Raw genomic sequence first — 121,896 nt, 5'->3', positions numbered from 1 at the left:
AGGGTTCGACTTCTGGTTAGGACACATGCCTGAGTTTCAGGCCCTCAGTAGGGGGTGTGTAGGAGGCAGTGGATCAGTGATTCTCTCTCATCATTGATGTTTCTGTCTCTCCCTCTCCCTTCCTCTCTGAAATCAATGAAAATATATTTAAAAATAAAATATACCCGATCTCTAACTTTTTTCACTATAAAAATATTGCAATGCCTTCTTTAATTTTACTTTTGAAATGTGGCCTAACAATGATCCCTTGGCTATCATTTCACATAATCAGGAACTCTGCCAATGATGAAAAGTTAGTCTGTGAGTTGTTTTCGAGTAGGTTAAAAATCTTATGATAATAAATGTAACAATTCAAAAAATGACATTTTTGAAGATTTAGTGAGGTGCATACTAATTTTATTTTCCTGTTGTTTTATATTGTAAAGCAGATTACCTTTTTTTTTAATTGATTTTTTTTACAGAGAGGAAGAGAGAGGGATAGAGAGTTAGAAGCATCGATGAGGGAGAATCATCGATCAGCTGCCTTTTGCACACCCCCTATTGGGGATGTGCCTGCAACCAAGGTACATGCCCTTGATTGGAATCAAACCATGGACCTTTCAGTACACAGGCTGACTCTTTATCCACTGAGCCAAAGCGGTTTCGGCCAGCTAACCTTTTTTAGATCTCCATCGTTAGATCTTCAACACCAGCCCTACAGATTAGCTGTCCTGGTTGCAAATGGTTGCATCGGTCGGCAGAGATGAGCTGCAGACTTGGCCGGGGTGTGTGTGTGTGTGTGTGTGTGTGTGTGTGTGTGTGTGTATTGGAAGTATCCTGGAAGTGGCATCAGCCCCCCTCCCAAGCCAGCTGCCCACATCTCCTCTCCACACGGCTGCAGAAGTTTGCTTCCACCGCAGTTAACCCCAGAAACGCCCTCCCACTTTGGGTCTGGTGGAGCCACAGGGTGAGGAGCAGCATATGGGAGCTGAGTGACACGGGGCAGACAATTCCGGCCCGAAGGGAGGGGCATGGAGTGGTCACCCTCGAACACTGTTTATTTAGGCCAACCTGAGCGCATTCCCAGCCCAGGCTGCAGTCAAGAGGACACTAAACAGTCCTCCTTTGCTTGTGGGGTTGCCATGACAGCCCGGAATTCGCAAACCAAACCAGACCTGGAGATAAATTCTGTCCTTGGCCCCAAAAGTTAGTAGTTCCAGCTGATGGCTCTTGCTGTCCCCTTTGACACTTGCCAGACAGAAACATGTCTAAACCAGGGACATGGGAATGTCCCAGAGGAAAGGTGTTCAGAGCTGGCTGCGGCTGCGTTCGAAGGAATTTAGGTGTGATGGAAGGAACTTCTTGGCAAGGAAAGTTGGAAAATATTACAATAGATCCCAGAGAGAACTTCATCATTGTCTCAAAATTCTTCTGTTTGTTTAGTGTTCTGTGGTTTGCTGAGCCTCGGCACATTACTTATCTCATTGGATTTTCACATATACCCAGGGAAGAAGTCAAAGTCAATATTATTACATCCAAACAAAGACAAGGGAAGTAAAACTCAATAAGAACAAGACCAAATCTCTAACAAGCAGCAGAGCTGAAATTTGAAGCTGAGCTGTCCCATTCAAAGTTTGGCTTTTTTAATTCTACTATGATGTTCTCCAAAAAATAAACAAAGTCAGATCACCTGGACAGCTTAGGAGCAAATTTTTCAAAGAGAGTGATGTTGCACGTGAATGGTTTTTCTTGTGGTAAAATGCACAAAAATAACATGAAATTGATCATCGTGGCCATTTTAAGCGTCCAGCTCAGTGGCAGTAAGTACATTGATTTTGTTATGCAGCCATGGCCACCATCATCTTTAGACCCTTCATCTTGCAAAACGGAAATTCTGTCTCCATGAAACACCACCTCTCATTGCCTCCTGCCCGCAGGCCCCTGGGAATCACCTTGGTATGAATTCGGCCACTCTCCACACTTCCTATCAGCGTAATCACTCAGACCATGTTTGTCCCGCTGTGACTGACATGTCAGTAGCATAATGGCCTCAGGATCATCCACATTCTCTCATGTGTCAGAATTTCTTTCATTTTCAAGGTCCGAATAGCCCATATTTTGTTTAGATCTTCATGTGTTGGTGGACATGTGGGTTGTTTTCATCTGTAAGCGATGCTGTTATGAACATGGGCGTACAAATATTTCCGTGAGTACTTTCCTTCAATAAGCGCAACCGGTGGGTCCCACAGTAATTGTTTCCTGGTTTGAGGGCTTATTACACTGATTTCCACAGCAGCTCTTACAGCCCACCCACAGAGCAGAAAGGCCTCCAGCTGCACACATGCTCACTGACGCTTACTTTCTGTGTGAGTTTGATGCTACCATCCCAGGAAGTGTGGGAACGGGTAATGTTCACACTCACGGGTGCCCATGCCATCTTTTCAGGAGGGTTGAAGATTGGTCCTAGTGAAACAGGTTGGCTTCCACGTGACATGCCAGCCCTGAGCCCAGCCGTGAATCTCAGAAAGCATTGCCCGGTCCCCGGGGAACAGGTGGGTGACATGAGCAAACCCACAATTTGCTCTTCGAGATAATGACCCAGAGTCCAGGTCCCCCTCGTGGCAATGCCATGCGCCTTTCCTATGAGCGAGCATGTGTTACCGGATGCTTATTAGACTGAGGCACCGCCCCCACAGCTGGAGGGGTGGCGTCTACACAGGTGAGGATGAAAGTGGAGAGTTCAGCAAGAGTGACATGGCTGAGGGGACCAGCAGACCCTCCTCCCAAACAGCTCTGGAATCTTGGGGTGCCACTGCCTCTCTGTGAGCTTCTCCTTTCTCTGCCTTCAGAGAGATGAGTTAGACTGTGTCTTTAAAGGATTTTTAAGAACGTGCTGTGTACACCATATGCAGTTATACCTGATTGTGGCCAGCCTTCCGATGGCATCACCTGGCAAGAACTGTTGGCGTCCCTGGGGAAGCTCAGAGCCAGTGAGAGGGACTGGGGACCATCCTGAATCTTCCAACCTTGGGGTTTCAGCTCCCTCCACCTCGTATGCCACCTCCTACGTGGCCACCACCCGGGAAGAAACAGCTCCCTCCTCAGTGCACAGCACTCCCTCTGTAGCGCCTTCCCCTGGGACCCTCCTTTAAGCCGGATGTTCAGGAAAACCGGATCTGGTTTGCACCGAGTGTGAAGGCAAGGCTGACCCCAAGCTCCCCAGCAACTCCGCTTGCTCTTATTCATTGGCTCGAGCTGTCACACGCCCTCCCTGTGGCGGGAGACGGGAGGTGTGCCATGTTTTCGTCTCTGAGGTGCAGGTGTGCTGGGAATACTCCTGGAGCTGTGAGCAGGTCCCCCCACCGTCTCTGCTCAGCACCGCGGGCGGCGGAGGAGAGAGACCACCTGCGGCCGTGTCTGCTCCACATGCACCTTCGGGCTGGAGGCCTCTCCTCCCCTCAGAGCGGGCGGCAGGCGAGTGATCCTTTCAGTGAGCTCATGCCAGTCCCACCTCCTCCTTCCTCCCTTCTCACCTCACATCGGAGGCCAGCTTGCAGAGCAGTTCCTTCAGACAAGAGGCTGAGAGAGGCTAGAGGCTTTGCTCCGGGTAAGGCAGTAAGTGACAGTACCCCTGGGGTTCCATCGGCGCCTGAGGCACAGCCCGGCTCTGTCCACCCTGCTCTGTCCACCCCAGCCGTGTCCACTCCGGCCCTATCCACCCCGGCTGTGTCCTCCCCGGCTGTGTCCGCCCCGGCTGTGTCCACCCCGGCTGTGTCCACCCGGCTCTGTCCACTCCAGCTGTGTCCACCCCAGCTGTGTCCACCCCAGCTGTGTCCACCCCGTAGACACAGTGCCAGGCCCCACGCACCACCTTCCGGGAGCAGCGCAGCCAGGAGAGCTTCCGACAGGAGAGTGCGGGGCCGCAGCTCAGAGTGCCCTGTGCCGTGAGCGGGGCGTGGCAGCCGCGCCTGTGCCGTGAGGCAGCCGCGCCTGTGCCGTGAGCGTGGGGGGGTGACGGGCGTCAGTCTGCGCACCGGCAGCTGCGGGCAGGGCAGTCCACAGGAGTGAGTCCCCCCGGAGCCGCGGTCCATCCGGGCCTTGCACGCCGCACCTGATTCTGCTCCCTGGCTGACAGCCTCGTCCCCTCCTGGCACAAAGCCCGCTCCCCTCACTGCCGCCCCTGGCTTGCCAGCAGACACCAGGGCCTTTCCGTCCTCACCCCGGGCTCTGAGGAAGAGGCCGGCCGCCCTGCGTGGTGACTGCCCACACTGATGCCAGGCCATTGGCCTCACGCTGGACCTGTCTGACCCGGTGTGGCCCTGACACAGCACAGCCCCGCCGGGGTCTCTGTCCACACTGAGGACGCAGCCCCAGAGGACTAAGGAGCCTCCAGCTGGGCGGGGAGACGGCGGGCAGAGGCCGGACAGGCAGGTGCGGGGCCTGGTCTTTAGGGCAGAAGCGGGAACAGCGCAGGCGCACAGCTGGCTGGGCACAGGAGTCAGCCCCCGCTGGGAAGAGGGGAACTCCCAGTCTGCTGGTTTGGGGGTTCGTGTCACAGAGGGAACGGGTGCCTGGATTCTCAGAAAAGCGCGTCTCTGTGTGGCCGTCTGTGGAGTCAAGGAGGCGGGGTTGGTCAGGGGGGACCCAAGGGAACAGGGCGGACACAGGGGATCAGGGCGGACACAGGGGGTCAGGGCGGACACAGGGGGTCAGGGCGGACCCAGGGGGTCAGGGCGGACACAGGGGGTCAGGGCGGACACAGGGGGTCAGGGCGGACACAGTGGGTCAGGGCGGACCTAGGGGATCAGGGCGGACACAGGGGATCAGGGCGGACACAGGGGGTCAGGGCGGACACAGGGGGTCAGGGCAGACACAGGGGGTCAGGGCGGACACAGGGGGTCAGGGCAGACACAGGGGGTCAGGGCGGACACAGGGGGTCAGGGCGGACACAGGGAGTCAGGGCAGACCCAGGGGATCAGGGCGGACCTAGGGGATCAGGGCAGACACAGGGGGTCAGGGTGGACCCAGGGGGTCAGGGCGGACCTAGGGGATCAGGGCGGACACAGGGGGTCAGGGCGGACACGGGGTCAGTGTGGACACAGGGGATCAGGGCAGACACAGGGGATCAGGGCGGACACAGGGGATCAGGGTGGACACAGGGGGTCAGGGTGGACCCAGGGGGTCAGGGCGGACCTAGGGGATCAGGGCGGACACAGGGGGTCAGGGCGGACACAGGGGGTCAGGGCAGACACAGGGGGTCAGGGCGGACACAGGGGGTCAGGGCGGACATGGGGTCAGTGTGGACACAGGGGGTCAGGGCGGACATGGGGTCAGTGTGGACACAGGGGGTCAGGGCGGACACAGGGGATCAGGGCGGACACAGGGGGTCAGGGCGGACACAGGGGGTCAGGGCGGACACAGGGGGTCAGGGCGGACACAGGGGATCAGGGCGGACACGGGGTCAGTGTGGACACAGGGGGTCAGGGCGGACACAGGGGGTCAGGGAGGACACAGGGGTTCAGGGCAGACACAGGGGATCAGGGCGGACACAGGGGGTCAGGGCGGACACTGGAGGCCACAAGCCCTGGTCCAGGGACAGAATGGTTTGTGTGGCCTTCCTGCCACCCCAGCCGGGCGGCCTGGACATGCTGCTGTTCCTCTCGGAGCTGAGTCCTTCCGGTAAAACACGAACACTGGATCGGCCGCCTCGCTCCGCTCTCAGCCTGATGACTGGAAATGAGTGCCTCACCTTCTCCTGCCTGTGTGGGGCAGGTCTGAGGTTTTAACCAGAGAAACACCTTCTTCCGGTCTGATCTCACAGCAGAGACAGGGGGTGACGTGAGGAAGGGAGAAAAGCAGCGATACTTGCTATTGCCCCTTCTGCTGAGCGCTTCGAAGGCAGGGACTGCCTTCCCTGGAGGAAGGGGGTGCTGTCTGCCCCCCCAGGGTCAGCGAAGCTTCCACAGAGACCCCGGGCCCGGCACTAACTGGGAGGCCTCTGTTTGCACCGTTCCACCTGACGCAGCCCCATGACATCGCCCTAACAACCTAAGAGAAATCTTTCACTTAAAATGTATTTCTATTGGATTCAGAGAGGGAGGGAGAAGGAAAGAGAGAGGAAGGGAGAGATAGGAACATCAGTGATGAGAGAGAATCATTGATCAGCTGCCTCCTGCACCCTCCCATCCCCCCATCCCCAGCCCCGCCCCCGCTGGGGGTGGAGCCCGCAACCCAGGCATGTGCCCTGCCCAGGAATAGAACCGTCACCCCTGGTTCAAAGTTTGATTATTTATTAAACCACCTGGGGCTCCTGACCACCTGGGGCTGGGCAGCATGGGAACCTTCTGCTTTTCCTCTCGGCCCTGGGCTCTCCCACTCTCCCTCCCCCGCCCCCTCCCAGCCCCGTGGGGAGAAGGGCAGGCCTGTGCTTCAGGGTCCTGGCAGGTGCGTGGAGCTGGAGACCTCTCCTCTCTGACAAACGTCCCACATGAAGCAGGAGCCCCATGCAGCCCCTGCTCCTCGGCTGGCCACGCACATTCCAGCCGGACTGTCCTCCATGGAGAGGGACAGAGCAGGGCCGGCCGCTCTCTCTCTCTCACACACACACACACACACACACACACACCCGGGCTCTGAGGAGAGAGCAGCTGCTCCCCCTGCCTGGCGGGAGCTGCCTGCCCCCCGGCCTCCGGCCTCCGCCAGCAAGCAGCCTCCGCAGGCCCAGCCTCAAGCAAAGCGTCCTGTCAAGACCCCGCAGGCCAGGGCCTCCTGCTGTCCAGCTGTGAGGAGAGCCGCACCCCCACAGCCAGGTTGGGGAGGCCCGTGGACAGGAAGGAGAACATGAAGACGGTCTTGTGTTATTAGGAAAAGGAAATGAGACAGAAGTTGGCTCCTTTGACTGCAGGGAATGGAATCCTACGAACTCAAGGATTTCAGTTGGAACAAATATTTATGGAGTCTCCGATGTGTTAAACACTGTGGGAGGCACGCTCATTACCGTCTCACTTCTTCTCCAGAAAAGTTAGGGAAGAGGAAGGCAGGCTCGCCGAAGGGACCTTTTCGAAGCCACCGAGAGCCCAGACGCCTGCCTCGGAGCCAGGGCTCAACTCCTCAGGGCCCTCGTGTCTCCGTCCGAGACGCCGGGCAGGGCTGGCGCCTGGAGCTCAGAGGGCTCGGAAGCACAGCCACGGCTGTCCGGAGCCCTCTGAGATGAGGCAAAGCACCGCTCTCCCTCCTCCCTCTGCCTCGCCCCGCTCCCGCCCACCTGTTCACAGCCCCCCACCCCACCAGGCCATGCTTCCCCCCCACCCTGGGTGCAGGGCCTGTTCCACGGCGTCTGCATTTCCCTTCCAGGGCATTTCTTTCTCACTCCACGTTGTGACTGTTTGCTGTCTGCCTTCCTCACCTCACCTGAAGCTCCTGGAGGGAAGGTCCACTCCGTATGCTCACCACTGAGTCCCCAGGGCTTGGCGCCTACTGGGTGCTTCTCAAAGACTCACCGTAGATTGAAAAGAAAGTCAAAGGTGGGTGGGCGGATGGGTAGATGGATGGATGGATGGACTGACAGATGAACAATGACATCCTCCCCTCAAAGTCACCACGTCTCAAATTACATTTATCTTTCCCTTCTTGACAAGTTAACTTACTTGACTCACCAGTTTGTTAGTACTAGTACCATTAAAAGGGAGTGAGGCTCTAGCCGGTTTGGCTCACTGGATAGGGCATCGGCCTGCAGACTGAAGGGCTGTGGGTTTGACTTCGTTCAGGGGCACGTACCTCGGTTGCCGGCTTGATCCCTGGCTCCAATCAGGGCACATTAGGGAGAAAACCGATCGATGTGTCTCTCTCATATCAATGTTTCTGTGTGTGTGTGTGTGTGTGTCTCCCCCTCCCTGCCACTCTCTCTAAAAATCAATGGGAAAATGTCGTGAGGTGAGAATTAACAACAATAAAGGAGAGCGAGGTATAAGGGCTTTCCGTCTTCTGACTTAAATCATTTACTACCCCTGGGATGACAAGCATTGCTTAACCTCTCCGCACCTCAGTCTCCTGGCTGCGATGTGTGAGTAGCAGGCTCTCGGACAGTGCTGGTAACCCCAGGACTAGCTGGGAGGCCGGTACACAGCTGCTAATCTCTGCTTCTACGACAACATGGCAGACGGCTTATAGCTGTCTTTGGTGCCTCTTTGTCGTCTACTTCCTGTCCCACAACAACCATCTATGTTTAACCTGTCCCATCTTTCTCCCACCTGCCTCATCTCACCTCCTCACTTAACAAGACGGATTCTAACCCGTCTCTCTGCTTCAGATTTCTCCTCCAATCTTGTATGCACAGAACGCCCCGGGAAGCTCTAGAATTCCTCCAGCGAAGAGGTGCACGGTGGCGTCTTTGGCTCCCCATGGCGGGGGGAGGACAGGGACCAGTCTTGAGGCTACATATGCAAGTCACTGACTGTCCGCCGTCTGTGTGAGAGTCACTGACTGTCCGCCGTCCGTGTGAGAGTCACTGACTGTCCGCCGTCCATGTGAGAGTCACTGACTGTCCGCCGTCCCTGTGAACGTCACTGACTGTCCGCCGTCCGTGTGAGAGTCACTGACTGTCCGCCGTCCCTGTGAACGTCACTGACTGTCCGCCGTCCGTGTGAGAGTCACTGAGAGTCCGCCGTCCCTGTGAACGTCACTGACTGTCCGCCATCCGTGTGAGAGCCACTGACCACCGTCCGTGTGACAGTCACTGACTGTCCGCCGTCCCTGTGAACGTCACTGACCGTCCGCCATCCGTGTGAGAGTCAATGAGAGTCCACCGTCCGTGTGACAGTCACTGACTGTCCGCCGTCCGTGTGAGAGTCACTGACCGTCCGCCGTCCATGTGAAAGTCAATGAGAGTCCACCGTCCGTGTGCAAGTCACTGACCGTCCGCCGTCCATGTGAGAGTCACTGAGTGTCCGCCGTCCGTGTGAGAGCCACTGACTGTCCACCGTCCGTGTGAGAGTCACTGTCCGTCCGCCATCCGTGTGAGAGTCACTGAGTGTCCGCCGTCCGTGTGCAAGTCACTGAGAGTCCGTCGTCCATGTGAGAGTCAATGAGAGTCCACCGTCTGTGTGAAAGTCACTAATGTCCACTGTTCGTGTGAAAGTCACCGACTGTCCATCGTCCGTGTGAAAGCCACCGAGTGTCCGCCGTCCGTGTGAAAGTCACTAATGTCCACTGTCCGTGTGAAAGTCACGGACTGTCCACTGTCCTTGTGAAGCCGGGGGAAGGGAGCTTGGTGGATATTAAGGTATAAAGTTCTCCATCCTTGGCTAACCCCTGAGGTTCCTGCTGGGCAAAAGCTGACGATTTCTTCAAGTATGGTTCTCATCAAGGTCCGTTTTGCTGATTTGTTTTCAGTGAGTTTGCCTGGCATTCAGGGCTCCTCACAGTTTTGCTTCAGGCTACCTGTTCCAGGCCATTCTGCTCCCGTTTTTCGTTTTCTGTATTTCACGCCCTCTGGACACACCACCTCCGCGTCTTGGTCCAGGATGGCTCCTCGGGCTCTTTATCTGATGAATGTCCCTCCCGAAGGCCCGGCGCTCGGAAGCTGTTCTCCCCGGCGGTCCTCGCCCACCCAGCCTGCCTGGAAGGCCCGGTGCTTCTGCTCGCAGGGACCGTTTATCCTGCCCGCGGTTACATAACTTTCGAGCATTGTTGTTGAAAGTTTCCATGTGTCCATGTTGTCTCTCCCGCTGGCTGGGATGTCCATTTACGGTCAGGACAGCCACTTACCCTCTGCGTCCCCCTGGCGCGCAGCCTGAGCCTGTGGGACAGGGAGGTAGGCGCTGGGCGGCTGGGTTCAGAGCACCCGGAGGCACTCGCTCTTCTGACCCACAGGGGCAGGACAGTGACCTCAGGCTTCGGGAGCAGGGGGTTATCTAGCTGCAGGGGCCACGGATTCTCTCCAGGGGTAGGTGTCGTTTACCTACTGGCTGTAGGGCTTTGGACCTGGGAAACCAAGGCCTGTGACCCAGTCTCAGCCTGCTCACACATGCCCTGTGCCGGTGACTAACAGCGTGGAGCTGACCACATGGCGATACCCTGTCTCCCTGTGCACACGCCCCGGGCGGGCATCAGTGGTGTTACCAGGTTCATGGGGAGGCCACAGCAGAGGTGTGGTTTAAAAACTGTTGCAAAAATATGTCTTTTAGAGAGAAAGAAAATTAGGAATCTGGTAAAAAAAAAAAAAAAATCTAATAATTACATTTTTAAAGAAATACTTTTTAAAATTGATTTTTAGAGAGAGAGAAAGGGAGAGGGAGAGGGAGAGAGAAACACTGATGTGAGATAGTAACATCCATCAGCTGCCTCCTGCACAACCGCACAACTGGGCATGTGCCGTGACCAGGAATCACTCCGGCCACCCCCAGGCCCATGGATGACACCCAACCAACGAGCCACATGGGCCAGGACACCAATAATTCTTTGTACTATTTTTATAACTTTTCTGTAAATCTAAAAGCATATCAGAATTCTATATAATGAAAAGGTAATATGCAAATTGACCCTCACACAAGATGGCTTTCCCATGTGGTCAAAGATGGCTGCTACAAGATGTCTGGCAGGGAGAGTAGTTGTGGGCTATCAGGACAGCAGAAGAGGGCAGTTGGGGCGTGTGGAGGAACCAGGCCTGCAGGGGAGGGCAGTTGGGGTGACCAGGCCAGCAGGTGAGGGCTGTTAGGGGTGACCATGCCTGCAGGGGAGGGCAGGTAGGGAGACCAGACCTGTAGGGGAGGGCAATTAGAGGTGACTGGGTGGGCAGGGGAGGGCATTTGGGGAGGACCAGGACTGCAGGGGAGGGCATTTTGGGGTGATCAGATTGGAAGTGGAGGGCAGTTGTGGGTGACTGGGCCTGAGGACAGTTAAGGGCAACTAGGCTGGCAGGGGAGGGAAGTTAGGCATTGATCAGGCTGGCAGGGGAGTGGTTAGGGGGTGATCAGGCTGGCAACAGGCAGGCGAGTGGCTGAAAGCCAGCAATCCCAGATTGTGAGAGGGATGTCCGATTGCCGGTTTTGGCCTGATCCCACAGTTGGACATCCCCCAAAGAGTCCCAGATCGGAGAGGGTGCAGGCTGGGCTGAGGGTCACCCCCCACCCCTGTGCACTGGGCCTCTAGTATTAAATAATATTTTAAAGCAGAAACAACAAAAGCCACCTTCCTCAGCCTTTAAGAAGAATTAACATTTTAACACATTCATATACAAATTATATCTGTGAATATTTCTCCTATTAAACAGGAAGTGTAACTTGGAAAATGGAAGTACTCAAAGAGCACTTTTAAATGTTTTATAACATAAAAGGGTATTTTAGGATGTTAATATTGTAATGGGGTTTTAATTCTGTATGATCCGGAGCCAGACATTTAACCTCTCTAGGTTTCAGTTTCCTCTTCTTTAACAAGTGAATTAAAATGCCCATCCCTGAGCATTGTCATAGGTATTAAACAGAAAGTTAAATGTGAAACAATTAGTATAATTCCTGCTTCATAGCTAGTGCCATGACACACTAGTCCAATGGTTAGGAAATGTTGAAAACTGAGTGCTCTCCTCTGGCCTGGCCACAGGGAAACCATCTGGAGCCCAGTGGCTGCCTAAGGAATCATTAGCCGGAGGCCAGAGACGGTGTTGCAAACAGCCTTCTGTGACTTCCTGTCTCCAGGCCTCTGCCTTCCTCGCCTGTGAAATGGGCTGGTTTTCATCACAATCAGAGGACTAGTTAGAGAGGACGATGGAGGCAAGACGCTGGGGTCTAAGACCCTTGGCGAAAGGCCTGGAACACTGGGCAGATCTGAGAGCAGCAGCCTGCTGGCGGGGAGTTCATCTCACAGCAGCAGCTTCTGAGCGCGGGGCTGGTGCGGGGCTGGTGCGGGGCTGGTGCGGGGCTGGTGCGGGGGCTGGTGCGGGGGGGAGCACCCTCTCAGGCCTCAGTGTGGCCCGGGAGGAGCCTCTGCGTGGGGACATCCAGGGGCTGAGGTCTGAGAGCCCGGACAGTGTGCACACACCAGCTGGAGCTGGAGCTGGGGCGGCTGAGACCCGAGCACCGGTCACTGCCCCACTGCCCGTCCATCCCCTCCCGCTGGTCCTCAAGGATGGACTCAGGACCTCCCACCCAGACCCCTACTGGGCGACCCTGGAGACTGGGGCACAAGCTGGCCTGGGGGGCAGGCGAGCCCTCTGCCTCCTGCTCCCTCTGCCTCCTGCTCCCCCTGCCTCCTGCTCCCCCTGCTTCCTGCTCCCCCTGCCTCCTGCTCCCTCTGCCTCCTGCTCCCCCTGCCTCCTGCTCCCCCTGCCTCCTGCTCCCCCTGCCTCCTGCTCCCCCTGCCTCCTGCTCCCCCTGCCTCATCCTCTCCCTGCCTCCAGCTCCCCCTGCCTCCCGCTCCCCCTGACTCCCTCTCCCCCTGCCTCCTGCTCCCTCTGCCTCATCCTCTCCCTGCCTCCTGCTCCCCCTGCCTCCTGCTCCCCCTGCCTCCTGCTCCCCCTGCCTCATCCTCTCCCTGCCTCCTGCTCCCTCTGCCTCCTGCTTCCCCTGCCTCCTGCTCCCCCTGCCTCAACCTCTCCCTGCCTCCTGCTCCCCCTGCCTCAACCTCTCCCTGCCTCCTGCTCCCCCTGCCTCCTGCTCCCCCAGCCTCCTGCTCCCCCTGCCTCCTGCTCCCCCTGCCTCAACCTCTCCCTGCCTCCTGCTCCCCCTGCCTCCTGCTCCCCCTGCCTCCTGCTCCCCCTGCCTCCTGCTCCCCCTGCCTCATCCTCTCCCTGCCTCCAGCTCCCCCTGCCTCCCGCTCCCCCTGACTCCCTCTCCCCCTGCCTCCTGCTCCCTCTGCCTCATCCTCTCCCTGCCTCCTGCTCCCCCTGCCTCCTGCTCCCCCTGCCTCCTGCTCCCCCTGCCTCCTGCTCCCCCTGCTCATCCTCTCCCTGCCTCCAGCTCCCCTGCCTCCCGCTCCCCCTGCCTCCCTCTCCCCCTGCCTCCTGCTCCCTCTGCCTCATCCTCTCCCTGCCTCCTGCTCCCTCTGCCTCCCGCTCGCTCCCCTTGCCTCCCGCTCGCTCCCCTTGCCTCCCGCTCCCCCTGCCTCCCGCCCCCTCTGCCTCCTGCTCCCGTGCCTCTTGCTCTCTCTGGAGACTGCAGTGCGTACTGGCCGGGCCCAGGCATGCAGTTTGCTCCAGGGTTTCCAAGAACAGAGTCCGACCCAGCAGGGCCAGCTCAGCACTAGGGATCTGAGTGGGTCCTGGCGGAGACCCCAGGAGCCCACACGAAAGGCGAGGCCTCGGGGAAGGTGGCTGCAGGGACAGAGCGAGGGGACAGCCGCCCGCTGCCCGGGCTCAGTCTGCGTGGTCGGTTGGTCGGTTGTTCTGCACTTTGCTGCCGCCCAAACCAGATGGGGCCGGGAGAGGGGAGCCGCAGGAGAATTTTAATGAGAGAGAGAGAGAGAGAGAGAGAGAGAGAGAGAGAGAGAGAGAGAGAGAGAGAGAGAGAGAGAGAGAGAGAGAGAGAGAGAGAGAGAGAGAGAGAGAGAAGAGAGAAGAGCGGAAAAGAGGTTGTAAGAGGAGTGGAAGCAGAGAGTCTGAGCGAGAAAAAGATGCTAGACAGACAGGGAGGTCCCAGGCGAAAAGAGCAGCCTGCAGGGCCTCGGCCCGGCCTTAGCCGAGGGTCCCCGCTTTCCTCGCGCCCCGCTTCCCGCGCCCCGCGCCCCGGTGGGCCTGGGCCCGCTCCCCCCGTGCACCCCGAGGCGGGAGGCGGGGCGGGAGGGAGGGGCTGCGGGAGGAGGCGGCCATGTGGTTGCACTCGCTCTATTTTTTCTCCTTTCTTCGCTCCTTCTTTCCAAACAGGGAGACGTGTTCCCGGAGGTAGCGCCTTCCGCCGCTCCCCGCCCGGGCTCCGCTCCCATCTGGGCGCGGGCCGGGGCGCCGAAGCCCCCGCGGCGGCACAGGCCGCCCGCCCCCCGCCGCCCCGCAGCCTCGCCGCGCTCCGCCGGGATGGCCCCGCTCCTGCTCTGGCTGGGTGAGTGCCGGGGGCCGGGGGCCGGGGGCCGGGGGGCGCGGGGCGCGGGGCGCGGGGCAGGGACCGGAGTCGCCGCGCCGGAGGGACGCGGCGCCGGACGGCCGTCCAGGAGGCAGCCGCCTCCCCCCGCGCCGCTGGGGCACATCTGGCGGGGCGGGCTCCGGCTGCGGTCCCCGTCCAGCGCGGCCGCACCGTGGGCGGCGGAGGGTCTGCGCTCCTGAGGGCGTCGTCCCGGAGCGGCTGGGTGCTGGGTGGGTGGGGTGGGGGTGGAGGTGGGGTGCGGTGGGGGGAGAGAGGTATGGGGAGTTGGTGCCAGGTTCCTGAGGCTGGGGGAGGGTTAGTTTCAAACAGGCGCCTCCAGGGCCCAGATTGGAAACAGATGTGTTGCAGGGTCAGAGGGAGGGAAGGGGAGCGGCGGGAGGGGAAGGAGGGAGGGAGGCCGGGCACCAGGAGAGCCAGGAGGCCGGGACGGGGAAGGACGGGGCGGAGGGACCGAAAAGCGGAGGAAGGGACAGGACTGAGGGGAGTGAGCCGGACAGTGGGGAGAGACAGGCCGCAGGGAGCAGAGAGGAGAATGGGGAGCGGTTCTGGGGCAACGGAAGCGCCGCCAGCGCCCCTGTCACCAGCAGGATTCCTGAGGCGAGGCCAGAGGCATCGGGGGTTGCAGGGCGGAGGGGGCTGCAGGGCGGAGGGGGCTGCAGGGCGGGGGGCACTGCAGGGTGGAGGGGACTGCAGGGCGGGGGGGGGGCGCTGTTTGCAAGGCGGAGGGGGCTGCAGGGCGGAGGTACAGCACACATCCAGAGGCAGGAGCTGAGGGGTTGGGGGGTTGGGAGGGTGGGGGCTGTGAATGTCTGAGATGCCAGGGCCCAGTGGCAGGAAAAACAGGAGAAACTCGCTTATGCAGGAGCCAAGTGGGTCTCACCCAGAGACAGGACCAAAGTCAGCCAGGACTCAGAAAGGCGGAGCCAGCCACTGTGGTCCAGTGAGCTAAGCCCTGCCCCCAGACCCCCAGAGACCTGGTCTTGACCTGACCATCGGGGTGACCTCAGACAGGCTATTCACTACCTGGGCCTTCGGTTTCCTTGGCTCCAAACAGGACCCAGAAGGGTCCCTAGTCCCTCCGGGGCCCCACGGCCTCACAGCCTGCGTCACCGGGGCTGACAGGCCTGATGTCCGGAACCCCTCCTTTGACTGCCACCCCAGCCTCCCCTGGAGCTCAGGGCCTCACTCTCCACCTGAGCTTTCCTCCTGGACTTCCGTGAGAGCTGCCGCGTCGATCTGGACCCTCTCTCCTCTTCCCTGCACGCTGCGACCGGCAACCGTGCAGAACAGCTGGTATAAAGCAAGGAATTTGGATTAGGAATCTGGCAAGCTTTCTTGGTTCTTGTTCTGGCTCCTTTGTCTATCAAATGGGGGTGGAGAGAACTTGCGTTCAAAATTTCTATAATTCTGTGATTTCACTCCACTCATCTTAAACCTGTATTAGTCTCCATTGCTCCTAATGCTGAGTACAAACGCTGCATTCTCACACTGAAGTTTCACAGGATAACAGGGCCCAGTGCACATGTTTGTGCACCTTGAAAGGAAAGGTGGTCAGGAGGCTGTGGTGGGCACAGGGCGGGTTTGCCCATCCTCCACGCCGCCGCCTGGCCCCTCCCACCGCTGCCCCTGGTCCCCTGTTTGCCCGCAGCCCCGTTCCTGCCATCGCTACTCCCACGTGCTGCCAGCACCAGGCCCTGCTAGCACCCGCTGACCACGTGGAGTGATCTGGAGTGATCGGGGCAGGCGCCAGCAGCATCAGTGAGTGCAAGCACCCGCTGCTGCCCCCATCGCCCCTCAGGAACAGGGGGAGGTGGAGAAGCCCTCAGGGGTGATCAGGGCCAGCAGCTGCCGCTCACACCCACTGATGGAGTCAAGCAATCGGGACCGGTGCTGGACACAGGAAGAGGGTGCAAGCGGCGGCTTAGGCACTGGCTGGGGGTGTGAGTGCCAGGCAGGACCGTGGCACACAGGAGCAAAGAATTTTCAGGAATCACCGGAAGCTCACTCTGATGACAATGACTGGTGTCCTACCTTGGTCTGGCACCCCTGCTCACCTGCTCCACCATCCCGCTGCGGCTGACGCCCGCCATGTTCCTCGCTCTGCTGCCTGCTGCCAATGCCTACCATGTTCCATTTGCATGCCCTGGTGGTCAGTGCACATCATAGCGACTGGTTGTTCAGTCTATTTGCATATTAGGGTTTTATATGCACCCAGAGGCCTGGAGCAGGGGGAGGGCCTCAACTGGCCTGTGCCCTCTCTCAGACTGGGACCCTTTGGGGGATGTCTGCCTGCCGGCTTGGGCCCAATACCCCTAGAGACCAGGCCTACGCTGGCAGGCAGATATCCCTCTCGCAGTCCAGGGCTCTCGTAGTCTGGGACCCCTCGCTCCATGCTGCCTCCCTGCACGGAGGCTCCCGCCACCGCCACGGTGCTTGCCAGCTGTGAGCTCAGCTCGGGGCTTCTGGCTGAGTGGCGTCTCCCTGTGGGAATGCATCTGCCCCCGGTGGTCAGTGCACGTCCTAGGGACTGGTCATTTTGCCATTCGGCCGATTTGCATATTAGGGTGTTATTCTATAGGATCATTCCTCTCCTCTCCTCCCTGCCTCCAGACAATTCTCCAGAGAACCTCGATTTCTTCTTGTGCCCTAACCATGTCGTGTGCTGTGTTTATAGTCATTCCTCCGCCAAAAGGGCCCTGTGACTCTCTACCCTACAGATCAAAATGTTGTTTACCCTCCAGGTCTCACCTCACACGCCACCCCCTCCAAATGCCCGTCCATGGTTTCACCAGCAGAATCTATTCCTTCCTCTCTTGGGATCCAGTAGCCTTCTAGTCTGCTACCTCTGCAGCATTCTGGCCTGAATGCATATCTCACACCCCCCCGGTAGACTGTCTGCTCCGGGTCTCACTCGCCTGTGCGCCACTTTTCCCATTTACATAGACAAAATGCCTGTGAACTATTTGTTGAGATAATTGGATTTTTGGAACGTTTTAAAGGTGAAAGAGTTGAAGAATTATTCATCTGTGGGATGATACACTTGTGAGGAGCCCAGTTTTAATTCAGCTTGTTTTGCGTTTTCTTGTCCATTAATGCAAAAATAGGATCAGGACTATTTTCTTTTTTAATTATACATAGAACAGCCCTAGCTGATTTGGCTCAGTGGATAGAGTGTCAGCCTGTGGACTGAGTGGTCCTGGGTTTGATTCTGGGTAAGGGCACATGTCTGCATTGTGGCTCAATCCCTAGTGAGGGGGCTTGCAGGAGGCAGCTGATCAATGATTCTTTCTCATCATTGATGTTTCTGTCTCTCCTTCTCTGAAATCAATAAAAATATATGTTTTAAAAAGGTTCTTCTGTGCCCTAGGTCACAAAGATTAAATTGTGTGTGTGTGTGTGTGTGTGTGTGTGTGTGTGTGTAAACATTACATGGACAGGGACCAGCTATCATATTTGTTATACAAACTTTGTTATATTGGGTATGTTACTACCGGATTAACAATAGACATTTTCGTTGAAACTTCTGCCAGGCTGGGAAGGAGCTTTCTCCCTAACAACGAGTTAAGGAAAGCTTGGATGTGTAGTCCATTGGTCTGCAGTTTAATGGCAGGTCTCAGTAGGATTCTATGTCTTGCCTCATCTTCCCACATTAATGAGGATGGCCATAATAATGATAGGTTCCCAGTAGGCACATACCTCGTCTCATCCTATTTTTGTCTTGTGCTCAGCTGAGCAGTGCGCATAAATGAGTCTAGTTCCTGAGTGCGCCTAGTGCTGATGGCCTGGACAGACAGTTTAAAAGGTGGCGTCAGGGACTGTCAGAAGAGGGAAAAGGAAGGGACTGTGTGCCTCGGTGGCTCAGAGCGATTCGGCCGAAGTTAAACAGCGCGCTCAGTAGGGGGGCCAGACGATGTGCCCAGTCACACATTCTTGAAATAGAAGATCTCTCCCTCCTCTTCAGCTCACAGAGTTCACAGTTGCTCTTCAGAAGCTGCAGTAAATGAGCCAAACGCTGAATAATTGGCACCGGCTTTTATGTTGAGAAATTGCCTGAAAAATAGGGCAGATGTTGTAACATCTCCGTTTGGCCATCGCGGCTGGAAATCCTGGAAACTCCGCAGTGCCCTGGTGTCTGCCGCTCTCCGGGGGGAAAGAGAGGACCCCGAGGATGTGGGGGTGGGGGTGCCCTTACAAGGAGCAGAGTGGAAACCCCGTGGCGCTGGCTCCTTCCTAATGGCGCGGGGTTATTCTGGGGAAGCCATGCCACTCGGATCCCCAGGTGCTGTCCTCTTCCTTGTGGAACGAGGTCATCAGACGCAGGTTATCTTGGGTTTCCTGGGCCACGAGCATCCTCTGAGGGTGTTTTAAACTCTGAGACTGTGCGGCTGGTCCGGATGTGGTTGTGACGGGAGGCACGTACGTGTCACCTTATCTAAATAGTCTCGGGCGCTTGTCCACTCGTGGCAATTAGTAACCTGTGACTAACAGGCCGGCAGGACCGATGCCTAATGTGAAGAGGGCAGCAGCGACTCCATCCGGCACTGCACTGGCAGCCAGGGAGCCTCGCTCAGGATCAGAGGGGGTGGCCAGAGACCTGCCAGGAAGGTTAGTAGCTGAAACACGAGCCTCATCTGCGGGACAGCCACAGGGCACCTACAGACATCCGGGCATGGACACCCAGGACAGACAGACTTCTGCAGAGAGAGTCCAGTGGTGAAGCTACAGGCATTAAGCACGTTTCTCAATTTTAAAATGAGGGCATAGTTTATGTATCACGGTGTGTATCCATGAAGGACACAGCGTGATGGGTTCCTCTTGTAGACGTGCACTGGGGCTGGGATTTGAAATGTGAACTGCAGGCTGTTAGTTCACTGGTAGCGCCGGAGAGGGGACTGCGTGGACCGTGACATCTGCACAAGGTTTAGCGTTGGCATGTCTATCTCACCCTGAAACCACCAGTGAGAGCAAATGTCGTTCTCATCCCATTTTACAGACAAATGAGCTGAGGCTCAGAGTCTCCGATCACCCTGTTCACAAACAGCGGGGCCAGGGCACAGCCAGCACTCGGATCCAAGGCCATTTGCTTTCCGTTTGCCGGGAGGCACATCATCATTCTCAGCCCGAGGCTTCTGTGCCACCCAGGGGGGGGCCGTGGAGGCCGAGGCCTGGTGCAGGGTGTCACCCCATAAATCTCACAGCGGAAGCAGAGCATTACCCGCACTCCTCGGAGGCCCGATGGTTCGTTTGGGTGGGTGGCTGTTGTGACTCCGCACATCCCCCAGGGAGGACTAGCCCCGCCTGGCAGTCAGGAGCCTCCTGTGGCTCTTGGGCACGTCCGGTGGGTGGCAGGCGGGTCTGATTCGGCGTGACCGATCTATCTGTCGCTGCTTCTAGTTAAGTCCTCAGCAGTTTGACTTCTCCCCCCATCCCTGCCCCCACCTCCACCACCAAATGCCGACTCCAGCAAAAAATACAAAAACGCTGGTTATCTGAGCTCCCTGGCTGTCCGCATTCAGAAAGGGAATGTGTTTCCTTTGGCACCAGATAGACCAGAATGAGGAGAACGCTGAAGCCAGCACTTCATGTGTCAGTGAGCGCTGTGTGCAGCCCGGGCCGCAGTCCGGTGGTGAGACTGGTGTCGTTTCCGTGGAAATGGGGAGAGCGCGGGGCTGGTGCACGAGGAGGGAGGGGGGCACCCTCAGGCTCCTCGTCAGCGCGGGACAGGCGGTTCCTCGAAGCCAGGCAGCAAGGGCCTGGGCATTCGGTCTGTGAAGGCGGCGGAGGGGAGAGCAGGGCGAGGAGGAGGAGGAGGATGGTGCAGAAGCAGCAGCAGCAGAGCAGGACCAGGCTGAGCTGAGCCCCTGACGGCCGGAGGGGACGGAGCGCTGCTCTGAGCTCATTCTGCTCCAGGCGGCGGCGGCGGCAGCTCTTTCTGTCCCCTTCCGCTCTCACACGTGCACCGGGACCTTTTCCGCTCACAAACCGGTCACCTGTTTGTGAGCGGGAGGCCGTGAGTGGACCTGCCGCCTGTAGTCCAGGCCTGTGCGGGCTCTGAGACTCCGGCTCTACAGAAGGCAGGGTTTCCACCACCTCAGAGCACCCAGGGGCGGACACATCCACAGAGGAGGCGTCACCGGCTGTGAAAGTGCCGCCGGAGGCTCCAGGCTCCGTCCGCGCCGCCTGTGGAGGGGCCTCTGCGGCGGGTCCTCAGGGCCTGTCCCTGCGCCCGCGTGGCCTGAGCCTGGTGACGCGGCGGTGCCCGCCGGCATCGGGGCGGACAGTGAGCGCGCGGCCTTGGCCTCCGCCAGGGCCAGGGCCTCCCGCGGGGCTGAGCCTCCTGCCGGCCTCGCCCGGGGCAGTTATGGTCTGATCCTTCACCACAGCCGCCCGCCAGAGCCGCTTCAGCTTCCACCCCTCCCCCGACGGTGAACCGAGGGAGACGTGCCCCCGGGTTTGAGGCTTTGTTGTTAGGAGTGGGGTCTGTTCCCGCAGGGCGTCATGGTATTTGTCCACTCCGAAGGCAAACAGGATCCATCCGAGAAGGGACCTTCTGTTCTAGAAGAAACCATCGTATTGACTGGGACTCGGCCCGCACCGTCTTCCTTTTTCTTGCTGGGAGGGCGGGGGTGGGGGAGGATCGAACCCCAGAGGGAAGTGCTTTGTTATGTCCTTTGGAAAGAGAGGCCTCCGTTTGTGGGGTTCGCTCAGGCTGGGAGCAGTAAGTCCTCCAGCCGGCCTGTCACTTCTCGTTAGTTACTCCCCTTGACGGCTCCCATCACTGCAGTCACTCTTCCAGGGAAGAGACGAAGAGCCGAAGGCGCAAAGGCCTCCGTGCGGACCCCCAGCAGCAGCTTCCGGAGGGCCCGGCCCGGGGCCCTCAGACCTGGCTGGGGAGCGGGGCTCGGCCCTCCCTAATCGTGTGGCCTGGGCAGTCAGCAGCCCCCTGGGGTTTGCAGAGCACAGCTGTCTCTCCACCTCCCCACCCCTCGTCCACACAGCCCAGCTGAGCCCCCATGCCCGCACCTGCTGGTGAGAGCTTAGCTGGTGTTCAGTCCGAGGCACAGGCACCGTCGGCTCCGCTCAGCATGCTGGCTACAGGTGGCCAAGGCAGCGTCCCATGTGGAGCTCCTTTCCTCAGGCTGCACCCTCTGCCACCTGCTCCCCGACCCTGGGCACCCTGCTGCCGGGCCTGGGAGACCCCAGGCGGCTCGTTCCCACTCCTTAGCCAGCACCGCTCTGTGCTGGGCACTGGGCGAAGGCCTCCGTGCCCTCAGGCAGCCCTGGAGCAGGTGTAGCGTCCGTATCTTGCAAGTGAGCAAAGTGAGACTCCAGAGTAAGCTGTTCCGTCCTGCACTGCACAGCCTGGCTATTCCAAGTGGAAGGTGGAGCCGAGTTTGCCTTGGCTTCCCCTCTGCTCTGGGGAGGCGAGAACAGAGACGATGGCTGACAGGCAGACAGTGACAGGCGGACAGTGACAGGCAGACAGTGACAGGCGGACAGTGACAGGCGGACAGTGACAGGCAGACAGTGACAGGCGGGCAGTGACAGGCGGGCAGTGACAGGCAGGCAGTGATGGGCAGACAGTAATGGACAGTGACAGGTGGACAGTGACAGGCAGGTTGTGACAGGCGGGCAATGACAGGCAGAAGGTGACAGGCAGACAGTGACAGGCGGGCAGTGACAGGCGGACAGTGACAGGCAGACAGTGACAGGCGGACAGTGACAGGCAGGCAGTGATGGGCAGACAGTAACGGACAGTGACAGGTGGACAGTGACAGGCAGGTAGTGACAGGCAGACAGTGACAGGCGGGCAGTGACAGGCGGGCAGTGACAGGCAGGCAGTGATGGGCAGACAGTAACGGACAGTGACAGGCGGGCAGTGACAGGCGGACAGTGACAGGCAGACAGTGACAGGCGGGCAGTGACAAGCGGACAGTGACAGGCGGACAGTAACAGGCAGGAAGTGACAGGCGGGCAGTGACAGGCGGACAGTGATGGGCAGACAGTGACGGACAGTGACAGGCAGGCAGTGATGGGCAGACAGTGACGGACAGTGACAGGTGGACAGTGACAGGCAGACAGTGACAGGCGGGCAATGACAGGCAGAAGGTGACAGGCAGACAGTGACAGGCGGGCAGTGACAGGCAGACAGTGACAGGCAGACAGTGACAGGCAGAAGGTGACAGGCAGATAGTGACACGCAGTGACACGCAGATAGTGACAGGCAGGCAGTGACGGGCGGACAGTGACAGGTGGACAGTATCAGGCAGACAGTGACACACTGACAGTGACAGGCAGGCAGTGACAGGTGGACAGTGACAGGCAGACAGAGGCGCTCGGGGACCAGCTCCACCTGGTGCGGGGTTCGGCCTCAGAGCGGGTGCGGTTCCCATAGGCACCATGTTCCTGCCCAACCCTAGACCCCAGGGAGCGGCACCCACACTCCAAGTGTGCTGGGTTTTACTTCCTTTTAACCTTGGAAGGAAAGGAAGACCTCAAGGTGAGAAGAAAACTATTTGCTTTTTTCTACTGACCCAAACAGCAAAGAGTATGATTTCCCTCTCTGCTAGAAGGCTTGTCCAGCCTCCCCCAGCCCAGCCTTCCCCTGCCTTCCCCAACTTCCCCCAGCCTCCCCAGCCCAGCCTCCCCTAGCCTTCCCCAGCCTCCCCCAGCCCGGCCTCACCCAGCCCAGCCTCCCCCAGCCCAGCCTCCCTCAGCCCAGCCTCCCCCAGCCTCCCTCAGCCCAGCCTCCCCTAGCCTAGCCTCCCCCAGCCTCCCCCAGCCCAGCCTCCCCCAGCCTCCCTCAGCCCAGCCTCCCCTAGCCTAGCCTCCCCCAGCCCGGCGTCCCCCAGCCTGGCCTCCCCCAGCCTCCCTCAGCCCAGCCTCCCCCAGCCCAGCCTCCCCCAGCCTCCCCTAGCCTAGCCTCCCCCAGCCCGGCCTCCCCCAGCCTGGCCTCCCCCAGCCTAGACTTCCCCTCTAAATGGATTCTCCGGGCGCAGAGCCTGGGCTGCCAATGGCCTGCTCTCCACCTGCTGTCCTGGGGGGCCCGCCCGCCCCCTGCACCAGCCAATAGGAAGGCGAGGCTGGAAATGGGGCCATGTCTCTGCAGCCACCTTCCTGCTCCACTGCCTCTCATGCTGTGACCGCAGTCCCTACCCCCCCCCTCCACCCTTCCACCTTCCCCCACCCGCACCCCCACCCCCCCGCTTCCCAACCACTGAGGGATCAAGACAGTCCCTCCAGGCTGCACCTTAGCTACACCTTCCCACTGCTCATTCCCTCTCCGGGTGGCCTCCTCTCAAATCTGGCGCACGTGTACACACACACACACACACACACACACACACAGAGAGAGAGAGAGAGAGAGAGAGAGAGAGAGAGAGAGAGAGAGAGAGAGAGAGAGAGAGAAATGGAGACGCATACACAGAGACAGAGAAGGACAGACAGACAGGGAGCAGTGCGAACCCTGAAGCTCGTTTCTCCGCTGCCTCTCTCCTTTCTGTCCCCTCCCGCTCTCGCTAATGGTAGTGCTGTGCCCTGGGTGGCCCCTCAGCCTCACCCCTTGCTTTTCACCACCTTTGCACCTGGACCTGCACTGCCCTTGGGCCTGGCTGGGGCTTCATCGCGTCCCCCTGACCAGCTCCCTCTTCTTCCCCGCTTCCCCCCACCTCCCCAAGGCCCAGCCTCTCGTGGCGTCTGGGAGGCCTCCCTGACGCTCGTGGGGAGATGTCACCGTCTGCACCCACAGCACCCCGCTCAGGCCTCTGGAGCAGCCTGCCCCGTTGTGTTAGATGACGTTCTCTGTCCTTCCTGCGACGGTGAGCAGGGCAGTGCCCTGTGGTCTGCAGCCAGGCTAGTGGTGGGCACACATCAGATACTTAAAAGATGGATGAGTCAAAACCGGTGTGGCTCAGTGGATAGAGCATCAGTCTGCGGACTGAAAGGTCCCAGGTTCGATTCCAGTCAAGGGCATGTACCTTGGTTGCGGGCACATCCCCAGTAGGGGGTGTGCAGGAAGCAGCTGGTCGATGTTTCTCTCTCATGGATGTTTCTGACTCTCTATCCCTCTCCCTTCCTCTCTGTAAAAAATCAATAAAATATATATATATTTTTAAAAAAGATGAATGAATGTGTGAACACACGAACAAACAAATCAGTAAAGGTAAAATGTAAATGAAAGCTAAAAAAAATAAAGAGATCACCTCTTTACAGGAGACTTAGTACCTGTTACCTCTTCCTAGGATATCATCTTTTAATTAAATCTTTATGGTGGAAAGTATTACATATGCCCTGCCTTTCCCCCATTGACCCCTTCTAACCAGCCCACCCCCACCCCAGGCTTCACCACCCTATTGTCTGGGCCACGCATGCGTACCAGGTCTTTGGTTGATCTCTTCCCACCCACTCACCCTCCCGGCTTCCCTCTGAGACTGCACTCTGTTCCATGCGTCCATGTCTCATCAGTTTACATTGTTTATAGATTCCACATACGAGTGAGATCCTGTGATACTTGTCTTTCTCTGACTGGCTTATTTCGCTTAGCATAATACTTCCCTGGTCCCTCCATGCTGCCTCAAAGGGTAAGAAATTCTTCTTTTTTATAGCTGCCTAGTATTCCACAGTGCAAATGAACCACAGCTTTTTATCCACTCATCCGCTGATGGCCATTTGGGCTGTTTCCAGATCTTAGTTATTGTAAGTTGCGCTGCTACGAACATAGGAGTGCATGCATTCTTTCTGACTGTTGTTTCGGGTTTCTTAGGATATATTCTTAGAAGTGGGATTACTGGGTCAAATGGCAGTTCCATTTTTTACTTTTTGAGGAACTTCATACTGCTTTCCATGGTGGCTGCACCAGTCTACCTTCCCACCAGCAGTGCAATGGGGTTCCCTTTTCTTCACGTCCCCGCCAGCACTGGTCATTTGCTGATTTGTTGCTGGTAGCCATTCTTACAGGTGAGAGGTAATACCTCCTTGCCATTTTAATTTGCATTTCTCTGACAATCAGCGACTTTGAGCATTTTTCATATGTCTCTTCGCCAGTTTGGAGAAATATCTATTTAGATCCTTTGCCCATTTTTTAATTGGTTTGCTTGTCTTCCGTTTGTTAAGTTGTATGAGTTCCTTATATATTTTGGAGATTAACCCTTTATCAGATGTATCATGGCAAATATGTTCTCCCAAGAATGAGCTCCCTGTTCATTTTGTTGATAGTCTCTTTTGTTGTGCAGAAGCTTTTTATTTTGATGCAGTCTCATTTGTTTATTTTCTCTTTAATTTCTCTTGCCCTAGGTGATACATCTGTAAACGTATTGCTGCAAGAGATGTTTGAGATTTTGCTACCTATGGTTTCTTCCAGAATTTTTATAGTTTCACAACTTACATTTAAGTCTTTTATTCATTTTGAGTTTATTCTTGAGTATGGTGTCAGTTGGTGATCTAGTTTCATTTTTTTTTTTTTTTTGCATATACCTGTCTAATTTTCCCAGCACCATTTATTGAAGAGACTGTCGTGACTCCATTGTGTGCTCTTGCCTCTTTTGTCAAATATTAATTGAGCGTAATGGCTTGGGTCGATTTCTGGGGTCTCTGTTCTGCTTCATTGAACTCTGTGCCTGTTCTTGTGCCAGTACCAGGCTGTTTTGATTATGGTGGTTTTGTAGAATAATTTGAAATCTTGTATTGTGATTCCTCCAACTTTGTTCTTTTTTCTCAAGATTGCTGCATCTATCAGGGTCTTTTGGTTCCATATAAATTTTTGGAGTATTTGTTCTAGATCTAAGAAATATGCTGTTGGTATTTTAATAAGGATTATCTTGAATCTGTAGATTGCTTTGGGTAGTAAGGACATTTTAATGATGTTGATTATATTAATCCATGAACACGGTATTTTCTTCCACTTGTTTATATCTTCTTATACCTCTGTTTTCAACATCCTGTAGTTTTCCGAGTACAGGTCTTTTGCCTCCTTGGTTAAGTTTATTCTTCCTAAGTACTATCTTAATTTTTTTTGTTGTTGCAATAGTAAGTGGGATTATTTGTTTAGTTTCTCTTTCTATGAATTAATTATTGGTATATAAAAAAAGCCATTGATTTCTGGGTGTTAATTTTGTATCCTGCTACATTGCCAAATTCGTTTATTAAATCTGGAAGTTTTTTGGTGGAGTCTTTAGGATTTTCTATGTACGATATCTTTTTTTTTTAAATATATTTTATTGATTTTGTACAGAGAGGAAGGGAGAGAGATAGAGAGTTAGAAACATCAATGAGAGAGTCATTGATCAGCTGCCTCTTGCACACCCCCTACTGGGGATATGCCCGCAACCAAGGTACATGCCCTTGACCGGAATCGAACCCAGGACCTTTCAGTCCCCAAGCCGACACTCTATCCATTGAGCCAAACCGGTTTCGGCAATGTACAATATCTTATCATCTGTGAATACTAACCTTTTTACTGCCTCCTTTCCAATTTGAATGCCTTTTATTTCTTCTTATCAGACCACTATGGCCAGGACTTCCAGTACTATCCTATATAATCATATATAATAAAGAGGTAATATGCAAATTGACCATCACTCCAACACATAAGATGGCCACCCCCTGTGGCCAAACATGGCCGCCACAAAATGGCCAGCAGAGGAGGGCAGTTAGGGGCAATCAGGCCGGCAGAGGAGCAATTAGGCATTGATCAGGCTGGCAGGGGAGTGGTTGGCAGTGGTTCTCAACCTTTCTAATGCTGCAACCCTTTAATACAGTTCCTCATGTTGTGGTGACCCCCAACCATAAAATTATTTTTGTTGCTACTTCATGACTGTAATTTTGCTACTGTTAATGAATCGTAAATATCTGTGTTTCTGATGGTCTTAGGCTCTACAGCAGCGGTTCTCAACCTGTGGAACTGCTATCAGGGTTGCATATTAGTCTTTTATTATATAGGATATACACTGAGTGGCCAGACTATTACGTGTTCAGAGATCATAATAATCTGGCCCCTCAGTGTAGGTGGTAGTTCTTATTTGAATGTTTGATAAACTTCTCCTGAGAATTTTTTAATATGTATTTAAGTGTTCTGAAACCAGTTTGGCTCAGCGTATATGTATTTAAGTGTTCCTACATTAGCTGCATATATATTTACCAGAGTTATAGCTTCTTGTTTGATCAATTCTGTTAGTATTATGTAGTGACCTTTGTTGTCTCTTGTGATGGCCTTCACTCTGAGGTTTATTTTTTCAGATATGAGTATTTCTATCCCAGCTTTCTTTTTTTTTCTTTTTTCTTTTTTAAATATATTTTATTGATTTTTCACAGAGAGGAAGGGAGAGAGATAGAGAGCTAGAAATGTCGATGAGAGAAACATCAACTAGCTGCCTCTTGCACACTCCCTGCTGGGGATGTGCCCGCAACTAATGTACATGCCCTTGACCGGAATCGAACCTGGGACCTTTTAGTCCGCAGACCGACGCTCTACCACTGAGCCAAACCGGTTTTGGCCTATCCCAGCTTTCTTTCGTTTCTAATTGCATGGAAATTTTTTCCATCCCTCCACTTTTATCCTACGTGTCTTTTGTTCTGAGGTGAGTCTTATGTAGATAGCATATAATCGGGTCACGTTTTTTTATCCATTTAGCTACTATGTGTCTTTTGATTGGAGCATTTAATCCATTTACATTTAATATTATTAATGATATGTACTTATTCATTGCCATTTTAATTATGTATGCTATGTTTCTCTCTCTGTATATATTTCTTATTATTACAGCAGTCCCTTTAGCATTTCTTGCAGTGCTAGTTTGGTGGCGATAAACTCCTTTAGCCTATTTTTGTCTGGGAAGTTCTTTATTTCACATTCTATATTGAATGATAGCTGTGCTGGATTAATAATCTTGGTTGCAGATCCTTGCTTTCATTTACCCTGAGTACTTCGTGCCATTCCCTTTGATCCTATAGAATTTCTGATAAGAAATCAGCTGACAGACTAATGGGAGCTCATTGGATAACAAATTGCTTTGCTCTTGCTGCCTTTAATATTCTCTATTTGCCTTTAATTTCTGGCATTTTAATTATGATGTGTCTGGGCATGGACTTGTTTGGGTTCTTCTTGTATGTGATTCTCTGTGCCTCCTAGACTAGTGTGATGTTTTCCTTACCAGGTTAGGGAAGTTTTCTGCCATTACTTCTTCAAACACATTCTCTAGCCCTTGTTCACTTTCTTCCCCCTTCTAGCACTCTTATGATGTGAATATTGTTACCTTTCATGTTGCCCTACACTCCCTTATGCTGTCCTCCTTTTTCTCTTTTTTGTTTCTCTGAGTGATTTTTTTCTACTCTGTATTCTAATTCACTTATCCAATCCTCATCTTTCCCTAATCTGCTATATTCCTTCCAATGTATTCTTTATTAGTGCTATGTCATTCTTTATTTCCAACTGGTCTTTTTTCATGGTTACTATATCATTTCTCGTGCTATTGAGCATCTTTATTATCATTATTCTAAACTCTATTATCTCTTAAGTTTCTGATATTCATTTTGTTTAGCTTATCTTCTGGAGAATTCTCTTGTTCTTTCATTTGAGGCTTTTTTAATCCCTATTTTGTCTGCTTGTTTGGGGTTTGGTCTATGTATTAGGTGGATTTGCTATGACTTCCAATCTCTAGTGCAGGACAATGTCAGATGGTGTTTGTGACTGACTTTTACTCTTCTATTCAGAGCTATCAGCAATCCACAGCTTGTGGCTCCCTCTGCTGGGGCTGGGTGCCTTTAGAAAAGACCAAGGTGTGCACCATGCTCTGCTTTTCCTAGCTCCAGGCCCAGGAGTAGATCAGGCAAAGACTCAAAGCCTCCAGAGTTCCAGCTCTGCCTGCAGTGTGGTTGTTATTTTCTGAGTCTTCATCTGGCTACAGACCACAGAATGGGGAGATAGGTCTTTTAACATGGTGGGGAAACTGCCTCCCCCTCAACGCCTGGCAAAAACTACCTGGATAGCAAAGGTCCATGAAAGAATGATGTCCTCCACAGTGTGAGGGAATGATTCAGCACAGAGAACTGGGGTGGCTGCCCTCCAAGCTCCAACCCTGAAGCCCCCAACCCTGGGCTCTCCTCACACAGCTCCAGTGCCCTCCCTCTGCTGGAGCCCAAGGTGAGAGGCCACACACGAAATGTTGACCATTGGCCCTTTAAGAGTGTGCTACATTTCCTGCCATCTCTGGCAGGCAGACAACAACTCTGCTGATTTTCACAGCCTGATGTTCTGAGGGCTCCTTTCTCAGTTCTGGTTCTCTGGGCTGGGGAGCCCAGCTTGAGGTTTATACCCCAGAGTTGTCAGTGGGAACTCCCCACAGCTGAGAGATCTCTCCGGAACTTCAGGGGCTGTCTATGGAAGCCTGTCCACCCCTTTTGCACCTCTGCACTTCCTATAAGTCTCTATTTGGTCTCCACTTCCCATTCTAGATTATCAGGATTCTCTCCAGCTAGTCTTCAATTGATTTTTCAGGTGTTTTTTCTGTATTTTAGTTGTATTTCCAGTTTGGTCCTGGGAAGAGTGTCAGTGTAGTTTCTACTTTTTAATCTAGAATAAATTTAATCTAGAATATCAATTAAATTTATTGGGATGACATCCTATGTAATAAAAGCCTAATATGCTAAGTGTCACACTGCTTGTTCAACTGTTCGACCAGTTGCTATGATGTGTATTGACCACCAGGGGGCAGACGCTCTGATAGGTAGTTTAGTTTATTGCTGTGGTCTGGCTGATTAGGACTGGGTGAGATGGGCTGGACACACCCTGGAGCCCTCCTGTGGTCCCTCACCAGCTCCAAATGTGCACCAGTGGGGTTCCTTGGCCTGGCCTGTGGGGATTGGGCCAAAATAGCAGTCTGACATGCCTTGAAGGGTCCTGGATTGCAAGAGGGCACAGGCCAGGCCGAGGGACCTCACCAGTGCACAAATCCATGCACTGGGCCTCTAGTTGCTTAATCTATACTAATAAAGGGTAATATGCTAATTAGACTGACATCTTCCAGACAACCTTCTGGATATCCTTTGGGACAAAGCCACAGTGGCAGAGCCAAGGCAGAGGCAGTTAGGGGTGATCAGACTAGCAGGGGAGAGCAGTTAGGGCGATCAGGCTGGCAGGCAGAGGTGGTTAGTGACAGGCAGGCAGGCAGAGGTGGTTAGGGGCAATCAGGCAGGCAGGCAGAGGTGGTTAGGGGCGATCAGGCAGGCAGGCAGGTGAGCAGTTAGGAGCCAGCAATCCCAGACTGTGAGAGGGATGTCTGACTGCCAGTTTAGGCCTATCCCTGTGGGATCAGGCTAACCCAGCAGTCGGACATCCCCCAAGGGTGTCCTGGATTGGAGAGGGTTCAAGCTGGGCTGAGGGACCCCCCTACTGTGCACGAATTTTGTGCACCGGGCCTCTAGTAAAGTTATATAAGTTCTAAGTGTATAAGTCAATAATACATCATCTGTATATTGCATTGTGTTTTACCACCCAAAGTCAAATCTTTCTTCACCATATATTTGACCCCCATCTCTCTTGTCTACCTCTCTAGAATCCTCTTTCCCTCTAGTAACCACAATACTGTTGTCTGTGTCTATGAGTTGCTTTGTAGTATAATTTGAAGTCAGAGAATGAGATATATCTTGCTTTATCCTTCTTTCTCAAAATTGCTTTGGCTCTTCAGGGTCTTTTGTGGTTCCATGCAAGTTGTATGATTTTTTGTTCCATTTCTTTTTTAAAACACCATTGGGATTTTGATGGGGATTGTATTAAATCTGTATATTGATTTGGGTAATTTCACCATTTCGACTATGTTGATTCTTCCAATCCATGAACATAGGATATTTTTATATTTCTTTGTGCTTTTAAAATATTTTAAATGTTTTATTGTTTTCAGTTCATAGGTCCTCTACATCCTTTTGTTAATTACTTATTCTTTTCTTTTCTTTTATTCTTCTTGTTGCAATTGCAAAAGGAATTGTTTGGTTTCTTTTTTCATTTCCTATTCTGAAATTTCATTGTTAATATATAGGAAATGCAATGGAATTTTGTACATTGATTTTATATGCTTCCACTTCACTGTATTTGTTATTGTTTCTAAGAGTGTGATTAGGTACAGTTTCCATCTGGTAGCAGCTCCTTCCTGAGGGCTCGGCACTGGGGTGGGGGTGGAGCCCTGTGTGACCCAGGACCTCGCTCCTCGGACTGACAGAGGGAAAACAAGTGGTGAAGGATGTCTAACAGAATGCAATTAAGTGCCAAAATGCTTGGTGCAGGCAGGAAGTGAAACGGGAGTTTGCGGGAAGGGCAGTCATTAGGTGCAAGATCTGTTCTTGGTGACCTGTGGGGCAAGACTGTGTGTGAAGTGTGATGTAATCGCTGAGGGCATTGTGTCAGTGGTGGAGGGGGTGGGGGAGGGTGTCCAGGAGCATGGAGGGAAGAGGGGGGACATTGGGGGTGGGGTGAGATGGTTGTGAAATAGTTATTCTGGAAATAACACACATTCTAGTTTACAGGCCAGTTTGGGGCAATGTTGAAAATGACTCTGGGCAATGCTCCCTGGGCTTGGCCTTCACCATGCACAGGGCAGCTGGGGGCTCGGGGGCTTCCCACCACATGCTCCTCCCACCTGCGCGCTGCTCCTCCCTGCTCCCCAGGCTCCCTGCTCCCCAGGTTCCACCCCCCTTTCCCTTTCCTGGCACTTAGAATGCATTACACTCGGACCCTGTGCAGGCTCCTGCTCCCAGAGATGCCGCGGGCACTCCCGTCTCGGTCTTTGCACTGTTAGCCCTCACTCTGGAGTGTTCTTTCCTCGGCCTTTGTGAGGCCAGCTCCTCGCCTCCCAGGCTTCAGTGCAGACATTGCCGCTGGGAGTCCTTTCCTGGGCCCCCACCCCACCCCCACTCTTCCCCATCTAACCAGGGCCTCTGCCTGGTCACCTACATTCCCGGTAAATGTTCTTCTTAACACTTACAGCCTGGAATGTTCTTTTAACCTCTGTTCATGTCTACCGTCTGTTTCTGCGAGTCTGGAGTGTGCATCGTTGGCTGCTGTGTCCTTCGTGCTGTGAACAGTGCCTGACACAGCGAGTGTAAACGAGGTTAAACACAAAGAGAGAATTTTAAAAGTCGCAAGAGGAAAGCAGGTAGTTACTTACAAGCAAGCTCCCACCTTTCCCAGCCTTTCCGTTTCTTCCCTCCTGACACAAAGGATTAAATGCAGGCTGTCGGAGACTTCTGCAGCCTGTCTGTTCCCCTCCACCCCTCACAAGCCTGCTTCTGGGAGAGGGCCATTCATCTGAGCAAAGAGCGGGCGCTCGCTCGGTGCTCACACAGGCCCGTGCCCTCCGAGAAAGCCCTCCCTCAGCTGGAATTGCCCCTCCCAGAACCTGCCAGCAACCAAGGGGCCAGGTCAGTAACTGTCAGTCACCGTAGAGTGAGGCCTCCAGTTTACGGAGTGTTTACAGACATGTGACAGTCACTGTGCTGGGCAGTCCCCCCTCCAGCTCACGGAAGACCCACTGCCACTCTCCGAAGCACATAGCGCCCACCCCCATTTTACAACACAGCGACTGAGGCTCACAGGGAGGGCTTTGAGTGACTTGCCCCAAGAGAGATGGCCAGTCAACTTTAAAGACAGTGTTGTTTTGTCCTGGCCAGTGTGTCTAATGGTTAGAGCATTGGCCCATACACCAAAGGGTGTTGGGTTTGATTCTCAGCCAAGGGCACAGGCTTGGGTTGCAGGTTCCAACCCCCGCCTGGTCAAGACATGTGCAGGGGGCAACCATCGATGTGTCTCATGTTGATGTTTCTCTCTCTCTTCCTCCCCTCCCTCCCTTCCACTCTCTCTAAAAGTCAATGGGAAAAATATTCTAGCTTGAGAATTAACAAAAAGAAGACAATGATGTTTCTCTACAGCAGAGCCCCACATTCTCCATCTACCCAAAAGCCCTGTAAATAGTTAAAGAGAGTCCTCCGTGGTTTTCTCCCACCCTTCTCTTTTCTTTCACAGCTAAGCACTCCTGTTTCCTTAAGTCACTTCCCCAATTATCATAATAATTGAGCTGGCCTTCATTAATTGAAGTCCTGTTATGTGCCCAGCACCCAATAGGCAGACTGATAATCCTCCATAAGAACCCTAAGATATTTCTATCTAACCCTAAGATATTTTATAGATGAGCAAACAGCTGAAGCTCAGAGCAGTAATTTGTCTAATGGCAGTAAGTGACGAGAGTGAGGACTTGAGCCTGGGTCTCCTAGACTGTGAAAATGAGAAAAATGCTGGGTGAAGGGATGGAATGAGGACAGCGGGACTCGAGTGGGAAATGATGCCAACTTGGAGGTCCTCCCGTTTTACCTGCCTGTGTGTTCTGCAGGCTCGGCCTCCCTCTGAAGGGTGAGCAGGAACAGCCTGCAGGAGCCGAGTCTGCGAGGGAGGGGGGCCTTGCGTGGTGAGGGCCCTGCTATGGAGTTTACTTGACACCAATTCCAAGTTCTTAGAATTCCAAGCGTTAGCCCTGGTCAGTGGTGCTTAGTGGTTAGAGCGCTGGCCTGTGCATCGAAAGGTTGTGGCTTCACTTCCTGGTCAAGGGCCTGTACTGGGTTGCAGGTTTGATCCCTTGCCCCAAGCTGTGCATGCAGGAGGCAACCAGTCGATGTGTCTCGCTGGCATTGATGTTTCTCTCTCCCCCCTCCTCCCTTCCACTCTCTGTAAAAGTTAATGGAAAACAATATCCTCAAGTGAGGATTAACAACAACAAATATTTTTTAAAATAAGCTTTCTGAGATATACTTTACATAGCAATAAACTGCACGCCTATAAGGTACACAGTTGGTTAAGTTTCAGCAATGTGTACACCCCGAAACCATCACCACCATCACAGTGTTTTAAGTGTAAGTCACAAATCCAAAAGGATGGCATCCCCAGGGATGCATTTTTGAGGTTCTGGCCTTCATGGAGGGGCGGGAGGAAGGACTGCATGGCAGTGGAGCCCATTCCCAGCCCGGGGACAGCCTGGGAGGGTGAGTGGGCGCTGGGACCGCCATCTTCCCCTCCTCCAGCCACCGTGCTGCTGTGCGCGGCCCGGTTCCTCCTGCGCTCCCCATCCTGCCTGCTTCTCTGCTTCTCCATGAAGCCTGCAACCCAGTACAGGCCCTTGACCAGGAAGTGAAGCCACAACCCTTCGATGCACAGACCAGCGCTCTAACCACTAAGCACCACCGACCAGGGCTAACGCTTGGAATTCTAAGAACTTGGAATTGGTGTCAAGTAAACTCCATAGCAGGGCCCTCCCCAGGGGCTAAGGGGAAATTAACCTCCCGCTCTTAGGGATGAATAGTTACCTTATTTTCCGGCGTATAAGACGACTTTTGAAACGTAAAAAAGCCTGCTTGGATTGGCCAGAGTCAGAGAGGCGGTCTATTAAAAAAATAACTGGTGTTGCCTCAGAAGTGGGGCGGGGGGAGTCTTATACAGCAAATATAGGCCTAAACCTATGTTTTAACTGTAAAAATTAGGGGGTCGTCTTATACGCCGGAAAACCCCACTTCAAAGAAAAGACTTACTTTGCCGTCAAGATCAAGATTTGTGCAATTTTGGTCTTTTGCCCCCGATTTTCGGTTGACTTTTTTTCGTTTCAAAGGTCGTCTTATACGCCGGAAAATACGTAAGTAAAATGGAATCACATCGGCTGGCCCTCCAGCCCGGGCAGCCTCTTCAGGGCTCTCAGCTCAGCAGGGAGAGCCTCCGAGAGGGTGCCGGGCGGGAGCCGCAGGTCAGCCTCCCCTCCCTTCCCAGCCGCCCTCCTGACACCTCCTCCCCAAATATGCGCCCAGTAAGGGAACAGGAACACCCCAACGCAGTGAGGGTGCCTTGGAGAGACCTCTAGCGGCAAAGACGAAAGCCCGCTCTGAAACAGCTAAGTGGCTTCAATACCACCCTCACCTAAGACCCCCTCACTCCCCTCAGCTGAAGTGTCCCTGCTCCATAGTCCCTAAGCCTGCCATCGGTCACCAGCACCTCCTGCCCTTCGAAATGCAACTATCCAAGCACCTGTCTTCTCTCGCTTCTGGACGATAGTTCTCTTCAACATGACCCTCATTAGACCCATCATGGTCCCCTAGCACAGTGTCCGCAGGCACTTGTTCAACAAACGAGGGAAAGACCCACCGCCCCGCCCTCGGGGAGGCGGTGTGGCTCCCGGTGAGCCGGACTCGAAGCTGCAGGAGGCTGTGGCCGGTGCCTCTCACCCCGTGTCAGCAGGAGGTAGTGTGCACCGCACACACCCACATGGTGATTCTCACTCACACGTTGTCCCTGGGGCCACGGAGATGCCGCAAGGTCTTTCTTTCCGTGTTCTCTCCCGGCAAAGCTGAGGCGTGGCTGGCAGCCATGGCTTACGGAAGGAAGGCGACCACTGTCGCTGGGAAGCCGTCTCTCGGGATTCCAGAAGGTGTGATGAGCCGGGAGAGAGTAGGCAGTCGGGTGAGACAGAATGGTTGTGAGCAAGGTGAGGGGTGAGCCCCGTTTGGAAAGAAGCCTGCGAAGTGCGGTGCCCGTGGCCACCAGCCCATTTCCCATGCAGAGTCCTCTCTGCCTGTGGACAAACGTGGAACCAAGGGATCCAGACTCCAGGTCCCTCAGAAAGGAATCCGTTTATGGATTGGACAGCATTATGTTTGAAGCACAGGCATGCCTCGGTTAGTTTCTCAGTTTTGAAGCATTTTTCAGATGTTTAGATTACAGGAGCCAGTGAAATTCCAAAAATAAATGTGGGCATAAAATCAGAGGCCCACTTTTTAGATATGGCTGGCTATCAATATTAAACAAAAATATGAATTATCATCCTGCCATGAAAGTTTTTCCTACAGCCGAAACCGGTTTGGCTCAGTGCTAGAGCGTCGGTCTGCGGACTGAAAGGTGCCAAGTTCGATTCCGGTTAAGGGCATGTACCTTGATTGTGGGCACATCCCTGGTAGGGGATGTGCAAGAGGCAACTGGTTGATGTTTCTCTATCATCGACGTTTCTAGCTCTCTAGCTCTCTCCCTTCCTCTCTGTAAAAAATCAATAAAATATGTTTTTTAAATGCTACCATGTTTAAAAAAAAAAAAAAGAAAGAAAAGAAAGTTATTCCTACAAAAGCAATGGCTCTTCCACAACAATAATAACAAAGAGCAGCCACACGCGAACAGCCCTGTGAGCTGCGCTTGCCGAAGGCGGCCTCATTGTAAGGACTCACCGCTATGGCGTTTTCCACCAGACATAGGGCAGCCCCTGTATCTTTTCTTCCCTAAGAAGCTACTAGAATTTAGTCATGGACAGCAGCACAGTTTACACCCTAGAGTTAGGGACTCTCTACAGGAGAGAATCTCTTGACATTCCTCACCCCTCGGAGTCACACGGCCGGGAGCCCCGAAGTTTCCGCCTGACCCAGGACCAGGACGTGGCTCACAGAGCGCCCTCTTCGGGAAGGATCCAGAGGCAGCATCTTCCTCTGGCGTTTTCTTGGAAACTTGGGATCCACTGAGTTATTTCCGCTTGCAGCTAAGACTCCCAAGCTTGCGGCCTTTATCAGCAAATGCAGTGGCCCAAGCAAATCATACGCCGAAGCCAAAATGCCTCCAGCTGTGTTTCTGGGTCATGAAAGATGAAGGAAAAACTACCACTTTTGCAAGATAGAGCCTTTCCCCCAGATTCTCGGTTGTACTTCCAAAAGCTTAACATGGCACTATCGTGTTTCACAGCAAGCACAAGCCACAAGGCGTGCGCCAAGGGAAACACTGCTGGGCTGAGTAATAGGGTAGGAGTTAAATGTCTTAAACTAAGAGTTCTCTAATTCCTAAATTAAAGGGAACTCGTGGGGCCTGAAAAACAGAGAACGTGAAGCCTGCTGCCTCTAAGACAGAAGGGCCTTTTCAGAACACGGACAGGCCAGGGGTCATCCGTGGCAGAGGCTCCCAGACCAGGCAAGGACTCAGAAGGAGGGATAAGCGGAGGCTGGTTTTATTTTTTCAGTGCTTAACCAATCAGCTCGATGGCAGGTGGAGCCATGAATGTGACATTTCAGGAAGTGCTTTAGTGTCCAGATGGGAAAGGAGCCAGAGCAGGATAGAATGTGAATGAGGACCAGCTGATCTTTGCTTGTGTCATTCCTTCCTCTTAACCATCTTGCTTCCCTGGACAGATAAGAAGGACACGGTTGGAACTTCCTTTGTGCACAGTATGAAAATTTTCAAACCTCTTCCTGGTCCCAAATACCTAGATTTGAAGGGAAAGCCAAGTTAGCATCTTGTAGTAGAAAGAGTGTGAAAAGAGCTCATTCTGAGGGACAAGGTTTGAAAAAGTTTAGACTCATAGAGCTGTGATTTAATTTTATTTTTCCTTTACAGTTGGCATTCAGTGTTATTTTATACTAGTGCCCCGGTGCACAGCTTCCTGCACCCTGAAAGGAAATTAATTAAAAGAGGCCAGTGGGGCAGGACTGGGCTGGGCGGTCCAGATATGCTCTGGAGCCAGCCTCCCAGGCGCCTGCATCTGTGGAGTGAGCAGGGTCCCTCCGGCAGGTGGGATCCCTTGGCCTGGACTGCGGGGATCAGGCTGAAACTGGCTTCCCACATCCCCGAGGGTTCCAGAGTGCAAGAGGGCACTCTGCAAAGTTGCTGTCCTACAGGGTGCGGAAGACAAATGCAAGCGTGCAGTAACCAGATGTGGGGCGACAGTGCCCCAGCAACAACATAACCCACGTCAGAAGGTGGAATCCCGTGGCCCCACGGGGCATGGGGCCTCCTCTCTGGTTTCGGTGTACATCACCTGAGAACCACCGCTGCCAAGTCACTGCAGCTCAGCAGCTCCTGCATTGTGCGTCTGTCCCCTGGTGGTCAGTGTGTGTCGTAGCAACCAGTCGGTCCGTGGGAGGGACACTTAGCATGTTAGCCTTTTATAGATATAGATTTGTTTCAGTTTACAGCTTAGTGGTTAGACAACGATAAAATTAATGAAGTGACCCCCAGTAGTACCCACCTGGCACCATGCATACTGGTAGTTATTACAATATTATTTACAATATTCCCTATGTTACACCTTACATTCTCTTAAAAGTTTCATAACTAACCACCAACTTGTACTTCTTAATCTCTTCACCTTTTCAACTCTGTCCTCCAACCATCCTTCCATCTGACAACTGCCAGTCTGTTTTCTGTATGTTTTTTGTTTATTTTAATGGATTTCGGAGAGAGAGATAAAAACATCAATGATGAGAGAGAATCATTGTTAGGCCGCTTCCTGCACACCCCCAACTGGGGACCGAACCCACAACCTGAGGCACGTGCTCTGACCAGGAACCAAACTGTGACCTTCTGATTCATTGGTTGACGCTCAACCACTGAGCCACACCCCTGGGCTATCTCAGTTTTATTTGTTTATTTACTTTGTTCTTTAGACTCCAAATATAAGTGAAATCATATGGTCTTTGATTTTCTGTTTGACTTATTTGACTGAGCATAATGCCCTTTAGGTTTAACCACGTTGTTGCAAATGGTAAGATATCATTCTTTTAAAGGCTGTCATAATCCATTGTGTATATGTGCCACATCTTTATCCACTATTGTACTTATGGGTATTTTGGTTGCTTCTACCGGTATGTCTTGGATATTATAAATAATACTTCAATTAACAAAGGAATGCAGCCTGGCTGGTGTGGCTCAGTGGTTGGGTGTCGACCTATGAACAAGGAGGTCATGTTTCCATTTCCAGTAAGGGCACAAGCCTGGGTTGCAGGCTTAATCCCCAGAGGGGGATAGGCATGCTGGAGGTAGCTGATCGATGATTCTCTCTCATCATTGAAGTTTCCATCTTTCTTTCCCTCTCCCTTCTTCTCTGTATTTAAATATACTCTGTATTTAAATATATAAAAGTATTTAAAAATACTTTTTAAAAATACAACAAAAGAATGCTTATATCTTCCAATTAGCATTTTGGATTTCTTCAAATAACTACCCAGAAGTTGAATTCCTGATACAGAAGGATGATAGCCATTCTGACATTTATCTCCATGGCAGTCCTATCAACAATGCTTTCTCCGCATCCTTGTCAACACTGGTTGACTGTGGACTTATTGATGATAGCCATTCTGACAGGTGTGAGGTGATATCTCTTTGTGGTTTAATTTGCATTGCTCCTGGAGCATATTTCCATAGGCCTTTTAGTTATCTATGTCTTCTTTGGAGAAAGGTCTATTAGGGTCCTCTGCCCGTTTTTTAATTGGATTGTTTGTTTTTTGGTGTTGAGTTGTATGAGTTCTTTATTAATCTTGGATATTAATCCCTTATTCAATATATTCTTGGTGAATATGTTCTTCCATTCAGTAGGTTCTCTTTTTGTTTTTCATTGCTGTGCAAAACTTTTTAGTTTATGTAGTCCCATTTGTTTATTTTGTTTGTTTGTTTCTCTTGCCTGAGGAGGTATATCATAATAAATGGCTAAAAGAATTTACTATTTGTATTTTCTTATAGGATTTTATGGTTTTGAGTCTTATATTTAAGTCTTTAATTCATTTTTTATTTTATTTTTGAATACGGTGTTAGAAGGCGGTATGTTTCATTTTTTATATGCATCTGTCCAGTTTTACCAACACCATTTATTGAAGAGACTGTCCTTATCCCATTGTGTATTCTTGCTTCCTTTGTCATAGATTAATTAATCGTACAGGTGTGGTTTGTCTCTGAGCTCTCTATTCCGGTCCATTGGTCTTTGTTTTTACACCAGCTTTGAATTATAGATTGATATCGGGTAGCATAATACCTTCTTTCTTAAGATTGCTTTGGCTTCTGTGGTTCCATACAAATTTTTGGATTATTTGTTTTAATTCTATTAAAAATGGCATTGTTGTTTTGGGTTGAATAGAATTTGTAGATTACTTTGGTATAGACACTTTAATAATGATAATAATTCCTACCCATGAGCACAAAAGATAGCTATTTGATCTTCTTCAATGTCTTTCTTTAATGTCTTATAATTTCCTAAGTACAAGTCTTTTATCTCCTTGGTTCAATTTATTCCTAGAATCTTAAAAATAACATTTTTATTGATTTTAGAGAGGGAAGGAGAAGGGAAGAGAGAAAAAAACATCAGTGTGAAAGAGAAACATTGATTGGCTGTCTCCTGCATGCTCCCTACTGGGGATCAAGCCCACAACCCGGGCCTGTGCCCTGACCCCAGAAAGGACCCAGGCATGGGACAAAGCTCAGCCAACTGAGCCACACTGGCCAGGGATCCTAGGTATTTTTTATGCAATTGTGATTGGGATTCTTTTTTTATTTTTATTTAATTGAATTTATTGGGATGACATTGGTTAATAAAATTATACATGTTTCAGGAATATTGTATTTTGTGTTTATCACCCCAGGTAGAATTGGTTGGTTTTTTTTTTAAATTTCTCTTTCTGCTAGTTTGTTATTGTATAAAAATGCAGTCATTTCTGAATATTAATTTTTTATCCTGCAGCTTTACTAAGTCCATCTATCAGTTCCAGTCGTTTTTTGGTTGAATTTTTAGGGTTCTCTGTGTAATAAGTATCATGTCATCTGCAAGTCATGACAGTTTTACTTCTTCCTTTCCAATTTGAATGACTTGTATTTCTTCTCCTTGTCCAATTGCTTTGGGTAGGACTTCCACTACTATGTTAAATAAAAGTGGTGAAGGTGAATATTTCTCTTATTCCTGGTCTTAAGGTAAATGCGTTTAGCTTTTCCCCATTGTGTATGAAGTTAGCTGTGGGTTTGTCATATATGGCCTTTATTACGTGTTCCCTCTATTTCCACTACGCTGCGAGTTTTTATCATAAATGGATGGTGGATTTTGTCAAATGTGTTTTCGGCATCTATTGATATATTCAGATGATTTTTTTCCTTCCTTTTATTAATGTGGGGTTAATTGATTTGCAGATATTGACTCAACCTTGCATCCCAAGAATAAATCCCGAGGGCTGTGATTTTAAAAATCTGGTGGGGGGTGGGCTCTCTGGAGAGCTCCATTTTCTACCTGCTGTGGAACCTTAAATAAGTCACACATTTCCGTAGACTGCGCTTGTTATCTAAGCATTGTGTGTCTGACGAGTATAAGGGCGGTAGGCTCATCCGGGACCAGGAGTCTCCAGAAAACCCGGCGATGCAGTGGCTCCCGCTGCAGGGAGGCAGCCCTGGGTGGCGCCAGCTGCTCCAGCTCTGACTGATGCCGGCCCACCTGCCCCGCATGAGTGACGCTGCTCACTCTGCGATGGCCTCCTGTCCCGCCCGGAAATGAGTTCTTCCCAAGAGGTTCCAGTAAAGCTCCGGCTCTTACTCATCAGGGCAAGTCTGGGGGAGGTGCTGACTGAGCAAACGAGCAGAGGAAGGAGGCCCCGGTCTGCCACCGAGGAGGCAGGGTGTGACCTGCAGGCACCCTGCCAGGCTCCCCTGTGACTGAGCTGAGCCAGGAACTCCCTGCAGCCACAGGCTCGGCTACCGCTGCCTCTGACTAGCTGGGTTCAGGCTCCTGCGTGCGGTCTGTTCTCCGGTGTAGGCCAGACTCCTCCAGACGTCATGCCTTCCTTCTGCTCAGAGCACCCTCCCCTCGTTTCCGCTGGTCCCAGCTCAGATGTGCGCCCTCTGTGCCACTGTGCCCTCTGGGCCTGCGGCTGTGCCTCCAGACTGCCCACAGCTGCTTAGCAAACATCTGCCTTCGTCGCGATGGGTGTGCTCATGTGCCAGCCCCTCTCCGCAGGAGGTTGTCCACGTTGAGGATGAAGTTGAGGCTCGTGGCCGTGGCATGGCCGGAGCCTGGCACAGGGCTGCTCAGTGCTGAGTGTAAAGACACCGGGCCAGGCTGGGCCGTGAGCAGCAGGGGTGCTGCCCGGAGGCAGCATGTCCGATGGCCGTGGACGGACCTTCGTTCCTGGAAGCAGCAGAAAGCGTGGGCCTCGGGCGCAGCACACCGGAGGAACCGCTGGCACCGGCGGCCGTGGCTGGGTGGACGGTGGCTGGGGCGGGTGCCAGAGCGGGAGCGGCCTCCAGGGAGGTGGCTGGTCACTGTCCGTGGAGCCGGGAAGGCGGCCGCGGTGACTCCGGAGACGGGGGCTGCGGCTGCTGTCCGAGGCCCCGGCGGGAAGCGCCCCTTCCCGCAGCCCCTGTGGCCGCAGGGCCCTCAGCTCCGTGAGCGCACTGCCAGCAGATCCGCCACGGGAGCCCACCCCGCAGACCAAGGGGAGGTTAGGATCCGGCCAGTGTCCCAGCGCCCAGCGGGGCTCTGGCCCCGGCCACTCAGCGAAGTTCACTAAACATAGGTGAGGGCTGCGGCGCCCCTGCAAGGCGGGAGGCCAGCCAACGTGAAACTCTCCCTCCCTCCCCCTCCTCCTCCCCCTCCTCCTCTTCCTCCTCCTCCTCCCCCTCCTCCTCTTCCTCCTCCCCCTCCTCCTCCTCCTCCTCCTCCTCCTTCTCCTCCTCCGGCCTCTGAGCCAGCTGCCTCCAGGCGCCCCTGTCTCAGGCGCTCCCTCAGCTGGCCTGGCAGTTTCCAGACTGCAAATGCTAACACGTGGTCCTTTGGAGCTTCTGCTCTGTCCCCCCACCCCTCCACCCCACCCCCTCCTGCCTTGAGGGTCCTTCACATCCAGGCACTCCCCCTGCCCCTCCCGTAGCCCCATGCTGAGACCCAGGGTGCGGAGAGGGTGAGGGGGTGCAGCACAGGGCCCAGGAAGCCGCTGGGGCGGCCGCAAAGCGGTGGGCTGAGGGCGATGAGGGCGATGAGGGCGATGAGGGCGATGAGGGCTCTGGGCCCTGTTCCTAAAGGCTCCAAGCCCAGTGGAACACGCAGACAGAGAAGGAAAGCCCCAAAGGGGAATCCTGGGCAGCACTAGCTGTGTGAGAGCACGTAACTGAGCCTTGTAAACCCAGGGAGAGGGCAGGGCCAGAAGGAAGTGCTGCTGGCCAGTCTTGGAGGGCTTCTGGGGAGTGACTGGCAGGAAAGGGTGGCGCTGGGAGGGGCTGTAGGCAGGCACAGCCTCCCTGGTGCTGCCGCAGTGGAGATGGCGGGGCAGAGCCTAAGAACAGCCCCGTCTCGTTCCAGAGGAGCCAACCCCTGACCGGCCTCAGTGTGTCCAAGTCCGGGGGAGGGGGGGGTGGCCTCTCAGAGGAAAGCTGCTCGCGGAGCCAGCTGCACGGGGCGTGTACGGGAGCCCAGCGGGCGTGGCCTGCTGCTGTCTGCCCGCAGCTGGAATGCCTGGCCCGGACAGCACCACCCTGGCCAGATCTGCGCGCCCCCTGCCCTCCCTGGGAAGGCGGCCTGTGCCCCCCGGGCGCTGGAGGAGGCCGTGTGGAGGGGGAGGAAGCGGTGTGGCAGCGTTTCCGCTCAGATTCTTTGGGAGCGCCTTCAGTCCCACCTCTTTGCTGAGCTTGGCAGCCTGGTTTCCCTCCGTCAGTGTCAGTGTCAGAACAGGCATTCTGCTTCCCCACCCATCTTCCACCCTCGTCCTTCGCCTTTGTTTCCTGAGCCCCTCACTGGCTGCCCCTGCAACCCGCTCTCCCTGGGACCCCCTCCCCCTGAGACCCCTCCCCCTGAGATCCTCTCCCCCTGGAGCCTTCTCCCCCTGGGACCCCCTCCCTCTGGGACCCCCTCCCCCTGGGACTCCCTCTCCCTGTGACACCCTCCTCCTGGGACCCACTCCCCTTAGGACCCCTTCCCCTGAGCCTCCTCCCCCTGAGACCCCCTCCCCCTGACACCCCCTCCCTTTGGACCACCTCTCCCTGGAACCCATTCCCCTTGGGACCCCCTCCCCCTGGAACCCATTCCCCTTGGGACCCCCTCCCCCTGGAATGCCATCTCCCGCCTGCACAGCCCGTCTTGCACAGGAAAGGGGCAGACTGCTCAACTAGGGCTAGCACCCCTCTCCCTGCAACCCTCAACTTGAACCCACAACTGCTTCTTCTGGAAGGATTGCCCCACACTGCAGGCCCCATGAGGGCGAGCTGTAACTGGGTCACCTCTGGGACCGTGGCAGCAGGTGACACGGAATGGAGCCGTGGCATGGCCTCTGCAGCACACTGGCCAGCTTTGCTTCATCTTCTGACTCGAGAGTGACAAAGCCTGGGATACACTGAACCTCTGAGTGTCATTTCCTCAGATGCCAGAGACAAGAGACAGGAAGAAAAGTGATGTAACCCCTCTTCATAGGTTGACCTCTAAGGTCATCTCTCTATATAAAAGGCTAATATGCTAAGGGTCCATCTGGGTAGTGACATCACGTAGCAATGCCCGGCTTCCTCTCCCTAGTGACTAGCCTCCTTGTGGTTTCTTTAGCCCAGGAACATGACGTGCTTTATAGCCAGGTGCAAACATTTTACACTGTAACCAAATGTCTGTGAAGCGTTTTCCTGTGCCTCATCTCATTTGATCCTCACAGAAGTCCTGGAGTAGGTAGATAGGAGATTTGGTGGAATCCTACTTTCTTTTCATTAGCCGGAAAACAGAGATTTAGAAAGCTTAGAAACTTGACCCGACTGAAAGGAAATAAGAAATGTGAGAACTTGAAAATGACTCCAGGTTTTCTCACTGCGCAGAATGTAGTCAAACACTGCTGCAGTTAAGTATGTAACCCTTTGTCTCTCTGTGTGATCTACAATAATAATCTGCTTCAGGCTGATATTTACTGCTGTGTTGCTGACAATTACCTGAAAGAGAAGTTTGGGTGCTTCACTGGGCTAGAAAAAAGTTTAGCTACATCAGAAAGCAGGTCTATGCCGAAACCGGTTTGGCTCAGTGGATAGAGCGTCGGCCTGCAGACTGAAGGGTCCCAGGTTCCATTCTGGTCAAGGGTATGTACCTTGGTTGCAGGCACATCTCCATTGGGGGTGTGCATTAGGCAGTTGATCGATGATTCTCTCTCAACGATGTTTCTGACTCTCTATCCCTCTCTCTTTCTCTCTGTAAAAAATAAATAAAATATATCAAAAAGAAAAGAAAGAAAAGAAAGCAGGTCTAATCAAGCAAGTTTATTCTCTATCTATAAAAGGCTAAGTTGACTCATGGATGCATGATACATAGAAAGCTCTCGCTGGCGCCAATTGAACGCGTGTGTTTTGATCTGTCGTTGTCGACCGTGAATTTGGTTGACACTTCCACTGTAGAGAAAGGGCGAATAGTGATATTAAAATATTGCTTCTACTTAATTTCCTTTCGGTGTGCATGAAGTCATGCACCGGGCCACTAGCTGATAGTGACAGCCACTGCTCAGTCAGTCCTCCCACGTGGGGCGTGTCCTGCTGAGCGCTGTGCGTTCCCCTGAGGTGCTCAGTGCGTGCCTGGCTCACAGTCAGGCTGGCTGTGCCCGTCACTGCGCATAGACCCTCAGTCGCGCTCCTCTTGGCCTCATCTCACCTCTCAGCAGCCCCGAGATGGTGGAATTCCTGGGTCCTCAGGGTCCGACGCCAGGAAGTCCTCAAAGCGGGAGAGCAGCTCGGGCTCCGTCGGCGGTGGTTTGCTGACCGGCTCTCCCGGGAAAGGTCGCCCGTTCAAACACAGCCGGCTCTCGTCGGGTTTAGACAGGGCAGGAGGCCGGAGGTGCTGCAGCGGGGAGGGAGGAGCGGGCTGTTGGGGTTCGGTGTGGACCCGGCCATGGAGCGTCAGGCTGAGGCGCACGCTCTGCCGGTTTGCAGCTCTTGGCGTTTGCCGCGTCCCCGCATGACCGTGTACGGTCAGTCCCTCCAGAGAGGCGTGCAGCCCCGGGGCTGGGGGGACGTGATGAAGCCGGAGGGGAGGCACCTGGCCTTGGGAAGCGAGGATCTACGGAAACCTCACCCCCAAGCACTGCGGACTTCCCAGAGCCGCTCCCCTGCTCCCCTTGCGGCCTCAACATGAGACGTGAGCGCGGGCCAGTGCGGAGGGCGGCTGGAGGGCAGGAGAAATGGAAGGGAGGCGGCCCTCTGCCGTGAGCTTCATTTTATCAGCCATGGCCCTTCCCTGACAGGTGAAGTCGGATCCTTCACCAGAGCGCGGGGCAGGGAGGACGCCCGGGAGCTCCGTGTCGCCCTGCTGCCGGGCTCTGGTCTGAGGGGGCGCCGCGGGGCCGGGCAGTGGACCGCAGGCTCTCAGTGCCTGGCCTGATGAGAGATGCGGTGGAGGCTTGGAAACAGGCTGGCCGGCCCAGGTTAGGTGAAAGAACCCGTCCTCACAGCCAGCTGGGCGAGCTGCTGGCCCGTCCGGACACTACGATGATGATCGTTAGGAAGAGAAGGCTGACGGCTGCCGCGGCCGCAGGCAAACAGTGCTTTGGGGCGGTCCCAGGTGCCTGCATGCACACGGGATGCAGACGGTCCTGCCCTGCTCACAGGATGGGCATGTCCGGGAGGAGGGGCGGGAGCATGGGCAGAGCAGCGGGTGGACCAGGAGCATGGCATTACTGTGCAGACCCCAGACAGCGGGTCAGGAGCTGTCTGCTAACTATTGGACTTCCTCAATGGTCAGAACTGGTGGGTTAGCTTCCTCCTGACCTGACAGAGGAAGGAACCGAGGCTCATAGAGGCTGAGTAAATGGCCCACAGTTTCACACTTGGCCTGTGGCAGACCTAGGATTTGAACTTCTCCCCCTTCTCGGGTTATGTTAGCAGCTATTCCCCAGAATACTCCCCTGGGGGGGGCCTCACACGTCCTCAGGAAGCCGGCTGCAGGCTGGATGCTGCTGCCGTGGATGTGAGGCCGGTGTAACTGGAAGAGGGGTCTATTTCTGTTAGAACAGCCTGTTCCCTGTGCCGTGTGGAATGACACTGTCAAAATCCCATTTTTCTGGTTGATTTTCCTAGAACTTTGTAGAGGTCATGACCTTCTGTTATGACAGCCTTTCTTCCTTGGCCAAATAAAAATACATTTGCGGGAGCCACAACATTCTTCGGTTAGTTTCGAGTCTGAGGATCTGGCTAGTCCCTGCGAGGAACTTCAGGAGTTTGTTGTCACATTTAAGAACCATTTGGTACAAATGTATTCATTCACCCACGTTTGTTGAGCCCTTACTAGATTCCTGTCCCTCAGTTCAGTACAGGGGTCGGGAGAAAAACTGAACGTGTGTCTTTCTCTACGAGGCAGATACTTCAACAAGTGCGATGTAGTACCGTGTTTCCCCGAAAATAAGACATCCTCCGAAAATAAGACCTAGTGCATGGAAAGATAAAGACATCCCCTGAAAATAAGACCTAGCGCAACTTTGGGAGAAAAAATTAATATAAGACACGGTCTTATTTTCGGGGAAACAGGGTACACACCAAACCTCGTGATGCTCAGAGCTCCGTGCAGAGAGCTGCTCTCACTCAGCTGACTTTTCATTCGTTAAAAAACAACATCAAGCAGTTCGTCCTAAGGCTCTTGTAAGTACTGAGAAACTTGGAGAGAGTCCATTGGGGAGACAGATAATAAGGAGATAAGTTACATACAAAGGTGGCAAAATCCGTAACAAGTAAGGGCAATTTGGGTAAGCATACTACCATCCATTTGCCTGGGTGGCCAGTTACTTAGCACTTTATCTGCAGAAGAGCAAGCTATACATGGAGGTGTATGCTGCTGTTACCATCACTGTCGTCATTGTTGGCCACCATCTGATGAATTCATCTGGACCTTTTCTTATAAAATCGGGGCGATATTGCCGTCTCTCAAGTTCGTAGAGGAAGTCTGTGCAGAGTGACTCAGTGGCTCGGGCAGTGATTGGGAGCCGAGGTGCGGGCGCTCCGGCTCAGAGCTCCCTCCGCCCGTGGGCCCGCAGCCCGCGCTGGGCAGCAGTCCGGCCTCCTCGGCTCAGAGCAAACTGCTCTGACGCTCCCTCCAGCCTGTGCTCCGACCGTCTCAGCTCCCTCCCTCCCTCTGACCATCACTGAGCCGGCAGGCCCCGGCAGGGCAGCTGGTTCTGCTGACCCGAGGGGAACGCAGACACCGGGCTCCAGCCAAGCGCAGGCTCGGGTTCGATGGCGCCTGAGCTGGGCCCGGGGCCTGCATTTCTAACAGGTCCCGGTGATGCTGGTGCCGTGGTCTCCGGACCACTCTTCGGAGGGTGAGCTGCCCACTGCGAGCCCAGAGCTCTCCCAGCGGCCGGCCTGCCTCCTGCCCTGCCGCCCAGCTCAGGCCACCCTACCTTCCCCAGAGCCTGCGCCCGCGCTCCTAAGAAGCGTCCCTCCCGTGGCCTCCCCTCTCCTCCGCCCCGCCTGCTTCTGCTGAGTTCGTCTTCTGTTCCTCCCCTGGTGCAGTGACGGCAAACGGACACGCACCCCCCAGCTGAGGTGAAGGCCTCCACGCTCTGGCCCAGCCTTTCAGGGTGCGAAGTCTCACCTCTCCCGCCGATCCGCCCCGCTTTACCCCGCTGCCCTCTGCCTCAGGACTCCTCCCGCCAGGCTCCTCCTGCCTCAGCCGTGGCCCACGCCCTCTCCGCCATCGGGCACAGGCACCACTCGCGCTGGAAATGAGCTCGAACCCGCCACAGCTCCTCGCCCGCACGTTACTCACGTGCCCTCTGCCTTCCCCGTGGACCCTAAGCGCCCTCGTGCCTCTTGGCAAACCTGGAGGACCTGTCCGGGGCCTTGCTCCCAGCAACCCTCAGTTCCCCCCAGCTGCCTGGGCGTCCTGCTCCCGGCTCCTTTAATGGACTGGCTCTCTCCGCATCGCTTACATTCCGGGTCAGACGTGTGTTAACATCACCAGCCGCCTCGCATCCTTTTGGGAAATCAGTAAGCTGTAAATCATCAATAAGCGGTCGCAAGAGCAGATGCTCGGGAATGTTGTTAGATAAATAAACGGTGCTTTCCTCCAAGCCCAGTGAAGAGCAGGTTGCTGTCCGCTCCGCCCACTCCTTCCGGCCGGGCCCTTTGCTGGTGTCCCTCTAAGAGGGCTCCTGCCGCTCCTGGGCGCCTGCTGCCCTTAGGGTGCAGGGTCTGACGGGCAGCTGCTCTGTACTCAGCAGCACTCACTTCGGTGCCGTCCCCGAGGCTGTGCTGTGAGCTCCTTCCCGTCCAGGGCTGTTTCCTCTGCATCCCCACACTCACATGTCACTCACAGCACAGGGCCCGTCCCAGCACACAGCGGGTGGGTCTCTGGAGCTCTGGAAACATCCAGGAGCCCGATGGCCACAGCCCGCCCCAGGCCCATGGAGTCCGATGGGCTTCAAACGTGAGTGTCTGTGCACCTGAAGGCTTGATAACACACAGCGTGCTGGCCCCAGCCGAGCTTGAGGCCTGGACCAAGGACTGTTTCTGTCAGATGCCCCCGACGAGGCTGGCGCTGTGCTGAAGAGGCTCTTGGAGGACTGTAGGCCCAGCCCTGCTCCGGGGGGTGGGGAGGGGGGTGCCACAGTGCCCCCTGCAGGCAGAGCCGGCGATGGCGCACGGCGGACTCAGGAAGGCCCTGTGGACCAGTGACCTGTGCCCTCTCAGCCCAGCTCCCCAGGAGCTGACAGGGGACTCGCAGGTAGAGGCCTCCGCAGATGGCCGCAGCCTGCCCCCGCTGCAGGGCTGCTGGGCAGGAAAGCCCAGGGACCGGGGTGGCCCGGTCCAGTCATTGACAGGAGGAGGCGTCACCGTCAATTCTGTGCAGCTTAGGAAGCAGGAAACCGGACACCGTCTCCACCTGACTCTCCCCAATGGTCCACATGACTCGCCGGCTCCTGCCCCCAAGCTCCGTGTCCCAGATCTGCTGCACTCTCCGCCTTCTTACCGCGGACACTCCGCGCTCCCGAGCCCAGCCCCGAGGAGCCTGAACCCGAGCAGAAGCCGTCGGCCACCTCCGCTTCAGGATGTCAGGGTTCTTCCTCTTCTGGGGTGAGGGCAGGGCAGGAGGGCGATGAAGCTCATGACAATAGAGTCGGATTGTTGAAACACATTCTTAGCACCAGGGTCTGTTCTGTGGTTCTCTGAGCATTTACTAGCTTGTTATAAGAAATAAAACCGCTGAAACCGGTTTGGCTCAGTAGATAAAGCGTCGGCCTGCAGACTGAAGGGTCCCAGGTTCGATTCCGGTCAAGGGCATGTACCTTGGCTGCGGGGGACCCGGTAGGAGGTGTGCAAGAGGCAGCTGGTCAATGTTTCTCTCTCATTGATGTTTCTAGCTCTCTATCCTTCTCCCTTCCTCTCTGTAAAAAATCAATAAAATAATATTTTAAAAAAAGAAAAGAAATAAAACCACCACACCATCAGCAGCAGGCAGGAGGCCCTATAACAGACATGCTAGATGTGTAAAATGGATGCATTCTTCATTTCCCCCCTTTTGGGGCTAAAAATTGAAAAGAGTCTGTTAAAGCTACAATTATTAGTCAGCTGAGAGCGTTTGCAGAGCTTTACGGAAAACACCAGACTTGGGGCACCCCCGCCCAGGGCCTGCTGCCTGGGCCCGCGTAGCTCCGCCTCTTCCTGACAGCACTCGCCTCACGCCCGTCATCCGTCCGCTGACCACCCGAGTCTGTTAAGCCAGGACCGTGGCCCCAAGAGGGCAGCCACCGAGAAGGAAGAGGAAGCCAGCGGCACACCGGCTGGCAGCGTGTGCGGCCTCCAGGCAGCAGGCTGCACACACGTTACAGCCCGCCAGGCCCAGGCCTGCCTGGCGGTGTCACTTGTGGCCTGTAACGTGGGCCACGTGAGACGCAGGGGACATGCTCACCCCGCTCACCCTGGGCCTGTGCTTCCCCGCCGCCTGCTCTGGCCAGGCTCCCGGGACGGCCACCCGGCCTGTCCCAGCACAGCCTGCGAGGTCACAGCCTGGGCCTCCTCACTGCAGGCGCTGTTAAACCGGTCCCGGGAGACTGGGGTTTTCCTGGGCTTTCCAGACATTGTTTCCGTCACTTTTTAAATCACACACACACACACACACACACGCTCAATTGTGTTCTCTCTTCAATGCTTCGACAGCTGGTCTTTCCCACATTTCCCAAATCTCTTAGGACCAGCCGACATAGCAACCACTTCTCAGACTTCTTAGGGGGAGGCTGTCCTTTATGTTTGACCCCCGTGCCCAGCACAACCCCTGGCACAGGCAGGGCTGAGGAGCCAGCTGTGGAACAGCCATGGCCCAGCTAACGTCCAGCGAACGTTTGTCCGGCCGCTCTCTCAAGCCGTGTGATGACCTGATTGCTCCTCAGAACCACCGAGGGCCGCGGGCGCCATAGCACACTCTGGATGAGAACAGCCTGGGCTCTGGGCCAGGGGGTGGGGACTTGCCCAGCCCGCAGCCAGGCAGTGACAGCAGCTTTGGGCCCGGGTCTGTCTGGTGGAAAGCCCTGTGTTCACCAGTAACACCGCCCAGTACAGCACAACAGCGGACCACCCAGGACTGTAGGGGCTGCGATGTCCCAGCATCCTCCTGGCTCTGGGGTTTGTTGCTGAACCAAAGTAATGTACCCACAGCAGCGCGTGCACGAGAAATACAAGCCGGCCCCTCAGAGGGAGCTGGTGAGGCCCCGGGAGGGACGGGCCTCCGGAGCCAGCAGGCCAGGCCTCCCTGTGCCTGAGGTCCCCAGCTCGGTGCCTAGCAGCCAGACGGTGCTCCGATGCCCACAGAGCGGTCCTCCCTGTGGCTCTGGCTCCTAGACAGCCGTCTCTATTCCTTCGGCAGGCAGCCGCTGGTTCTACCCGCTGCTCGTCCTGGCGGGTGAGGCGGCACTCTGACCAGAGGGATGCTTCGAGGCTGAGGCAGTGGGACTCGCCTGAGAGCCGGGAGAGGGTCCCAGGTGCTGGCGCGGAGCCGCACGCCCCTCAGCCGCCCTGGCACTTGCCCCCTCTCGCTCCCCCTCCCGGCTGGCGGGGGGCAGAGTGGAGCAAAGAAGCCTAGAGCACCGCGTCCAGGAGAGCGAGCACCCGAGTGAGAGAGCACCCGAGTGAGCGAGCACCCGAGTGAGAGAGCACCCGAGTGAGAGAGCACCCGAGTGAGAGAGCACCCGAGTGAGCGAGCACCCGAGTGAGCCAGCACCCGAGTGAGCGAGCACCCGAGTGAGAGAGCACCCGAGTGAGAGAGCACCCGAGTGAGAGCACCCGAGTGAGAGAGCACCCGAGTGAGAGCACCCGAGTGAGCCAGCACCCGAGTGAGAGAGCACCCGAGTGAGGGAGCACCCGAGTGAGCCAGCACCCGAGTGAGCGAGCACCCGAGTGAGGGAGCACCCGAGTGAGCGAGCACCTGAGTGAGCCAGCACCCGAGTGAGCGAGCACCCGAGTGAGGGAGCACCCGAGTGAGCGAGCACCTGAGTGAGCCAGCACCCGAGTGAGAGAGCACCCGAGTGAGGGAGCACCCGAGTGAGCCAGCACCCGAGTGAGAGAGCACCCGAGTGAGGGAGCACCCGAGTGAGCCAGCACCCGAGTGAGAGAGCACCCGAGTGAGGGAGCACCCGAGTGAGCCAGCACCCGAGTGAGAGAGCACCCGAGTGAGGGAGCACCCGAGTGAGGGAGCACCCGAGTGAGAGAGCACCCGAGTGAGGGAGCACCCGAGTGAGCGAGCACCTGAGTGAGCGAGCACCTGAGTGAGCCAGCCTGCGAGGCCTCCTGGGGGTCTGGGCCGGGCCACGTGGGAGGAACAGGAAACTGCCTAATACAGGGGGCTGCGGGACCCTGGGTGCGAGTCAGCCCCCCTCTCCCTCAGAAGGAGGCATGCCCTGGGGCTAGGGGAGCGAGCGAGGCCCCTCTTGCTCATTGACACACGTTCACGTTCACTCCCCCTGAGCTGTGACCACCTCAGGGCCTTTGTCTGTATCTGTGGACGCTGGTGGCTCCTAGCGGCGTGTAAGACAGTCTGTCTCCGGCACTCAGGAGGTCAGGCCTGACGTCCTAAAGCCACTCGGGGTGTCCCGCTGCTGTGACCCCTCTCCGGGGTTCACTGTGGGATGCAGAGCCAGCTGGTGGCTGGTCCCGGCACTTTGCTTCTCTGGCCCTGCATTCTCCCGGAGTAACTGCATTCCTCCTGCTTCTGCTTCTAAAGCTGTGACCCACCAGCTGGCTCATCAGTCCCAGCATCCGGGCACTCGGTAGAAACATGATTCATTGCCCAAGTGGAAGACAGGATCCTGGAAAGAAAGTCCACGTGGTGAGGCCTTACGGTTTTCGGGGAGCCTGTGCCTGTGCTGGGGTGCCTGGCCGTCCCTTCGGGAGGGGGAGCATCGTCTGGGAGGTGCTGTCTGTGGTGGAGCCCGCGGGCATCTCTCGGGCACCTCGCTCCCCTCGCTGCGGAGCTGGAGGAGGAGCATCGTCTGTGAGACCTGCGGTAGGAGCCGCACAGCTGGCTCAGCCCCTGCTCGGTCCCCCTCCTCCAGCTGTGGGTGCCCTGGGGGTACTGCCTCATAAGAAATCTCACACACACACACACACACACACACACACACACACACACACGGAGCGCCCTAAGGAGGTGAGGCACTCCGGTTCTGGCTCAGGATGGCCCCTGAGCTCTCAGCCTGTGTGGCCGGGGCCGCCATCCACATCTCCGCGGGAAGAATTGTGCTTTTTCATAGTCAAATCCTAGCTCCGCTACTTGAAAGCCGGGCACAAAGCAAGCCTCTCTGAGCCTGTTGCCCCATGGACAGGGTACAGATACCTCGCTCAGGGGCGGGTGTATTGCAGCAGAGCACAGACTTGCTACTGCAACTGCGCATCCCGTGAACACCCTCCACCCGACGTTCCTCGACTCTCACCGCCGCGCTGTTCCCACCCCGCTGCTTGCCCAGGCTTCCCACCTTCCCCTGTGCGATGACGGGGATTCTGGGGCGTCAGAGGAGCATCCGCATCACCTAGGCCAGTGGTTCTCAACCTTCCTACTGCCGCGCCCCTTCAATGCAGCTCCTCATGTGGTGGTGGCCCCCAACCATAACACTATTTTCGTTGCTACCTCATAACTGTAATTTTGCTACTGTTATGAATCATAATGTAAATATCTGTGTTTCCCCATGGTCTTAGGGACCCTGCTAGTGGTTCTCAACCTGTGGGTCGCATATATATAACTGCCTATCAGAACTTCCAGTCAATGGGAGACATCAGTGTTTCTACACCCAGCTGTGACCATTTCAGTGGGAAGCGAAGTAATTATTTACGTTAAAGGCCCAGGAAGATGAAGGGGGTTCACCCCAGGTCACTTAGATACGTAAACGATAGAACCAGGGGCTCAGGCTGGTCTTCTTGATTCCAAACCAATGACCACCTCCCAGTTCTAAGTGGTCACCTTGTTTCTGACGTGCTGTGTGCCTCGTGGTGCCTGGCACAGGGGAGCGAAGGTCCTCTCCGGTCTAACACTGTGACTGCAGGACCAACACCACCTCAAGCCCCAGGTGTGCGAACAGCACAAACGGGCAAGACCTCCAAGCCACGAGGGTGGGCCACAAGCACCCAGAGCAGCCATTGCCTGGGTGCCGTCCACACAGGCAGTCCCCCTGGACACCGCGCCATCAGTGCCAGAGCGGCTTAGTGAGCGCACTGGCTGGGAGCTGGTTTGTCTTCAGGCTGGCCCATCTCCAGTCACAAGAGAACCTAGGTTCTCATGGGCAAATGGCAGTCAGAGTCAAAGACAGGGGCAAGGACCAGACTGAGACTGCCTCCACGGAGGAGGGGTGAGAGGCGGGGGCAGCATGAGGAGGAGAACTGAGACGGGTGAGCACCCCATGGTCATCCCAGGTGGCCAGCAACCCGCCTTTTGGCGAGAGGTCCGTATAGGACGGGAAAGGACAGGTAGCCAGGCCCCCCCCGCCCTATCAGAAAGAGAGCAGGAGAGACTCAAACCGAAAAGCCCAAGAATTAAAGGGGAATTTCCTCGGCCTCGCGGGTGAAAGAATGCTACCCGAGCCGCTGTGGTGGGCCAGCTGTTTGACAGCAAACGCTTCACGGGTCGCTGTGCTCTGCACCGTTAGGCCTGCCCCGGTGTGGCTCCCAGTAAAGTTGCTCTGGAACATTCCCACCTGCCTCTGCTGAATACCAACCCGGTGGACCACGGTCATAAGAAGAGAGGAATTTGTATTTCTCATACGTGGGCCAGAATGTTCCGTGGGAGGGATAGTGGGGATCGATGTGGCCGTGGCCACAGGGCCAGGGAGAAGCTGGCAGGAGAGCAAAGGAAGCTGAGGAAATGAGCAGTGAAAGGTTTCCGCTGTGCTTTCCCCATCGAGAGAGAATACCGCGGCTCTTTGCTCGCGCCCTGGAGGTGCTGTGCTGGGGAGCGAGGCTGCAGGCTCCGGCCGCTGGGCCAGGTGCGTGTCCATGCTGGCTGCACACACTCTAACCTCGGGCGCTCCATCCACAGCAGCCGGCATGCTCTAATGCCAACTACAGCCGAGGTCACCGCTCTGTCCTCTCAGCCAGGTGCATTTCATGACAAGGAATTGAGTTTTATAGAGAAAAAACTGTAGGAAAGAGAGCCAGTGTCCTCACTGAGCTTCCTTCGGGGCAGTCTGTGCCAGCCCAGGGGCTGAGACAACCTTCAGCGTCTGCCCCTCAGGCATGTCCCACACCACCTCCGTGCCCAGCGGCCCTGCCACCCGAGTGTGCGATGGAAGGCATGGCCCCAGGCTAGCAGTTTGCAGCCTGCTTGGGACCCAGATGTCATACATGAAAAGGCACCGGGGTCACATCAAGACACGTGGCAAATTTTTCCCTAATCTGAGCTTTAGCGAAAAATGGCAGTGGCTGCCCTGCAGCAGGTCCCATCTGCTTGGGCCGCCATCACAAAGGACCGCAGACGGGGTGACTTCAAAGACAGAAATTTGTTTTCTCGCAATTCTAGGAGCTCCAAGTCCAAGGTCACGGTGTCCACCTGGTTTTCAGGTGGCCATCTTCCCGCCCTCTCCTCACAGGGTCTTCCCTCTCTCAGTGTCTGCTTCCTAATGTCCCATGGGGTCAGGGCTCCACCCTAACAGCCCCATTTTACTTAATTACCTCTTTAGCGACCTAGGTCCAAATAGAGTCACATTCTGAGGTGCTGGAGTTAGGCCTTCAACGTGTGGATTGGGGGGGAGGGCACAATTCAGCTCAGAACAAAGGGAGTTCGTTTAGAGGAGGAACCGTCACACCAGAGGGGTCACGGAGCTCTGCCCAGAGGCTGCCGGGCCGCCTGCAGGTGTGTGGACTGTGGACCAGCTCTCGGGAGAGGAAGAAATTGCATGAACCAGGGTGGCGTGAAGGGGCTTTCCTGGAGCGGGGGCGGGGGTTGAGCCAGCAGGAAGGAAAGAGTTACGGGCAGAGTGGGGAGAAGGGGAAGGCGTTCCCGGTGGAAGGAAGAGCATGGAAGATGGCTCCGAGGATTTGACGAGACCAACCTCGAAGGCTGGAGCGTGTGGTGGGAGAGGAGGAGAGAAGGCTGGAGAGGCAGGCTGAGAGCAGAGTGCAGGGGCTGGGCCGCAGGCAGACTTTCTCTCGTGGAAGACTTTTCAACAGGGCACGGAAGTAATAGCAATAAGAAGATTTGTGTATAGCCCTTGCAATTAGGAGTTTTTATAAATATTATCACTGACATTTAACAAAATGAGCAGGTCATCCTTCTAACCATTCTGTGAATGGGACGATGGAGATGGAGAAAGCTGAAAATCGCTTGGCCAGCAGATATGGGGGCTAAATCAGAACTGCTCTGGGCAGATGCCTTGGAGAGCAACGAGGTGGGACCAGGGAGCTATCAGAGATGAGATCAGGAGTGGAGTGGTCAAAGCCTGAATTAAGGGAGAGGTACTAGAACTGGAAAAGTTTAAACAGACGTGCTGGGTCGGTTTTGATTAATAAACCCACTAAAAATAAAACTGCTCTGAAATCAGCAAACCTCCTGCTGGCCAGGGGAGCACATTGGCTCTCATCCTCAGACTCCGGTGTCTCAGCATGAGCTGATTTCCTGGTTCTGCCCTGACGCTGGTGATAGGAACAGAGAGCACCATGCAGCCACGCTCTGGTGCGGGTCTGTGCGCCCACTGGATCACTCCGGGATATGCACTGACATGGTGGTCTCTCCCACTGGGCCCGAGTTCCTCCAGGAAGGTGACAGCATGCTACTCATTGGTATACCCAACGCCTAGTCCAGTTCTTCAGTCGCCAGAAGCACAATGTCTGCCTTTGAGTGGGTGGGTGGGTGGGTGGGTGGATGGATGGATGGATGGATGGGGGGCAGTGGTGGGACGGTGCGGGCACAGGGGAAGGAAAGTGCTCAAAAACCAGACGTAAAGAAGCTTGAGGTTAAGTGTGCGTGACTCCATGTGTCATGAAGGCAGGCTCACATGCAACTAGGTAAACCCACCTGAGAGAAGTTCTCAGAAAAACTAAAGGCCTTAAAGCCAGTGTCACTGCAGGCCTTTTTCACAGCGGACTTTACTGCTGGGGAATTGGCCCAGACGGCGAGAAATAACTGATTTCACAGAGGAGGTTTCTAGGCAGAAACCAGTGGCTTCCTGTCCACGGCCCCGCCCATTAGTGCTCCAGGGTCCTCTCCTGTGCTCCTGGGCAGTCTTTTGTCCTCTTCCAGTTGCCATCCCCATGCTGTGTATCCGCTGGACATGGGGCAGGGTGCCAAACACCTGCTGAACGAACGAGGCTGGCTGTAGAAGGTGGTGAGATAAGGTGGGAGGACCAAACACATCAGCATGACGTTCTCCTCCCCAGTGTCTGTCAAGAAGCCCAGGTGGGCTGGAACCGCTTGACCTGTGTTTTTTTATTCCCTTGGGATATAACTGTGATCAGCAGCTCCTAAATCAGTTTGTTCCAGAATGTGGGTTATGTGAAAACTACAAAGATGGGTAACACAGTCCCTGTCTTCCAGGAATTTACTCTCTCCATGGGAACATCCAAATATATTATTTAAAAAACTTATGGAGCCAGGCCTGGTTTGGCTCAGTGGATAGAGTGTCGGCCTGCGGACTGAAAGGTCCCAGGTTCGATTCCGGTTAAGGGCATGTACCTTGGTTGCGGGCATATCCCCAGTAGGGGGTGTGCAAGAGGCGGCTGGTCGATGATTCTCTCTCATCGATGTTTCTCTCTATCCCTCTCTCTTCCTCTCTGTGAAAAATCAATAAAATATATTTAAAAAATAATAATAAATAAATAAATAAAAACTTATGGAGGACCCTAATGGAGAGATCGACAACAATGCAGCATAGTAGGGAGTTTTAACACCCCACTTACTTCACTGGATAGATCTTCCAGACAAAAAGTTAACAAGGAAACAGTGACTCTAAAGGTCACACTGAATCAAATGGATTTAATTAATATTTATAGAACATTTCACACCAAAGCTGCAGAATATACATTCTTCTTAAGTGCACATAGATAATTCACAAAGACAGACCACATATTAGGACACAAAACAAGCCTCTACAAGTTCAAGAAGACTGAGATCATATCAAGCATCTTCTTAGATCATAGTGGAATGAAATTAGAAATCAATTACAGTAAAAACACCCAAAAGCATTCAAACACATGGAGACCTAAATAGCATGTTATTAAACAATAAATGGCTTACCAATGAGATCAAGAAAGAAATCAAAAACTTCCTAGAAACAAAAATGAACACAAAACAACCCAAAATTTCAACACAGCAAAAGCAGTCCTGAGAGGGACATTCATAACACTACAGGCATAATTCAAAAAAAAAAAAATCAGCAATAAACTAACCCTACAACTTAAAGAACTAGAAAGAGAACAAGAAAAGCCCATAGTAAGTAGAAGGAAGAAAATAATAAGATTAGAGCAGAAATAAATAACATAGAGACTATATATATATATATATATATATATATATATTGTGTATGTGTGTGTGTGTGTGTGTGTGTGTGTGTATATATATATATATATATTTATATATCAAACCAAGAGCTGGTTCTTTGAAAGGATAAACGAAGTTGATGAACCTTGAGCCAGACTCATCAAGAAACAAAGAGAGAGGACCCAAATAAATAGAATCAAAAACGAAAGTGGAGAAGTAACTGCTGACACCACAGAAATACAAAGGATTGTAAGAAAATACTATGAACAACTCTATGCCAACAAGCTGGACAATGTGGATGAAATGGAAAATTCCTAGAAAAATACAATCTCCCAAACTGAATCAGGAGGAATCGGAAAACCTGAAGAGGCCAATAACAACTGATGGAATAGAAGCAGTCATTTAAAAACTCCCACCAAACAAAAGCCCAGGTCCGCTGGCTTCACAGGGGAGTTCTACCAAACAGTCAAAGAAGAACTAGCACCTGGACTCCTCACACTATTCCAAAAATTCCAAGAGGAAGGAACACTTCCAAGACATTTTTATGAAGCCTGCATCACCCTAATTCCAAAACCAGATACAGACTCTACAAAGAAAGAGACTTACAGGCCACTATCCCTGATGATCATAGATGCTAAAATCCTCAACAAAATATCAGCAAATGGGGTCCAGCAATATATTAAAAAGATCATTCAGCAGGACCAAGCGGGATTATTCCAGAGATGCAAGGCTGGTGCAATATTGGCAGATCAGATAAACGTGATACATCGCCTAAACCAGCTGAAGGACTGAAGTCACCTGGGGGAACAGAACAGGAGGAAAAGCCAGTGCGGCTCTCCGGAGCCGGGCCTGGGCCTGGGGTCTGAGCGGAGCGGAGGGAGGAGCTGTTCCCTGGGCCCCGCGGTCCGGAGCCTCCGCCATGTGGTTTCCATCGGAGCCGGCCCCTCGGGAGGCGGGAGGGGAGCGGGTGCCCTCGGCCCGGAAACGCGGACAGCAGGCGACAGGCTGCGGCTGTCCCTCCCCGGGGGCCGTGTCCCGACCTCGCGGCACACGGCCGCTGCCGCCTGCTGGCCCGGGAGGACAGCCCCGCCTCCGCCCCTCCGGGTCTGCGAGGCCCCTGCGCGGGCCGGCCCCCGGCAGAGGACAGGCTGTGGGCTTAGCGCCGGGCCTGCCCTCACAGCTGCCCTCACAGACCAGCTTTCCTTTCCCGCGCAGCTCACAGCTGCCAATGTACGTGCCCACGTTCTGGGAAATGGTTTCAGAGTGAGTCAGGAGCCCTGACTCAGTGGAGAGTGGCCGGGTTCACTTCCCGTAGGTCATAGGCCTGCCTGCGGCCCCATCCCCAGGAGAGGGCCTGCAGGAGGCAGCCGATCCGCGATTCTCTCATCACTGATGTTTCTCTTTCTCTCCCTCCTGAAATCAATTATATTCTAAAAAGTGAATGAGGAAAACGGAGCATCGCACAGGTGAGAGCCAGTGAAGTGGCCTCTCCGGCCTTCCTGCACCACCTCCCGAGCCACGCCTCCCCGCAGGCCACTCTTCACGCTGTAACGGAAGATATTGGACAAAGTGGGGGTTCTCTTTCCCACGGAGGGGAGGGCGAGGGGGAGCTTCTTATGACACCCTGAGCAAAAGAATCCTCTGAGACTCACCCGGGAGAACGCGATGTCTATTGCGTGGAACAAAGCCCTGATTCTCCATCCGGCTTCCCGGAGCCAGTCCCTCCCGGAGGTGTGGCTGGGGTGTCAGCAACGCTGGGAGCAACACCCGTGCCCAGCCCTTCCATGGGGCAGCGGGGCCAGCCAGCGCCGGGCTAGCTGAGGCCTGGAACCTATTGCGTGGAGCCCACGCGGCCGTGGGCCTGTGGGGGAATGCCAGGAAGCCACGTGTGCGCCATGAGCCACGTGTGCACAGAGGAGCCCAGCGCATAGGGAGCGAGCTCCTTTGTTCAGGGAGTAAGTGTCCCGAGTCTCTGTGGGCCTGCAGTGGCCACGCCCACTCTGGCCAGCCATCTCTGTCCCAGGTGTGACTCCCCTAGTCCTCCCAGCTTCGTTGGGCGCATGTGCATCTTCCCCTTGTCCGGGCTCCTTCCCCCGGTGCTTTGCAGAGAGCACGCCTATGATGTGTGCCTTCCCCTCGCTCCCTCCTGCTGTTGGTAACCAGGTTGATTACAGCTGCATCGGTGCTGGAGAGTGAAGCTGAGCGTGGAAGAGCCAGCTTAAAGTGCCTCCGCCCCCATTGCCTGCGCCTCAGGGTGGACTAACCTCCTGTGTGCGCAGCCCACACTCTTCCTGTCGGGCCTGCCCAGCTCTCCAGCTCATCTCCCGCCCTGAGGTTCTGTGGGTCACTGTGAACTTCTCATCTTTTCCTGAAGCCTCTCTCCAGGTCATCCCAACAACTCTGTAGTCACGTAGTGGGCAATGTTAACCTCAAAACACAGGGAGGCCCTGACTGGCTTGGCTCGATGGATAGGGCATCGGCCTGCGGACTGAAGGGTCCGGGTTCGATTCCAGTCAAGGGCATGTACCTTGGTTGTGGGTACCTCCCCAGTAGGGGGTGTGCAGCAGGCAGCTCATCGTTGTTTCTCTCTCATCGATGTTTCTAACTCTCTATCCCTCTCCCTTCCTCTCTGTAAAAAAAAGAAATCAATAAAATACATGTTTAAAAAAAAAGCACAGAGAGAAAGAGAGATAGGAAATGTTACTTAGAAAGTAGCCTTGCCGCCGAAACCGGTTTGGCTCAGTGGATAGAGCGTCGGCCTGTGGACTGAAAGGTCCTGGGTTCAATTCCGGTCAAGGGCATGTACCTTGGTTGCAGGCACACCCCCAGTAGGGAGTGTGCAAGAGGCAGCTGATCGATGATTCTCTCTCATTGATGTCTCTAGCTCTCTGTCCCTCTCTCTTCCTCTCTGTGAAAAATAAATAAAATATATTTTTTTAAAAAGAAAGAAAAAGAAAAAAAAAAGTAGCCTTGCCCTAGCTGGTTTGGCTCAGTGGATAGATCATCAGCCTGTGGACTGAAGGGTCCTGGGTTGATTCCTGTCAAGGACACATGCCCAGGTTGTGGGCTTGATCACCAGTAGGGGGCGTGCAGGGGGCAACTGATCCATGATTCTGCGTCATTGATGTTTCTATCTCTCCCTTTCCCTTCCTCTCTGAAATCAATAAAATATTTAAAAACAAAAAAAGAAAGAAAATAGCCTTCATAATGACCCTGTTCCACATGTAAGTGGAATCAGATAATATTTGCCAAGTAATCTTCTTTTCCGAGTCCCTTCATAGAGGCCGCGCCGTTCTCGGGCTGTGCCCTGGCTGGGAACGGCCGGAGGGGAAGTGCGTGCCCCTGGGTGAGCTCGGAGAGCCGCTGTCTGCGCCTGCGGTCCCTGCGGGCGCCGGCGGCTCCTCCTCCGCAGAGGTCCCCCGTGGCCCCGTGCTGTGCTTTAGAACAGGCATTCCTGCATTTAACCCTGCACCAGCCCTGTGGAATGAGGACTATTGTTATGCATTTACAGATAGCAAAGCTAGTTTTAGGAAAGTTAGGGATCTTAATGAAGGCCACATAGCAAATGGCAGTATCAGAGCGCCATCTGACCCAAGCCTCTGGTGACCTCCCCCCTCGCTGATTTAGACCTCAGTTCTCAGAGGTCAGAGGAGATGCGTTCTCTCTGGTTTGTTCTTTTCCGTGTTTGTTTTGTTTTGTTCCAAACCCTAATTATATATGACTAAGAGGAGTTAAGAATGTCCTCCAAGACTCAAAATATTCTTTTTCATATTTATGTTCTAACCTCTGTGGCTACCAGAAAATATTTCATAATGGAACTGGTGTGGCACGTGAAATATCTACACCTTTAATATTTGAGGGAGCCCAGCTGGCATGGCTCAGTGGTTGGTCACGGGTTCAATTTCCAGCCATGGATCATGTGTTCAAGTCCCACATGCCCAGATTGTAGGCTCCATCCCCAGGGTGGGGCTTGCAGGAGGCAGCTGATCGATGATTCTCTCTCATGATCGATGTTTCTGTCTCTCCTTCTCCCTTCCTCTCTGAAATCAATAAAAATATATGTTTCTAAAAAATATTTGAGGGAGAGAACAGAGAGTTAAAAATAAATGATCGGGCCATGTTCGGGGAAGGAAAGGATCATCGGCACCCCATCGCGGCGTGTTGTACAGTGGGCCCTGTGTCTGCGTGCTCTGCATCCACACACTCACGCACCTGCAGGTGGGAACGCCAGGGGAACTGGCATTGCAGCTGAAGGGCAAAAACCGTACTTCAAACGCTGCTCCTGTGCCCCCTGCCCGTCACATTCCCCAGGCAGTCTATCGCGTCGCTCCACGCCTCGGTTTCCTCGTCTGTAAAATGGGAATGGGAAGTGTGCCTATTTTACAGAGTGGTTGTGAGGTTTAAATGTTTACAGAGCTCTTAGCAAGTGCTCAACTAGATTAGCTTTTAGCATACTGTTCCTCCTCCCGCCATGCAGGTATGGCTCGGTTTGGAAACAGGGAGTGTGAGGTTAATCGTGTCAGGTCTGTGCTGACTGGTTTTTCTTGTCGCACACTTACACCCTTTACATTGCGGAGGCATGAGGAGCGATCTAGACCTGACCTGAAGTACATGGGTGACCTAGAGTGACCCCGAGTGTGCGGGTTCATGCCCTTCGAGATAAGGTCCTGCTTCCTGAGGGGATCCCTGCTGGAAGTCTGCTCGAGGGATGGAAACACGTCCATAGTCACACACTGCCGTTCTGAGCCGCATGCTGGTTGCATTTCCGTAGGCAGTTTATTGTGGCTTGTCCACACTGCCTGCCGTCCACACTGCCTGCCGTCTGCATTGCCTGCCGTCCGCACTGTCTTCCGTCCGCACTGTCTTCCGTCCGCACTGCCTGCCGTCCACACTGCCTGCCGTCCACACTGCCTGCCGTCCGCACTGCCTGCCGTCCGCACTGCCTGCCGTCCGCACTGCCTGCCGTCCGCACTGCCTGCCGTCCACACTGCCTGCCGTCCGCACTGCCTGCCGTCCACACTGCCTGCTGCGCAGATGCCACCGGGGTGTGTGCCAGGGGGTGCTCAGAAGCAACCCTCAACCGAGTTTTAGGTTTACAATCACTTCTAGCCTCTGAGCTATCTTTTCCGACCATTTTCAAAGCGCTTGCTCTCCGCTTCCTGCTCAGTAAGGACCCAGGAAGGATCTGGCCACTGGCAGAGGCACCTGCGGGGAGCGGGGTGCCTTCTGCTGGGTGAGCGCATGGCTCCGGGGCTCCCCTGGGGGAGAGGGAGAGGGGGACTGCTGAGCCTGCTCCTCCTCCTCCTCTCCCTCCTCACCTGTGAGCACCATCCAGCTTGCCGGACACAGAAGAGCCGGTTCTTCCTTTGGAACTTGGCCATGCCTCTGCCTCTCTGGGGCTGAGCAAAGCTCCTGAGCTGGTCCCAGCCACTTCCCAGCACTGGGTTGTTCTGTGAGGCCTGGTGGCCATGAGGGTGGGAGCTGATCCTGGTCCTGGTCCAGGCGCCCAGCCATGAATACAAGACTGCGCAGTGTTCCCTCCCCACCCTCTACCTCCCCTCCCTTTCAGCGCTTTCACCTCCCCACCTGCATTCCTAGGAGGAGGGCGGCCCCAGCCCGGCTCTGCCTGGTGTGGGCAGTTGTCTGTGTGGCTTCGTGGTTTTGACTGCTGAGCAGTGCAGGAGGCGAAATTCAATCCTCGACTCTCTAACTTCTATTTATTTCTCTAGTATTTTGAGCCTGGAGCTCCCCACAAGGACAAATGAGTGTTTTGTTGAAAAGGAATGGGGGGGGGGGGTCCATGTGAAAGTAACACCGTTTCCGGCAAAAACGGTGTCCTGGGGTCAAAGCCCGGGTCCCAGCCCCAGCTGTGCCATACACATGCACCCGTGTGACCGTAGTCGCTAACTGGCAAGGCAAAGTGGCTAACTGAGAAGCAGTAAGAACAAGGTAAAGCCAAGACAAACTCCGAAAGACAAACCTCTGGCTCAAAGTGGCTGTGCCATTGGCGGTACTCCTTATGTTTCTATAGGCACAGTGGCCTTTACAGCACAGAAAATGGAAAACTTAAACAAAGTTTTCCTTCCGAGCTGCGGGCTGCGGGCTGCGGGCTGCGGGCACAGCCAGAGCTGAGGCGAGGCCACTCCCCCGCACCGCAGCTCCAGCCTGAACCCAGCGCTGACACAGCATGCCTGGTGGGCAGGAGGAGGAAGGAAGGAAGGAAGGAAGGAAGGAAGGAAGGAAGGAAGGAAGGAAGGAAGGAAGGAAGGAAGGAGAACATTTTTTAAATTCCCACCCTGGCCAGTGTGGCTCAGTGGATAGAACATCGGCCTGTAGACCAAAGGGTCCCAGGTTCGATTCCGGTCAAGGGCAGGTGCCTCGGCTGCAGGCTCCTCCCCAGCCCGGGCCCTGGTTGGGGCTTGTGCTGGAGGCAACCCAGCGATGTGTTTCTCTCACCTCAGTGCTTTCCTCTGTCTTTCCCTCTCTCTTCTTCTCTCCCCAAAATCCAATGGAAACATATCCTCGGTGAGGATTAACAAAAAAGGGAAAGAAAGTGTGGACACAGAAGCAGAGCGGCGTGACCGGTGAGAGCCCGTCCGTTCCCTTCGCGGGGAACAGCGCCAGTTCAGGAGGCTGGCTTCCCGCTGTGCCTCTCGCTCCTGCGGACGTTCGCCGTGGGGATGGCACATGTGCGACACGTCAGAGCCCTTTCTGAGAGGGCGCTCCCGGGCGCGGGGGGCTCCCCGGACGTGGGCACTCACCGGGCGTGGGGGGCTCCCCGAACGTGGGCACTCACCGGGCGCGGGGGGCTCCCCGGACGTGGGCACTCACCGGGCGTGGGGGGCTCCCCGGGCGTGGGGGGCTCACCGGGCGTCTGGGGCTCACCAGGCATGGGGGGCTCCCCGGACGTGGGCGCTCCCCGGGCGTGGGGGGCTCCCCGGGCGTGGGGGGGCTCACCGGGCGTGGGGGGGCTCACCGGGCGTGGGGGGCTCCCCGGGCGTGGGCGGCTCCCCGGGCGTGGGGGGGCTCACCGGGCGTGGGGGGCTCCCCGGACGCGGCGGGCTCCCCGGGCGTGGGCGCTCCCCGGGCGTGGGCGCTCCCCGGGCGTGGGGGGCTCCCCGGGCGTGGGGGGGCTCACCGGGCGTGGGGGGCTCCCCGGGCGTGGGGGGGCTCCCCGGGCGTGGGGGGCTCCCCGGGCGTGGGGCGCTCCCCGGGCGTGGGGGGCTCCCCGGGCGTGGGGGGCTCCCCGGGCGTGGGGGGCTCCCCGGGCGTGGGGGGTTCCCCGGGCGTGGGCGCTCACCAGAGGTGGGGCGCTCACCGGGCGTGGGGCGCTCCCCGGGCGTGGGCGCTCCCCGGACGCGGGGGGCTCCCCGGACGTGGGCGGCTCACCGGGCGTGGGGCGCTCCCCGGGCGTGGGGGGCTCCCCGGGCGTGGGGCGCTCCCCGGGCGTGGGGGGCTCCCCGGGCGTGGGGCGCTCCCCGGGCGTGGGGGGCTCCCCGGGCGTGGGGGGCTCCCCGGGCGTGGGCGCTCCCCGGACAGGGGCGCTCCCCGGGCGTGGGGGGGCTCCCCGGGCGTGGGGGGCTCCCCGGGCGTGGGGGGCTCCCCGGACGTGGGCGCTCCCCGGACGCGGGGGGCTCCCCGGACAGGGGCGCTCCCCGGGCCTGAGGTGGCCAGCTCAGGGCGGCAGCGCTGCTGGCTTCCTGCTCTTCCACGCGCTGCCCGCCCGCCCGGGAGCCCGGCAGGCCTGGGCGGGGGCGGAGGGGCAGGCGGCCAGCTCAGGCCCGCTCGCCGCCCGGGACGGCAGAGGGCAGCGGGAGGGCAGCCTCGGAGGCCGGAGGCGCAGCCTCGGGTCATTGGGTACCAGTGATGGAGACGGGTAATGAGCGTGGGGCTGCCCCTGGGTCATGGGGTGTGGGTGACAGGAAGAGCCAAGTTAGCCAACATGGCCTGGCTGAGGCCTTGCCTGCAGGGTGGAGGCTCGGAGAGGCCTGCGGGGGGTGGGAGGCCGGGGGAGGCCTACGGGGGGAGGGGAGGGAGGCCGGAGGAGACATGCGGGTGGAGGCAGGGGGAGGCCTGTGAGGGAGGGGGTGTCGCGAGGCCGGGGGAGGCCTGGGGCGGGGGGGGGGGGGGGGGGGGGGGGGAGGCCTGCGGGCTGGTCTGCCTCTAACACCGCAGGGGGGGCGCTGGTGTCCGGTTGCACCATCTGCGCACATCAGTAAGGAGTGTGGTGATCGAGGCCGGGTCTTGTTCACCCTCGTGTCTCTGGGAGAAGAGAAGCCCCAGCCCTTTCTGAGCTGTTTCTTGTGAAAGCTGAGCTGAGCCTGGTTACAGCTCTGCTCACCCACGGGCAGCATGGTGAGCTGTGACGCCGTTGAGGACGTCTGCTATCCGGTGCTTAAAGCCCCTTAAGAGTGCGTGTGAAGTGTGTGGCCATCTTTGTGTGGACACAGGAGTAGGCGGCGTTCCGGCATTCACCGGAAGGCTAACGGCAGTGGATCAGCCTTCCGTGTGGGGTGCAGGCCACACGCAGGGGATTGCTGCTCTCACGTCCTGCCTGCCGAGGTCTTTGAAGATAATTCCTCCCCTCCCCAGTGTGAAGACGGCAAAAATCTCCCCCTGCCGCTCTCCAGGAACCCTGTCCCAGCAGCGCGAAGACTATAATGACTCCGTGTGTAGAGGCACAGGAGGGCTGCGGTCAGACTGAGTTGAATTCTGGTTCTACCAATTGCTGGCTCTTAGGTCTGAGCAAATTCTTAGCCTCTCTGAATCTTAGGTTTTGCTCTGTAAATTGAGGCCAAACCCTGCCTAGTAGCGTTAAATAATTATATGGAGATATATATATATATATATATACTAGAGGCCCAGTGCATGAAGTCCATGCACTCAGGGGTCCCTCAGCCCGGCCTGCGCCCTCTCCCAGTCCGGGTAATCACAGGGGATGTCCTTAGCGGTCCATGGAGGTGGGAGAGGCTCCTGCTACCACCACTGCACTCGCCACTGTGAGCCCGGCTTCTGGCTGAGAGATGCTCCCCCTGTGGGAGCACACTGACCACCAGGGGGCAGCTCCTGCATTGAGCATCTGCCCCCTGGTGGTCGGTGCATGTCATAGAGACCGATTGTTTGGCTATTCTGTTGATTTGCATATTACCTTTTTATATATAGGATATATATTGTCTTTTAATATACAGTAATTGGCATATGGTAAGCACTTGATAAATGCTAAATATTATAAGGCATTTTTATAACTTTCAGATAAACTAATACTAAACAACAATTCCCACTTACTCTGCATAACAAACTCAACATATGTATGGAAAGAATTGTGAAATCTGAAAAGTGCTGTGCAGATATGAAAGTGGTAGTATCAGCTTATTGTTGCCATTCTATACAACAGAAAACATTCATGTCAAGATCCACGCTTAAAGGATGTTGTAATTACAAAACAACTAGTGTGTTGGTTAAAGCATTCTTAATTCTGTGAGATGGTGATTCCTAATCCTTTGGGTTACTCCCTGGGGAGAGCCAGCGGCCACAGGGTGAGGTGGCCCCAGAGGTGTAAGCTAACAGCTCGGTTAAGCCTTCAGATAAGACCACAGTCCCAGCCAGCAGTTCACTGCACCTCATGAGAGACCCTCAGCCAGAGCTACCCAGCAAAGCTGTGCTTAGATCCCTGACCACAGAGACTAGGAGATAAGCTGTGTTGTTAGGGGGTGGGAGGAGGTAGGAGAGAGTAAAGGGGGAATAAATGGTGATGGAAGGAAACTTGATTTTGGGTGGTGAACACACAGTGCAATATACAGAGGATGTATTATAAAATTGTACCCCTGAAATCTAGGTAATTTTATTATCCGATGTCACCCCAATACATTACATTTTAAAATATTATAAAAATGTTGACACTAAAAAACAAGAAAAATATTTTTAAAATAAGTTTTAAAATGGGTTGGTAACAAGGTACACATAAAAAGGTATGTTTGTTGTTTTGAAAAGCTAAGTTCTGGGACATTTTGTATGCAGCGATACATAACAAATAGTACGATATGCACATGGAGAAGCACAATTGTAAGGATGAGGCTTGATGAATGTCACAAGTTAACATCCCACGGAATGAGCAGCTGGTCTAGCACCAGAGCACAGCCAGCCCTCGGGAGCCTCGCCTGCTCCCTCCCCTACGCCCTCCCTCCAGGAGTGCCGCTGTCTGGACTCTTACCCCCTTTTCTAGCAGCGTTTCCCAAAGTGTGGTACGCGTCCGCCCAGGGGCGCGGAAGAGTCTGGTGGGGGTACGCGTTGCACCGGAGTTTGGTGGGGATGTGCACTGCACCGTGCTTAGCTGCACCTGATTCTACGTTCTTGTGAATACGATGGGTACTCAGCGTTACGAAAATTATAGAAGGGGTACACCTATGTCAAAAGTTTGGGAAACACTGCTCTATGGGATCAGGAGTGAGACGGAAGATGAGAAGCTCCGAGGGAACTCACAAGAATAGGGGTGTCACTCTGGGCCAATAAAACTCGGTTAGCCATACGGAGAGAGTCGGTGCGATCCGCTGCGGAGGGCGTGGGCTGGGTTAGCGTCGTGGCTCTGCTCCGAGCAGCTGTGATCTCGGGCAAGTTCATCTCTGCATCTGCATGTCTTCGCCTGTAAACCAGGGTGAGGAGGCTGCTTACCTCGCACGATTGTTGAGAAGATTAAAAGTGGAAAGGACTATAAGTCCAGAAGAACCATGCACATAACAAGTGCTCAAAATAAGTGCTTTCCTATTATCTAAACAGAGAGGGTAAAATGTGTTGGATGATCGTTTGTACCGCCTATCATTTTGTTTGTTTCAAAGGGACAGACAATGGGAGGTGAAGGGGGAGCATAACGTGAAGGCTGAAAAGATGCTTTAATTCATCAGTGGATTTTAACTGTCAGTGAAATCTCCATTGCCACGATTCCCCCAAATCGGACGAGTGCCCTCTCGGGAGTAAGCTGTGTCCATGTTTAATTCCTCCCTCTGCCCGATCTCTCTGCGGAAGGTAATAAAAGATTTAGATGTAGAAAGCAGCGTGGCGTTCGGAATGAAATAGAGGCTATAAATAGACATGACGATGAAATAGGCTAGTGAGGGATCTAGCTCTCAGTCTCAGAATCAAGGGCACACGTTCTTGTCATCTGTGCACTAGCACAGGCGTGCTTGTAAGGGTCCGGAGACAACTGTGTGTATGTTTTCCTACATATGTGAACATGGGTGCATGCATGTACTTGCTTATGACTGAGGACAGAATCCTGAGGCATAAGTGGTGTATTTCTGAATAGCAGAGGGACCCCTGTGGGCCAAGTCAGTGCCCTCCCCCGACAATCTTTACTGGAGATGCCAGCCCTGGCAGATGGCTCAGCTGTTTGGAGAGTCATCTGTACACCAGAAGGTGGCAGGTTCCAATCCCGGTCAGGGCACATACCTGGGTGAGGGTTCGATCCCCAGCGGAGATATAAGAGGCAACCAATTGATACCTCTCTCTCTCTCTCTCTCTCTCTCTCTCTCTCTCTCTTTCTGTTGTCTCTTTCCCTCTCCCTTCCTCTCTCTCTAAAGTCAATAAGCATATCCTCAGGTGAGGATTGGGGAAAAACAGAGCCGCCCAGATGGTGAACCCCAGCTCTGTGTAGGACGTGACACAACACACGATGACTGTGTGGTGTTGCTGGCCAGTCTGTGAGCCCTTGCCAGGACTCAGGGTCCACGGCCAAGTGCTGAGGTCAGCCTTCCTAAGCGTCAGACTGCGTGCCCAGTCTCCGCAGCCATCCCTTTTACAGCTGCCGTCCCCGCGCCACCGGGACCGTCCTCTCAGTCCTGGCGGGCCCTCGTGGGATGTTGACCACACCCTGCCTGGAGCGGGGTTTGCTGGATTGCTGTTTGTCTCTCTGTGACTGCGACCTCTTCACAGGCAAAGGGCAAAGTCATTCCTCTTTGCGTCCCAGCAGCACCAGGGATGGTCACAGGAGGTGAGCGCTCAGGTTCACTGAACAATGCACATCCTCGCTGCGCCCCCTGGTGGGCTGTTTTGTCAGTGAACCTGAAGCACCAGGGAAATGCTATACGGTAGAAATCCGTTTCCCTGCATGTCCTTTGACATCTTATAATAAAAAACGGTAACGCCAGCAGACCTGTCAAGATGGTTGCTGTGATTTCAGATTATAGTGCTAATAAGAGAATATGAGTAATTTCATCAAACTAGGTTTAAAAGCGAAATTTCCCTGACAGTAGACAATGACCTTCCGCCAGCCTTCCCAAGCGTGAGACTCCAGGCCACACATAGCAGGCCCCTCAGGATTTTGTAATTCAGGAAGTTACTGGCTGAGAACAAAGACCACACTTTAAGAGCCGAGGGATCCTAAAGGTTCTTTTGCTGACTCCTCGGTCCCTCTCAGTCATCTGGGACAGAGTTCTTTAAAAGTCAGGTGTGCCAGCCAGTGTGGCTCAGGGGTTGAGTGTCGACCTATGAACCAGGAGGTTACCATTCGATTCCTGGTCAAGCGCATGTCAGGGTTGCGGGCTTGAACACCGGTGGAGGGTGTGCAGGAGGCAGCCTATCAGTGATTCTCAGCATTAATGTTCCTATACCCCTCTCCCTCTCTACAATCAAATATATATATATATATATATATATATATATATATATATATATATATATATACACACACACACACACACACATACACACACATACACACACACATACACACACACATATATATATATATATATATACACACACACACACACACACATACACATACGGAATATATATTAAGTAAACTCTGCCCCCCTGTGGATCAAACATCCCGGATAGGAAGACACACTATGGTTGCATGGACCATTTCCTCTTGGTTGTTCCAGAGTACCTCGGCGATGTCTAAAAGTGATGCTGGCACTCTGGCTGGGTAGCTCAGCTGGTTAGAACATCGTCCTGACGTGCCACGGTCATAGGTCAATCTCCTGTCAGGGCACTGACAAGATTCAACATAACTGGAACAACAAGTTGATCCTGCTCTTTCCCTCTCCCTAAAGCCAATCAGCCAATGAGAGCGTGTGCCCTGCAGGTGGCTCAGCTGGCTGGGCGTCATCCTGTGCACTGAAGGCCGCCGATTCTTTCCCAGTCAGGGCGCACGCCGGGTTCAGGCTCGGTGCCCAATCAGGTCTCTCTCTCTCTCTCTCTCTCTCTCTCTCTCTCCCCTTCCTCTCTAAAAAAAAAAAAAATTAGAAGCATAAATAGAATGTTAAAGTCACGCTGCCAGTGGAGCAAAGCTGGCTGTTTGTATAAATTGTGCAAAGCCCGGTTGATGGAGACAAATACATGGACGGAGAGCAGCCTGCACTGCGTCTTGTACTTTCGTCCACGCGACTAGGCCAGCGCCGTGAACAACTCAGCATGGATAACCAATTCATGGGCCATACGGTCAGGAAGGGCGTTAGCTGCTGGCTCCAGCATCACAATGGAGTCCCTTTCCCGGGCCTGGACAGACCCCCACTGAGTGGCTCCCACAGTGAAACATTTACTGAAAGACCCAGCTCGTTTTCACATCAGGTCTCTCAGGAAGCCTATCAACATATTCGGCCCAAACGGAGCAAGTCTTTTGCCAGAGAGTCCTGTCATTCAGGCCTGGAAGGAGGTGCTGGCTCTCCCGTCTGGTTTTCTGGGTGAAGCGACTCCCCTTCCGGACCTAACTCCGTCCTCCGGGCACACTGGCAGCCCCACGGCCTTTAATGCTGGGACGGAACTGCCCGCTGCCCCGGAGCCTGCCATCCGCGTGCCATTTCACCGCAATGTGTCCCAGTCCTCCGGCAAGCATGTTGGTCCCATTATCTCCTCCTCCCAACCTCCGGGATGCCGCCTTTGTGCCCCTGTCCCTGTCAGGGACCCGGAGCGGGCGGGCGCGGGTGCCTGGCGCTGCTTCCCTAGCAGGAGCACCATGACGCGGCCTCGCCCTGCCTGGGCGCCAGCCCCTCCCTGGCGCGCGGACTCCCCCCTCGGCCTCTGCAGGCCGCGCCGCACAGCAGGGCGTGCACCTCGCAGCCCCCAGGTCCCCCGGGCTCTCCCGCCCAGACTCCGGGTGGGAAAACGTAACTTGGAACATTCGCCTCCATAAACTTCGTCTTGCTTTGGGTCAGGATTCCAGCTAGCGAGATCTTAAGTGTGCCCACTCAGATCAGCTCTGCTACTTCGCTCTGTGCTGTGCACAGCCAAACCCAGAGGTTTCCAATCAACCAAGTTCAAGGGCAACGACCTTCAACCTTCGGTGTGGGAAAGAGGAGAGAATAAACGCAGGAGCGAGCTCTGCGCCACGGCGCCACCCTCAGCCCTGGGCCTCCCTGCCCGCTCTGAAGCGGGGCTCAGAGAGGGAGGGCCGGAAGGCTGAGCTAAACCAGCGGGAAGGAGCACAGTGGGAGCCTTCCCATGGCTCGAGAGGGGGGAAGAGACTGTTACCTCTTTGTATTCACAGCACATACTTAGCAGGTAGCGAGCCCAGCACAATTTTTTTTAAAATATATTTTATTGATTTTTCACAGAGAGGAAGGAAGAGGGATAGATAGCCAGAAACATCGATGAGAGAGAGTCATCGATCAGCTGCCTCCTGCACACCCCCTACTGGGGATGTGCCCGAAACCAAGGTACATGCCCCTGACCGGAATCGAACCCAGGACCCTTCAGTCCGCAGACCAACGCTCTATCCATTGAGCCAAACCGGTTTCGGCCCAGCACAATTTTTTAACAGATAAATACATACAGAGTACATATTGGGATAGTTTTTCACAGATAGGAAGGGACGGAAGTTGATAATTTCTAGTTAGCCTGTGATTAGTCTGAAAACATCAACCCCTCTATCAGCAAGGGGCTCTCCTGTTCCCTCTCCGAAGGGAACAAGAGGAAGCTCAGTATCTGCTCGCACACCCCCGCCCCATACCCCGGACAGGGCCCAGCTGCCACCTGGACCCGAACCATCAGTTTTAGGGGTCCCGGGAACGAATGCCCCCCTCCTGGGAAAAATAGCAAGTCACCACACGGGCCAAGCTAGCAACTTTCTGTTGCACAGGACAATGCTCCATCAGCTGAGCCACACCGGCCAGGGCTAAGCCTCAATTTCTTGATCTATAAAATGAGAGAAGCTGATTTTTAAATCTCCAATTTCCTTTTTTATTTTTCTGACTGACATTTGATGATTTTTATTTTCCTGAGGCTTTCTCACATAGTTCGTGTAAAGCAAAGCACGAGAAAATTCTCTTCCCACGGAGCAGGCCCATTAAGAAAAGTGCAATCACTGGGGGGGGAGGGCTGCTTACACACTCACTCGCTCTCTGGCTGTGCCATCCCGCTTTGCAGGGGACTGAGGCTCAGGGGGGGCATTCTCCCAGCTCCAGGGCCTTTGGGAGGGGAGCAGGGAGGCCCACAGCTTCCAGGCTGCACCCCCTTCCAGCCGCCCCCCTCCCCCTGTCCTTCTCCCCCCGTCCACTTCCCCCACCACCAAAGGCTGCAGGCGTCCTGACACCCAGTGGGGATGTTCCCTCAAAGTCCCTGACACCCAGTGGGGATGACACCCAGTGGGGATGTTCCCTGTGTGATCCTGACACCCAGTGGGGATGACACCCAGTGGGGATGTTCCCTGTGTGATCCTGACACCCAGTGGGGATGTTCCCTGTGTGATCCTGACACCCAGTGGGGATGTTCCCTGTGTGATCCTGACACCCAGTGGAGATGACACCCAGTGGGGATGTTCCCTAAGGTTCCTGACACTCGTGGTTCTGCCACTAACTAGCTTTGTGCCTCGACATTTCAATTCCTGAGGCTGTAGTTTCCTCGTAATTGAATGTTGATGAACTTGAGGGCTTCCTAATGCAGATGGTGCCTGGATGCCAGGACCCCAGGCTGGCCCCGGGTGCAGGTTGTCCCTTCCGCTCACCCACCAGGGAGCCCCAGCATTGCCGCGCTGGGTTACACATGCCCAGCGCCTGCCCTTTAGGCGGCAGGCCAGGCTGTGGGGGTAGGAAGCCCAGAGGGACCTGGGAAATGCAGGGATCCAGTGGCCTGAGTCCGGGAGGGAGGCGCAGGGGCGACCAGAGGCCCGCACTGACCTTGAGGCTCCTCTCGGCCAGGTCATGGCAGAGGCCTCCCTGCTCCTACCTAATCCCAGGGTATAAATAGAACTGGCGCTGGCAAAGCACCCCCCTCCCCACCCCCGTCCCTTCCTGTGCGGGCATCAACCAAACCTGAGTCTCTGACTCCCTCTAGTGGCTCAAGCCAGCACTGCTGTCTGCATCTCTGTGCCGGGCACAGGAGGCCCGCTGTGGCCGGATGGCAGCTGGCTCTGGAGCCCTGCCGGCCGCTGGTTCCATGTGGGCACCGCTGTGTCCTCAGTGACGGGACGGGGCCAGGACCCTCCGCAGAGCTCAGCCTGTGCGCGCACAGGTCTCCCCGCTCCCGCTGCTTGTGGGGCTGAGGAAGGACGGGTGGGGGTAGCTGGGCCGCTGAAGCAGTGCAGGATGTGGGCCTCTGGCTGCTCGTTGGTAAATGAGTGCCTGGCTTAGAGTCACACCCACCGGCGATATTAGCACCCGCGGTGTGTGAGGCCGGGGCGGGGCGTGGGGTGCGGGGGTGCAGTGGGGTACGTGGGGTACATGGGGTGCGGTGGGGTGCGTGGGGAGTGGTGCTTGCTTTCAAGGCGCCGCCTGGCTGAGGGGCGCAGACATCGGGGAGCCAGGAGACGGACCGGCTGAGCGTGGCGAGGGGCAGTGCAGCGCCGCTGCCCCCTCCCTGTCGCCCTGTGACCCTGTGCGTGGCTCCTCCCTCCGTGCGGAGAGCGGTCCTTCTGCACAGTCTGAGGTCCGTTCCCTGCCAACCTCCGCGGGCTCACCGGGAGGGGGGACACGCCATTGCAGCGCCCGGGCCTCAGCCCAAACCTCAGAGACTCAGAAAGGCTGAGAAGGCAGTAAGAGGCGAGGCCGCCCCGCTCAGCCAGCCACCGGCTCCTTTCTCTGCAGAACTTGGGGAGCCCCTGCTGTGCTGGTGTGAGCCACGGGGGGGCTCCCCCCGCAGCCAGCCCTGCAGCCTCCTGCTCGTCCCCTCGCTCTGTTCCCGCGGGGAGCACAGCCCTCCGCTGCTCCCTGCCGGGGGCGCTGGGGGGAGGGGGGGGCGGTGTGCTGCGGCCCGAGGAAGGCCTCCCACAGCCCTGGGGCCGCTTTCACTCCGAAGTTGGATCATGTTGCTGCGTAGGGAATGGCTTGAAATAGATCGTTTTTCACACTCTGCTCTTTAAAAAGAAAATTTAGATTGATTTCCAAGAGAGGAAGATAGAGGAGAGAAAGAAACATCAATGTGAGAGAGAATCATCGATGGGCTGCCTCCTGCACGCCCCCCACTGGGAATCTAACCATGACCTCCTGGTTCTTAGGTTGATGCCCAACCACTGGGCCACACCGACAGGGCCACGCTTTGAGATATATATATTTGATTTCAGAGAGGAAGGGGGGAGAGAGAGAAACATCAGTGATGAGAGTGAACCATTGATCGGCTGCCTTCTGCACCCTCCACTGGGGATTGAATCTGCAACCTGAGCATGTGCCCTTGACCAGAACCGAACCCAGGGCCTTTCAGTCCTCAGGCCCATGCTCTATCCGCTGAGCGAACCCCTGGGGCCGCCTTGCTTCTTCATTGCCGTTAAGGGGATAAGGAAGAGCCAGAGATAAGCACAGCTTGAGTGCCAGTCACATCAGACCCGGGCTGTAGGGGGTTCCACCACAGCCATCCATCGGCCATGGGCTCCGTGGCTTTCAGGGGCCCCGGGGGCACAGAGAGGTAACAGGAAGGAGGGGAGCAGGGGCCCAGCCTCCCCAGGACGCCCTCCCTGTGGGAGAGGAAGAACGTGGCGGAGTGCCACTGGCTCAGTGGGTGCGGGTCAGTGGGGGATGGAGCTGAGGTGTGACTCAGTCCTGCTGTGAACAGAAAGGGCTGGACCCGCGGATGTGAGAGCGGACAGACTGGGGGACCAGCTGGAGGGCGAGAGGAGGAAGAGGAGCTGCCCTCCAGCCCGCTTGTCCCTGGGGCACGCCTGCCCCGCCTTGGGGTCCGAGACAGCCTGGCCCGGAGGCCCTGCGGGGGGAGGGGGAGCGGGAGCCGGCCTGGCCCTGAGGAGCTCCCCGCGTCCCTTTGGTTTCCGTCCATTGGAAGCCCCTGCCGGTGGGGAGAGAAAACAAGTGATTGTGGACTGGAGAGTGTAAGGGGGGAGGGGGGGGGAGGATGGGATGAGGAGCCGGCCGGAGGCCCTGGCTGCTAGGCTTCGGGTCGGGTTCTCTCAGCGCCCGGCCGGGCCCGGCACAGGCACAGCCGGGGTCAGTGGTCAGTTTGTTCCCACACGGCCTGCCCTGCCGGTCCCGCCACTCACGGGCTCTCCTCTTGCAGTGTCCTGCTGTGTGGGCGCCTCGGCGGCTTACACTGAGATCAAGAAGGTGGCGGAGGAGAAGGTCACCCTGCCCTGCCACCACCAGCTGGGCCTCCAAGAGAAGGGCGCCCTGGACATCGAGTGGCTGCTCACCGACAGCAAAGGGAGCCAGAAGGCGGTAAGTGCAGCCTCTCCCCCGGCCACGCCCCCGCCTCTCCCCGGCCACGCCCCTTCTCCCACTGGCCACGCCCTCCTCTCCCACTGGCCACGCCCCCGCTCTGCCCCTCCGCACCCCCTCACTTCTCCTCAGCCCTCCTGTTTCTCACGGGGCCACAAAGGGCTAGAATTGCTTTTTGCCTTTTTGTAACCCTCACTCCAGTATATGTTTTTTAATCTTTAGATTAAGAGCGGAAGGGAGAGAAGCAGCCATCAGTGCCTCCGTACGTGCCCCAACCGGGGATCCAAACTGAAACCCAGGCTGTGCCTTGGCGGGGCAGGGAACTGGCATCCTCTGGGTGTATGGCCGATGCAGGCCGGCGGGAATTGCTTTTATCTGGCAGGAGGTCAGGTTCTGGACAGGGAACTAACCAGAGAGCGTGTTGGGTCATGAGGATGCGCGTCTGTTCTCTGGGGGAAGCAGGTGCTGCTGGGAAGCCCTCTGTCACTGCCCACCAGGGAGCCTGCCGTGGATGTCCGTCCACGAGGGGCCCAAAGGCAGGGCTCCGAGTGCAGGTGTGGAGGCAGGAGGAGGACTGAGGGCGAGGCCGCGGCACTGGGTGGGACGCCTGGCCCTGTGACCCCGGGCTGGCCTTCCTGGGGGCTGAGAATAGTAACCTGTTTTCCCCTCCTGCCCTGGTGGAATCCGCCGCGGACCCCTCAGCCTCGCTGCCAGCATAACTATCCTCCCGCCTTTACCCATTGACTTATTGTTTTAAAATATAGTTTATTGATTTCAGAGAAGAAGGGAGAGGGAGAAGGAAATAGAAACATCAGTGATGAGAGAGAATCATGGATCGGCTGCCTCCCGCAGGTCCAACGCTGGAGATGGAGCCCACAACCCAGGCCTGTGCCCGGACCGGGAATCAAACCGTGACCTCCTGGTTCATGGGAGCCCCACCGGGTGGACTGCTTTAATTTTTGTGATGAAAGTTTTGCAATTTAAAAAAAAAATGTCTATAACCTAGGAAGCTGGCCTTAGATTTTCCTTCTCCTACAGAACTTTACCATTTCCCAACTAAAAGGCGAAAAGCTGTCCTTTCCTCTCTCCACTGTCTACGTTTTTGTCATAAGATGGTTTTCAGGAGCAGAAGCTAAGGTTTTCACTGAACATGACTCACAGGATCCCTGTTGGGGTTTAACCTGCTTAGAGGGCCGCCCGCGTCGCCTGGGGATTTTGATCCCGCTTGTCATTTTGTTCTGTCGTCGCCCACGGCTCTGTTCTCTGCGGAGCAAGGTCACCCTAACCTGAGCCTGTCTCGTCAGTCCCACTTCCGAGCGAGCTAAAGGAGGGCGGTCTGCTCTAATAAAAATCAGGACTGGCTCCTCTCGCCCAACTTTCACCCAAATGCTCTTATTAAACTGAGAAGACAGAGTGCTTGGTCACGTGGCCAAGTGAGCCCAGGGGTCAGGACGCCTCTGGCGAGGACGAACCACCACTACTGCTTCTGGCGTCCCCCTGACGGCAGGCTCCGCCGCTCCTCCCCCAGCCTCACGCTACTGCGAGGCGTCCCCCTCCTGCACAGCTCTGTTCACATCTGAGGGGTTTTATGGTCGTGGAGTGCTAGCCTTCTGCAGAAGGGTGGGGGAGGCAGATGTCTTGAATGACCGTTCATGGGGGTTCGCCTAGTGACTTAGTCCAACCTCGTGAAGCCTGCACCTGCGTGCTGACCGAACCCTGGCCGCACAGGGTGAGGCCCCACTTGCCCATCAGTCCAGCACCTAGAGCCGAAGGCGAGAGAGAACCCCCGGCCGATACTCTCGGTGGCGACCCATCCTGCTCTCTCTGAAGCCACGAGGCCAGAGGCCAGACAGCAGTTCAGGCTGCACTTACCCACGTGCCCCGCGAGGCCCTGGGGTGCAGAGTGAGGGAGACAGCGGGCCCCCAGCTCCCTGGGCCTCGAAGTGGCATCCAGCAATTAGGAACATATGTGCACGTGTACGCAGAGCACCGTGCGTGTAGGCTACATGCCAGGCACAGGCCGTTGAGCACATATGACGTAATTCGACGGTGCCCGTGGGACTGTTGGTCGCATTTACACGCCAGGAGCTGAGGCTGAGCGCACGGAGAGCGGTGCTGAAGGTCGCCCGCTTTGCATTATGGAACCAGGCACTCTGGCGCGGGATCCACCAGCTGTGCTGCCTTCTTCTTCTTTTTTTCTTTTTTTAAATATATTTTATTGATTTTTTACAGAGAGGAAGAGAGAGGGATAGAAAGTTAGAAACATCAATGAAAGAGAATCATCGATCAGCCGCCTCTTGCACGCCCCCCACTGGGGATGTGCCCGCAACCAAGGTACATGCCCTTGACGGGAATCGAACCTGGGACCCTCCAGTCCGCAGGCCAGCACTCTATCCATTGAGCCAAACCAGTTTTGGCTGTGCTGCCTTCTTAAATACTGTGACATTATACCACGTGCTCTGCAGGAAGTAAGGAGGATGCAAGGATAAATTATTCCAGACGGAATTAGTTATGCAAAGACCCGATGCTGAAAACAGCTTGGAACTCCTGGAAGTTCTAAAAGATTAAAAATCAATTTAGTATACACCAATGTTACCTCAATAAAAAGAAGAAGAAAGAAGAGAAAACACTATTTTAAAAATCTATTTCTTTAAATTCAGTAAACGGGGACTCCGCTCTCTGCGGAGAAGCCAGTGTCAGCGTCGGGATCAGAGGCTGCTCCAGGTGGAGACGGGGACCCATGGCCAGAGCAGCTGCCGGAGCGGGAGGGCGGCACGCGCTCCGTGTGGGAAGGCGCCTCTGACAGAACCTGAAGGGCACCTCTGGGTGCCGGGGGAAGGCGGGCCTGGGGTCTGGGCGCCGCAGAGCGGTGTACGCGCAGCACACGGCCTGAGCCTGCGGCAGGGGCAGGCGGAACAGGGAGGCGTGGGCATGCGAGGGAGCTTACACTTTCTCCTCGGAGGCCATGGAGGCTTGAAGGATCTTAACAGCGAAGGGACATAAGCATTTCAAAGCAGTCACTCTGGCACCGTGCGGCCCGCCGGGTCAACTGGGGGCTCGAGTAAAGCAATATCAGGTAAACGATTCAGGCTGTGCAAGGCCAAGCCTGCAGTTACAGAGGCTGCGCTGTAAAGAAGGTTAATCAAATGTAGTATGTAGCTCTCACCGGTTTGGCTCAGTGGATACAGCATTGGCCTGCAGACCGAGGGGTCCCAGGTTCGATTCCGGTCAAGGGCATGTACCTTGGTTGTGGGCACATCCCCAGTAGGAGGTGTGCAGGAGGCAGCTGATCGATGTTTCTCTCTCATCGATGTTTTTAACTCTCTATTTCTCTCCCTTCCTCTCTGTAAAAAATAAGTAAAGTGTATGTGTTTTTAAATGTAGTATGCAAAGTGGCCAAGCTTGCTCGTGGCCAGGAGCTGGGGTAAGGTTGAGGTGGCTGAGAAAGGCGGGGGCTGGAATGGGTGTGGCACAGAAGGCAGGCTAACCAGGCCGTGAACCCAAGTCCAGCTTTGCGTTTGGATCTGAGCAGCGTGCCTCCTCCGGTGTGTGGGACGCACAGATCCGCAGGGAGCGTGTGGGCTGGTCAGCAGGCTCAGTGATAGCTGAATTTCAGCCTCGACCGGATGACATTAGACGCCAGAGCTTTCCTTCCCGTTCTAGGGATGGAAACAGTAGAATTTCCAAAGCCGGAAGGACCACCTCCCCCAGGGTCGGTCAGGGACACGGGAGGAACCTTTCCCCTCTGTTTTCGGATGGAGACATTGGACAAAGCGTTCCAATCCCTGTGCCAAGCCTCCTGGCCATGCCTCCACCCTCTCCTCTCCCTTTAGATCAGCAAAACCCCGATCTAAACGGAGGGGGCTGGCATCTGCCGCTCTGCGGGGCCTGGGACCCGGGCTGTGCCAGGGAGCTGAGCTGCCGCCTGCCCCCGGGCATCTGGGGCAGGTCCACCGAAAGGTCAGCAGACAGACAGCCCAGGCAGCTGGACGCATGCATTTCATTTCCTGTGTGTTTGTATGCTCACTGCTCTCCTGTTACACCCTGATCAATGGCTTAGTCTCCTAGAACTAAAAACAGAATAAGTGGGAGACACACAAACTCCTGAGATTCAGCGTATGTCTGAAAAGAACAGAGCCAGAAGGCAACCCGTGTCAGAAGTGTGTGAAATTCAGTCTGGGGGGACCACAGCTTCCTGTTTCCCGTGGCGACGTGCCTGTCCTCTCCCCTGGTACCCCGGTTTGGCATTTGTATGGCCACTTCTTCCAACTTCCCCCCTCCACCACACACTCACACACACACACACACACTCACACACACACACTCACACACTCACACACACACACTCACACACACACAGACACACACTCACACACTCACACAGACACACACACACAGACACACACACACACACACACAGACACACAGACACACACTCACACACAGGCACACACACTCACACACTCACACACAGACACACACACTCACACACACACACTCACACACTCACACACACTCACACTCACACACACACACAGACACACACTCACACACTCACACACAGACACACACACACAGACACATACACACACACTCACACACAGACACACACACTCACACAGAGACACACACACCCACACACACACACACAGACACACACACCCACACACTCACACACACAGACACATTCACACACACACACACTCACACACTCACACAACAGACACACACAGACACACACACAGACACACACACACACTCACACAGACACACACTCACACACACACTCACACAGACACATACACACAGACACATACACACACACTCACACAGACAGACACACACACACAGACACATACACACACACACAGACACACACTCACACAGACACACACACACAGACACACACTCACACACACACAGACACACAGAGACAGACACACACTCACACAGACACACACACACAGACACACACTCACACACACACAGACACACAGAGACAGACACACACGCGCGCGCGCGCGCGCGCACACACACACACACACGAAACCTGTCCGTCCTGCGGACTGCAAAGGGTGTGGGGCCGGGAACGCCCTGCACACACTTCAGTCCAGGGCCCGCGGGCGGAGGCTGTGCCCGGGCCGGGCCTAGGAAGGCTGGCCGCGGTGCAGGCCACAGCCTGGCACACCAGCTCGGCTGGGTGTTAAGGGATAAAAACAGAATAGAAACCCGTCCCTGGCCCAGCACTTCCCCCGGCACACCCAGTCCTTGTTAGTGAATCCCGCAGGCCCCCCACCCGTGCACCCATCCTGCCCCACTCTGGCAGGACTCCACTCCGGGGCCAAAGGTGCGCTACACTATCTGTTAAACAAAGGACGGGCCTTAATCGAAGGCATTTATTGGAGAGCTTCGCCCCCTGAGTCTCCTCTAACTTTTCACCCTGTCCTGCACGCTTTTCCTTCCTGACTGTCAGGAGTTAACATCTGGGACGCACTCAGGACAGTGCCCGGCACCAGAGCATGTCGCGCCCATCCACGCTGGCTGGAGACGCAAGCCTGGCTGAGCGCACTGCACTGTGTAGACAGGTTGCTGTTTCTACGTCTAATTCACATTCCTGAACCCAGAGCCAAGCACCGCGCCTGGCCCCGCCATGGTCAGATTTCACCCTGTGAAGTCGGTGAGATGGTTTGCTCAGTGGGTAGAGCATCAGCCTGTGGACTTAAGGGTCCCAGGTTCCGTTCCGGTCAAGGGCACATGCCCAGGTTGTGGGCTCAAACCCCACCCAGTAAGGGGTGTGCAGGCGGCAGCCAATCAATGATTCTCTCTCCTCATTGATGTTTCTCTCTCTCTCTCCTACTCTTCCTCTCTGAAATCAATAAATATATACATAAGAATTATTATACTACTAATTTCCTCAGAACATATGAGCAGAAGCCGGCGTTAATTCATTCCAAAAACAAAAGATGTGCAATCTAACCCTTTTAGGCTTTAAAAGCGGAGGCCTTGCCCCAAAGAGACTTCAGAGATAGGATCTGAACCCAAGGTTCCTTCAGCTAGCTTCCTCCTTTCCCCGCCTCCCCCATGGCTGGCAGCGTCCACAGAAAAGAATGCAGACGCTGGAGGCAAGTCTGATGGGAGTCCACACGGGGCCCTGGACTGAAGCTGCCCTCAGCACTCCCGGCTTCCGGCAGGAGGCAGCCCCTGGGCGCTTGGGAGCCCTGACGGGAATTCTCAGGCTGGGGTGGGGAGAGAGCTCTGTGGACCTGAGAGGGGACTTAGGTCTCTGGAAGGCACCCTGCCCCCACCCTCCCGTCCTCGTCCTCCCTCCCTCCTCCTCTCTCCCTTCCCATGTGGTTTCAAGTTTCTACCAGGCCCAGGCCCAGGCTCTGGGCGGGCGCAGTGGGAAGTGGAGGGAAGGCTGGAGTGGGAAGAGGCTGGGCTTGGCTGTTAAACTGAGATCCCAGAGGACAGGCCTTTATTTGGCTCCGAGGTTGGTGGTACGGCTCTGAGTTCTGTCCTCGTAAGAACGTCCACACCTGCAGAGAATTTACCGTATTTTTCGGACCATAAGACGCACCGGACCATAAGACGCACCAGTTTTTAGAGAAGGGAAATGAAGAAAAAAAGATTCTGAAACAAATAGTGTCCTAAAATATTTTATGTGCATTAAAACCCAACATCACAGTCATAAACACATGTAATCAACCCTGTAAAGTAAACAGCAGCATTTAGAACCATTTTAGAGCCGGGCAAGCACACAGAGACCACACAGAGCCGGGCAAGTAAAAAAACTTTTTTTTTAAAGTATATGTGTAGGCTATATTTGGACCATAAGATGCAGGAACTTTCCCCCCCCACACTTCTGGGGGGAAAAAAGTGCGTCTTATGGTCCGAAAAATACGGTAATAACAATTTCTTTGAGCCGGGCCAGTGTGGCTCGGCGGTTGAGCATCAACCCATGAACCACGAGGTCGCTGGTTCTCGGCCGGAGCACACAGAGACAACGGGCAGGGCTCACTTAGGCGGAGCTAACCTTTCACTACAACGTTCTGCAGGCCACCCCCGGTGGGGGCGTGCAGGAGGCAGCGGATCCATCCCGTTTCTCTCTCCTTGGTGTTTCTGCCTCCCCCTCTCCCTTCCTCTCTCTGAAAGTCAAAAAAGGATTTAAAAAATGTTATTTGAATCCAAAAAAATGATACTTCTGGAACAAGATCTCCACAGGCGGAGACAAATGCCTCAGAGAAGAACAGTTTGGGGCGGGTTGTATTTGAAATTAAAGGGGGGTGGCACCCTCCCTCCCGCTGCCTTTCCTGTGTCCTCCTCCTCCCCCAGGCCGACTCTCACCTTCACCCCCTCTCCCCAAAGTCCCAGGGCCCTTCGTTAGCCCCCGTCACTTCCTGCCTGAGCCTGTTCCTCCTGCCTCTGCGGCTCTTCCAGAAAAGGGAAAGATGGGGGGAAGGAAGATTCCGGAAGGTGGAGAGCGAGGCGGGGCAGAGGACAGGGCAGCCCATCACCGCTCTCCAGAGGGCGGTTTTCTCATGTCAGAGGTGTGTTAGCCAGACGCACAGAGGCCTTGCTTGCGGCCCAGTAACCTGCTCCCGCAGAGAGCTGCGGGCGGGAGCTTAGGACCAGCTGGCCCGCGGGTCACTTCCCAGTCCCCTCCCGCCACAGAGCGCGCCGGCTGGCTCTCCGGGGTGGGCCCTCCCGGGTGGGCCCTCCCTTTCCCCGGCCTCTATCTCGCCCTCCGCTGTTTCATCCGGCCTCCCTGCTTTCCACGCTGCCCACACTCCCAGTGCAGTCTCACTCCCTGCTTTCCACGCTTTCCACACTCCCAGCGCAGTCTCACCCCTGAACCTCGGATCTATCCGTTTGGGTGTCTGACCAATACGTCCACGCAGGGAGTCCAAAACTAAACGATCCCGCCCACCCTGCGCACTCCTCCCCTCCCACCCCCCCCCCCACCCCCCCGAACCTGCTCCGCCCAGTTCCCCTCTTTGTTGGCGGCAATTCTCTCCTTTCTGGTTGGTGCCAGAGTCCGGGAGCAGTCCTGGACTCCCCTCGTTTTCTCAAACCACAATGTACATTTAAACGGAGTGGTCAGGTACACGGCTGGTGTGGCTCAGTGGATAGAGCACCTGCCTGCAGACTGAAGGGTCTCAGGTTGGATTCTGATCAAGGGCACATGGCTTGGGGTGCAGGAGGCAGCCGATCACTGATTCTCTCTCATCGTTGAGGGTTTTTTTTTTTCTCCTTCCTCTCTGAAATTGATAAAAATGTTTTTAAAATAAATTAATAGTCATTTACCCTGCCAGTGCGGCTCATGGTTGAGCATCGACCGATAAGCCAGGAGGTCACAGTTTGATTCCAGATCAGGGCGCATGCCAGCGTGGGGCGTGCAGGAGGCAGCTGGACGACGATTCTGTCTCCTCAGTGATGTTCATCTCGCTCCCTCTCCCTTCCTCTCTGAAATCAATAAGACGTGCGAAGTGCGGTGGTTAGTCTGTGGCCAAGTCCGTTTGGTTTTTCTTCAAAACACATTCAGCACCTGACCCAGGCCCAGCCCTCTGCCACCCCCTGGCCTGCTGCTCTCTGAGCCTGGTTCTCGGTTTCTGCTCTTGGCCTCCTGCAGCCATTCTCAAAACATCACCACATCAAGCCGTTCTCCGCTAAGAATCGCCGTTTCCCGTGCAGTGAGAGCGTCACCTTTGAAGTGGACCGTGAGGCCCTGGGGTCTGGCCCCTGCCTGCCCTCGCCTCCCCTTCTCCCGGCTCACTCAGCCCGGCCTCTGGCTCCGCAGACAGGCCAGGCCCTCCCCCCGCCGGGCCTGGGCACGGCTCTCCCAGGCAGCTTGGAGGCCGGTTCTGCCTCTCCTCACGTGTTTGCTCCAATGGCACCCTCTGGCAAGGTCTGCCTGACCACCTCATTGAAGTCGCAGTCTGTCCCCCTGACCCACACCCCTCTCTGCTCTATTGTATGTCTGATTCCTGTCACTGATATCCCAGCCTCACCACTGGGTGACCGCTCTTCCCTCTGGCGCTCCTCCTCAATCCTTACCCCGGGACATTTTCCACTGATGGATTGATTATTTATTTATTTATTTATTAGAAAGAGGGGAAGGGAGGGTGAGAGAGAGAAAGAGCAATGTGAAAGAGACACCTCATGTGAAAGATGATGCATCGGTAGGTTGCCTCCTGCACATGCCCCATCCAGGGTCGGGGATTGAACCTACAACCGAGGTACGTGCCCTTGACTGGAATCAAACCTGGGACCCTTCAGTCCATGGGCCCCGATCTATCCACTGAGCCACACCTGCCGGCGCTGGTTCTCTCAGCTCCTGAGAGTCCTCACGCTCACCAGTTGCTGAGGAGTGTCTTTGAAGCGTTGGCCTGAGCCTTTGGGAGTTGCGGAGGACTCTGTCCCAGAGCAGACACCTCCCTCCCCTCATCCCAGTCAGAAGGAGCCCCTCCCCCCATATTGTTGGTGGAGGTTGTTATTCAAAGGAAAACAAAACAAAACAAGAAGCTAGGAAGGTTTTAAGCTTGAGGACGTGCTGCGGGTGTGAGGGGCAGGGCGCAGACGTGGTTTAAATGTCTGAGTATGAGGGGCCTCCAAGAAGTCACGTGGAGCCGGGGGTCATGGTTGGGTTCCAGGTCAGGCTCCATCCTCGGTGGGGGGCGTGCAGGAGGCAGCAGATCAATGATTCTTATCATTGACTAGAGGCCCGATGCACAAAATTCGTGCACATGTAGGCCTTTCTTCCCTCTGCTGCCAGCACTGTCTTTCCTCCGGCACCTGGGACCCGGGACCAGGCCTCCCTCTGGCACCCAACACCCGGGACCAGGCCTCCCTCCGGCACCCGGGACCGGGCCTCCCTCAGGCACCCGGGACCCGGGACCAGGCCTCCCTCCGGCACCCGGGACCCAGGACTGGGCCTCCCTCCGGCACCCGGCACCCGGGACCAGGCCTCCCTCTGGCACCCGGACTGGGCGCCTCCCGCGGGACCGGGCCTCCCTCCGGCACCCGGGACCGGGCCTCCCTCCGGCACCCGGGACCGGGCCTCCCTCCGGCACCCGGGACCCGGCCTCCCTCCGGCACCCGGGACCGGGCCTCCCTCCGGCACCCGGGACCCAGGACCGGGCCTCCCTCCGGGACCCGGGACCCAGGACTGGGCCTCCCTCCGGCACCCGGCACCCGGGACCGGGCCTCCCTCCAGCACCCGGGACCCAGGACTGGGCCTCCCTCTGGCACCCGGCACCCGGGACCGGGCCTCCCTCAGGCACCCGGGACCCGGGACCGGGGCTTCTCTCCAGCACCAGGGACCAGGCCTCCCTCCGGCACCTGGGACCGGGCCTCCCTCCGGCACCCGGGACCGGGCCTCCCTCCGGCACCCGGGACCGGGCCTCCCTCCGGCACCCGGGACCGGGCCTCCCTCAGGCACCCGGGACCGGGCCTCCCTCCGGCACCGGGACCCCGGACCCAGGCTTCCCTAGCAGCCCCGGCCCATCCGGAAGGTCTCTGGAAGGACGTCTGGTCTAATTAGCATATTACGCATTTATTATTATAGATGTTCCTATCTCTCCCTTTGCCTTTCTCTCTCTGTAATCAATTTTTAAAAAACAACAGAGAAAAGCAAGAGTTTATTCATCTATGTATCACATATGTAACACTTGGGAGTACCCAAAGATGAGTAATTCAAAGAGGTAGTTAGGCCCTGGCCAGTGTGGCTCAGTTGATTGGAGTGTCGTCCCATACACCAAAAGGTCATGGGTTCAATTCCAGATCAGGGCACAACTCCAGGTTGTGGTTCAATCCCCAATTGGGGTGTGTAGGGGAGGCAACAGAAAGGTATTTCTTTCTCACATAGACAATTCTATCTCAAATTGAAGCTTCCCTCTCCTTTTCTCTCTCTAAAGTCAATAAAAATGTATAAAAATTTTTTAAAAAAAGAGGTGCCTGGCTGGTGGTTGAACACTGACCCATGACCTAGGAGGTCATGGTTCCATTCCAGGATCCTCAGTAGGAGGCAACGATTGCTGATTCTCTGTCATCACTGATGTTTCTATTTCTCCCTCTCCCTTCCTCTGTGAAGTCAATAAAAAAAAAAAACTTTTTAAAATATATTTTATTGATTTTTTTTACAGAGAGAAAGGGAGAGGCATGAGAGTTAGAAACATCGATCAGCTGCCTCCTGCACACTCTCTACTGGGGACGTGCCCCCAACCAAGGTGCATGCCCTTGACCAGAATCGAACCTGGGACCTCTCAGTCCACACAGGCCAACACTCTATTCACTGAGCCAAACCGGTCAGGGCTCAATAAAAATGTTTAAAAACTCTAAAAAGTGAATTCTTCATATAGAAAGATGGAGGAAGGCGAGTTTTTAAGTGGAAAAATGCAATGGACAAAGGCATGTGACTACAAAGAAAGCACAAGTCATTTTAAAATAATGTAATCTGATTGCACTCAGACGTGAGGCGACTGAATAGGAGTGAGAGTGGGAAGGCAGAGCAGAGCCAGGCGGAGGTCGCTGTGTTGTGGGGTCGAACCTTGGAGTCAAAAATAAGACCACCGGAGGCTGCTGATTGATTTAAAAAGCAGGCAGGACGGCCAGGTCGGCCGCGAGAGCACCACACGCCGGTGGAGTCCACACTCAGGACTGTGCCCGTTGCAGGGTAGGCAGTCCTTTTAAAGGTCCAAACCACAAACATTTCCTTTGTTCTCAATTCTAAATTCTCAGAACCGCCCGCAGGGTCGTTGTCAGCCACATCCTGCTGTACATTGGAATGGGCCCTCTCTTGCGATAGCAGATAGATAGTACAGAAGCAGACCCGAGCAAACTTAATCTCCAAAGGTGATCTGCAGTTTCTACTCCTGGAGCTACTGAGTCCGTGGGACTCAGTCTCCTGTGGTCCTGAGCCACGGGCACAGGAAAACTGCCTCAGCCTCCAGGTCTGTCTGGAAGCTGAGGCAACTACTATTGTGTAAGCAAGCAAGCGAGCAAGCGAGCGCCGAAGCCAGAATAGCGGGTTGAAATTCACACAGCAGTTTTTACCTAAGTCTGGCTGCTACCACACTTCAGCTGGTCAGCATGCAGAAGTGTGGGAGCCATTCCAGGCTTCTGAGCTGGAGAAGAGCGATGTGAGTTCTGCATTAATATTAGCTTGGCATTAACTTACATTGCTCGGAGTGCAGACTGCAGAGGACAGAAATACACAGTAGCCGGGCAGCTGGAAATATGACACAGCGCTCAAAAGCATGTTGGGATGGACATAGGAATAAGGTTTGGTCTGAGGGAATAACTGAGTGCACACCCCTCCCCTGGGCACTGACCTTTAGTCCACTTCACAACCCACATTCCCTTTCGCTGAGACCACATTCCACTGGCTAAGACCTGTATCCTTCCCCTTGGGCCTTCCTCGGGCCCCACCCAGAGACTCTCCGCCTGGAAAAGCCGCCGAGAGTCCTTTATTTTTATTTTTATTTTTATTTTTAAGTTTTATTTATTACTTTATTTTTATTTTTATTTTTTCTGAACCCAGAAAAAGACAGATGCTCATATATATTATTAGCTACAACTGTGCCAGGCCCCATTTTAAGTGCTTCTCATGTTTTGTTTTGTTTTTCCAGTAACTTATATGCACTATTATTAAAACCCACTTTTCAGGCAAGAAACAGGCAGGTTAAATGCATCTAAGATCACACTGACAGTTAAATGGCAGAGACTCAGGATTTGAACATTCTGGCTCCTGAGAAAACACCATTTACAGTAACTGCCCTCTGAAATAATTCCAACATTACCACACTAGACCCCTAATTTTCCACTTATTATTCTCATAGCTCCCGGTTTTATGTGCAAATAACATATATCCATGCTACAAAAACTATGTGACATGTTCACTCTTAATGGAGTTGTGCTAGAACTACCTACTTACTGTTATTTAGAAGTTACTAGAGCAATAACAGATCCATAAACTTTAAAACTACATCCCTTCTAAGCCCCAGTTAAATAATATTCTACTTATTATGAGACCAGTGTTTCTGATCTTTTCCCCTCCAAGACCTAGCAATTATCATTTTATGTGCCTCAGGCATGAAACAGCTCTGGCCACCAACACAGGCATCAAGCTAGGATGAACTAAGGACTGTACATCTGCTTTGCCCCTGATTGATATAAGAGCAGCACCACCCATCAGGTGCCGCCTAGAGGCTCAGCCCATCTGGGCTCCCGGATGACCTAATACATTTGTAACTCTACCCCTTTTGGCCTTGAGTGGTCCTCCTCGGTGACCCTAACAGATGTGAGATTTATCCCAATAGTGGAGTTGGTTCAATGAGGGGCTAAATTATACTGGAAGCATTTCAGTATATGACATTAGTGTTTACTTTTTTTTTTTTTTAGGATACCTTTCCATTGATTTCCTCTTACTTGCCTCTCCCTTTCTTTTCTTCACAAAGACTGTGGGTCCTCAGGGCAGGAGCTGTGTCTTATTCCTGCTTGTTCCCCCCACGGGCTGTGAGCTCAGTAAGTGTTAGCTGGAGAAACAGAATGTGCAGGGAATGTAGCTCTTTCTCAGGGTGAAGAGCAGACCCCGTGAGACTGAAGCGCTTACGTGTGGAGAGGATTGATGTCATTGCTGGATGGCTTCCGGCCTTTGGAAAGCCTGGTACTGAGTTACAGAGCATCACGTGATTGAGATGGGGCCAAGGGCTTAAGTGAAACAATTTACAACAGCTGCAGACACACATGCACACACACACACACACACATACGCCAACCACACACACACACAGTCACACACCCCCAACCACACACACACACACACACACACAAGCCAACCACACATACACATACACACACACACTCACACACCCCAAACACACACACACACACACACACACACACAAAACCCCCCACACACACACCCCAACCACACACACACACACACACACCCAACCACACCCCCCCCCAACCACACACACACATACCCCAACCACACACGCACCCCAACCACACACACACACACACACACACACACACACACACACACACACGCCCATCACACAAAGAAAGGCAGCCCCTCCCCTCGGGCGGTCCAGCCTGGGCTCCTGGAGACCCGCCTCGCCTCCTGCCTCCCTGAGCCCCTCGGAGCCCAGCCCGCGGAGAATGGGAGGTGGCAGCTGGGAAGGAGGGGGGGAAAGAGGGGGAGGGGAGAGGGGGGAGGAAGGGAACTAAACACTACATCTGCGGCCAGGCGAGCTCCGCAGATCCCCCCGCAGGCCTGTGGGCCCGAACCCCAGTCCGCCCACCGCTCCCCCGCAGCTCGGAGCCTCCCGGCCCGCTGCTCCAGGCCGTCCTCTCCCCCATCGCCCGCCACCGCCCCTTTCCCGCGGCTCCGCTCCTGGCCCTGCGCGCTCAGGAGGCCTGGACACAGGGGGTCCCCTCTGATAGCTCTCCTTGGCGCCGGGACGCTCACCCTGCGTGCTGTCTGGTGACCCACCTGAGCCGGGGTGACAGGGGCCTGAGACGGGGTGACCCAGCCTGAGATGGGGTGACAGGGGCCTGAGACGGGGTGACCCAGCCTGAGACGGGGTGACAGGAGCCTGAAACGGGGTGACCGGAGCCTGAGATGGGGTGACAGGGGCCTGAGACGGGGTGACAGGAGCCTGAAACGGGGTGACCCAGCCTGAGATGGGGTAACCCAGCCTGAGACGGGGTGATCCAGCCTGAGACGGGGTGACCCAGCCTGAGACGGGGTGACAGGAGCCTGAAACGGGGTGACCCAGCCTGAGATGGGGTGACCCAGCCTGAGATGGGGTAACCCAGCCTGAGACAGGGTGACAGGAGCCTGAAACGGGGTGACCCAGCCTGAGATGGGGTAACCCAGCCTGAGATGGGGTGACCCAGCCTGAGATGGGGTAACCCAGCCTGAGACGGGGTGACAGGAGCCTATAACGGGGTGCTCGGCGGGAGGGGAACCAGTGAGGTGCCTGAATCCGGGGGAAGCCCAGCGTGGTGCTGAGGGGCAGGAGGACCCAGATAACCCAGAAAGGGTTCGAGAGCCAAAGGTGGTGATGAGGATGGCGATTCGTAAAAATAAAGATGATTTTTTTCTTTTGGGGACATCTAGACGCTGGTTTCCCCAGCTGGGAAAACAGACACAGGTGAAGCTCCTGCGAATGTACGGAAGGAAGGACACCATTTCCCGCCTGGTTTACTAACCCCAGGGGAATAAAACAAAGGAAAGCCAAGCAAGGCAGCCTCAGAATCGGAACTGAATTTTGTTTTACATTTTTATTGACCCTATAGGGGTGACATTGGTTAATGAAGTCACGTAAGTTTTAGGTGTGCCATTGACAACACATCCTCTATACATTGTGTGTGTTCACCACCCAGTCCAGTCTGCTTCCATCACCGCTCGTTACTCCCTGATTCTTTGGCTCAGTTACAGTCCACCTTCAATACAGACCTGAATTTTAGCCATTAACTTACCTCTCCAACCTCTTCAACTGGACTCTAAACTTTTGTAAGAACAAATTTATTTGTTCAAACAAATCAAATTGATTGTTTTGTAGTTGTTTTACTTTTTCTTCTTCATTTCCAAGCTTTCTGAAAGAGTGGTTAATGAGTAGTGAAACAAATACATATGGAAAAGGAGGGGGAGAGGAATACCAGAACCATGAGCTAGAGGGCTTTATTTATTTTTATTTTTGTTAATGGTCACCTGAGGATATGTTTTCCTTTTTTTTATTTTTTTTAAAAGAAAATAGAACCAGGGAGGGAGGCAGAGAGAGAGAAACATTGATGTGAGAGAGACACATGGAGATGAGAGAGACACACTGCCTGGTTGTCTCCCCTACGTGGCCTGACCAGGGCCAGGGATGGAACCTGCAACAAACGTAGTGTCCTTGATCAGAACCGAACCCACGACCCTTCAGTCTGAAGGCTGACACCCTAACCACTAAGTAAACCAGCCGGCTAGATGACTTTATTTTTATTTATTTATTTATTTATTTATTTTATTTTTGGATGTTAAATTTTTTTAAATATATTTATTGATTTTTCACAGAGAGGAAGGGAGAGGGATAACTAGAAACATCGATGAGAGAGAATCATCGACCAGCTGCCTCCTGCACACCCCCTACTGGGGATGTGCCTGCAACCAAGGTACATGTCCTTGACCGGAATCGAACCTGAAACCTTTCAGTCCACAGACCGATGCTCTATCCACTGAGCCAAGCTGGTTTCGGCGGATGTTAAATTTTTAATTATTAAAGTAAAATGCAAAAAATAAAAAATAAAGTGAAATGTAGTCCTGTAAATGCAACTTAAACAGAAACTCATTTTTCACTCTGTATTCGTTTACTAGAGCTTCCATTATAAAGAACCACAGACTGTGTAGATGGCTTTAGACAGATGTGTTCAAATCAGGCTCTGCTACCTGTCTGTGAAGTGGGGACAATGGTTACTTGGGGAAAATGGGTGAGAAATAAACCAGATGTAGCCCAGTCAGTTGTTCAGTGGTTGAGTATCCACCTATGAACCCGGACCGACTCCCGGTCCGGGCACAAGCCTGGGTTGGGGGCTCCATCCCCAGTGTGGGGCGTGCAGGAGGCAGCTGATCAGTGATTCTCTCTCATCATTGATGTTTCTTTTTTTTCATATATTTTATTGATCTTTTACAGAGAGGAAGAGGGATAGAGAGTTAGAAACATCGATGAGAGAGAAACATAGATCAGCTGCCTCTTGCACACCTTCTACAGGGGATGTGCCCACAACCAAGGTACATGCCCTTGACCGGAATCGAACCTGGGACCTTTCAGTCCGCAGACCGAAGCTCTATCCACTGAGCCAAACTGGTTAGGGCTCATCATTGATGTTTCTCTCTCTCCCAAAATACATAAATAAAATTTTTTTAATGTTTTTCTTTTTTAAAGGAGTTAAGTTCACTTTAAAAGTGGGGGCGATGCCCTGGCCAGTGAGACTAAGCTGTTAGAGCATCAGCCCATGCACTAAAGGCCCCAGATTTGTTTCCCGGACAAGGGCATGTACCTGCACTGCAGGCTCACGCCCCATCACGGGTCAGATGTTTCTCTCTCTACACCACCCCGCCTTCTGCTCTCGGAAAAGCAATGGGGAAAATAGCCTCAGGTGAGGATTAACAACAACAGGAAAGGCGGGTGTGAACCCAGGTTTGGGGTTCCATCCCTAGTCGGGGGGTGTGCAGAAAGGAGGTGATTGATGTTTCTCTTTCACTATTGTTTCTATCTATCTGTAATAATCAATAAAAATATATTTTTTTAAAAATAAATAAAATCAATCAATCAATAAAGGGGGGTCTGCAAAAAAGTTAAAACAAAGTCTTTTTCCCCTTCCTTATTCCTATTCTTGCAATTCTCCTCAGGGTAGATTCTAAAGCCATTATGTGTACTCACTGTGTGTTTCCTTCTTTCCTTATGAGGCTGTAAGGATATAACTCAAATTTAAAATTCCTTCCCTATAAAATGGAGTGGTGCTCAGCACTTAGTCATTAGTACTTCATAATTAAAATGCTGCTCAAATATGAGGTGTTACTCTCCTTAAAAGGCAAGACAAGGCCCAGACAAACACTGGGTTTTGAACCTTCTTTAGAACAGAGGTCTCTTGGGTCCTTAGAATCAGCCCAGGCTTGACTGCCTTGTTCCGCTGGGAGTGCTCTCATCTTCACCTTGGCATCAGCGGGGAGGGAGGCGGAGCCCCTGCCTGACGCGCCTTGATCTGTCCCACAGGTGATCACGTACTCCGGCCATCACGTCTACGATAACCTGACTGAGGAACAGAAGGGCCGAGTGGCCTTTGCGTCCAATTTCCTGGCAGGAGATGCTTCCCTGCAGATCGAGTCTCTGAAGCCCCGAGATGAGGGCCTGTACACGTGCAAGGTGAAGAATTCGGGGCACTACGTGTGGAGCCATGTCGTCTTAAAAGTCCTAGGTAAGGTAGAGTGCCAACGCAAATGCCTACCTTTAACTAACGAAGTCTGGGCAGGGACAGCCAAGGGCATCGTTGTACAAAATGTCTTTTTCTGCACTCTTTTTAAGATTGAATTTATTGGGGTGACATTGGTTAATAAAACTATATGGGTTTCAGGTGTACAATTCTATAATACACTAGAGGCCCGGTGCAGGAAATTGGTGCATGGGGGGTGGGGAGGTGTCCCTCAGCCCAGCCTGCACCCTCTCCAATCTGGGATCCCTCGAGGATGTTCAACTGCCCATTTAGGCCCGATCCTACTGGAATTGGGTCTAAACGAGCAGTTGGACATCCCTCTCACAATCCAGGACTGCTGGCTCCCAACTGCTCGCCTGCCTGCCTTCCTGATTGCCCCTAACCACTTCTGCCTGCCAGCCTGATCACCCCTAACCACTCCCATGCCAGCCTGATTGATGTCTAACTGCTCCGTTTGTCCCCAACTTCCCTCTTCTGCCAGCCTGGTCACCCCTAACTGCCCTTCCCTGCAGGCTTGATAGCCCCCAACTGCCCTCCCTTGCAGGCCTGGTCCCTCCCAACTGCCCTCCCTTGCTGGCCATCTTGTGTCCACATGGGGGCAGGATCATTGACTACATGGGGGCAGCCATATTATGTGTTGGAGTGATGGTCAATTTGCATATTACTCTTTTATTAGATAGGATTAGCTGTATATTGTATTGTGTGTTTACCAAATTAGATGTTCAGTATTTTGGAGTATACATTCTGATGTCACCTACTCCAGTTCCCTGGGAAGAAGTATGTTCTGTATTTTAACTACAATGAAAGAAGAAAAAATAATCACAATTTTCTATGGTAGCCCTTTAAAAAAATTAAATATTCTCTAATATTTGAATGATATTCTTATATTTAACTTAAATCTCTCAGATGATTTAAATCCATTTGTGTGTGTTTTTTTAAAATATATTTTTATTGTTCATATTATTACAAATGTTCCTTTCTCCCCCCCCCCCCCACGCCCCCATTGCTCTCCTCCACCAGGTTCCCATCCCACTCTCTGCCCTTTCCCCACCCCGCCTTGTCCTCATCCATAGGTGCATAGTTTATGTTCAGTCTCTTCCCACATCCCCCTCTCCTCTTTTCCCCAAGAATCGTCAGTTCACTCCCTTTCCATACCTCTGATTCTATTATATTCACCAGTTAATATTGTTCATCAGATTTTTTTTTTAATTTCCTTGGTTTTTAGATTCACTTGTTGATAGTTACGTATTTGTTGTTCATAATTTTTATCTTTATTTACTTTCTCTTCCGAAAGAACCCCCTTCAGCAATTCATATAATTCTGGTTTGGTGGTGATGAACTCCTTTAGCTTTTTTTTATTAGTGAAGCTCTTTATCTGGCCTTCGATTCTGAGTGATAGCTTTGCTGGGTAGATTATCTTTGGCTGTAGGTTCTTACTATTCATCACCTTGAATATTTCTTGCCATTCCCGTCTGGCCTGCATGGTTTCTGTTGAGAAATCAGCTGGCAATCATATAGGTGCTCCTTTATAGGTAACTACCTGCTTTGCTCTTGCTGCTTTTAATATTCTCTGTCTTTTGCTCTTGGAATTTTAATTATGATTTGTCTTGGTGTGGTCCTCTTTGGATTCCTTTTGTTTGGAGTTCTATGCACTTCCTGGACTAATTCTTTCACCAGGTGGGGGAAGTTTTCTGTCACTATTTCTTTCAGTAAATGTTTTCCATATCTTGCTCTCTCTCATCTTCTGGGACTCCCATAATTCTGATGTTGGTTCGCTTGAAGTTGTCCCAGAGGTTTATTACATTATCTTCAATTTTCTGAATTCTCTTTTCTTCTTGCTTCTGCGGAGGAGTGTCTTCTGGCTCTATATGTGCCAAATCTTTGACTTGATTCTTGCGATCTTCCATTCTGTTTTTAGGACTCTGTATAATATTTTTTATTTCAGACAATGTATTCTTTATTTCTTGTTGATCCCTTATCATTTCTCATTGATTCCTTATTAATTCTAGTTGATCCCTTTTCATATCCTCATAGGTCTTATCGACCTTTTCTAGGAAATTCTTGAAAAACCTTATAAGCGTAGATTTGAACTCTATATCCAGTCGCTTTTTGTCCTCCATTTCTTTCGTTTGTGATCTATTTCGTTGTTGCATTTTTGCAGCTTCCCTGATGGGGCGGAGTTTCAGGGTGGAGCCTACAGCCTTGGCTTCCGTCAGCCCCGCCCTACGAGGCTCCTGAGTCTCAGGGTCCTTCAGTACTTGCTGCAAGCAACTCTGAGAGAAAGGTGCCCTCAATTTTCGCCTGCTACCAAACAGTCTAGGGTAGGGGTGTTGAACTCAATCAGAGAAGGGGCCAAAATCTAAAATCCAGCCTAAATCGTGGGCCGAATGGTTTACTGAACAGTCATAAACTGTCATTGTGATGGAAATGCAGCGGAGTGCAGTGATGACAGCACGGTGCGGGCCACATTGCAAGGCCTGGCGGGACGGATTTGGCCCGCGGGCCTTGTGTTTGACACATGTGGTCTAGGGCCTAGACTCTAGGCTCTCCCCCAATGAGCCTGGAACTGGGGTTCAGTTCAGTTGGAAATGGGATTGGAGGTGGTGCTCAGAGCAGTCTGGAGCCCCAGTCTCCTTCCTGCCAGGGCAATCCAGCGGCACAACCGTCCCTTCTCTGAGCGCAATGTGCACGCCTCCGGGACCTCCTTTCGCCGCTCCCCGGGGTTCCGCCTTACAGCCCAGCTCCCGCTGTGTGAGCCTGGGTCCCCGGGGTCTGGCCTAGAACTGGGGTTCAGAGCAGTCGAAACTTTGGCCCAGCACAGTCGGAGCTTTTATCTCCTTCCCGCTAGGGAACGCCAGCCAGGCACTCAGCTGCCCCTCCTCTCTGGCTCCGTCCTCTCCCCGCGCGCCATGTGTCTCCATACCTTAGGCTTTTACAGCTCCTCCATGCTTCCTTCTGGTTTTCTCCTTGCCAGTCAGTCGACTTTCCTGTAGTTCTGGGTAATGTCCATTTTATATTTTATTTGTATTTTATTGAAATTGTTGTGTACGGCTGCGGCTAGGTGTTTACCTGTGCAGCCATCTTGGATTCTCCCTGCTGTCGTTTCTTTTTTTAAAGGTACCATTTGTGGTGTGTTTTTTTTTAACAGCAGAAGCTACTAAGTACAACTTAATATCTTCCAAAGTAATGAACTCCTATCCTTCTCAGTGTTAGTAAAACCATACTCAGCTTTCCTAAAATTTCCAGTTAAATGTGTTTCTTCTTTGAGAATGACGTGACTTTGGAGGCCGCTAATGAAAATCCCACCATTGGAGGCAGCTGGAGTGGGTGTGAGTGTGCAGGGGAAGAGCGGTGTATTTCTGGAGGTGATGTAACACACGGCCCGGGAGCTAGGTAACGGCTCTGGAGTCCCACTCCAAAGTGAACCCTAAGGATGGCGGGAGAACACTCAACAGGGTCCGGTTCTTCCTGCATCGCTGTTTGGGGATTTTGGAATCAGCACTTGGTTCTCTTTCTTGCAGTGAGACCATCGAAGCCCAAGTGCGAGCTGGAAGGGGAGCCGCGGGAGGGCGGTGACCTGGCTCTGCAGTGTGAGTCGTCCTCGGGCACGGAGCCCATCGCGTATCACTGGCAGCGCGTCCGGGAGAAGGAGGGGCAGGAGGAGCGCCTGCCGCCCAGATCCAGGATCGGTAAGTCACCCTTCTCCCAGTCTGTGGAGACGACAGGACAGAACTGCCAGGAACTCTCAATTGGACAGCAATCACCATGTGGCCTCAAATACACCGCATCTCTTTGAACTTCCATTTTCATCCATAAACTGGGCCTGTCTTTTCTGTTCTCAACTGGACCGTAAAGTGTAAAAGACATTAGAAAAAATGCACCAAATCAATCCACCATTTCTATCTCGGGCAGTGTCCCTTAAATGTTCACAGCCCTTTGTAACTTCTGAGGATTCGCTATCATTTAAAAGAATGTTAGCAAATTTCTCCCCACGTCCCAAAGTGGGGTCTATTCTGTCTTCCACCTCAATCTCACCAAACTGCCCTAGAGAATCGTAGATAGACGATGTAATAAAATCATCAGCCTGCCTGAGGGAACCGCATCCTTTGTGCCTGCGCAGACCACAGCAGCCCGGGCCGCGTCCTGCTGCAGAACCTCACGGCGGCCTCCTCGGGACTCTACCGGTGCACGGCGGACAACGAGGCGGGGAAGGAGAGCTGCGTGGTGCGAGTCACTGTGCAGTGTAGGTATCTGGAGGGGCGGGTTCCCTCTGCATGTGGTCCAAACATGTAAACAGGTGAAACATGTTTAATCAAGAGTAACAGTTATTTCCAGGAGAACATGGCTGTCACCAAAATTGGCCCAGTAGTTGCAAGGACTATTCGGCAGTTGTATTAGCTCTTCCTTTACAATTACTGTGGATTTATCAGCTCCCTAAAGAAATGTGTTATATCTGGGAGGGGAACAAATGGAGATTTCCCTTATTCATGTAAACTTCCTGTACATGAGGGTAACTCCCGTTTTTAGAGCTTTTCCTGTGCCTGCAGTTTCTCAGAAATAGTCAGCTTAAAAGAATCTTAAAGTTAAAGAGGCATGTTTTGGGGTGGCGCATTCTACTACCCTTCCACAGCGTGCCGGGCAGTCAGACGCCAGGGTCCACGGGAACTCAGGAAGGCTCAGCTCTGGGAGTGCTCATCCTGTCCGGGGCTCGGGTCTTCTATGATAGTTCCCGCATCTCCTGCTTCATGTTTCATTTCGCTTCTGCTTTCGTTTCTGAGAAAACAGACGTGCAGAGCATCGGCATGGTGGCGGGAGCAGTGACGGGCATGGTGGCCGGGGTCCTGCTGATCCTCCTCTTGGTGTGGCTGCTTGTCCGAAGGAAAGGCAAAAAGCGACACGAGGAAGAAGAGAGACCGAATGAAATCCGGTCAGTCTCCTCCAAGCTCTCCTCCTCCCCAGCTTCCTTCCTCAGGCCGTCCAAGGCGCCCAGCAACAGAAACGCCCGTTTCCTCTCCCCGGGAACCTGTGTAATGGTTATTCTGTAAAGGGCAGGCACGGAGGGCCAGCCTGGGACAGGTCTGGCTTACCTTGCCTTTATAGCGAAACGGTCTCTCCTCCTCAGAGATGCAAGCGATCAACTCCATGTTACTTCTGATTCCCTCTGCTCAGCGCGGGCAGACCACAGGCCACAAAGGGTTTCCACAGACAAACCCCAATCAAGGGCCTGTGGTCCTTGGACCTTCTCAATGCCAGGGCACATTCTCCCAGAGTAAGAGCTGCTCTGACTAGCAAAGCATGCATCTGCCTAAGCCATGCCCTCCCTGAGCCTCAGAGGGGCCGTACGGGTCCCTAAGTGGCTGCCTCCGGTGGTGCCGCCTAGGGGACGTATTGGGAAACTTCGGAAGGGAGCGACCGCCACGGGAATGATCACAGTCTTTCCAGTAAGACACTCACCTCCCTGTGCTTTCCCCTCAGAGAGGATGCCGAGGCCCCGAAAGCCCGCCTGGTGAAGCCCAGTTCCTCTTCTTCCGGCTCCCAGAGCTCCCGCTCCGGCTCTTCCTGCACGCGCTCCACAGCCAACAGCGCCTGCCGCAGCCAGCGGACACTGTCCCCGGAGGCAGCGCCCCGGCCAGGGCTGGCCACCGGCACGTTCAGACTGGGGGGGCCAGAGGCCAGAGGCCCTGAACCAAAGAGAGGGCATCACACTCCCCTGGCCAAGGCCCAAAGCACCGCCGGCCGGCTCCCCGGCCAGAGCCGGCCCCTCCAAACTGTCTAACGGCCCTGGACTCCGACTCCCAGGCTGCCCGGGAGTCAGCAGCTTAGGACTTCTCTAGTCACTGCAGTTCAGCCACCAGCCTCACAACCCCGATGCGATTCCTAGGCGAGGTCACTCCTGGAGCAGGAGCAGGGCGTGGAGCCGGTTCTAATGCGCCTTCTCCTTCCAGGACGCCAAGCAAGGGAAGGGATGTCAGCTGGCGTGTCCGCCGGGGCTTTGGACAGGAGTGGGGGGAGCGAGTCTAGTCTGGTCATCTGTGGACCAGACCTGGGGAGAGGAAGGGGAGGAAGGGGAGGGAACCCACGTGAACTTCTCACTGAGATGTTTTGTATCAATACTTCAATTCGCGATTGTCAAGAAGAAATGAGTTGTTCACAAATGTTCTACGCCTTTCTGCAAACCTACTGAATTACTGTGATTACCCAGAGTCCAGCAGAACCCACAGCCTTACTCCACACCTTTCCACACCAGGGACTGGTATGTAGCTTCTGAGAAACTCCAAAAAAGGAAGTCTCTTCTAGTCTGTCTTGATCTCATTTACATAAAGTTTGGATATGAATTTCAAGAGGAACTGAAATAATGGGAGATGGAGAACCATTGAGTTTCTCCCACTCTATCCAGCACTAAGTTTCTTCTATTGGGCCATTAGAGCACTAAAAAGGAGTCCAAAATGTGAGACAAGGGATTATGAAAACCTTTAGTCTTGATGGTCAGAGGGTCACTGACAAATACCAGAAATGTAAGCTGGAACGATTGTGGGTTTTCCCTCCAATCAGAGGTCTCCACTACTTCCCTGCTGACTCTCTGGAACAAGGAAGCATTCACTATGTGTCACTAACAAGGCCCTTAAGACGAAGTCTTACAGCGGGAGAGAGATCTTTGAGAGATGCTGAAAGTCCATCTGGTGTACAGTATAGTCTTTCTGAGAACACACAAAACCAGAATTTCAAGACTGACTGGGTTAGAGGGAGATTAGGTCAATTTTTTTAATGCCACAGAATGGCATAAGGAAGTTTAGAATTGCACCAAACTTGGAGTTTCTCTGTTTCATCTTAAGAAAAGGGTGTGAACCTGGGACTTCTGACAATCCCAGGCTTTCTGTTATCAGAAAGATCAGGGATTGCCAGCATTTCCTACTGCACTGCAGGTATGCCAAAGTCATTCCTGCCTGAGAAGTTGGGACAGAGCGAAGTCCAGTGTTTTACCAGCTCAGCCACTAAGGAAATGGAGTCAATTTGCAGAAGAGATGGGAGGGATCTATAGTGGGGTGAATGCCTGTTGATACCTGTGGGCATCTTGGAAAGATGGGCAGGAATGATTCACCAGGACAGCTCTCAGAAGAGCTGATCCACGGGAGAAGGTCTGGATTTTAAAAACAAACAACAAAACCAAACGGCAGCCTCCAACACAATAACTTGCCCTTTTAATAGTGCGAATGTCAACAGGTCACTGGCAAAGCAAAAGATTTCCTATTGAGAGGGCAGCAGAGGCTAAGAAAGGAAAGGCAGTGCTGAGGATGGGAGCATTGCTTCTAACCAGGTACTGACAGGGAAAGGCTGCTCTGGAATTGGCCCCACTTCTCTGGTTTTTTATTTTCTACGTTTAATTCTTACAACAGTGTCCTCACACAGTGCGAATGCACACCTTCTAAAGCCCTTTGAAGAAATAGGGGGTCAGCGGGGCTCAGTTGTTGAGTGTCGACCCATGAACCAGGAGGTCATGGTTCGATTCCCTGTCAGGGCACATGCCCGGATTGTGGGCCTGATCCCCAGTGTGGCAGCAGATCAATGATTCTCATCTTGATGTTTCTATCTATCTCCCTTCCTCCCTGGAATCAATAAAAATATATTCAAAAAAAAAAAAAAAAAAAGGAAATAGGGGTTTGGCCTTGGCCAGTAGCTCAATGGTTAGAGCATCAGCCCATGGATCTAGGGTTGACGGTTCAGTTCCTGGTCAAAGGTACATACCTCGGTTGCAAGTTCAAACCCCAACCCTGGTTGGAGCGCATGCAGGACGAAACCAATCAATTTGTCTCTCACATCCATGTTTTTCTCTCTCCCCCTCCTCCTTCCCTTTCACTCTAAAGAATATCCTTAGGCCCTAACCGGTTTGGGTCAGTTAGAGCGTTGACCCAAAGACTGAAGGGTCTTAGATTTGATTAGTCAAGGGCATGTACCTCCCTTACAGGCTCCATCCGCAGCCCCAGCTGGAGTGTGTGCAGGAGGCAACTAATTGGGGTCTCTTTCACATCAATGCTTCCTTCTCTCTGCCTCTACCCCTTCCTTCCACTCTCTAAACATCAATGGAAAAATATCCTCTGGTAAGAATTAAAAAAATAAGTAAATTAAAAAAAATAGGGGTTTCTTGGTGGTGAGAGCATTGGCCTACACACCAAAGGGTAACAGTTTCATTCCTGGCCAAGGGCATGTGCCTGGGCTGCAGTTTCAATCACCAGCCCAGGCATGGCAACCAATGTGACACATTGATATTTCTCTCTCTCTTCCCTTCTGCCCTCCTACTCTCTCTAAAAATCAACTGAAAAATATTCTCATGTGAACATTAACCAAAAAGAAAAAAAGAGAGAAAGAAATAGGGGTTTACTTTGGGTGCAAGTTTTCATCTGAGTTTCTTACTCCTAATAAATTGAGAAGTAAGAGACATTGAGGAAGTAGTATAAAGAATGGCTGATGTTAGTTTAATTTAAAAGGGCTATTGCCGAAACCAGTTTGGCTCAGTGGATAGAGCATCAGCCTACGAACTGAAAGGTCCCAGGTTCGATTCCGGTCAAGGGCATGTATCTTGGTTGCGGGCACATCCCCAATAGGGAGGTGCAAGAGGCAACTGATCTATGTTTCTCTCTCATCGATGTTTCCAACTATCCCTCTCTCTTCCTCTCTGTAAAAAATCAATAAAGTATATTTTAAAAAATAAAAAAATAAAAGGGCTAGCAAATTTGGAATGTTTCTTGTACTAATACCACCTCATTGTAAGATAAAAAGTCCCCCATTTTCCTTTTTCATTCCTCTTGTAGTGGTATCCAGCAACTTTTCATTTCTGCTGGGCAATATTGGGAATTCTCTTTCCCAAAGAACCTGAGCCAAACAAGCAATTCTGCTAACACCAGGGCCATGCCTTGGGAAGTAGGACTGAGGCCCCTTTGCTTGAAAAGGACGTTTAGGTTATTTAAACCTGTAGCTATCAGAGGACTAAATACCAGTTAAATAATCCAGATTCTTTTGGAAATCAACTCACACTGGAAATCTACAAAAGAAGTCACAAAACTGATAATTACCTAAAATCAAGAGAAATTCTAGGGCTTGGAGATTCTGAGAGAAGGTGATGAGATCTTAGTAATGGTAGTGCACTTCCTCTTTGAGTCAAGTCTTTGAGTTCAGATATAACAGGTTCCAGGCTTAAGATAAAGTTTGAACTGTTACTGTTTTCAAATCACATTCCATTAATTTTCCAAGTCAGATAAACTTGATGCTTGAATGTGAAACAAAGGATACAATCACTAAACGTTAGAAGAAAAAATGCCCGGAAGAAGATAGATACGGACAGAATGATGTGAATGTTTAGAGAATAACCATTTCAATAAAATATATAAACTGAACTTAAAACTGAAAATAATGAAGCTGGTGCCTTTGTTATTAGACTGTATAAAAACAATTTCAGAATCACTGTTGCAAAAACACACTAATTTTGCCTCATTTCTGTTAAGCCGTTTATACTTCAATCTTAACTTCTAAATTGCCTTGTAATCGAGATTGTGATCACAAAAACAAATATTTATTACAGATGGATCTGTATCTGCAATTAAAAAATAAATAACTAAAGGTGATACTGTAGGAGACTGAAGCTCATACAACCTACACTGGGAATTTGTTTATTAGCTGTCTGCCAACTGGAGAACAGAACTCAGACCGAATATATGTTCTTTATTGATTTCAGTCACAAACATGCCAACAACCTTTCTCTCACAAGGCAAGGTGCCAGGTCCTGCTGGAGACACCCCGGGGAGCTCTTCCCCCCCCTCCCCCCCAGCACAGTGAACCCCTGTAGCTATCAGAGGACTAACCAAAAAGTGAACGCTGGGCGCTCTCCTCCGCCTCCCCCCCGCACAGTGAACCCGGGCGCTCCCCCCTCCCCCCGCACAGTGAACCCCGGGGCGCTCCCCCCTCCCCCAGCACAGTGAACCCCAGGGAGCTCCCCCCCACCCCGCACAGTGAACCCGGGCGCTCCCCCCTCCCCCAGCACAGTGAACCCCAGGGCGCTCCTTCCTCCCCCTGCACAGTGAACCCCCGGGGCGCTCCCCCCCCCAGCACAGTGAACCCCGGGCGCTCCCCCTCCCCCTGCACAGTGAACCCCGGGGCGCTCCCCCCTCACCCCGCACAGTGAACCACGGGCGCTCCCCCCTCCCCCGCACAGTGAACCCCGGGCGCTCCCCCCGCACAGTGAACCCCAGGGCGCTCCTCCCCCCCCACCCCCGCACAGTGAACCCCCGGGGCGCTCCCCCCCAGCACAGTGAACCCCGGGGAGCTCTGAGAAGCTGTTTGAGTGAGGAAGCAAACGGAGCATCATCTTGTCCAACAAGGTGCACGTTTGACCTCTAGAGCGGAGGGCGCCGCCAGCGTTCGGCGGGAAGCAAACAGGGGACCCCGGGCCGCTCCCGCCCCCGCGCAGGCCGCGCCCTCGGTGTCCGCTTAAGAGCCAGGCCCCGCGCCCGCGGAGCCCCCCCTTCCGGCACGTTTCCACCCCGAAGCGGGGGCCGGCGCGGGGGGAGGGGCTGGCCCGGCCGCGAACGTTCCCGGGGCGGGGGGAGGGGGTCTCGGGGGTCCGGGCTGGGCGGGCGCGACCCGCGAGGCCCCTCAAACCCTGCGGTGGGGCTCGGCCTCGGGCTGCCGCCGGGAAGCGAGGGCGCGGGCCGCCTGGCTAGCCGGCCCCCCGCGCAGGCGGCGCCCCAAACCGCAGGCCTGGGTGCCCGAGAAGTCACCGAGCGGCGCCCCGGCGTCCGCGCCTTGCGGCCAGCCCCAGCCCGAAGGCAGGCCGTGGCGAAGCGGGGTGCGAGGACCCTGGGAGGTCTGGGGGTTCGCGCACCTGAGGGGGCCCTGGGGGAGGGCAGGCCGTGGGGGAGGGGCAGGCTGTGGGGGAGGGGACAGCCGCGGCCATTTTGTCCTGGCCCCACTTCCGTCTCCTCCCGGCGCCTCCGCGTCCCGCGCTCCTCCCGGGGCCGCTGCAGGGCGCGGCCAGCGCGGCCGCCATTGGTCGGCGCCAGATGCGCCCGCCCCCCCCGCCCGCCCGCGCTCCCGGGCGCATGCGCAGAGGCGGACGCCCTTCCCGGGTGACGCGAAATCCCGCGCGCGGGCTTCGGCCCCCCCACTCTATCCCCCCGCCCGCTCCCCGGGGCCGTTCCGAGCGCGGGGGCGAGAATGAAAGTTCCAGAACGCTGCGGCCAGTGCGTCATCGCGAGGCGGGGCGAAGGGGCGAGGCCCGGGGCGGAGCCAGCGCGCTCATTGGGGCTCGTAGGAGCGGTCGCGCGCCCATTGGTCGAGAAGCCTTGATGGGCAGCGGGCAGGGCGGGCCCCTTCTGGAAGGTTCTGAGGGAGGGTATAAGAGGCAGGGTGGCGGCGGAGCCCGGTCTCATTGAACGCGGGGACACCAGCTCTGGTCGGTCTGTGCCAGCCGGACGCGCACGCCAGGTAAGGCCTCGGGGTCTCGAGCCTTCGGGAGCTCCTCCGAGAAGCGAGGAGCCGCGTGCGCCCCCGCGGGCCGCCTGGCGAGCCTCCCGCCGGGCTCTGGGCGGGGGAGCGGGCGCGGGCGGAGGAGCGGGCCCGGGGCGGCCGTCCGGGGGGGCAGGCGGTGTCCCGCCCGCGCGCAGGAAGGGGAAGGGAGCGGCCCTGCGGGCGCGGAAGTGAAAGTGGAGCGCCTTCTAGCCGCCCTGTGTCTCCCGGCTGCCGGGCTGGCAGGTTCACCCGGGTTCCCTGGCAGCCATTGCTGGCGTGCGCCCAAGGCGGGGGAGGGGCCCCCTGGGAGCGGCAGGGCCGCGTGGTGCGGAAGCGGAGAAGGGGAGTACAGTCCGGATCCGGCCTGAGACCACGTGGTCGCCAATGGCGCAGGCTTTCCCGGCCGGCGTTCTCTCCAGCCGGAGTCTGCACAGGCCCTGGGCTCAGGGGCTTTTGTAAGCCTTCCAGAGGTTCCCGCCGGCAGCGCTGAGGGTTCGTACCTGTGCCGGGCCCACCCGACCTAGGAACCAGGTCATTCGATCCCGATCAAGCCACGTGCTCTGGGTTGTGGGGTCGAGCCCCAGTGTGAGGCGAGCTGATCAATGGTTCTCAAAACTGATTCTAATTCAGGAATAAAAATATTAAGTGGTTATACCTAATAGCCTGACTTCCCATTTAACGAAGGAAACATTTCTAAAAGCTTAAACATTTTTTCCAGCAACCATGTCGAAGGGACCTGCAGTTGGCATTGATCTTGGCACCACCTACTCATGTGTGGGTGTATTCCAGCATGGAAAAGTGGAAATAATTGCCAACGATCAGGGAAACCGAACCACCCCTAGTTATGTTGCCTTTACTGACACTGAACGATTGATCGGTGATGCTGCAAAGAATCAAGTAGCAATGAATCCTACCAACACAGTCTTTGGTAAGTGTCTAGCATTAAAAGCACAGCATGAATCAAGCTAGGCAGAGACACCTATTATGGGGGTGGAAAGCTTTAAGAATTGGAAAAATCATTTAAAAAGCTTAAATAGATGTGAGCAGCAGTTTATGACTGCTCAGGCCGAAATTTTGAGGTATCGGCATCTCAAGGAAAACACGGAATTTTTTTGCCATATAAAAGTTGGAATAATTTATTATGAACATGGCCTCCTAGGCATCAGATTTTCAGTAGACAAGAGCCTAGGATGTTTGGGAAAGTATAAAGAGGTTAATTTGGTTTTGCATTTCAAATCTTTGCAGATGCCAAGCGGTTGATTGGACGTAGGTTTGATGATGCAGTTGTGCAGTCTGACATGAAGCACTGGCCTTTCATGGTGGTGAATGATGCTGGCAGGCCTAAGGTCCAAGTGGAATACAAGGGAGAGACAAAAAGCTTTTATCCAGAGGAGGTCTCATCCATGGTTTTGACAAAGATGAAGGAAATCGCCGAAGCCTACCTTGGGAAGGTGAGTGCCATGTGGAGATGGAACACCAGATACTTGGGTTCTTTGGGTGGATGACTTGAGTTTTGACTGACCAAGAATATACAGAACTGCACTAGTTATTATTTCACTAGGATGTCTTATGTAATTAGCTTTATTTTGTGTGCATGCCTGAGGTGATCATAGAACTATCAGTGTGTATGAACTAATGTTCTTTATTTTTTCCTGTTAGACTGTTACCAATGCTGTTGTCACAGTTCCTGCTTACTTCAATGACTCTCAGCGTCAGGCCACCAAAGATGCTGGAACTATTGCTGGTCTCAATGTACTTAGAATCATCAATGAGCCAACTGCCGCTGCTATTGCTTACGGTCTAGACAAAAAGGTGTGTACCATTTGTGCTGCATATCTGCATTACTTTAACATTAAATTTGAACCTTAATAAAAAGTTGAGTCGCATCAGAAATATAGGTAACAATGTCTTCTAATGACAGGTTGGAGCTGAAAGAAACGTGCTGATCTTTGATTTGGGAGGTGGCACCTTCGATGTGTCAATCCTCACAATTGAAGATGGCATCTTTGAGGTCAAATCTACAGCTGGGGACACCCACTTAGGTGGAGAAGACTTCGACAACCGAATGGTCAACCATTTCATTGCCGAGTTCAAACGCAAGCACAAGAAGGATATCAGTGAGAACAAGAGGGCTGTCCGTCGCCTTCGTACTGCTTGTGAACGTGCTAAGCGTACCCTCTCTTCCAGCACCCAGGCCAGTATTGAGATTGATTCACTCTATGAAGGAATCGACTTCTATACCTCTATCACACGTGCCCGATTTGAAGAATTGAATGCTGACCTTTTCCGTGGCACCCTGGACCCTGTAGAGAAAGCCCTTCGGGATGCCAAGCTTGACAAATCCCAGATCCATGATATTGTCCTGGTGGGTGGCTCTACTCGTATCCCCAAGATTCAGAAACTCCTCCAGGACTTCTTCAATGGAAAGGAGTTGAATAAGAGCATCAACCCTGATGAGGCTGTCGCTTACGGTGCAGGTAATCCAGCTATCCCAGTTGAACAGTTCTAATAGCTCAAACTGACTCGCTGTGATGAAGGATTTTTAAACATTCGTAGTTTCCACTAAAAGCTTCGCTAATGATAGCCTAACTTCTTGGATGTCTGAGCGATAGAGGGGTTAGCTAATGGGGAAATGAATTGTGTAGCACTTTTTTAAAACTAACTACTTTTTAACCTAGCTGTCCAGGCAGCCATTCTCTCCGGAGACAAATCTGAGAATGTTCAAGATCTGCTGCTGCTGGATGTCACCCCTCTCTCCCTCGGCATTGAGACGGCTGGTGGCGTCATGACGGTCCTGATCAAGCGCAACACCACCATCCCCACCAAGCAGACGCAGACCTTCACCACCTACTCCGACAACCAGCCGGGTGTGCTCATCCAGGTGTGTGTCCCTCTTACCTCGCCCTGGGCACAAAATGGGTGGGTGGGTGGGTGGGGTGGGGGATGAGTGGGCCCGCTGTGATGATGGATTCCAAAACCATTCGTAGTTTCCACCAGAAATCTTGTGTTGGCCAATTCCTTCCTTGGATGTCTGAGCGGGCCAGTCTTCCCTAATTGGAGTTATACTCGGAAATGACATAGAAAGTTAGTAATTTCCTAATAATTTCCATTTCCTACCAAGGTTTATGAAGGTGAGCGTGCCATGACCAAGGACAACAACCTGCTTGGCAAGTTTGAGCTCACAGGCATACCTCCCGCACCTCGAGGTGTTCCTCAGATTGAAGTCACTTTTGACATTGATGCCAATGGCATCCTCAACGTCTCTGCTGTGGATAAGAGTACAGGAAAGGAGAACAAGATTACCATCACCAACGACAAAGGTAAGTTAAACCACAATGTTGTGTGTCAAAGCCACCTGGACTTGCAATTTTAATATTAGGGATATGCAATGTTCCAGGGGGAGGGCATTTAGCCAAGATGGGGATTGTAGATTAGTTTTCAAATAGAGACCATGTCTAAATGCCACAGGTCGTTTGAGCAAGGAAGACATTGAGCGCATGGTCCAAGAAGCTGAGAAGTACAAGGCAGAAGATGAGAAGCAGCGGGACAAGGTGTCTTCCAAGAATTCACTTGAATCCTATGCATTCAACATGAAAGCAACTGTTGAAGATGAGAAACTTCAAGGCAAGATCAATGATGAGGACAAACAGAAGATTCTTGACAAGTGCAATGAGATCATTAACTGGCTTGATAAGAACCAGGTATGTAGTTTTTTGAAACTGGGTGGGCCTAGAGCTTCAGTAAATTCAGAGAGGTCACAATGATGAATGGTCCAAACATTCGCGGTTTCCACCAGAATTCAGTTGTGTTGGCAACTAGCTTCCTTCCTTGGATGTCTGAGTGGCCTGAGATTGAGTGATGGCAGGCTTCTGTCTGGTAGCTTATCAGATTGCATTGGGTGCATAAAGGTTCCTTAAGTTTTGATGGTAAAATATCTTCTCCTTTTCCCAGACTGCAGAAAAGGAAGAATTTGAACACCAGCAGAAAGAGTTGGAAAAGGTCTGCAACCCCATCATTACCAAGCTGTACCAGAGTGCAGGGGGCATGCCAGGAGGAATGCCTGGGGGCTTCCCCGGTGGCGGAGCGCCTCCCTCTGGCGGTGCCTCCTCCGGGCCCACCATTGAAGAGGTTGACTAAGCCAGCTTTGAGCACAGATCTAGCATTGTTCCACACAATATTGAAGGACCCAAATTTGTAGTAAATTCCTTGGCAGTTTTAAAAGTTAAGCTGCTATAGTAAATGGGCATTCTTGATACTTGAATATGGACTGTGCACAGGGAAAGGAAACATAATGCACTTTATAACTGTATTGTAAAGTGGAAAATGCGATGTCTTAAATAAAACTATTTAAAATTGGCAACATACAACTGCCTGGCTCATTCATGTTCTATAAAGGCAGCACTCACTTCTAGGGTGCGATTTCCCTCTGGCCAAAGTATTTATACACAATACCTGGGGTAAGTATAGATTACTCTGGTTAAATTCCTAAGGAAGGTTTAAATGAAATGGGGAGAGTTTTGGCATCATAATTTAGTAAATGGTGCTGTCAACACAAAAATAGGGTAATTCCTTTCAGGAGTAAGTTCTTGGGAAATGAGTGCTAAAAAGTGAATAAAATTGGAATTCAGAGTTGGAATAAAATTGAACACTGAACAATTCCTAAAGGTTTTCCCACTTTTAATTTTTTGGGAGTGACAAATGGTTAATATAAAACTTAAAACAGGTTCAGGTGGATAATCCTATGGTATACCACCTGCATGTTGTGTGTTCACTGCCCCAGGAAATTTTGAAGTTTTGAGGACAGCCAGTTTGACTTCAGACACATGGTCATTTGTGCCTGAATGGAAGTTGAATGTTAATTCTGAACCTGGGGAGTAAAAAGGGGTTCTCCCACCAGAAACCCTGCTCAGGGCAGGTTTTACTGGTTTTTAGTCAAGGGCTAAGCTGGCTGTGGGGAGTCTTCTCACCTTGTAATCTAACTTGGAAAGGTGTTGAGTAGCTAATAGGTTTTGATCAGTCAGCCTAACACTCAAGTTCATAGGCTGAGGGGAAGAGCCCAATTTACAGTGGACAATCCTGCTTAGCAGAAGCCTTCATGGTTTTTTGTTCGAGTTGTATGTTAGCAAAGTTTCTGTGAATCTGTCCAGATGGACCTCCATTTCCTCGAGCCTGAACAAGGTGATACTTGTTATTCATGGTCTGGTGGTGCCCACTCTGGTGGTCAGTTCAGAAGTTTAGGCGTCACAAGCAAGGCTCACGGTAGAGTAACCCACCTACCTGCTCTTATGGTTCTTGGGTAAAACATAAAAGAAGTTTTATAGGCTATAATCTGATCTAACCCAATAACCATAATTCTCACCATTAGCCTAGTTCAGTGAGCATAACCAAGAGGCTGCTTGCCACTCAAAAGCTGCTGTTGCACCTGTGAAACAAGTGGGAGAGAAAAATGGCAGTTTCCTTCATGTGGACAGGAGGAAACGTATTGGTAAGCCTGGAGTGGAAAAGGGCTGGGGAGGAGGGTGGAAATTACTAGTTAATCCGAACAGCTGCTGAGAGGAGTTAACCGGTTACCCTGGGGGAGGAGATTCAGGCATTGACGTTCCCCAACATTTTAGGAAAACAAAAATAGTTGCATATATTCTTTGGTAATTAACTTGCCTATAATTATGTAATTGAAAAGATTAGCCTTGGACTATATAAGGGAAATTATTTTTTATATTGATTTTTTACAGAGAAAAGGAGAGAGACAAACGTCAGAGTCATCGATCAGCTAGCTGCTGCTTGCACACCCCCTACTGGGGATGTGCTTGCAACCCAGGTACATGCCCTTGATGGGAATTGAACCCGGGACCCTTCAGTCCACAGGCCGATGCTCTGTCCACTGAGCCAAACCCGTTTTGGCATAGGGAAATTATTTTAATAGCTGTTGCCTTACTGTGCTGATGAACTAATACTTTCAAGATGTTCATATGAAGAGCCAAAAAGGAGCTGAGATGGGTATAGTCAGAGATCTGGGGCTCGTAAAAAAGCATGTTGCCACTTCCTCATCCATTATGACCCCCCCTCCTTTTTTTATTAAAGATTACATTTAAGGTTTAAAAACAAAAACATGTTTGTCCCTGCACAGTAGTGTAGTTTATAAAAGTGCCCAGCTCATCTCAATACAGAACTTCAAAACCTGTATTTTTATTCGGGCTTCATGCTTACTGGGGGGAAAAGTCAAGTATATACATGCAATTATGTACTTAAATTTAGTCTCGGCATTCATGAGTTCACTTTTTATGTTTTCATTGATTTCAGAGAGGAAGGGAGAGTGAGAGGATAGAAATGTCAATGCTAAGAATCGGATTGGCTGCCTCCTGCGTGCCCCCTATTGGGGCTCAAGCCCGCAACCTGGGTTGGTATGTGCCCTGAACTGTGACCTTAGCCAGACTTTTACACTTTCCCAGTACTTTGGGATTCACAATTACAGACTTACCTTTGCAAGCAGACAGCTAAGCAACTGGGTTTTGAGGATACAACTGATTCAAAAGAACTTTGTTTTTCTTTTAATCGGGCTTTTGTGACAGCTGAGCCTATTTGGGGGAATAGACACAAAGCTAGTGAAGATCAGTTCCAGTCGTAAGTGCCTACAGGGTAGCAGGAGAGACTGACAGGCACAAGATGAATACGGACAATTACAAAGTGACATTACACCTCTAACTGGTTTGCTCAGTGGATAGAGCGTCAGCCTGCGGACTGAAAGGTCCCAGGTTCGATTCCAGTCAAGGGCATGTACGTTGGTTGTGGACACATCTCCAGTAGGAGCTGTGTAGGAAGCAGCTGATTCATGTTTCTCATCTAGCTGTCTATCCCTCCCTTTTTCTCTAAAAAAAAGAATAAAAAAATATATATATATAAAAAGAGACCCCAACAGTGACATTACAGTGTACAAGATAGCCCGAGGATTGTGGGCAGACCCTGGAGAGAGTATTACCGTATTTCCTGGCGTGTAAGACGGCTTTTGAAAAAAACTCAACCGAAAATCGGGGGCAAAAGCCCAAAATTGCACAAAAATTACCTGCAGATCTTGATGGCAAAGTAAGTCTTGTCTTTGAAGTGGGGGGTAGTCTTATACAGCGAATATAGGCCTAAACCTATGTTTTAACTGTAAAATTAGGGGGTCATCTTATACGACGGGAAATACGGTATATAAATTGTTTACCGGAGAAAGCTTAAAAGAAGACGCAGAGAAGGTGGCCATAGGAACACCAATGTCTACCATTTTCCATTCAGGTTAGTGTCAGCAAATGGCTTCCACTTTCGATTCTAACCATCTTCCATGGGAAGATCAGCTGGATAGTCTAGCTCTGTGTGCATAAGTATGTAAGGTGGCAAGAACAATGTTACTTTTGTAAGGGAATGTGTGGCCTAGGTGCCTGGTTCTGAATTTGCACAGGGCTACTGGGTTGGGAAGAGGGAGCAAAAACTTGTGTGTCCCTCAGCCTTCACGCCCAGTTACAGGCTGGTTTCAGCTGAAAGAGCAATAACATGGCTGACTTTTTTTTTTTTTTTTTATAAAGACTTTTAAAAAAATATATTTTATTGATTTTTTACAGAGAGGAAGAGAGAGGGACAGAGTTAGAAACATCAATGAGAGAGAATCATCGATCAGCTGCCCCTTGCACAACCCCTACTGGAGATGTGCCTGCGACCAAGGTACATGACCTTGACCGGAATCGAACCCGGGACCTTTTAGTCCACAGGCTGCCACTCTATCCATTGAGCCAAACCGGTTTTGGCAACATGGCTGACTTTCAAATGTATTTTTCATATCGTAGCTTGGGTTACCCAACAGTAATCATTACACTTTTAAACTACTAAGGAAACAGCCGGGATCGGTTTGGCTCAGTGGATAGAGCGTCGGCCTGCGGACTGAAAGGTCCCGGGTCTAAGGAAACAACTTGTTAATCCTCACTTGATGTTTTTCCTTTGCTTTTTTATTTTTTTATTTAGAGAGTGGAAGGAGGGAGGGAAGGAAGGAAGAGAGGAGAGGTGAGAAAGACACATTGATTGGTTGCCTCCTGCAGAAGCCTTGACCTGGCCAGGATCAAACCTGCAACCCTTTGGTCCATGGGTCAAAACTCTAACCACTGTGCACACCGGTCAGAGCAAGAAATAACTTATCTTTAAAGCTACAATAAAGTTACTACTAACTACTGTAATATTTATGTACTTAAAATGTCATTTAAAGAACTAAAATGATGCCGTCAAACAATCGTTTTCTCAAACAATATTTATTGAGTACCTACAATGTTCTAAGACTTAGCTTTCATAGTAAAAAAAAAAAATGGTGTTTTGGATTTTGTTAGGAGAGAATGGAGTGACTGGTGAGGCATAAATAGGAGTTTGGGACAATTTTCATTTCTTTGAGGTCTGTATGTGACTGTAAGGACACCTTTGTCCACTAGATGGCAGTAGCTATTTATAAAATTGCTACTAGGGCAGTTGGGGGAAGTTGCCAGTGTTTTTTTTGTTTTTTGTTTTTTTGTTTTTTTTAAAATACATTTTATTGATATTTTAGAGAGAGGGATAGAGAGTTAGAAACATCGATGAGAGAGAGTCGTCGATCAGCTGTCTCTTGCACACCCCCTACCGGGGATGTGCCCGCAACATGCCCTTGACCAGAATCGAACCTGGGACCTTTCAGTCCACAGGCCGACGCTTTATCCACTGAGCCAAACCAGTCTTGGCTGTTTGTTTTTTTAACGAAGGTTTATGCTTTTGTTTATTTTTTTCTCCCAAACTTGTATTGAATTTATGAGGTGACATTAGTTAATAAAATTATGGGTTCCAGGTGTATACTTTATAATACATCATCTGTAATCTGTGTACAGATGGGACAAAAATAAGTTTATGATTGTATGGAAAATAATACAGTAATCCTATATAATAAAGAGTTAATATGCAAATTAACCCCCTTGCCCTCAGAAGATGGCTGCCTATGACCAGGTCAGCAGGGGGGTTAGTGAGGGATGATCAAACCACTGAACAAGCAGGCTGCATGGGGTAATCAGACCAGCAGAAGGGGCAGTTGGGGGTGATCAGGTTGGCAGGGAGGTCAATAAGAGACGACCAGGCTGGCATGGGTGGGGCAATTAGGGGCGACCAGGCTGGTGGGGGAGGAGGGGAGTGCAGTTGGGGGTAACCAGGCTGGCAGGGGGGTAGTGAAGGGTGACTAGGCCAATGGCAAGGGGCAGTTGAGGGCACTTAGGCTGGCAGGGGAGGGCAGTTAGGGGCGACCAGGCCAGCAGAGGGGGGCAGCTGGGGGCAACCAGGTCAGCAGGGGTGGGGGGCAGTAAGGGGTGACCAAGTTGGCGAGGGGAAGGGGGCAGTTGGCAGGCAGGCAGGTGAGCGATTGTGAAAGAGATGTCTTAACTGCCGGTACTCGGACATCCCCCGAGAGGTCCCAAATTGGAGGGGGGTGCAGGCCAGGCTGAGGGGACAGCCCCCCTCTGCACGAATTTTGTGCACAAGGCCTCTAGTTAAAAAATAACAGAACAAGAATAAACTCTGTTTTGAGTATGTACTCACAACTGTAAACCTAATTTTGCCCCTCCCTGTATTGTATTGTGTGTTCACCCCGTAGTCAGGTCTCCTTCCATCACATTTATCCCTCTTTTACTGTCTTCTATCTGCCCCACACCCAAGCTTTGTGCTTTTTGTTTGTTTCACAAGTGTCCTAACTGGAAGGAGAACAAACACTGAAGAAGGAAGTCGGCCCCAGACATTCACCTTCCACTCCAGGCATTCCCAGTGAGCTGGGCAAGTGCCCTGCTTGGGGGGTTGTCTTTTATTCCCAACCCCGTTGGGTGTGGGGTGGAGGGGACACAGACAGACTTTGAAACATGGAAGCGAAAAAGATAAAGCTCAGTGAGAAGATATTTTTAAGGTAAGAAAAGAGGCTGCAGAGCTGACTTCTCCAAGAGAGTGTGTGGGGGGGGGGGGGGGGGGGGGAAGGGAGGGGGAGAGAGTAGGAGGGGGAGAGAGAGAGAGAGGGAATGGGAATGATATGAGTATGTCCTGCTGTGGTAATTGGGAAGATGGAGGAGGAGGAACAATAGGAATGTGAGATGAGATATAAGATTCTTACTCTCAAGGAATGGAGTGATCATGGCTGTGTTGTCTTTATCTCAGCTTGATTGACATATAATTGACATAATATTGTATAAATTTAGTTTTTATTTGATACACTTACATATTGTGAAATGGTGACCACAGCAGGGTTGGTTAACACCTCCATCACCTCACAAAATTACCATTTTCTTTTTGTGGTGAAAACATTTAAGATTTACTGTTGTAGCAGCTTTTAAGAATATAATGGTGTTAACCATGATCACCGTGCTCTACATTAGATCCCCAGAAGTGATTCGTTCATCTTTTAACTGGACTTTTGTACCCACTGATCAACATCCCCCCACTTCCCCCACCCCCTACTATGTCATTTGAGATACTGATCTCTCAAACCAAGTAGATTCAGGTTTTATATCGATGGGTTGAAAAACTTAGATTGGACTGAAAAGAAAGCAGGCTACAGGCAAGTAACCACTTGAAAAGATTTAGAAATATTCACCAGAAATCTCTTCTCTTGTTTGCTGATTTAGTGCTTCTCATATTCTGTCTACTCCACTGTTTACTAGGTGTGTGACCTTAAATTATTCCTTCTGAAGCTGAGTTTCTTTACTTATGAAATGGGATTATGATACTCAACCATTTGATTTGTTTTGAGGACCTAGTGAGCCAGTATATGTGGAGCATTTAGCTCTGTACCTGACCTATAATGCAGTCTCTTCCTGTACCCCCACACCCCTTTCCCCCTGATAATTAACCCACTCCCTTTCTTTGCCCCTGATTCTATTATATTCACCAGCTTATTCTGTTCCTCAGGTTTTTAATTCACTTGATTTTTAGATTCACTTGTTGGTATATATTAGGGGTGTCGAACTCAATCAGAGAAGGGGCCAAAATCTAAAATCCAGCCTAAATCGTGGGCCGAATGGTTTACTGAACAGTCATAAACTGTCATTGTGATGGAAACGCAGCGGAGTGCAGTGATGACAGCGCCGTGCGGGCCACATTGCAAGGCCTGGCGGGACGGATTTGGCCTGCGGGCCTTGTGTTTGACACATGTGGTATATATGTATTTGTTGATCATAATTTTTATCTTTTTTCTTCTTCCTCTTATTAAAGAATACCTTTCAGCATTTCATATAATACTGGTTTGGCGGTAATTAACTCCTTTAGCTTTTCCTTATCTGTGAAGCTCTTTATCTGCCTAAGTGCTCAGTAAAGGTTATTATGAACTATTCATCAACTATTAATTACATAATAATTATTTTAAAATTTCCTAAGACTACCATGACAAAGCACCAAAGACCTGCTCTCCCAGTGCCTGGCCTCAGAGCAAGCTGCTCCTGGGCTCCGAGGCGGCTCTGCAGTCACATGACTGCCTTCTTCCCCGTGTTTTCACGTGGCTTTCCCTTTGTGCGTCTGTCTCTGCCATTTCCCTTTTGTAAGGACACCAGTGGTGCTGGATGAGGCCCACCCGAATGACCTCATTGTCAGATATGACGGCCTCTGCGAAAACCCTGTTTCAAATGAGGTGAAGCCATTGTGAGCTCGTGGGGCCAGTACTTCCGATGTCTTTCCCGGGAGGGGGGACACAGCTCAGCCCACACGGTCACATTCCCGGTGTCACAGACCCTCCCCAGCTCTGCACAGACACAGATCGCGAGCCCCAGACCACGCCAGCACCTGTTCTTCCCGGGGGCCGAGGAGACAGGCCCCTTCCCGGGAGCGGGTCCCGCACAGACGGCCAGCTGCGGCCTGCCCCTCTCTGCCTTCACCAGCGCCGTCCCTCGGGGCTGCCAAGCACTGCCTAATTCTATTATTGCCGTGATTTCCCCGTGGGCAGCCGTTTATTTCTGTCATCAAGTCTCTGATGAAATCTTTATCTGTGAAATGTTTAGTCCAATCCCGGCAAATGGTGTGTATTAACACGGCACAGGCTGCCCGCGCCTGCATTATGTGGTCATTTGGAAGCGAGAGAAGTGAGGACATGGGGCCAGGCTTCCTTTGTGAGCTCGCATTAATGGGGGAGCTGGTGGTGCCGATCGACAGCCCATCGATCTGGGCTAATAGTGCACCGAGGGGGCGGCGGCGGGCGAGGCAGGGAATAAAGGATAACGGCCAGTCGCCAGGACCCTGGCAGCTTTTAATCTATTATTGCCCCTTTTTAATGCAACTTTCTTGTCCGCTGCATTTGCTTCCGCCGCTCCGCCTGCTGTGCTGAACTGTGAGGCCAGCGGGATGCCACCACCAGAGTGGCCCAGAGTTCCCGCTATTGATTCTCTGATGCTCCGGGTGTGAATTGTAATTATTTCATTAAGCTCTTTAATGGGTATCAACCATGAACCTTCCCCAGCCTGGGCCGGGCGGCCAGGGCAAGGTCTGCAGCTTTGATGTGGTGGTCTCGTTGCCACCAATTGTTCCACCCTTGACCCGTTCCCCCTCCTATTCCTGCGTCTATAGCTTTAGCGGGAAGCAGGTCGATCTGCTCTCGGGGAGGAGCTGGGAGGGACGCTGGCTGACTTGGGGATGTTGGAGGGGAGGCTACGGTTGAGCAGATTGCACGGCTGGCTGTTCGCACCAAGGACTAGCTAATCGCTGGGTCAGGTCTGCCCCACCCCGTTCTGGTTCCCTGCGCAGGAGGTGAGGCCCGGGACCCCGGGACAAAGGGAGAGAGCCGGCAGCCACTTCCTAGGGTGGCTGGAGTCCTATTGTAGCTCAGAACATTCCACACCCTCACCGTGCCATCCATCAGTCTCACGGAGCCATCCATCAGCCTTACGGAGTGCCGTGCGTAGGAGTGCGAAGCACTGCCTTGTGCCTTCAGGTTGCCTCTTCTCTGCTAAGGGCAGAGGGACCGGCCGGTGAACAGCAGCAGCAAGACACCGCTGAGCCTTGGGAAGCGGCAGTGCAGGGAGCTGGGCTTCCCTCAGAGGCAGCTGCTGGACTGACCTGGACGATCAGGAGGCGGTCACAGTCCAGGGGAAGGGCTCCCTCTCCCTGGGAGCAGCGTGCTCAAAGACCTGGCAGTGAGAGAGAGAAGGCGCGCGAAGTACGGGGCCCTCAGCGAGCCACGGAAGGAAGCCAAGGCTTCGTACCAGGAGGAAAGGAAGTCCGCTCTCAGCCCGAGCTCCTCAGCGCCCCCACCTGCCATTGCGGAGAATCTCCTCCGGAGACCCCGGGAGCTCAGAGTCCCATGTGGCGTTTCCCGCCGGTTTATCAGGGCCTTCTTGTCTCCAAACACTTCCTTTAGGTCAAGAGTGATTTTTCTCTCAGGTCCTTCCCTGGTTTGGTTTGTGTGGTGGTTTAAAACATAGTCACAATTTTTCCTGACACTGCTGTCCTCAAGGAATTCCTCTCCCTTGAATGTGGGCCGTCTTCAGGGACTATCTTCAAATGGGGAGAATGTGGGGTGAGTAACCCTGGGTGACTTCCAAGACTAGGATAATTAAATCCATGCTGCTTCCATCTGGCCCTGACATTCGCCGAAGGAGCCTTCAGCTGCCCTGCAGGAGAGACGCCGAGTAAGAATTGGTCAGCTGAGACCAGTCAACTCCCAGTTCCAGAGCAAATCAAATTATTATTATTGTTTTAATTTACTATTTTAGGGTGATTTGTCACACAGTAATAAATAACTGGAAAGTTATATTTGGCTAGGTTGTGTTTGATTCAGTTTGATTACTATAGCTTTATAATGAGTCTTAAAGCCAGGTAGTATGAGTCCCCCAGCTTTGTTTTTCTTTTTTTAAGTTTGTTTTGAATCTTCTAGATCTTTTGCTTTTCCATGTAAATTTAAAAAATTACCTAAATTTCTAAAAAATAAAAAATAGCCTGTTCGAATTATAATTGGGATTTTAATGACTATAGACTAAATGGGGTAAAGTTGACATATGAACATAGTATAAATCTCTTCATTTGTTTAGGTCTTTTAAAATTTCTGTCAGCAGTGTTTTGTAGTTTAGAATGAAGAAATCTTGCATCTTTTGATATATTGGTACCTAATTACATTTTTGTGCTATTGTATATAGTACTGTTTTTTAAATTTTACTTTCCTATTAATTGCTTCTACTTTGTAGGAATACAATTGAACTTAAATACTGACCATGAATTGTGTGATTTTGCTCAATTCACTTATTAATTCTAGTAATGATTTTGTGGAGTTACGATTATTTTTCTATAAGCAATAATCGTTGTCTGTGAGTAAGGATGGTTTATCTCTCCCTTTCCAATCTGTACACCTCTCCACCTTTTACTCCTTTTTCTTTCCTTATTGCTTTGGCTAGGATCTCCAGGAAACTGTTGGTTAGAATGGTGAGAATGGACAGCTGTGCCTTGCTTACGATCTTAGGAGAAAAGCATTTAATATTTCACCATTGAGTATGATACTAACTTTGAGTTTTTCATAAATGCCTATAGGTTGGGTTTGGTATTGTGGTCCCATTAAGGATACATTTGTTGAGTGTGGTACAGAGAGGAACACTGCCCTCAACTGGTGGTCCATGCTGGGACCCACAACAAAACTGCCAGCAGAGACCAGGACGAAGGCGGGGAACTAGTGCGAATGAACCAGGAGTGTGGCCTCACCGTTTAGAGCACATGTGTCAAACACAAGGCCCTCGGGCCAAATCCGTCCCGCCAGGCCTTGCAATGTGGCCCGCACCGCGCTGTCATCACTGCACTCCGCTGCGTTTCCATCACAATGACAGTTTATGACTGTTCAGTAAACTATTCGGCCCGCGATTTAGGCTGGATTTTAGATTTTGGCCCCTTCTCTGATTGAGTTCGACACCCCTAGTTTAGAGGGATGAGAGAACCTGACGTAGTAAGAAGTGCTGCAAGATGTGGTTATCTGAGAGCCTGGGGAGAATAGATAGTTAGAGCCAAGAGAGATAAAATCCTGGGGAGTTAGAATGACTTCCTTTTTCCTCTCCACCCGGTAATACGTTCATTCCTCAGAAGCCAGCTGAAATCTTTTCTCTCCAGAAC

The 121,896-nt window shown here is 53.3% G+C and overlaps 2 protein-coding genes, 1 long non-coding RNA gene, 1 other non-coding gene and 1 pseudogene across 5 annotated transcripts; 3 read left to right on the top strand and 2 right to left on the bottom strand.

The window, feature by feature from the left end:
• Positions 1-13,785: 13,785 nt before the first annotated feature.
• LOC118712341 (CXADR like membrane protein) lies at positions 13,786-102,445 on the top strand. The gene is made up of 7 exons (XM_036425983.2): positions 13,786-14,003; positions 77,165-77,322; positions 95,088-95,289; positions 98,826-98,993; positions 99,425-99,547; positions 100,090-100,231; positions 100,780-102,445. The coding sequence occupies exons 1-7, from the start codon at positions 13,979-13,981 to the stop codon at positions 101,078-101,080; spliced, it is 1,119 nt and encodes a 372-aa protein (XP_036281876.1). The 5' UTR covers positions 13,786-13,978; the 3' UTR covers positions 101,081-102,445.
• On the bottom strand, positions 45,051-67,400 carry LOC118712342. Its single transcript, XR_004986014.2, has 3 exons — positions 67,389-67,400; positions 59,059-59,061; positions 45,051-45,186 (listed from the first exon to the last, which is right to left on the bottom strand). It is a non-coding gene; the product is annotated as an uncharacterized LOC118712342 (long non-coding RNA).
• Positions 90,397-90,545, bottom strand: LOC118712361 (annotated as a pseudogene).
• Positions 102,446-106,622: 4,177 nt separating the features above from the next.
• On the top strand, positions 106,623-111,167 carry HSPA8 (heat shock protein family A (Hsp70) member 8). 2 transcript variants are annotated; one of them, XM_036425980.1, is made up of 9 exons: positions 106,623-106,779; positions 107,522-107,731; positions 108,049-108,254; positions 108,463-108,615; positions 108,725-109,280; positions 109,482-109,684; positions 109,925-110,123; positions 110,272-110,504; positions 110,755-111,167. In XM_036425980.1, exons 2-9 carry the CDS (start codon positions 107,527-107,529, stop codon positions 110,938-110,940), a joined length of 1,941 nt encoding a protein of 646 aa, XP_036281873.1. In that variant the 5' UTR covers positions 106,623-106,779; positions 107,522-107,526; the 3' UTR covers positions 110,941-111,167. The 2 variants fall into 2 exon arrangements, with proteins under 2 accessions (XP_036281873.1, XP_036281874.1); XM_036425981.1 differs by lacking the exon at positions 106,623-106,779 and having other exon boundaries at positions 107,502-107,731.
• Positions 109,757-109,842, top strand: LOC118712357. The gene has a single exon (XR_004986018.1). It is a non-coding gene; the product is annotated as a small nucleolar RNA SNORD14 (small nucleolar RNA).
• Positions 111,168-121,896: the final 10,729 nt, after the last annotated feature.

This window comes from Pipistrellus kuhlii, unplaced genomic scaffold, assembly GCF_014108245.1.
Source record: "Pipistrellus kuhlii isolate mPipKuh1 unplaced genomic scaffold, mPipKuh1.p scaffold_m20_p_88, whole genome shotgun sequence".
NCBI lineage: Eukaryota > Metazoa > Chordata > Mammalia > Chiroptera > Vespertilionidae > Pipistrellus > Pipistrellus kuhlii.
The sequence above is the reverse complement of the archived record's forward strand: the minus strand, read 5'-3'. Positions and strand labels throughout refer to the sequence as shown.

What these genes read in the sequence shown, in the direction of transcription:
- LOC118712341 (XM_036425983.2), top strand. Translation starts at nt 13,979, where the DNA reads ATGGCCCCGCTCCTGCTCTGGCTGG. An exon ending in GCAAAGGGAGCCAGAAGGCG is followed by an intron (nt 77,323 to 95,087) that starts GTAAGTGCAGCC and finishes TCTGTCCCACAG; the next exon opens with GTGATCACGTACTCCGGCCA. An exon ending in GAGAGACCGAATGAAATCCG is followed by an intron (nt 100,232 to 100,779) that starts GTCAGTCTCCTC and finishes CTTTCCCCTCAG; the next exon opens with AGAGGATGCCGAGGCCCCGA.
- HSPA8 (XM_036425980.1), top strand. Translation starts at nt 107,527, where the DNA reads ATGTCGAAGGGACCTGCAGTTGGCATTGATCTTGGCACCACCTACTCA. An exon ending in CCGAAGCCTACCTTGGGAAG is followed by an intron (nt 108,255 to 108,462) that starts GTGAGTGCCATG and finishes TTTTCCTGTTAG; the next exon opens with ACTGTTACCAATGCTGTTGT. An exon ending in TACCATCACCAACGACAAAG is followed by an intron (nt 110,124 to 110,271) that starts GTAAGTTAAACC and finishes TAAATGCCACAG; the next exon opens with GTCGTTTGAGCAAGGAAGAC.